The 144,179-nt window shown below is 42.0% G+C and overlaps 2 protein-coding genes across 2 annotated transcripts; both read left to right on the top strand.

Moving 5' to 3' along the window:
* Positions 1-15,858: 15,858 nt before the first annotated feature.
* LOC309547537 (uncharacterized protein) lies at positions 15,859-39,188 on the top strand. The gene is made up of 5 exons (XM_082247412.1): positions 15,859-15,984; positions 22,119-22,201; positions 30,113-30,239; positions 32,131-32,244; positions 37,830-39,188. The coding sequence occupies exons 2-5, from the start codon at positions 22,127-22,129 to the stop codon at positions 38,570-38,572; spliced, it is 1,059 nt and encodes a 352-aa protein (XP_082103538.1). The 5' UTR covers positions 15,859-15,984; positions 22,119-22,126; the 3' UTR covers positions 38,573-39,188.
* A 28,005-nt stretch (positions 39,189-67,193) lies between these two features.
* Positions 67,194-143,399, top strand: LOC309546347 (cryptochrome-1-like). The gene is made up of 11 exons (XM_082245976.1): positions 67,194-67,288; positions 91,630-92,054; positions 100,012-100,128; positions 100,944-101,094; positions 107,075-107,215; positions 110,475-110,645; positions 116,375-116,515; positions 116,958-117,109; positions 121,655-121,752; positions 132,334-132,444; positions 143,185-143,399. Exons 1-11 carry the CDS (start codon positions 67,244-67,246, stop codon positions 143,355-143,357), a joined length of 1,725 nt encoding a protein of 574 aa, XP_082102102.1. The 5' UTR covers positions 67,194-67,243; the 3' UTR covers positions 143,358-143,399.
* The last annotated feature ends 780 nt before the right edge of the window (positions 143,400-144,179 follow it).

The raw sequence follows: 144,179 nt of genomic DNA, 5'->3' as shown, positions 1-144,179 counted from the left end.
GGTTTTTGTGTTTTTATTGAGAACTTGGATGGGAGAAGGGAATGAGTGGGATACTCCAACTTGTATAACTATGAAAATGGGAGACGGGTCAGAATGTACCTGTCTAACATGTATGGGGCCATGGCATGACATTATAGATATGATATCTAAGGTGATTGGTCATTTAACTGCTAATAGCTATTGGTCAGTTGGTACTTAATATGATTGGTCAAAATAAGGAAAATTTCAAACCTTGGAGTGTGGAAATTGCCTATAAAAAGAGGTAAATAACCGTTATTAAAACAGTCAGCGGGAGCAGAGGAAGAAGAGCTGTACTGTACTGTAGCTGTACTAGGTCTTTCAAGGTGCTGTCTGACGCTGTACTGTCTTACCTGTTATGGAGTCGCTTCTTCAGAAGTTAATGGAGCGGGCCGGTGGTGTCGGTGGCGAAGCCTGGATGCTACAGTGTTTGTCTTTGCCTGACCCTGCGGTTCCGACTCGTTCCCAGCCTCCATCTTCGTCTGTTGTTGATGACCCTGTTCCGCTTCCGGTTGAACCTTCCGCTGACGTTCTTTCCGATTGCCATGGTCATCAAATGGGATCGTCCGATGCTCTTGACCCCGGTGACGTTGCTGGTATTCGTCATTTCCGGGCGACGGCTGGATCCGGTGAGGAAAATGGCAGTCCGCGGAGGATGGTGAAGCGTCCCAATCGTTTTGGTCTGGTACAGACGGCGGGATCAAGCGGAGCAGCAAAGAAGGGAAGGAATATTAAAGGTACATTGGGTACCCGATCTTCTGTTGCTGTTCCCGGTAACGCTTTTTCCTTCCTTCAGGGTGAACGATCGTTGGCTTCCCCTCAGGCTCCGGTGGTCGCAGAAGAGGTTTGGCCTTCAACGGTTTCTACGGTACAACCAGCTCGTGACAGTGCTCCTGTGGTCGGTATTGACGCAGTTTCTGGAGGTGAGCAACTGTCTCCAACTGCCATTCGTGACATGTTATCTGTACTGTCTGTTTTTTGTTCTAGGTTGTTGCCTATGGATACTAATGTGCCTGTGCCTAGTACATCTAATGTTAGGCAGTCTGCTTCTATTGCTGTGCCTAGTACATCTAATGCTAGGCAGTTTATTCCTGATGTAAATAGTATTCCTGATGTCAGTAGTGATTTACATGCTGTCTGGTCTGATTCCTTGCCTGCCATGCCTGTTGTCCCTACTTCTGATCATAGTACTTTATTGTCCAATAATTTGATTCCTGAGACATATGTAAAGGAATCAATGCCTTGTGAACTTTCCCCATTAGGATTTCATCTGAGTAATGCTATTAAGGTTAAGATCTGGAACGGTGAATATATAGACATTTTGTCTTTGTTACCTAGCAGTAGGCAATTTCGTCCGGATAGTGATGATGCTTCTAAAGAAAGGGTTAAGCCTCTGCCACGCAATTTTAATAATTGGTTGCAAGGCTTTTGCATTTTTGCTAGTGTTTTGGGAGAAAAGCAGCCTCAGTTGTGTTCTGGTTTGTTTCAACATGTTGATGTTATTCTTGAGGCGTATAAAAATTTTCCTAATTTAGGTTGGTTTGCATATGACGAAGCATTTCGTCAGAAGCTGTCAGTCCATAAAAATTTGAAATGGGGTATTAAAGATGTAGGGCTTTGGCTTAATCTTCTTATCCCACAGAGACCTGCGCCTTCTTCTAAAGTTGGTTCCTTTGGCCAGCTTAGAAAAGGGGTTTGTTTTTCCTTCAATGAAGGGCAATGTATCAGACCTCTTAATTGTAGATTTAGGCATGAGTGCTCACATTGCGGTGGCACTCACCCAATATCGAAATGTTTTAAAAAACTGAATCCTGTTAATGCTCCCCAACATAGGGACCAGCTTTTTCGGAAGAGCGATAACTCCAGTGAATTGGGAAAGACTATACCCCTGGCTTCTGGAGTACCCAGACCTTAATGCTGCTAAAATATTGCTTAATGGTTTTAAATATGGATTTATCTTGCCTTCCTATTCTGGTCCTGGTTGTTGTCTTGTTGACAACCTACCTTTTGTTCGTTCTCTCCCTCATATTGTCCATTTGAAGATTTTTAAGGAAGTGGTTAATGGTAAAGTGGCTGGCCCCTTTTTATCTCCTCCGTTTGAGAATTTTAGAATTTCCCCACTGGGTATTGTTCCTAAAAAAGAGGTAGGACAATTTAGACTTATTCATCATCTATCATTCCCAGACGGGTTGTCCTTAAATGATGTGATAGATCCGGCTACTTGTTCTGTGTCTTATTCGACATTTGAAGATGCCTTGTCTAAAATTAGGAATGTTGGCAGGGCAGCATTACTTGCTAAAGCAGATGTCAAATCCGCTTTTCGCCTGCTACCAATTCGTCCATCTGCTTTTAACTCGTTGGGTTTTTTCTTCAATGGGGAATATTTTTATGATATGTGTTTACCTATGGGGTGCTCTCTTTCCTGTAGCTATTTTGAACTTTTTTCTACTTTTCTAGAATGGGTCGTTTGTGTTAAGGCTATGTCAGATAATGTTCTCCATTATCTGGACGACTTTTTGTTTGTTGGTAAGGCAGACTCACTTGAATGTTTGCGGGTTTTTACTGAATTTCGTATTGTTTGTAGGGATTTCGGTGTTCCCTTGGCCGAAGAGAAGACAGTGTTGCCAACTACTTCTCTTGAGTTTTTAGGTATCTTGATTGATACTGAGAAAATGGAATTTAGGTTGCTGCCAGCTAAAATTTCAAAAATGAAATTTTTGCTGCAATTTGTTCTTAATAGAAAGAAGGTCCAGTTGAGGACTATTCAATCGTTACTGGGCCTTTTAAATTTTGCATCGAAAGTCATGCCCATGGGCAGGGTCTTCTGCAAACGTCTTTATAGAGCAATTTCTGGGGCTTCCTCACCCTATCATTTCATCAGAGTTTCTTTGGCTATTAAAGATGATTTATCTGTTTGGTTGCGTTTTTTATTTTCCTTTAATGGTTCATCAGTCTGGCAGTAATGTTTTTGTTCCTCTACAGCTTTGCAACTATTTACGGATGCATCAGGGGCTTATGGCTATGGTGCATTTTGGGAGGGCCATTGGTCTGCTTCTCCTTGGCCGGATTCTTGGTCTGACAGGGGTCTCACTGGTAGCATTGTTTTATTGGAGTTATTTCCGGTTGTGGTGGCCCTAGAATTGTGGGGAGATCACTTTAAGGATAAAGGGATTTTATTACACACCGATAATAAAGGTGTAGTCTTTGCAGTGAACTGTTTATCTGCTAAATCAATGCCTGTCATTTCATTGTTGCATTATTTGGTTTTTCAGTGTCTGCGTTTGAATATATGGCTTAAAGCCAAATTCATTCCAGGTTTTCACAATGACGTAGCTGACTCATTATCTCGCCTGCAGATCGACAAATTCAGAACCTTGGTTCCTTGGGCGGATCCTTTGGGCCTGGCCTGCCCACAACATCTCTGGAACTTGGTTTAACTTCGGTATTAGGCGTTCTCTGGCTCCATCCACTTGAAAATATTATACTTCAGCTTGGGCCCGCTGGTCATCCTTTTTGGTTGAGATTGGATTATCTGAATCCTCTTTTAATTAAGTGTGCTGTTTTACAGTTCCTTAATACTTTAATGGATCAACAGAGGTCTTATTCATATATTGTTCAGACCTTGGCTGGGGTAAAATTTTTTGCTCAGCTGAAAGGCCATCCGTCTTGTTTGAGTTTTTACTCTGTGAAAACAGCGTTAAGAGGATATCGCAGGGCTTACATTTGTCCTGATAGGAGATTGGCTGTCACTATTTCTCTCTTACATAGGTTGTGTGAAGCTACTGGATATATTTGTTATTCCAGTTATGAATCAGTTTTGTTGCAAACTGCTTTTTTATTTTCCTATTTTGGCGCGTTTCGTGTATCTGAGTTGTTATCCAGAAATTCCTTCACTTTTTCTGGTTTGCAGTTTTCGGATGTTTCCGTTACTGCAGATTTTTTGTGTATTTATTTACGACGTAGCAAGACTGACCAATTAGGTCGTGGTTCTTTGGTTTCACTCAAACGTGATCCAGTGGGTAAGCTGTGTGTGGTTTCCATTACCGAGAGATATTTAAGTCTTCGGGTGGTACAGCATAACCAGTTTTTTGTTCATTTGTCAGGTTCTCCATTAACTTGTTTTCAGTTTGGCGCACTTTTAAAAAAATGTTTGCATTTTACCAATAACTTCCCACTCCTTTAGGATTGGGGCAGCTACTTCGGCTGCTGCTATGGGTTTTTCGGAAGAATCCATTAAGGCTATTGGTAGATGGAAATCTGCTGCTTTTAAATCTTATGTCAGGCCTAATAGTTTCATTTAATTTCAGGTCATAAGAAAATTATTTGGATACTTGGACACTCCTATATTTATTGGGCACACGTCAGGGCTTCAAGGCGGACGTACGGAGTGAACTTAGGATTCTCCAGCTCTTTGGTCACTGTTTTTTGGTTGGGTTATCGGGTATGTTATGGAGTGATCTTAAACCCCTTTTTGATTCCCTTTGTATTGAATGGCCTGTACCCGATGTTGTTGTCATTCACCTTGGTGGCAATGACGTAGGTGTGAGAAAGAATATTGATCTCATTTTAAATATAAAGGATGATTTTAGTTACATATAGTTACATAGTTACATAGTTACATAGTAGGTGAGGTTGAATAAAGACAATAGTCCATCTAGTTCAACCTGTGTAGGTATGTGTGGCTGTAATCATCTCCCATACCCCTGAATGTTCTGATCCTTGAGATGTAAGTCTAAGAGTCTTTTGAAAGCCACCATACTACCCGCAGAAACCACCTCTTGTGGTAGAGAATTCCACAATCTTGTTGCCCTAACAGTAAAGAACCCCCCGCGTTGCCTGAGGTTAAAACGCTTCTCCTCTAATCGCATTGTATGCCCTCGAGTCCTCATGCAATCCCTTCGAATGAACAGCTTTTTTTCTAAGCTGGGATCCCCATTAAGATATTTATAAATTGCTATCATGTCCCCCTTCAGACGTCTCTTCTCCAGGGAGAATAAATCAAGCGATTGTAGACGCTCTTCATAGTCAAGGTCCTCCAATCCCCTAATTAGTTTAGTTGCCCTTCTCTGGACTCTCTCCAGCTCCAACACATCCCTCCTGAGGACTGGCGACCAGAACTGGACGGAATACTCCAGATGCGGTCGGACCAGAGTTTTATAAAGTGGAAGGATTATAGTCTTATCTCTGGAATGCATCCCTTTCTTTATGCATGCTAATATTCTGTTGGCTTTGGAAGCTGCCGCTTGACACTGCATGCTGTTTCCTAATCTATCATCAACCAAGACTCCCAGATCCTTCTCCATTTTTGATTCCCCCAAGGGAACTTTACATTACACGTGGGATACAACCAAATTTATATATGGTTTAGCCAAAAAGCCCAAACCATCTCATTACCACAAACTTTTATGTATTTTATTTATTTTAAGTCCATATTTCCAAACTGTAAATTTGTTTATTCCGAAATTATTCCATGTTTGCGATGGTTTTCTAGTCCAGAACTTGTTTTTGAGAAAAATCGAAAACGTGTGAATAGATCTATTGCCAAGTTCATGGTGTCTATTGATAGTTTGTCTTTTAGGCACACTGACTTGGAGGGGGGTCTCCCTGGTTTTTATAGGGATGATTCCACACACCTTTCAGATATTGCTAATGATATTTTGAACTTGCATATTCAAACTTGCATTGAATTGGCCTTAGGCTAATGGATGGTGCCATGCTCTGTTCTGTGCATGGCGTGTGGGATGTGTTTTTAAGTATGTTGGGTAATTCGAGCTTCTTGGCTGGGCTACATAAAAGTTTGTGGTAATGAGATGGTTTGGGCTTTTTGGCTAAACCATATATAAATTTGGTTGTATCCCACGTGTAATGTAAAGTTGTTTTTTAATTACTTTAAAAATAAATGGCCGTGGCCAATTATATTCAATGCAGGTTTCATTGTCTCTTTATTTTTTGTAATAAATTTGAATACAATTATTTAAATTGGTTATAATGTTCTGCCTATGGCACCATGCACAATTAGCTGGGACGACGGATTAATGCTGATTAACGCTGAGTAGCACTGTATATCGCTAGTCACGGCTAGGCCGCTGCTTCAACTTGTCATAGCAGTGAAGTAGAATTGAGTGAACTTCCTGAGGTAAACTGAACTGTACTGCAGAACAATCTTCAGGGCCCTTCCTGGAACCCCCTTTGTTCCTATTCTTCAGGGTCAAATACATGGCACCCCCTTTACTGTTAAACTTCCTGTGTGAGCTAGATCCTTGATCCCCTGAATTCTCTGGAGTGGTTCTCTTTCCTAAGAAGACCTTGTGGCCAATCCCCGAGTACTCATGACACTGTTTTTCCTGAGAGACTCTGCCACCAACTCCACTGTCAGCACCCTGGATCCTCTGCAGCTCAGCTCCACACCCGGTTCACTAGGCCAACTGCCTGAACCCCTTGCCTCACACCTGCAGGAGGAGAGACTAGCCATCTGCCTCCTCCTGGGACTCTGCTTCCCGCCAAAGACGCCCTGTCACATGTCCCCTCCGTATTCATGGTCAATCCCAGGATGCATTGCAGGAATGCCCTCCCACTGGGACTGCCATAAAACACGATGTGCCCCTGGGTTTCCTCCACTGTCCAACAAGCTCCCACATTGGATACAGTGGGGACACTTTCTCAGACCCAGTGAATCACACCTGGAAACATGTGACAAGCAAACTAATAGATCAGGCTCCCCTGATAAACAGCAGGAGTAACAGATGCTTTTACTTAGCACCTACCTACCTAGGAGGGTGCTACATCCAGATTTGGGTTGTCCCCAGAAAAGTAATAGAGGGGATATCTTCCAATGGGGACACTAGTTCTGGTGACCTGGGGGTCCCCAAGAAATTCCCCTAACTTGCAGGGATTTCCTCTCACTTCCTGTTTGGCTATGGGACAGAAAGTGAAGGTAAATCCCCACAATGGAACACAGGCGGCAAAAAAAAAAAAATCTGACATGGGTATAACCCTCCCTTACTTTATCCAAAATGGCAAAAAAGTTTTGCCTATAGTTCTACTTTAATATCACTTTACAATGCTGCCACCGCTTACTGGAAGATGAGTAAGGATTGTGTTATATCAGATTAACGCGATCCGTCAAATTGTGTAAGTGACGTTTTGACCAAAAAATACTTACTGCGCATGTGCTATGCATTCCACGGCGATATGCGTTCCAAACATTTCATAATCGAATGGGTAGCGGGAATCTGAACACCCATGTGGACATCTTACTACACCCAGCCGTGACTTGAATTTCAGAGTAATTTTTGTAATAAAGTGAGCGTATATAAATAAATATAGAATATTGATATCTGTGATGCTGTTGTGATGTTTAATTTTGAAAGCAGAAAGGGTTAGCACTGAGCAGTGTGGGGTGTACCAACATGGCCTCCGCCACCTTCCTACTGCTGGCATCCAGCTTCTTTCAAAATGTAACATCCAAACAGCATCACAGATATCAATGTACTATATTTATCTTTTTCCTTGCACGACTTGTAGGGTGTGGGTCCTCAGGCCCAGCCTTGAGTCTTGGGAGGGGGTGGATATGGCCTTCTGGCTTAGTTCGCCCTCTGTCATGGGGTCTCCCTTCGGGGGAGTCCCACCAAGTACTTGGGGAGGGCTGTTTCGGCAGTCCCCCTGGAGAACGGGGTCTGTCTGGTTTCGGCCAGACAGACCATAGGAAGTACCTTAAATCTCTGTCAGGAGTCTTGCCCCCGGGGGATCGAGGTTAGGGTCCTACCTCTTCAGAGGGAAGACCATTTTGCACACCCTGTGCACTTTTTGTGTTCTCACGTTTGCGTGTGTGCACTTTTTTATGCACCGGGTGTAAGTCTTTTGAGTCACAGACTTTAAAAAAAAAAAAAAAATCAATGTACTATATTTATTTATATATGCTCACTTTATTGCTAAAATTACTCTGGAATTCAAGACGTAGCTGGGTGTAGTATGATGTCTGCATGGGTGTTCCCTCAGATTAACGCTACTCCTTAGTTCATGAGCAGTTTGGAACGCATGTTGGAACGCATAGCGCATGCGCAGTAAGTACTTTTTGATCTCAACGTCACTTCTGTTACATGATCTGACGGGTAGCGGTAATCTGATAGCACAATGGCACTTAGGGTTGCCACCTCATCCCTTTAAACCAGGACACACGTTAGTTCTGTGGCTGATTAAAGCGGTTATATCCTCAACAAAAAAGAAAAAAAAAAAACCCTGCAGGACAAAGGCTTAATGAGCTAGTATGCAGCTCATTAGAACGAAGCCCCGACACGGTCGCCCGGACACAGCTGACATCTTCCCTTGGAGTGTCTTCCGCAGAACTCCAGTGCTGTGAGTGGCCGGAGCCGCGATGACATCACTCCCACACGTGCGCAGGAGTTCACTTTCCGGCAAGGTTATATAAAATGAAAACTCATTCAGCGCTACAATCAGCAAAATGGAATAAAAGCTGCTGAACACCGGTAAAGGTCAAATCTATCAAAACCCAGATGAAACATAAAATACAAAAGGGGTGCAGCGCTACAGTAGAAAGTATGAACTCAGACTGTATAATTGTGAAAAGGTCCTGACTGAACAATTAAATCACAAATACTGTGCAAGCTAAAAATAAAGAAGAGTCCTTTAAATGTCACAAATCCAAGCCATAAGATCAAGGAAAACCCGTGCTGTAAAGGATGAAACAGATGCACCTCTTCATAAGTGACTCCATCACCAGAGTGTGTGCTAGCCTCTCACCTCAATGCTCAGACCTCTAGGGTCATAACGCAGTGTGTTTTCAAACACCTGATGGGCTCCCAATCTGCTCAGCTTTGCCTCCAACCTCCAACCTCAGACCGATCATATAGTAAGAGATTCCAACATAGAGGGGGGGACAAAAGGACATCTAGTGCTCTCCGTATATATAACAATTTATTGAATAAAAAATATTGCACTTACAAGCATGGCACTATCCTAGTGCAAAACGAACAGCATAAGTGTACAACAGCACAGCCAGCTGGCCGCTCGGTGTGCGATCCCTTCGGAGCGTCGCGGGTGACGTCACAGCTCCTCCCCCGTACGCGTTGCGTCAGTGGGTGTGACTTCTTCAGCGGGGTACGTGGAGGGCGGCACCCGCACGCTATTTATAGATGCTGCTAAGCAACCGGACCAATCGTTCCAGAGCGGAACAGGAAGCTCTCAGGTTTCCATTTTGGAATAGGGAAAGAGAACTAGCTCTACTTCCTGATGACTCCGGAGCTAACAAAAACTCATATTTACAGACCGGAAACAGGGGAAAAGACACGGTTCAGTTCCTCTCTGTCTCTGTCGATGTAATTAGGAGCTAGTGAATATACTATTGCACTTCGTGAATGCTAGGGGCACAAAACCTTTAACAGGACATAAAGTGACAATGCATAGTGCATAATATAATACCTAAAAGTTTTCAAAAAATTCTTTTATACAAAAACTCTTTTTTTCTTTCAAAAGTCTTTTTAAAAAAAGTCTCTTTGAAAAAATGGCAAATGTTAAATAAGATAGTAAATACAATTCTAAAATCTTTTCATAAAAGCTAAAAAAGACGTGTAACCGCGATGCTCCGTATGGATCTTACAAACACATATATATATAAAAAACATAAAAAACATAACAGAAAAAACATCTAAAAATCAGCAATAATCATCTATTGGAAATAAAACAATTAAGATCAAATTCTACATTTAACCCCCCTGGTACTAAAACTTTAGTCTGGTAAATCCAGAATGATTCTCTTCGACTTAGTTGCCTAGTAAAGTTACCTCCCCTCCAATGCCTGGTAGTTTTCTCAATCCCCCAAAACTTTAATCCAGTAGGGTCACAGTGATGGTATCTTTTAAAGTGTTTGGGGACATTGTGCTTATCCTTTCCCTGTCTGATTCTGTTCATATGCTCTCCTACTCGAACATGCAATGCTCTCGTGGTTCTGCCCACGTATTGATATCCGCATTTGCATTCGAGCATATAAACGACACCTTTGGTCTCACATGTGATGAAATCCCTCAAAACATGCACTTCCTGTGTGGCTGTAGCTAAAAATTCCTTCCTTCTTTTGATGTTACCTTTTGAGGTTTTGCATGCAGCACATCTTCCACAGGCGTAAAAACCTTTCATAGATGGAAAGAGCCTATTATCAGATTTAATGGGGGGATCCAGAACCCCTGGTGCCAGCCGATCTCTCAGGGTTGGCGCCCTCCGGTAGACAAATTTAGGTTTTGATGGAAGGGTCGGGCCCAATACCCTGTCTTGTTGTAGGATGGGCCAATACTTGGCTACTATATTTTCAAACTTCTTGTACTGGACATTGTAGTCCAGCACAAAGCAAAATTCATTACTGGTAGCCATTTTTTTAGAGGGCATAAGAGTGGTTTCTCGTTCAATCTCACTCACTTTAGATAGTTCCTTCTCTATGTGTTCTGGAGCATAACCTTTTTCTAAAAACCTAGAGGCTAATATTTTGGACTGTGAGCGAAAGTCTTCTTCCTGAGAACAGTTTCGTTTCATCCTTAAAAACTGCCCTCTGGGGATATTACATAACCATAGATTATGGTGGCAACTTCCTGTCGGTATATAGGAGTTACGATCAGTGGGTTTGAAGTAGGTACGAGTTTTTAGACACCCATCATTTTTGAAAATCTCCAAATCCAAGAATATAATGCTTTCGGTGTTTACATTCCAAGTTAGTTCAATGTTCCTATTGTTGGAACTAAGATGGTTCATGAATTGCTGCAGACTGGTCATATCTCCTCTCCAAACTAGGAGGAGATCGTCGATGAAACGACGATAACAACTCAGCTGGGGAGGACGGTTTGTGAAGATCACCTCCTCCTCCCAGTGTGACATAAATAAATTTGCCACACTGGGAGCAAAACGTCCTCCCATAGCAACTCCTTTCACTTGTAGAAAATATTCTCGGTTGTACCAAAAATAATTTTTTAGTAAACAGAAGTCTAAACATTCGACAAGGAACTTACGATGTTTAGAGGTCAAATCTGACTTACTTAGGGCCCACTTCACAGAACTCAAAGCATCTTCATGATTTATGATGGTGTAGAGCGACCCTACGTCAGCAGTTACCAATATACTTTCTGAAGTTCCCGTTAGGTCCCCAAGAAGCTGGATTACATGTTTAGTGTCCTTGAGGTATGCGGATGTACCACATACCAAAGGCTGCAGATAATGGTCGATATACTGACCTAACCTTGCCGTTATAGAATCTATGCCGTTTACAATTGGACGGCCGGGTGGACACGTTTGATTCTTGTGGATTTTAGGGAGAAAATAAATTATAGGGGTCCTGCAAAATAAGGGGTTGAGATACTGGGCTTCCTTAGAGCTCAAAATTCCAGATTTCTCCCCTTTGTTGATCAAAACTCCCAGTTCTTTTTTAAACCTGATCATAGGGTTACCTGACAAGAGAGAGTAGGTATTCCTGTCACTAAGGAGCCTCTGCATCTCTTGACGGTAGTAGGTCCCACTCATTACTACCAAGGCACCTCCCTTATCAGCCGGGCGGATCACTAGATCTTTCCTGCCCTCTAGCAGTTTAATACCCTTTTTGATTTGTTGAGGATCATTTGCTCTCCTGATCCTAAGTGAGTCCAAATCACGGCTTACCATATTTTTGAACACTTCAATGTTCTTAGTGTCCACATTAGGGGGATTAAACACTGATTTATTCCGTAATTTGGAATGGTGTGAGACTCTAACCTCTCCCCTATCAGGATATGGATTTGTTAAAAAATGTTTTTTGATACTTAGTGTTCTAGCAAATTTTTGAAGATTGACATAGGTGTCGAACTTATTCATATTCTTAGTTGGTGCGAATTTTAGTCCCTTGTCCAAAACTCTGATCTCATCATCTGTAAGAGTGACACCGCTAAGATTGAATATCCCGGTTCCTATCGGGATTTTGGTTTTTTGTACCCTTCTACCTCCTCTGCATCCTCTTTTTTTCTTTTCTTTTGATTTTCCGTCCCGTTTAACAATGGATACGGGGGCTGCTGAGGAGGATAATAGGGGCTGATTCCCAATGGAGTTGACGGGTCTAGTTGAGGGTCCCTCCAGGGGGTCCTCTGTATCCCTAAAAAATGGGGGTCCTCCCCTTGATTTTGTAATGGTTGGAACCTATTTTCCGTTGGGATAGGGCGATCCCCTAATGGGTACGCACCTCTCTGTCCCCTACGTCCTCTAGGTCCCCCTCGATGCCCCCTATTGTGATAGGGGACAGTTTGCCACTCAAGGTTGGGTTGGTGATAATTATCACCACTCCAATTCTCCCTGGATGAGGGACGGTGATAAGGTTTTTGGCCCCCCCCTCTTCCTCGGCCTCTCCCTCTTTTGTTTCCCCGACCTCTTCCTCTGGGTGGAGGCCCTCCTAATGAGGGAAATTGTGATTGAGGAGTCCCACAATCCTGAGTGGGTACGTCCTCATTCATTGAGGTGCTGGAAACTGCTTCAGGGGCTGCTGAGGACAGAAGGTTTACTTGCCACCTATACACCATTTTGTTGCTAAAATCTCCTATATCCCTAAGGAATTTTTTCTTTTTCTTTTCCTGAGCCTCCTTATCCCATTTGATGAGTTTGGTTTTGAGTTCTTCTGATAATTTTATGAACTCTGGCTTATCCTTCTCTTTTTCTATAGAGGTTTTGATGGCCTCTATTTGGGTCTCAAGAGCCTTCATCTTCCTCTGTTTCCGTGTTAACAGAAAAGTGAGGAGCTCAAGACCCTTTGTAGTGAAGAATTCATTCCATTCTGTGTATGATTCCTCATCTAAAAGCCCATCATTTGGTGGGATATCCCAACGCAAACGACGCGGGATTATTTTAGAGGAGATATACTGTTGGAATGAAACCACATCCCACCAAGCTTTAATCTTTTTTTCAAATAAGTGTCCTAACTTTTTGAAATAATGGGAAAGGTTGCTCGGTTCTTTGGATATAAGTGTGCGTGTAAACACATCATCTAATGCAATCTCACGCACCTCAATATATTGAAAAACATCCATTCTGTAAGATTAGCAGCCAAATGTATATAGACTTGCTACAGAAAATATAAAATGAAAACTCATTCAGCGCTACAATCAGCAAAATGGAATAAAAGCTGCTGAACACCGGTAAAGGTCAAATCTATCAAAACCCAGATGAAACATAAAATACAAAAGGGGTGCAGCGCTACAGTAGAAAGTATGAACTCAGACTGTATAATTGTGAAAAGGTCCTGACTGAACAATTAAATCACAAATACTGTGCAAGCTAAAAATAAAGAAGAGTCCTTTAAATGTCACAAATCCAAGCCATAAGATCAAGGAAAACCCGTGCTGTAAAGGATGAAACAGATGCACCTCTTCATAAGTGACTCCATCACCAGAGTGTGTGCTAGCCTCTCACCTCAATGCTCAGACCTCTAGGGTCATAACGCAGTGTGTTTTCAAACACCTGATGGGCTCCCAATCTGCTCAGCTTTGCCTCCAACCTCCAACCTCAGACCGATCATATAGTAAGAGATTCCAACATAGAGGGGGGGACAAAAGGACATCTAGTGCTCTCCGTATATATAACAATTTATTGAATAAAAAATATTGCACTTACAAGCATGGCACTATCCTAGTGCAAAACGAACAGCATAAGTGTACAACAGCACAGCCAGCTGGCCGCTCGGTGTGCGATCCCTTCGGAGCGTCGCGGGTGACGTCACAGCTCCTCCCCCGTACGCGTTGCGTCAGTGGGTGTGACTTCTTCAGCGGGGTACGTGGAGGGCGGCACCCGCACGCTATTTATAGATGCTGCTAAGCAACCGGACCAATCGTTCCAGAGCGGAACAGGAAGCTCTCAGGTTTCCATTTTGGAATAGGGAAAGAGAACTAGCTCTACTTCCTGATGACTCCGGAGCTAACAAAAACTCATATTTACAGACCGGAAACAGGGGAAAAGACACGGTTCAGTTCCTCTCTGTCTCTGTCGATGTAATTAGGAGCTAGTGAATATACTATTGCACTTCGTGAATGCTAGGGGCACAAAACCTTTAACAGGACATAAAGTGACAATGCATAGTGCATAATATAATACCTAAAAGTTTTCAAAAAATTCTTTTATACAAAAACTCTTTTTTTCTTTCAAAAGTCTTTTTAAAAAAAGTCTCTTTGAAAAAATGGCAAATGTTAAATAAGATAGTAAATACAATTCTAAAATCTTTTCATAAAAGCTAAAAAAGACGTGTAACCGCGTGTAACCGCGATGTCCTTTTGTCCCCCCCTCTATGTTGGAATCTCTTACTATATGATCGGTCTGAGGTTGGAGGTTGGAGGCAAAGCTGAGCAGATTGGGAGCCCATCAGGTGTTTGAAAACACACTGCGTTATGACCCTAGAGGTCTGAGCATTGAGGTGAGAGGCTAGCACACACTCTGGTGATGGAGTCACTTATGAAGAGGTGCATCTGTTTCATCCTTTACAGCACGGGTTTTCCTTGATCTTATGGCTTGGATTTGTGACATTTAAAGGACTCTTCTTTATTTTTAGCTTGCACAGTATTTGTGATTTAATTGTTCAGTCAGGACCTTTTCACAATTATACAGTCTGAGTTCATACTTTCTACTGTAGCGCTGCACCCCTTTCCGGCAAGGAGCAGACATGGAGCTCTGAAGGTACACCAGACCTTTAGAGCACATGCGCGGCTGGGGTCAGCGGCTGCATGCAGGGCGAATATCTCCTAAACCGTGCAGGTTTATAAGATATTGATTTTACCTACAGGTAAGCTTTATTATAGGCCTTATTAAAGGGCTTACATGTAGGTAAAAGTTAAAAAGCGGAGTATACTACCGCTTTAAGGTGGTAATTAAAGAGGAAGTAAACCCTCCTCAGGAAGTTGTACCTATAGGTAAGCCTATGATAAGGCTTACCTATAGGTACTGTAAATATCTCCTAAACATGCACCGTTTAGGAGATATTTACCTTTAATGCAGCCAGTGACGTCACTGGCGCATGCGCTCTGAAGGAACGGTAGATCGTGCCGTTCCTTCAGAGCCCCGTGCCGTGACCGTCGGCTCCCGCGCGCGTGCGCGGGAGTGACGTCACAGCGGCTCCGGCCAATCAGATGGCCGGATGCCGCGATCCCGGAAGACGGGCGACCATACATGTCGCCCGTCATACAGGTAAGCGGACGGCACGGCGGGGGCTCGTTCTAAGGTAAGTATTTCATAATGAGCTAGTATGCGATGCATACTAGCTCATTATGGGTTTCTCTTTCAGGATGTAAAGAAGAGAAAAAAATTTTTTCTCGGTGTACAACCTCTTTAAACTCCCTTAGTGCCTTATGTGCATTATAATAGCCTCAGAACCTGTGTAATTAATATGTGTCATGGTTTACAGGGATGAGGTGGCAACCCTACCGGCACTGGATCCTTGGACACCTGTTTTTTGTGTCTGTTTATGAAAAGTCAGCACCTACAGTTTTTGTAGCTGCTTTTGTTTTTTTATTATTATTTTTTTGGAAACCTGGCTGAAGCTTCCCTTTAATATAGTGTTGCCTTGTATGCCAGCCAAGAAATAGGTGTTTTTTACATTGACAAATAATAATGCGACTGACCAAACAGGAATTTCTATGAGAACAGCCAATCAAAAAGAGGCTTGAATGTCTAGGAAGCTTAGCAATCCACAAAGAGACGTGGATACCAGGAAGTAGCAGCTCTTCAGAACGAGGCTTGGATATCAGTTAAACCTGCTCTCCAGAACGAGGTTTGGATTAGACACCATAACACGCTACGCAGACTAGCGTGCTAAACAGAACTACATCCCCCAGCATCCCTTGCAAGATCCCCGTCACAGCCCCTATACCTGGGCAGATTGAAGCCGAGGCTTGGAACGCCCGTCTCATCACCACCATTGTTGCTGTACTTCCGGCCAGGTCCAATTTGCTGCTTATAAAAGAGGTAGATTGCGGCTCCCGGTATGGTAGGATGCGGGTTTATGTCATGTCGTTGTGTCTAGGGCAGTGCACGGGGATTAGAGCGGTGTGTGTGGTGGAGCTTGGCAGGCCATGGAGGCGACATTCTGTGCAGAGAGTCAGAAGCTGAGCTGTCAGTGCAAGCTGCTTATTGATAGCTGAGTGTACAGGACTGCTTGCCCGGCTATATAGTCATCGAGGGGCTCCCATAGGAGCCCTGTGTATTCTCTGCTCACTTATGTTCAATGACAGTGCTGGCTGGGGAGTGGGGGATGGGCTGTCATTGGAATCCTGCCCTATAAACATGTATATGAATGTGGATTGTGTGCCATGTACTCCCCTGCAGTATTCATCACTATGGGCATTCTGATGGTGCATATTCTACCCTTTAACCCAGCTGACACCGGATATATATGCATTGTACATGGGGGACACACTGAAAGGAGATGGAAACAATGATATGTTCACTTTGGTGCTGTTTAGATGCCGTAGGCAGTCCATTCAAATGAAAGAGGCGGCCTACTGTACCGCCTGCTCAGTGCACAGATGTGATCCCAGCCTCAGGGCCGCTTCACACTAGAACGCACATGCTTTTGCGCATTTTGGTTTTGACAGCCGATTCACTTAAATGGGCCGCCAAATGCACAAGAACGCTCAGATGCTACTTTTACGAATCATGCTGCACTGTACAGTGGTACCAAGACGTTTGGTGGCTGCAAGAATACTGGGTTTGGGGTGACATTAATAATTTATTGCACTTATCTAGCTAAGGGCCGTGTGTTCACGTGCGGGAAAGGCGCAGAGAAACGCGCCTTTCCCACACCATGTTAGGCCTCATGTACACTGGGCTTTTGTCCTGCTATACTGTCAGGAATAAAGTTGCATCAAAAACACATGCTGATAAAAGAAAAGGAATTGGCAGCACTCCAGGTTGAGTCAAAATCCAGGTTTATTGACTGGACATCCAAATATGACAATCGTGACAAGGTAGATGCGTTTCACACAGTCAGTGTGTGAAACGCGTCTACCTTGTCACGATTGTCATATTTGGATGTCCAGTCAATAAACCTGGATTTTGACTCAACCTGGAGTGCTGCCAATTCCTTTTCTTTTATCAAGTTTTCACGGAGGCGAGCCGGGGCATGCACCTGTGTGAGTCATCAGGCAATTACACCACCTTGAGCAGTGGCTCAAGTGACTCCTTGTTTGTTCAAAAACACATGCTGGATGAGCTGTGTTCATGCTATTGCTGCATCCTAATAGACTTTGAAGTGGATGTAAACCCCATTTATGAAAACGGATCTGGGCACATCTATCTGTGGTGTTTACTTATCTCTCTCCAAAACCCTAAGTCCTATGTCTTTCTGCTGCTCCATTCCTCTGTTATCAGCGGAGTCACTTCTGAAAAGTTCTCCAACACACGAGATAAAAGCAGCTGAAAATTTGTGCCTGGGAGGGAGCTTAGAGGTAGGTTAGCAGAGAGCTGGTCTATTCAGGCGGCAGTTCCTTTGTTCCTCTGCCTAAGTGGAGAGGGGAGGTGCCTTTCCTCCAATTAGCTCTCACAGTGTAAGCCCAGACTCCACACCCACTGCTGAAGGAGGTAAAAAGATTTGTAACATGATGTGCATTTGTAACACGGCAGATTCCGTTTATCTCAGCGGGGGATTGATCTGCCAATCCCCCGCTGAGCAGGAGGATGACAGCTGTTCTCCGCACTGTGTGTGGAGACACAGCTGTCAGAGCCCCATACATCTCTATGGGGGAATCGAATGGGAACGGATAAATAGGGTTTCCATCCTTCCAGATTTGACGGACAGGATCAGATGTCAGCGGACATGTCTCCGCTGACATTTGATGCACCATAGAGATGCATGGGGGGACCGTTCAGATCCGCCAAAAAAACTGACAGGCGGATCTGAACGGTCCGCCTCTGTGAAAGGGGCCTTATGGCGCTTTTCCACTGCATGGAACCGAACGGTTCGGCTCGCTTTTGTGCTTTTCCACTGCTGGTACCGCATGGTATATTGTAGGAACGGTACGGTACGGTACGGCGGCGCTTTTCCACTGCATGGAACCGAACGGTACGGCTCTCAAAAACAGTACCACCTCGATTGTGGTTCCAACAGGTACCATACCCGGTACCATATCCCACAATCCTTTGCATGCAGTCACTACTAGCCACTGATTGGTCAGAGAATCCCACCCACCCCGTTGTTATCCCACCCACTTAAGTTTAGTACTACTTTAGTGGAAAAGCAAACCGTACCGTACCGAACCGTTCCAACACCGTACCATGCGGTACCAGCAGTGGAAAAGCAAACCGGGCCGAGCAGAGCCGGTACTTGCAGTGGAAAAGTGCCATTTGAGTGTAGAAAGCTGAAGACGGCAGGTATACATGTAAAACTTATGTAGGTGGATTTGTTTCATCTCTGTGTATCATCTGAGGCTGTTCACTTCACCGGGTATAGAAGAGGGTTTACATCCACTTTAAAGGGTTGCCTGAATGCAAAACCTCTTGTCTAGAATTGCTGCAAAAAATGTTCTGTTCACAATATAAAAAATAAAAATGTTCTGTTCACAATATAAAAAATAAAAATGTTCTGTTCACCCATGTGCATGAGGCCTAAAAGACGATTCTGACATCATTCAGAATTTATTGCGGGATGACAGCTGAGATCAGTTGACCTACTTTCTGACCGGCAGGTTTTGCGTTTTGCATTGCTATAGACTTGTATGGTAATGCAAAACCCATTTGATGCAAACAAAAGCCCATCAAAAGCCCTTAAACCTTTGCTGCCAAAGCCAATTTATCCCTTTTTTTTTTTGCATGCATGTTTAACATTTTACTAAAACACAGTAAGAGGAATGGATGTCGTTCCTCCCAATATGTGATGCCAGAAACCGAAAGCAATGAGGATTTTGTCACTTTCGGTTTCGGTCTCATGTAAGCAAGTCATTACCAATTTGTACAAACATCAGATCAAACCAATCTTAATTTGATCTGATGCTTTGGAGGGCAGACGAGAGATCTCTTGGTAATGAGGATCTGTCACGGCCCATGCTATCACAAGGGAGGTTGGTCATCCCTTGTAATAGCAATAAAATGTTAGATATCGCCATAAACTTCAGAACGAGAGCAGTAATTCTAGCTCCAGACCTCCTGTACAACTCTAAACTGGTAACCTGTAAAGGTTTTTAAACCATTGCCTAGGGAAATTTTTAGGTGTCGTAGTTCCACGAGCATATGCAATTGTAAAGTGTGACATGTTTGGTATCTATATATATCATCTTTTATGTTTTGCCCAAAAAATTGGGCTTTCTATTGTGTTTGTGTGCACTAAAATTCATTAAAGTGTATTTTTTCCCCATAAAATTGTGTTTAAACTCACTGCGCAAATACTGTGTGACATAAAAAAATGGTAACACCCATCATTTTATTCTCTAGGGCCTCTGCTAATATATAGCTGCACAATTAATCATTAAAAAATCGCAATCTCGATTCACCCCCCCACGATCCTAATTCGGCATTTCCTCAATTCATACAGTACAGAGTTGTTCTCTGCTCACTCACAGCTGTCAACAAGAAAAAAAAAAGAAAAAGTAGCCTCCTGCAAATGTTTATCAGCATTGCTAAGTGCTGGGAGATAACTATAAACACATTTTACAATGTATCATTTCATTCTTTTAGATCAAAGGAATGACCTTCCGTCTGTAAAGGAGGGCAGTTTAACCTCTTAAAGACTAAGCCTCTTTCTGACACTTGTTGCCTTCAAGTTAAAATCAGTATTTTTGCTAGAAAATTACTCACAACTCCCAAACATCATATATATTATATATTTTTAGGAGAGACCCTAGAGAATAAAATTGCAGTCGTTGCAATATTTGTTGTCACGCTATATATTGCGCAGCAGCCTTTTCAACACAATTTTTTGGGGGAAAAATACACTTAAATTGATTATATATATATATATATATATATATATATATATATATATAAAAAAACAGTGAAGTTAGCCACATTTTTGTGTAATGTGAACGATTATGTTAAGCCAAGAATCATGAGAGAGTCATCGTCTTTATTCTAAGCAAAAAAATTGTGATACTCATTTTATCCAGAATTGTGTTTCTGGTTTTTATTCAACCTTGCCAGCTAGGTAACTATGAATTTGTATGGAACAGGTACATTTTTTAAGTGTAACTCCAGCCCAAAAATAATTTTTTTATGTTTTTTTGCATAGGGAAGGGATAGCACCCATGTAATGTTTTGTTTTGTGCCTCTATTCAGAAGATCTCACCTCACTTTCTGTCCCTGTGAACATTGAATTTTGAAAATTTTGGTTTGTTGTGGAAACAAGGGTTGGTAATAAAGTCTCAGGGGAGACACCTTTTTCCCATGATAACTCTTACAGGAGTGATTTTTTTTTTTTTCCTTTCCTCGGGATATATTTCTTTTCCCTTCCTGTTGTCTAACTTTGTAGGTATAAGGGCTCTTTCAGACGGCCGCTCCGCTGCTTTTGTCCGCTGCGGGACTTTTTTTTTTTTTTCACGGAGCGGATGACATTTGTGTCATCCGCTCCGTATGCCCGCATATCATCCCATCCGTTTGCGGATGATATGCAGACATAATGTAAATCTATGGCATTGCGGATGTCAGCAGATGACACCGCTGACATCCGATTTTCCTTCCTTTCCGTTTTTTGAACGGATGAAAAAATAGGGTTCTATTCCGTTCCAAAAAACGGAACAGAACTGAAAGGAGGAAAATCGGATGTCAGCGGATGGTCACCCGCTGACATCCGCAATGCCATAGACTTACATTATGTCCGTAAATCATCCGCACACTATTGCTGTCAGGAGGAGGTCACTCACAGTACTACAGGGGTTTTTTTTTTCCTCTGCTGGGTGCTGAAGCAGTGTTCTTGCACCTTTTGCCACTCTGCAAACTGTCCACAGATGCCCAATAAGTGGTGGACCTAGTCATGGACATGGCAGGCCACATGCACTAGGAGTTTAGGGGCTGCTTATTTATTTATTTTTTATATATATTGATACTGTTTAGCTCTAGCCTACTTTAAATGAATGCAGAATGCATTCACTGTAGCGCACATATACACAAATATCGTTTCTGACCAAGCCTTCCCACCAAGTGGAATGTTACATTTGTGGACTGCTGCTGGTCATTTTTATGCCTACACTGGAAACACAGTAGCTCATGAGAATGTAGTTGGGATGTAAAGCTGGCCATACACTATTAGAATTGAATTAGAAAATCCTAATTTTGAGAATATCTGTTTGGTGTTTCCCTAGTAGTGAGTTGTGATTTCAGTAAGTCTGCAGTGCCACTCACAGTTGGAAGCTAGTATTGCAGCTCTTCAAGTCACCTATGTATGTTGTAGGTGCGTTATACTGTATGACACAGCAATGCGTTTATTTAAAAAAATAAGGATGCTGAATGTAACAAATTTGAGTATAAATAGTATGTATTTTGTAACGTTATATCAGTAGTTAGTATCAAGTTTGCCACATTCAACTGCAATTCTTCTGTAATATTGAAAACATTTTGTATCTTCTCTATGCCACTTCTTTAAATTCAATAAGTGAATTGGACAAGCTTCAAAATGTCTTCATAATTACAGAACAATTCCAGTAGAATGTACCAAGACTAGCTATACCATGACCTAGATAAATGAGAACCTTCACAGATGATATATCTGTAAAATGTAAATTTTTCAACAATGTGTAACTCCTTGGTGCCCAACTTGCATCTCTTTGGTACCTACTATGTGACCCTTGGACCCCAGCAGTCTCTAGTAATAGAAGCATTGACTTTTAAAGGGTTAATAACTGTCATCTCGAATAGCCTTGTGTAACACATCTCTAGTCTCTGACTGCCTTGTGCAGCATGTCTCCAAACCTGTAGCTTGTCCAATGTATCAAACCATTGTTTCGTCTAGTATGTCTCCAGACTTTGACAGTCTCTTGTCCAGCATTACTTCCAGTATAATGGCCATTACATGCAAGCCCTGACTGTATTATAGTCAGAATCGGATGTTTTTCTGTTATAAAGTCACTACAGTTGGATTGTAAAATTTTCTCCAAATTTTTATTTCTTTCAACCAGCGTTTCAAATGGCTGAGTGTGAGACAGATGCTGAAAGCAGTCATTCTATGGATGAAGACGATACAGGAAATACATCCTTACAGGTAATTGATGCAGTTTTTGTGGAGTCATTCCTGGGTCCTTTTTGTGCATTTACACAGGAAATGGACATGGCATCATCTTATGGCAAACTCCTTATCTGGTAGAAAGCATTCGGGTTGTCACATGTACAAGGAGTTTACATTTGTACTAACTAAACCAGTATTATAACCATGTCTACCAAGGTAAGTCATATTGGGATAACATCCAGTTAGTGGTATGTATCAGTAGTACAAGATGTCTGGGGTTGACAACAGGAACCAGCAGAATTCCATATAGTTAGTGCCTAGATGCAGGTGTTCGGGTCCTTAAAACTGTAAAATGTGTGAAAGGAACCATCTAAAGAAATTTACAGTAAATACTTATCTTGGTAAATCTGAATCAGCAGGGAGCAGTAGTGGCTTCAATTTCTCCAACAGGGTATGATGGACACCTAATGAGAGTTTCTTAACGCCACAAGATAGCCTTCAAATCTACCAAAAACTAGAGTCTTTATCGCTGTGATACTGTCCCAGCACGAGCTGCACATCATGAGCTTTACAAAGCTGCCATTCAAGAAACCATTCTATCCAGTGACCAGCACACAGATACTTACCCTGATGTAAGGGGCACCAATCCTAGAAAAAAGCAACAGTCTCGTAGTCCTCTTTCAGACTATATCCTACAGCTGGACAAGTTGGGATGTGGGGACAGACAAGGGTGACTTTAAAGGGTAACTCCACTTTCGTGGGGGAAAAAAGTAGCAATATAAATATAGCACAATTCCCAGCCGTTTTGCAGGATATGGGTCCCCCTGGGTTACCTCTAGCAAAAACAGCACATTTAAGCATGTTTCTCCAATTGTGAGCACTGAGACAATGACCAGTCCAGTATCTTTGGGTTTTTGTATTTATTTTGTAACTTGGATAGGAGAAGGGATGAGTGGGATACTCCTTGAACTGAACTATGCATAATTTAGCAGGGACGCTTGAAAAACGCTATTTGGCACTGACTTGACGCTGGCTGAATGCCTATCAACGCTGGTTTGACAGTGGTTAACACTGGCCGGATGCCTGTTAATGCTGAACTGACTTGTGACTACTTTTTGACTAAAGAAGTCTTCTTTGAGCTCCCTTAAGCACTCTTGCTGAGGTAGCTACTTGTATACTGCTGCACTGTTGAACACTTCAGGGCCCATACTGGCACCCCCTTTCTCTCAGTTCTCTTCAGGGCTTAGACACTGGAACTCCCTTTCTCTAAGCCTCCTCTACTGGGTAGCTGGCTCCCAGATCCCTTTGACCTTCTGGAGTGGCCCCCTCTCCTAGGCAGACCCCTTGGCAGTTTCAGGTACTCGCAACACTGTTTTTCCTGGAAACTTGTGCCCAGCAGCTCCACTCTGTCAGCAACACTCTGGATCCTCTTCCTGCAGCCCAGCTCAACCTCCGGTCCTCTAGGCCCACTGCCCAGGAAACCCTCACTCGCTCTGACAGGAGGAGAGACAGCTGTCAGCCTCCTCCTGGGACTCTGCTTCCCGCCAAAGACCCTCTGTCACATGCTCCCCTCAGGCTTATATCCAATCCCAGGGTGCATTGCAGCAAACTCCGCCCACTGAGACAGCTATAAGCCCTGGTGCACTATTGGCCAGGTTTCCTCCACTATCCAATAAGAGCCCTCATTGGACACAGTGGGGAGACTCCCCATACTCAACAGACCACAACTGGAAACACATGACAGCCTCACTAACTGAATCAGGCCCCCCTGATAAGCAGACAGGGCCACATATATGCTTTTCCTAGAACCTACCTAGGAGGGTGCTACATAAAAAAAACAATATAGCGTAAACAATTTAGACACAAATCATATTGTGATTAAATGTTATAAAAAATTACCTTTCCTTTTCAATTTGCAGCCCTGTAATTTTCTGAGAATGCAATGCAATATGGCTACCTGGAGTTGTTCTGTACACAGAAAGTGTACTTACATAATTTCCTGCTTGTGTGATTGGCTCACCAATTTTCCCAGGAGTCTGCCTAAGATACAAGTCAAATTTCTGGCATCCCCTGCAACAAAAATGTCATTTTTGGTGAGATACTCCCAATAGGAACATGTCTAAAAGGATGCAGGCATAGCCGATTTCCTCATTAGTGAATGGTAATTATAAAACCACTCCCATTAGACCCACTCAGCACAGAGGCACAGAAGAGCACACAGGGATTTCTTCAGAATAACAAAAGGTAGGAATCTGCAATAAAGTTTGCTATAATCCCTGCAATGTACACAGATCACCCAGAGGGAATTTTTTTTTCTCAACAAAAGTGGAGTTACTCTTTAAGTCACAATGTCAGAAAATGTTAAGCATATCGAGGGACTATTGATGGTATGGGCAGCTATGTCAGGGAAGTCATTATATCTGGGGGCTGTTTGAAGTTTTGTATAAAGGTCAAGGAGGTCATGAGGTCCCTCCAACTACTCTGAGGCTTACCAGAAAAACTGTGATCCTCAAATGAGAAGTCAGCAAATGCTTGATGTTGCCATCACTATGGAGCATCAAATGAAGTAAATCACAGGTCCACTTTAACGCTCCATTCAGCCAAGGCCAGGAACATAAGCATAAAAAACAAGACAGTCCACTTCCAATAGTGTAAATCTGTTTCAATTGTGAGGTTATTTAACACTAATGAGAACGAGGATCAATGCGCTACCTTAGGGGTTTGATGAACGTGAGCAAATGATGAATATAAACAATCAAAATAAAAAACGAAAAAGCTGCCAATCTGAATCGGTGTCCCCACCGTGAATTGCAGTGTGTGTAGTGTATAAGATCAGCGCTAATTCAAACTGAACTAAACGGTGCAAATGTAAAATCAATGGTGTAAATATAAATGCGTACTGTATGGATATAACAATATACAAAAAATACAATCAATCAATTCAAAAGTGAACAATACTCAATAGAATAAATCAATAGTGCTAGCAAAAAAACGTCCAAATCAATCCGGTGATGGCTGATAACTGTGTAAGAAACGTGCACTCCTAATGTGTATAAATAAATACAATCTTTAAAATAGTGTCCAAATCAATAAATGATAAATAAATATCGGTCCAATCTCGGTGCTGTAAAGTGTGTAGTGGCCGCTTACCTACAACACACAGGGCAAGCGCATGTGTGTAATCCAAAATATGCAGACTCTCTGTTCTAGGCAAGCGCCGAAGGTGGTCCTCACAGATGGATGGATGGTGGGATCTCTGTAGTCAGCAATAAGACAACAATCTCCTCATATGGTGTGGGTCCTCCGCTGTGTAGTCATACATCAAAGGCACCAATCTGCTCTTGGGCTGGCTCGGACACTGGCTGACTCACTCCTCCTCGACCGGACTGGACCGGACCGACTGCTGCTGTGTGCTGCTGAACACTGTACTCATATGAAATTTTTATCACACCAATAGAGCTTTCTTTTGGTGGTATTTAATCATCACTGGATTTTTAATTTTTTGATGAACAAACAAAAAAAGACAGAAAATTTTGAAAAAACCCAATTTTTTTTCTTAGTTTCTGTTATTAAATTTTGGGAATAAGTAATTTTTCTTCTTTACTGATGGGCACTGATAGGCAGCACTGATGGGCACTAATTGGGGTTGCACTGATAATCAGTGCCCTGATTATCAGTGTAGATGTCTTCTGTCACACTTGTCGGTTACCGGCTCCCATGCCCTCACACTGTGACAGCACGTAAGGAAAGAAATGCCAATAACTGGCAAGTGTGTTTATATTGTGATCAGCTGTGAATAGACACAGCAGATCACATGGTAAAGGGCCGCTGTGATTGGGATCTGTGATCAGCTGTGCCATAAGGACACAGCATTCGCAGAGGGTGTGGGATGCGCACTGCAGCGGGTACACAGGGGGCCTGGTTCTAGGAGAACGTCAAGACACCCTCCCACAACTGGACGACTGCACTGTAGCCGTCATTTGGCTTTAGCATGGTCAAGAAGTGGTTAAAATCTGAACAGTGCTTTGCAATGTGCCCGAGTGATGGAATGCCTGGGGAAAAATGCAGAAAGTTGAGCTGACTCTTTAATTAGTATTCTGGAATATGGGTGCATCAACAAGCAGTGTTTGCACGATAGGGAGAACCTAATCGTGGCTTCATACTCATTTGGGCGTTATACAATTCTTCAAGCAGTGCCCAAATATAATGACTGCCCATACCATCAGTGATTCCCCAATATGCCTAACAGTTGATGACATCTTTGGCTTCCTCCACATCTAAGCTTGTTTAGTTAAAGGAAGATGATCGATAAGTTAACCCTGTTGATTTTTGTCTAGGATTTGTGCTCCGTACACTAGGGTTATGTGCCTGTGTACTGATCACTGAATGCAGGTGGTTTTTGAATGTCAGCTTTGTGAAGCTCATGATGTGCTGCTCATGCCGGGACTGTACCAGAAGTGCTGACTCACATTTGTTGTTATGTTGAAGGCTATGCTTTTGTGGCATTTAGCAAATATCTCATCCTCCCTTTCAGGACAGCAAAAGAGAGTGTGGATCTTCCCACTGAAAACCGGAAATGCAAGGCTTCAGCTCCCTGTGTTTTCTCAGGCCTAGCAGGAACAACATCAGAAAATTGATATTGCAAGACCTTTGTGCTTTTTACAGGGGCTTCCCAGGTTATCTAGCTTAGATTCTACCCCAGGGACAAAGGACCTGCTTGGCTTGGGTAGGTGGGATTGGGGAGTGGATGTCTCTTCTCCCTCTAAGTCAGGGCTGGACAGTTCCTGATCACTGGGTCACCATAGCCACTAAAAAAAAAACTCTGGCAGCCATGTCAGGGATGTTTTGCATTAGAGCCTTGTTTTATTGGCCTAGTCCCACCTGCTGCATACTGTATGATGACAAAAGATGTTTTCTTCGGTGACGCCCATTTTTCTAATGCTTCAGTTTTCTGCACTGCACATTACCTGCAACATGCAACCCACATCTGATCCTGCTGGCTCTAATAGTTTCCCCAAAAGATTCCTATCCATCCCTTGCAGAGTCATATTATGGATGCATAAATCTGCCTGACCTATATCTGAACTCTGAGGCCACTTAAAGGCTAAGCTCACCTTTGGAACATGTTACATGTTAGACCTGTATTTGGGGTGTAATATGTTTCAGCTCATGGCCTGCTCAACATTTCAACACTTCCACTGTGACAGCGGGTAGAGGATCCTCTCATCATACCAATCGTCCCATTTTCAAATTGGCATCGCTGTGTGCCAATGACCTGCGGGGGGGGGGGGGGGGATGCTTCCTCCAGATTTCTAACAGAAAACCATTACAGAAATATGGGCAATTAAGATGTAGTAAGTGTCTACAGGAGCCTGACATTGCACCTGCAATTTACTGATTGTGGGTACAGTATTTTGCAGGTTCCTGTAGGAAAAAATAATGAATGCACATTTTTTTTCTGCAAAAATCTGTGCATTTATTATTTTTTTCTAAAAGGTTAACTTAGCCTTTAAACTGTTACATAAGGGATCGTCACTGGTATTTTTATAAACCAGTGTTAAACGCCAGGCCTTGATTCACCACGAGATGCAGGAGGTTCATACATACCTTCTGGAATGCGTTCTATAGAATGTTTCACAGCACAATCACTGTTTCATCATGGGGTGAGATTTTCCCTGGGACCGCAGAAGGTGGCACACTCTTTAGTATCCATAGGACTCTTAGGAGGTAAATCCCCTTTTCTCTTATTTCAAGGGTGGGGTGGTTCTGGGTATATGCCAAAGTCATGAACTGCTGGGCTGTGTGCACAGAGGCAGCTAGTATAGCGCACAGTTTCTCTACTTATGCATGCATTTTGTTTATATTCAGGTGGTATTGTTGGATTATGAAGGTGTATAGTACATGGAATGGATAACTCAGGAGCAGGACCTTTTACTGCTGGGGGTTGACTAGCTTATTTCCATGCTGCGGTTCAGCCCTCACAGCCCTAGACATTTATCTTGTTTTAGGCTTTTCTGCCTTTCCCTTTATTTACTGTGGTTATGCAATATACTATGTCCCTTATAGCCCTTTATGGCTAAATAGCTCTTTGGAATGCTATTCTCTAAAGATTGCATAAGACTCCTTGTGGGATACTCCCAGTCAGCAACCTGATACATCATGGCTAAGTCTTAAACCCCCAAGTACCAACGCCTCACCCAGTGACATAATCGCAATCTAGCAATTTCCAAAATGTATGTATAGTGATCATAGGGCTTAACTTGTCTCCCTTTTGGTCAAAACCCTATATTAAGACTATGTTGCCAGTAGCTTTTGGCCATATGAGGAGTTTCAGCAGATTTCAAACTTAAGCTATTGTGGAAACCTACTTCACAGATTTTCCACACTTGATATTTGTAGTAGATCTGGGCTTCTGATTAAACTCAATCCAGGTTCTTAGGACATAGGAAATAGTAATTAATTTCCTATTTTCAAACCCATCCAATGATAGGAAGCAGCTTTTATGTGCTTGGGTATATGCCAAGCCATACCAATTTATCTTATGAAAATCCAAACCGCATTGTATGAAAACGATTAAACAGCTCTGCAGGGCCCAAGAGTTGCTAGGGGGTCAAAGAAGACCATGTCAGCTGATCAGATACATCATTTTGGAGTATACTGTACATCCCAGTGGTATTAGAGTTTATTTCAGAGGGCTTTAGCCTCAGCAAGGACAGCAAACTCGTGGTTTAAAAAAGGCCTGGATTCTTTCCTAAATGTACATAATATAACTGGATACTAACATTTTATAGGTAAAGTTGATCCTGGGAATATCCGATTGCCTCTTGGGGGTTTAGGAAATAATTTTTTTACACTGCTGGAGCAAATTCGATAATGCTTTGCTGGGGTTTTTTTTGCCTTCCTCTGGATCAACTGGAGGATAGGATTGTATATATAAACTTGGTTAAACTAGATAGTTTTGTGTCTTTTTTTCAGCCAGACTAACTATGTAACTATGTTTGCCTGAACTGCTCTACAAAGATGCCAATTGGTTCAGCTTTCATACAGTCATCTGACACAACCAGATCGCCCTCCTCTCCAGTATGGACTGAGGCCCCTATTTGCACTTGTGAGACCTGTCACTTTTGTCAACAGCATAGGGCAGCTCATTTATTTGAATGGGTTGCCCTACATGTGACAAACCCACCAAAGTAGCTCCTGGACCTATTATTTTTTTTTTTTTTTTTTTTAGCTTTTTACCTGCGTTTCGGGTGGCGTTTTTTTTAGCTTTTTACCTGCGTTTCGGGCCTCCTCTCCAGTATGGACTGAGGCCCCTATTTGCACTTGTGAGACCTGTCACTTTTGTCAACAGCATAGGGCAGCTCATTTATTTGAATGGGTTGCCCTACATGTGACAAACCCACCAAAGTAGCTCCTGGACCTATTATTTTTTTTTTTTTTTTTTTTAGCTTTTTACCTGCGTTTCGGGTGGCGTTAGAAAATAGGAGCACTGCAAGCGCAATGCACATTTTTTGCATGTTTCAAGGAACATCCACAAAAAACGGTTTCTGCGTTAATTCCGGACCACCAAGATGTGAATGGGGCCTGAACCTTTAGGAAGTAGGTTGTGAAAGAAGTAGTCCCAGCCTAGTAGGTTATTTCTTGCTTATCCAATCATGTGCTGTCCTGGAAGAAGATTCGGGGAAAACAAGACTAACATGGTAACTAAATTTCCAGGAATCGGGAATTCCCTTCCATATTTTAGTGGATTTAGGTTTAAACCATTTTGTGATATGTTCTACTGTTTGCCTTTCAGTTCTTTAATTGTAATGAGGCTTGGTATTGCATCTGGACTTGTTCTTTTATCGTCTGTGAGCTTTGTGTTTCCTATTTTTAGGTAGGTGGAGCCACACTCTTGAGGTTCCAGAAAATTCAGTTAGGTGAAAAAAACTCTGTTTTTCATTACAGGAACCAATGAAATCTGATAATGTCACCGTCCGTTTCTCAGTGGAAGAGTTGGAGTCATTTGAAGAAAGACAAAAAAAATCTTGTAAAAATGAACCAACTGAAATTCACCAGACCCCAACCTTAGTGGGTAAGAAGATTTACTGAAAGTTAGGCTGATGAAGATAAGGTAGCTGTATTTATTGGTTTGGTCTGCTGGCTAATTTAAACAATATATCCAAGCATTATCCATATATACCCTAAACTTTTCTGTCACCACTAGAGCATGCTCCAGCATTATTTTGTTTTTGTTTACCTGGTTCATGCAGCAAAAAAAACAGCTTTTTTTTTTTTTTTTTACTCCCTGTAACATCATCACCAGGTTTTTAAGAGGTTTTAAGGGAAAGCTGCTGGGAGGTTAGCAGTAGGCAACCCCCCAGAACTACATCTCCCAAGGGGCCTTTCCTTACACAGTGTGCATGTCCTTTAGCACTTAAGGGAGAAGTATTGTTTTGCTTGAAAAGCAATAAATACATGCATGTGGATTGAGGGAGTGGGGGATAGGCAGAGTTCTGTAGTCCAGCAGGCAGGGCTGCAAATGTTGGTTGTGATTTTAGTGCTAAAAAATGCATTATGTTGCAAGCCCAAACAGGATATTAGGAGCACTCTGTATATCCTGCAAATCAACAGGTATCTTATGTACTTGAGGAAATGAAACTTGGGGAAATGTGCATACATTGCAGAGATGTGCTTATTTATTTTACCCTGACAAACATTTTTGTAAGTTGTCTTAAATACCTTCATCTCATATGCAATAGATAGCATATACACCTAACAGCCATAGGATTATGACAACCCACCATAACCCATCAAGATATGGACTCCACTAGACCTCGGAAAGGTATGCTGTGGTATCTAGCATCAAGCTGTCAGTTGAAGATCCTGTAAGTCCTGTAAGTTGTGAGGTGGGACCTCCATGGATCGATGAACTGAGATCTGGAGAATTTGGAGGCCAAGTCAGCACATCAAACTTCTTGTATTCCCCAAACCCTTCTTGAATTCACTAGACCAGGCCACCTTCTTCCATTTCTCTGTTCTCAAGTTTTGATGCTCATATACCCATTGTAGTTAACTTTGCCTGTTGACATGGGTCAGCATGGGCACACTGGCCAGTCTGTAGCTATGCAGCACCATACAAACAAAATTGTAATGCACTGTGTTTGACGTTTCTATCAGAACCAGAATACACTTTTTCAGCAATTTGAGCTACAGTAGCTCTTCTGTTGGATTGGACTACACGAGCCAGCTTTCCCTTTCCAAGTGCATCAGTGAGCCTTGGCTGCCCATGACCCTGTTGCCGGTTTGCCAGTTTTTCTACCTTGGACAACTTTTGGTAGGTTCTGACCACTGCAGACTGGGAACATCCTAGAAGAGCTGCAGTTTTGGAGATGCTCGGACCCAGTCATCTAGCCATTGCAATTTGGCAATTGTCAAAGTCCCTCAAACCCTTACACTTGTCCATTTTTTCTGTTCTCAACACATCAACTTCAGGGACAAAATGTTCACTTGTATCCTAACCTTTCCATGCCATGCCATTGTAAGGAAATAATCAATGTGATTTACTTTACCCATCATTGGTCATAATGTTATGGCTGATCGGAGTATGCGTCAATTAAAAAAAAAAAAAAATAAACAATAAGTCCTATAGTAACAAAATTGACTCAACTTCACCAAATTGCAACAATTTCCATATATCTGCATTGCTTTATCTTGGCAACGAATCTAGCGTTTGCCATTTGATGGAGTAATGCCTTATAATGAGACCGCTCAAAAATTTGGCTTATTTATTACAGCATTGTAAAGTGGATGTACAGTAACCCATAGAAACCAATTAGAAATCATGCTTATCAGCTAATTTGAATACAGCACGCTGTAATCTGATTGGCTGCTATAGGTTACAGCAATTTGCAAATTTATATGATTTGTTTGTGAAATTACCTGCCAATTAATTTGACATCTAATTCCTATCTGTTAACTAACAGGTTATATCTATGTAAAGCCAGAGATTATGTCCCGTATTCACCAAGGAGAAGAATTATGTGTAAAGAGCAATTTGTATTCTCAGAAGAGGAACTGCAGAATGGGTCCTTCCACAAGTGAGTATTCTTAATGAATGTATCTGTACAAGTATCAAATCAAGTAAATCTGTAAGTGGTCAAAAGCAAGTGGAGGATGCCATGGTGAAATTAAAAAACTATGCACTTAAATTTGTTAAAAAACGTATTAAAAGCATATCAAATTTTAATCCTTTTAACAAAATGAATGTGAGCTAGGCTGTTGAAGAAAGTAATAAAAGTGTTGGCAGTTTCTCATTTTTTTTTTTATATTGTTTACATTAACAGTGAGCATAGCCTCTAATTTCACCAAATACATTTTAGCCAAAATGGAAGACTTTTGTAGATACAGTCAAAGTATTCATTTCCGTCAGTACTTCATTTGTCTTCAGATGTTTAACATCAAATTCTTTGTGACTTGCAAAATGGTATTACTGTATAAGCTCAATGGGTTTGCAAAGTATATTGGGGTTTCTAATAATAAAGAACTTCCTACACGCTTGTTAGCAGCCCGTGTAGCAGGCCAACCCAGATGGTTCCTTCTCAGATAACTCCTCCACAAGACCAAATCATGCATTGGTTGGATGAACAGGTAAGATTGTTAAAGCTAAAGTGATTTTGACCAGGCCTAAAATGACTCGGAGGTAACAGAAGTGCTAAAGTTGAGGCAAATCATGGTGCTTGCAAGTACCTGTGCCAATCTTCACACAATGTTTTGCCCCTGCGGAGCCACTTTGGATCCTAGGCCCAGGCTGCTTGTCTAGATTGAAGCCAAACTCTAGGAAAACTAGAACTATTCCCTTGAAATGGGGCTGCGCTCACACTGCAGGCGTTGTTTGTTTATGTCTAGGGAATGGTGAAATCATTTTACTTACCTGATCCTAGCTCCCCAGGCAAATGGCACTTCTCCATGCTCCAGTGGTGGACCTGGCGTGGAGCTTGGCGAGCTCACACCCAGTGCAAGGCTTTGGGGCTCTGCATCAGTCTTAATGACTTCAGATGACCTGAGACCATCAGAGCATAGGGAAAGTGGCTGCAGGGACCAGTCTAGCAGCTTGGAGGATTGTGTATGTAAAAAGTGCTTTTCCAAATACCCTAGAACTCAAAAAGTAGTTGACCAAAGCAGTGCAGATATGGACCAAGTGCAAGGGAGGCGTTTTAGTTTTCCTGGAGTTTAGCTTTAAATACCCTCTTCACTCAGGGTTGTCCCTTTGTCTGTCAAAAGTAAATAAAACTACAAATAGGGAGTGGCTGCAAACAAATAATTTGTTAAACTTTTATATAGGTGCTGCACTTTAAATGCATAGAAAAGAGTCCTTATCAGTAGCTCAATAAAGATTCAAAGTTGAATCTCCAACAGGTGCAGATTTCAAGCAGAAGTGCTGTGAGAGATCTTCCACCAACAGCAATACACACACAATAAAGAAAAAGGAATGGCTGCACTCCAGGTGAGGTCAAAATCCAGATTTATTGACTGGACATCCCAATGTGACAATAGTGACAAGGTAGACGCGTTTCACACACTACAATGTGTGCTTAATCATTAGGTAATGATACCAGATAAATCTGGATTTTGACCTCATCTGGAGTGCAGCCGTTCCCTTTTCTTTATTGATTATCCACGGAGGCGAGCCGGGGCGTGCACCGGTGTGTGTCATCAGGCTTCCATACCACCTCAAGCAGTGAGTTCCTTTCTTTTTGATAGCAATACACACACACACTGACCCTTACCTTTTGTGGTGGACCACTATACATAAAGCGGACAAATGCGCTCATGACAATTCCAAATCACCAGGAACACCTGGTGTCTGTAATCTTCACGATATAAGGAACTCCACCATGGAGGTACCTCAGAGCATACAGGGTTTAGGAATAGGCAAAAGGCACTTCATTGTGCAGTATTTATGGTAATAATATTCCACCAAAACACTCACCAAAGATTAAGTAAAATCTCGCATGTAGATCAATGTTACAAAGTAATGTTTCCAACCATCAAGATAGCCAACCACCGTGCGTGGCAACATTGCAAGACCCAGCTTCACCCAACGTGTTTCATCATATAGATGTCATCAGGGGCGTGGCCTCACGTTTATACAACGCCTTTATATACGGTAGGAGTTGGATATAAACTAGCTCCACACTTCGTGTGCTCCAAACACTAGAAGTGATTGCACAGCCAGAAACCAGAAGTGACACCGGGACCAGCCTAGTAAACATCCAGTGGGGAAACTCAAACCGGAAACTATATCAGAGGTTCCGGCTGGTCAAAAATACATTAATACATTTGCCCCCAAACAATGTTAAAAGAGGTATTTAGCTGGAAACACAAAAAAATAAAATGAAAAAATCTACAAAATAATTAAAAAGTTAAAATAGTTTGTGTTCCCAGAATGTTCCAAAATGAGTAAAATCAAACGTTTTTTTTTTTGCACCTACCCCAAAAGATTACTTAGTGTCCATCATGAAAAATAACCGTGATAGACCATTTAATAAATTGCAATAAATAAAACCAACAAAAATCAATATTCCGACCGATGTGCAGATGTGGAAAATTGTGCAAATGTCCAATGTAATGAACATGACTAACTTGGTCTCTGCAATTATTCACTTTTGTAGCGTGACTCCCAATCCACCTTCCAGTTCATCTTCCTTAAGTGAATTGTGCTGTGACTCCCACCACCAACACACTATGAGCTCACCTCCATGTGTAGACCTGTAGTATTCAGGTCACACGCTTTCCCCTCTCCAGGACTGTACTCTAGTTCCACTCCACCAAAGCCTGTCTCCTCTTTTGAATTTCCATTTTGCTTAATGAATGAAGTGAAATTTTACTGCCTTTAGTCATCAAGTCATATGTGAGCAAAAAACCTGTGTCTTAATTGGTCATGTACATGATTAGATATTCTTTGCAAAGAGAATGTTTACTTAAATTTGTGAATGAGATGAAGCTAAATGAAAATTTAAGCAAGCCATAGATAGAAATGCGGCCTGTTCATCAGGGACTGACCAAATTTTGATCCATCTTTGGGCAGTTCTGCACAGTCTATCTGTGACTGTTCCCGCTTGACAGGTGTTGATCCAACTTTTGTCGAATGGAATTTTGGAAAATTTTCATTTAATCAGCGACTGCAGTACTGATCAGTATATTCCTGTGTGTGGAAAATGGAATTTGTTAGGTTTTTTTTTTTTTTGAATCAGCCATGGCTGATCAAATTAAAAAAAACGTTCCAACTACGGCCAGCTTTAAGCCCCGTACACACGTACCGATTGTTGGCCGTAAATATTCGGCCGACGACCGATAGGCCGATTGTAGGCTTGTTAGTATGATGCTTCCGACAGCCGACAGCGCATTTTCGGCCGAACAGAATCTGTCGTGCAGGCATTAAAATTTTTGTTGGCCAACACCAGAACGGCCGATTGTTCGCCAGTCAGTACAGATTTCGGCCGACAGACAGCAGATTAGCAAGACTGGGTATGCTCAGAAAAGAAAAAAGACAAGGAAAGTTAACCATCACATGACATCACTTCTGAAGTCGGCTGTTGTTGGCCGACAAAATTCGTGTGCAGTCTTTTGCAGTTTTCAACAGACACGACAGCCCTCGACAAAAGATGGCCGATCAGTACGTGTGTACGGGGCTTTACTTCGCAAAGTAAACATACTTTACTCATTTAATAATTCCACTCCGGCCTCTCCGATGTGTTTCAAATGGCAAAAGGGTTTCAGCTTAATTTGCCTTTTCTCTGTACCTGCCACCAGAGAGGTTAATAGCTTATTTGAATGTATGGGAAGAATAGGGAAAGAATGTGAATGTACAGTGCATCCGGAAAGTATTCACAGCGCTTCACTTTTTCCACATTTTGTTATGGTACAACCTTGTTCTAAAATGGATTCAATTCATTATTTTCCTTTAAAATTCTACAAACAATACCCCATAATGACAACATGAAAGAAGTTTGTTTGAAATCTTTACAAATTTATTAATAAAGTATTCACAGCCTTTGCTCAATACTTTCTTGAAGCACCTTTGGCACCAATTGCAGCCTCAAGTCTTTTTGAATATGATGCTACAAGCGTGGCACACCTGTTTTTTGGGCAGATTCCCAATTCTTCTTGCAGGACCTCTTAAACTCCTTCAGGTTGAATGGGGAGCGACGGTGTATAGCCAGATCTCTCCAGAGATGTTCAATCGGGTTAAAGTCTGGGCCCTGGCTGGGCCACTCAAGGATGTTCACAGAGTTGTCCTGTAGCCACTCCTTTGTTATCCTGACTGTGTGCTTAGGGTCGTTTTCCTGTTGGAAGATGAGCCTTTGCCCCAGTCTGTGGTCCAGAGCGCTCTGGAGCAGGTTTTCATCAAGGATGTGTCTGTATATTGCTGCATTCATCTTTCCCTCAATCCTGACTAGTCTCCCAGTTCCTGTCACTGAAACCCATCCCCACAGCATGATGCTTCCACCATCATGCTTCACTGTAGGGATGGTATTGGCCAGGTGATGAGGGGTGCCTGATTTCTATCAGACATGACACTTGCCATTTAGGCCAAAGGGTTCAATCAGACTGGATAATTTTGTTTCTCATGGTCTGAGAGTCCTTCAGGTGCCTTTTGACATACTCCAGGTGGGCTGTCCTGTGCCTTTTACTGAAGAGTGGCTTCCGTCTGGCCAATTTACCATACAGGCCTGATTAGTAGTGTGCTGCAGAGATGCTTGTTCTTCTTGAATGTTCTCCTCTTTCCAAAGAGAAATGCTGGAGCTCTGTCAGAGTGACCATCGGGTTCTTGAACAACTCCCTGACTAAGGCCCTACTCCCCTGATTGCTCAGTTTGGCCGGTTGGCCCGCTCTAGGAAGAGTCCTGGTGGTTCCAAACATCTTCCATTTACAGATGATGGAGGCCTCTGTGCTCATTGGGACCTTCAATGCTGCAGACCCTTCCCCAGATCTGTGCCTCGATACAATCCTGTCTCGGAGGTCTATAGACAATTCCTTGGACTTCATGGCTTAGTTTGTGCTCTCACATGCACTATTAACTGTGGGACCTTATATAGACAGACATGTGCCCCTGAGCTCAATTTTAAGTGTCATGGCAAAGGCTTTAAATACATGTACATGTGTTTTTCTTTTTTTTTTTTCTTTTTTTTTTAATTTATGCAAAAAAATGAATTTAATTTATTTTGGAATAAGGCTGTAACATAACAAAATTTGGAAAAAGTGAAGCACTGTGAATACTTTCTAGATTTGCCTGTTATGTATAGATATTCCCCTAGACGATTAAAATCGCTGTCGAATGTACCAAGTTGATCATTTAATCAACTTGGGTACAACTAGCCTGCCAGATTTTACATACGATTATTGCTACCGGCTGGTATAGCCGCTAGCAATAATTACTGTCTTTTTCTGGTGGGCGACTACAATATCTCGACGGGAGGGATTCTTCTGTTAACACTGTCTGTGGTTGCAGGAAAGAAATTTGCTCCATGTATGGCAATACTTTGATAAAAAGGCCATGGAAACCAACTATAAAAAGGAAAACATCATAGAAAACGATGCCTTAGTAACTTGATTAACTGACATGATGGACTCCAATTTAATTTAGCACCAATTTATTTTTAATTAATGTTTCCTCCATCAGGTGACAAATCTGCAGAAGCAAGTAAAGCACCCAAGGTCATAAAAGAAGAGAATGAAAATGAAACATTGCTTTATGGAAGTCCATCAAACGCCAACAGCATTTTAAAGAAACCATACATATCAACACTTGCAGTGAAAAATGCTAAAGAAAACCCTATAAAGCAGGAAACACAGGAAGAAAAAACTGAAACAAGAACACAGAGAGGTCGCCGAAGAAGGAAATACGTGACGAGTGGAAGTACAAATGCTGAAGGAGCTGATGGCACTTTAATGGGCAATAAAGCAAAAGCTAACTCAGAAACTAAAGTGGCTAAGCCAGCTAGATCTTTCCTCTGCTCAGTTTGTGGCAAGTGTTTTACTCAGAATGCCAGTCTGATCATCCATCAGAGAACTCACACAGGTGAAAGACCCCATGTGTGCAAAGTATGCAACAAGAGCTTCATCAGTAGTGCCTACCTCGTAATGCACCAGAGAATTCACACTGGAGAGCGTCCATACGTGTGCACCGAGTGTGGGAAAAGCTTCATAAATAGCTCTAATCTCATCATACATAGGAGAGTGCATACAGGAGAGCGTCCCTATGTTTGTACCGAGTGCAGTAAGAGCTTCCGCCACAGCTCTGATCTTGTCAGGCACCAAAAAGTTCACACTGGAGAACGGCCCTATACCTGCTCCGAGTGTGGTAAATGCTTTTTCCGCAGTTCACATCTCATCAGACACAGGAGGGTTCACACCAAAATTTAGAAATTGGCTTCTTTGAATTAATCAGCGTACTATGATTTTACTTCATGCATTGCCAAATATTTAGTTTGACTTAAACGGGCTTAAAGAGTAATTCTAGGCAACTATTAAAACCAATCAATCGAGTGCTAATGCTTTCCAGGAAATGTTACATCTGTGCTACAGTCATAATATTTAATCTGTTTATCTATGTTAAAAGAGTTTGAGTCCAGTAGGATTGTATTTTGCTGGCTTCTCACGGGCATATTGGGTGGGACTTAGCCTCTTTTCTTGATGCTGTGTTTTGCAACCTTCTGCTCATGCGCTGTTGTGTGTGGGCAAGCCAGGAATGGACTCTGAGTGAAAGGTGATGGCACCTTGGAATACTCGGCTTGTATTGGAAAAAAAGCCAGGTGCAGAAGATGAATGCCAGGATTAGAGCCATTCAGGCCCTTGGCTAGCTTAAACCTTTTAAAGATCATGGCTCATTATTGGATGGACTCCATTTGGTCAACCTCTGGCCTATTGCTGGAAAGTGGCAGGAAAAAAACCTCAAAAGTTAGTAATAAATATGCAATATGAACAGTTATGTAATGGAGTCCGGTTGTTTTTTATTTTTTTTTCTTTGTTTTTTTTTATTTTTTTTGCTTTTTTTTTTTATTTGGATGAAAAAAAATGTTCCAGGAAACTATTCTGTTTCTGTGTGTTTCAGATTAGTTGTCACTTACAGCGCACTTTGACCCAACAGCAGTTTGCTGTTTGCTGCTCACATAGGAAGCCTGGAATTTGTAATCTTAAGCATAGATTCTGTTGTATCTTACAATTAAAGGCACAAGTTTACTAGCAATTTTAATCCGGGAATCAAGGATCACTGAGGGAAGTTTTTTTCCCTTTATAATTTTCTTTCTCTCCAGGTGTCCATAATGTTGTAAAATACCAGTCTTGACACTATTTTGTAGTACAATAACTCCATGGGGTATTCAGCGAGAAACCACTGCAGCTGAATGCTAATAATTCAAGATATGTCAGGTACTAAGAGTTTTTAACAGTAGGTGTTGACCCAGCTGGCATGCATCCTATAATAAGTAGTTCCTTTTTGTATGCGTTAATCAGTCTTTGAGGGTAGAGCTACTAAACACCAATGTGCCAAGGATGTGCCAAGGAGGTCAGTGGTTTCCAAAATGGGCTGGGGGAAAAAGCAGAATTCTTGGTCTTAATCAACAATACTTTAATATTAGAGTGGAAGATTTTACGTAAACACATAACATTCCTTTTTTCTTTAATTTAATTTATTCCCTATACAGGTGTTACTGGTTATCTTTTTCTATTTGGTGACCTATCCTGATCTTTACCTAATTTTGTCTTTGTGAAAAATTCCATTAATTTCTCCTGGAAATAGTCTAATGCAGCAGATAATGAGCCCTAAAGTTCAAGTGATAAATAACTATTACCATGTCTCTGTCACTTTGACTATCTCCAGTTGTAGTATATGTAGACAGAAAAATAAAATGGTGGTGATTTGAATTTTTGACTTGCAAATAGTAAAATATTTAATTTCTTGATAACAATGTGTCTACTGTGTCCAAGTGCAACACACTTCTCTTCTTGTATGAATGCACTCAGGGGAAATAGATGTAAGAAAATATTCTCTATAGTAAATGTTAACCGTGTATATAGCTTTATACTATATCATTTTTTTTTTTTCAAAGAATCACAAGGAGTTTAAAAAAAAAAAAACTAATACACATGCATATAATCATTAAAAGGTATGCGTATTTTCTAAAATAATTTTAGATCTGAAAATGAGGTGTTGGATTTTGTTACATTTCTGGGTCAGGATTAAAAAAATCCACTTAAGGCTGGCCATTCATTATACAATTCTCTTATACAATTTTCTTTTAGATTTATCAAAATCGTATAATAAAAGGTCAAACCTAAACACTTTCAATTTGTATGCAATTAGGCAGGTCCTTGTACTACATAGTTGAAGGTAAATCTAAAGGAAATTGAATAAGGAAATTGTAAAATATATATGGGCTAACCTCAAGTCTGGGTAGAGTTTTAAGGCCATAGCTTTGTTGCTATAAAATTCCCCGTGTCCTCCTTTTGCACTGCTGCTGCTTACCAGAATTAGCATTGCTCTAAAGGATTTTAGTGAGAAATTCTGAAACGGCTAGAAAAGAAACACTGGTAACTGTGTAAGAAACTCCACAGAGTTGGCCCCACTAGAACACCAAAACTAGTAGGGATGGTGGCATTAGTGTGGAAGAGAAGACTGCTGGAGGAATTTTACAAAACTGGATCCAAAGAGCGAGGCTGACAAGTACAGTACATTTTATTCAGAGACTGCCCCTGTCAGTTTTGACCTGGCAGAATATCAGTTATTTTTATTAAATGAGTAAAGTGGATCCAATCCTTATACCTTCACCCAGAGTAGAAAGGTCAGCAATACTAAAGCCAGCCATAAATGGTTTGAATCTTGGCCGCTTTATCAGGAGATTCAATCCTTCTATGGACAGGCTGAATGTACCCATTCAGTTGACTTGGGTACAACCAGCATGTTGTTTTTTCGGCATGCGAATATTGCCATCGGATTTAGCTGCAATAATCACTGTGTTCTCCCAGCAGGGATGGCTTCCATGATCCCCCCACCTCCCAGTTCCTCCTGTCAGGAGAACACAATAGCTCAGCGGGAGGGATTTCCCCATAAACACTGACTATGTTAATGGTAGAATCAAGCGATTTTCTTTCCTGCAACCCGTGATTGTACCTGCCTAATAATCAAGCAACATTGTCATTCATTAGAGCCTAATGAGAAAACTAATGTGCTAGTGACTAATTTCGGATAAGTAGATCAACTGCACATTATTAAGGACTGTAGACACTGGCCGAATATCGGGTGGCATTCAATAGAAACTGTCCGACATTCAGCCCATGTGTACGGCAGCTGGTCCGACAGAAGCCTGATCCACCATCCGATCGGCGCTCTCAGCCAATCCCCCTGTCAGAACACAATAGCTCAGTGGGGGAGATTGATGTACTAACATTTTATAGTTAGTACAGCGGCTCCAACCAAGCTCTTCAGTTTTTTTTTTCCTTCAAAAAATAAAAATAAACTAATAGTGTGTACTAGACTTTAGAATTGATACAAGACTAAAACAGATTAATTCTAATCAAAAACAAACATGCCAAACGCTACAGTCAAATGGAGTATGTGATTTTGTCTGCTACAAGGTGAAAATTATCTACTAAATTCAATGGCATGCTGTGTGCCTAAATATAAAAAAAACTGGAAGAAAGATTATTGTGGGTATTGCAAATACTGACCAATCTCATGACCTGAACTAAATAAATAACTGTTATCTGATTATTGGGCGCCACCTGCAGTTTACTTTTCTTTTTTACACATCACCGCCTACATTTTCTTCTTTACCAGTGCTTGTAGACTTTGGGGCTTACTTCTTTTTGCCTACTATTTCTCCCTATGTTAACTTTGTTTTTGTTTTTTTTTTTTTGTTTTTTTCTGAATGTATTGTATTGTTTTGTATTACACGTGAAGTAATTGTATTTCATGAAAATATTCTATGACTAAGTAAATAAGTATCGTCATGCTGAAAATGACTTTGTACAGAAAGACAATCCATATTCTGGAATAGTTGGGATTTTTGCAAATTATAGTAAGATAATGGCTCTGTATATGCTTGGTCATCAGTTATTCTGTAAATTTTACATTTTCAGTTATGTTTTAATTATATAATAATGTATTTATATCAATAAAAATGAATGTTTTCCCAAGTGTGTTACTAAATTACTGAATTGTTGTTACACATGTCGGTGAGTACTAATTGGTTACTATCTTTTCAGCAAATTTGTCTTTCTCACTCAAAAGGGGTTTCCTAAAACGTAAAGGCAGCACTCCTCCAGTGCTGCCGCTTTTAAGGACGGCAGGTATTGGCGCATTTAGGAAACAATGCCTAGAAGCTGGTTTGTTTGCGTAACCCAGAACCTTTTGTTACTTTGCTGTCTGGTTTTGGCTGACTTTTCAGTAACTTTTCAATCTGCATGTATAAATTCCTGACATTTCACAATATGTGAAATCACAGGGAAAGGCACTGTCTGGCAGAATTGTGGAAGGCATGTATGTGTCACCTAGAATTTCCACATTGTGAGGGGTTTAGGGTTTATGGCTAATGTGGCTTATTCATACAGTACATTCTTGTGTTCATATACCAAGGGTTTATATGCAGGCTACCTTAAAGGAGATGTACAGTCAAAGCTTGTTTGGCTGTACATCTCCTGTGGATCACAGGAGTGCAGTTCGTTAAGTAGAAGCCACTTAAAGGGTATGTCCACCATGATGGGTGAAGCCTAGATCTCTAATTACCTTAGACCTTAGCAACGTGAATAAGGTAAGACAGGATTTCCCTGTACTTTACAACAGTCCCTAGCTAGACTACCTGCAGTGCTTCGCACACATGCGCATTTATAGGTACCCGAAGGGGAGTTATTCACTTTCTTGTGTTGATCCCTGTTCTACTTGTCTCTGATGATCCATTTCATTCCACTTCGTTCTGGATGGTGACGTAGTTGCATTATGCCTTCTGACTGACACTTCCGACCACCAAATTTACTCAAATGTGTACCCCAAGTTCACCTTCTCCAGCAGAGACACAGCCAAGGAACACAATCAGCATCTGGGTTATAGATATGTACCAGACACGCAAAACCCCATGATTTCTGCAGCTGTTCTGTGAGTATCCTGCCCTCCATTAGCAATGGTGGATCACAGGCACAAGGGAGATGAGATAAAAGAGCCAAAGAATGTGCTATACCATTGGCCAACAGGAAACGCAGAACACTGCTTAGGGTAATAGTTGTTCCTTTGTCCCAGGGCATTGTCCTATTATACAATGCTCCCCTCCTCTAACTCTAGCTCCTTTTCAGATGCGGCCTGCCTGACAAAAGCAGATTTCTCTGCCACTATGTCTGAATTTGTTGGAAAACTTTCAGCCCTTTGGCCTAGCCCTGGTTTCTAGAGGCCAGAAACGCTACACTTCTTCCTTCTCCGACATGTTCATGAATCCGAGATGGAACCTCTTAACCTCTGAATATGAGGTGGAAGAAAGTAATGAGGATACACATACTGTACTGAAAGCTGAAAAGAAAATTTTTTATTCCCTTCATTCTAGAAGCCTTAAGCTATGACTTCAACAGCTGCTTTCTACTGTTGACACCCTGATTTATGCGGTGTGGACTAGTCTTTGCCTAGCAGCAAATGATCAAAAGAAGCCCCTTTGGGTATGAAGACACTGTCTAAATCAAAAGATTTTTCCGAAATCGTCTTCCAAGACAGCCAGTGAGATATAAACACCTCCTCTTACAGGAAACGCATCACCAAATACACTTTAAAAGGAAGTCCCTCTACTGAACTGGTCAGTTTTTGTGTTTCCTCCGGAAGAAAGGAGATGTATTACCTGGAACCAGGGTGAAGGAGGCCTCGGTTTCTCTGGCTATTATTTTTTATTTCACCCACTACTTTACCTACCTGGCTCCATTGGGAGCAGCTAGCATAATTTTCTGCAGGATTGCCCTCCAGGACCACTCCTCAGTAAGGGAAGGAAGTAGCTTGGTTCCCCCTTCTCCTTTTGTGCCTGGGGAAGGCAATGTCTGGAAGGGACACACCACATTGACAGAAACCAGCATGGGCAGTGTGGGTTTCCAGTCCGGGTGTCTGGGTGCGTGCACTGTCTGCACTATAGGGCACTTTGGTGGGGATGCATGTGGTAGCTTCATTTGCACATGAGTAGAAATTCAGTTTCTCCAATGTTTTAGGGCATTTTATTTATTTCAGGTACTTATGTAGTGCCTTCAATTTTTTATGCAGTGAATTACGCACCACTATAATCCCCCCACAGAAAAAGGGTGCATTTGGAGGCTTGTTCTAGTGGATTTTTGGCATCCCTAATATTCATGAAGTACTGTATTTATGTTGCCATTTTAGGCCAACACCCTAATGCTTAGTCTTTTCAAGTGGCAGTAGGTGCACAGCAGCTTGGGGTATCAGTGTTGTCTCCATATAACAAATTTGTTGTTTATAGCTTGTTATTCTTTCACAGTGGATCCCTGGGTGATATATGTCTCAAGGCACTTGGCTTAGTCATATTCATTTACAAGGATGTAGGTGGTGGAAAGTCACTAGACGTATGCTTTTGTAGTAGATCCTTATGTGCTTCAATTCTATTTAAGGTGGTGTTTTTATATCATCACCACAGTTCAAACCTAGTCATTCCATGTAGGGTCTGTTTGGGCTAGTCTTTTTCCATTTTGCTGTCAAGTCTTCACCTACAGTGTTCAATTACTCTGTTTCTTTGGCAACATAGGCTTTAGGGGCATTCATCTTTCATTAATTATCTCATATGAACGGGGGTGTTTTGTATTGCCAACATCCCCTGTCTGATTGTATTGTGTACAAAAGAAATCACCTCTTTGATTGGGACTTTAAAGTCATTAATATCACAGCATAAATATATATATAAAAGATTTTTTTTTTTTCAAAAATATAGATTATTAAAAAACATGATCACATAAACCATGATTATATTCAAAAAGCAGCCAAGATGACATATCATATATCTTACAATGTTATTTCAGAAGTGGTTTTCCCCAGCCACTGCTGGACATGTAGTGTGGTAGTTGGATTAACCAAATGTTTCACAAAGGATGGGGCTATCCATTGCGTTTCGAATTAAATATATAAAAAAAATCTTCCTCAGGGACATTATTTCCACTTCTTTGCTTCTATACTTCCCAGGCCTCTAAGAGAGTGCCCTAATATCTCCCCCTCTCTGAACCAACATACATCCCATGTAGGGCTGCTGGAAAAATTTGTTCCATAGGAAAGGGCTGACACCATAAAGAATGTATCCTTTAAAGTTCCTCTGAGGGAGCAAGCTCCCAATGTTCAGTAAGTCTGGATGTAAAACTGGCTTGTGTCTCCAAAACTCCTCTTCCCTCCGAAATGTGGGGAGAGAGTCCCAATCAAAGAGTTATTTTTTTTATACATATACTAGGGGCATTCATCTTTCCCTAGTTGTCAAGGGCCTCACTAGAGCTGTCTCTTTTGTTTTTTTTCTTTTTCTTTTACAGATATTAATTTATTGGGATCAGTTCTGGGTAACCTTTAGCTCTTATTTCATGATAAAGCTTAGAGCAGCCTTTCTCAACCTTTTCAACACAGAGGAACCCTTGAAATAATTTTCTGGTCTCAGAGGAACCCCTGCTAAAAATTAAAAATCTACAACTTATGACACATTAGTGTGACAGTCAGTAGGAAAAATGCTCCTTATTCTTGTCATCATTGGGAAGAATTACCTCCTTACAGATAGCTAAAAGGACCAATGGTGTCCTTGGAAATTTGGAGAGGAAGAAATTTCCCATTGCTCAAGGAACCCATAGCAACCTCAGGGGGAACCCTAGGTTTCCATGGAACCCTGGTTGAGAAACCCTTGCTTAGAGTTTTCCCTGGAGCTAGGTTCCCTACCTTGGTTTTTCTCTCTATTGAGAATTAAAGGGATTGTAAAGTCTCAAGGTTCACCTTAATGCATTCTATGCATTAAGGTGAAAGACCGACTTGAAAGCATCCAAACCTCAGACTGTTACCAAATTCAACCGGAAATGGTCTTCATTCATACAACATTACAACACATCTCTGGACGTCCCTTCTACCTCAGGAGAATCCACACCGACACGGAAATAACATATTGGACTCTAATTCTTTATCTAACTATTAGAGCTCTGACACCTTTGCGTAATGTCATATCTCCCATGGCATCGCTGGGCTTCAAACCCTACCATTTTAGATCTATAATAAGCCTCCTGGTAGAACAGATTTACTGGACCCTTCACAACCTTCCGCATACTGTACAGTTTGTCAGCTCATCAACTGGGCCTCAGGACAGTACACACCCCCTTTTCCTGGCTTCTCAAGCCCACCTCCTAAACTGTTTTGAGTCAGCGCCTAGTTCAACGATGGGACTGTCACCCCCCCCCTCCTCACCTTATACCATTTCCTCCCCCTCTCCACCCCCCCCCCAATTTTTCTACTACTCCCTGATCGGTATAGTAATACTTTCATCGCATCATACCAGGCTTTTAGTTTATTGTCTTTCTTACCCCCCTTTTGATAATGACTCTGTCGTTTTACACATTGTCAACTCTCATTCTGATTTTATATCTTTGTCGATAGATTTTGAAAACAGTACAAAACAAATAAAAATGTATTTATAAAACAAAAAAAGGTGAAAAACCATCTTTGTTGCAGCTGCCCCTAGAGCCCCCTCCTCCCTTTTTCTTATATGACCCCATCCATTCCAGCGATGTGCACAGGCCCAGGGGCTCCAGCTGCTGTCTGTGTCCTCATTAGATAAATTGATAGCAGTAGGATCCACTGGCTCCCTCTGCTTTTAATCAAATCCAGTGAGACGGGGGTGGGGCCGAGTCCTGCTGTCTGAGGGCACCCGAGGAAGGAGAGAAGCCAGGAGCACCAACATGACACCCCAGAAGAGGCGGTTCGGGGCTGCTCTGTGCAAAGCCCTTACACAGAGCAGGTAAGTATAACATGTTTGTTATTTTTATAAAAAAAAAAAAACAATCTGAACCTTTACAACCCCTTTAAATATCCTAGATATGGTGGACCCAGTTAAATTGATGGTAATACCGAGGGTGGTAAATGTCTTTAGTCTTTTAATTACCCTCCCTAATCTAGTAAGTTTTTGCTAATCATCTCATGGGCTGTCCTGGAAGATAATTTGGGAAAACTGGAGTTAGACTTACCGGTAGCTCTAATTCCAGGAGTCTTCTAGGACAGCCAGATTCCTGCCCTTATGTTATGTTTTTCAGGATCTAAGGTTGTTTAGGCTCTTAATTGGTTATAATAACTAATTCTAAAGATCGATTGCACTGAGAAGTTTTAAAGTGTCATTAAACCCACATCATTAAAAACTATTAGTAAATGCTGTATTACATGCTATTCATAATCATTCAGTCATTATGGGATTTGTTTTCTGTATCCTGCAAAAAAAATTGGTTGATCCTACTGTTCTCTGTTCCTCCCTCCTATCCATGTCCTTACTCCAGCTTGGAATTTTCAGTTTTCAGTGTGTTTAAATGCTGCGTATACATGTGAGTGTACACAGTGGTGACCGACAGCCCATTCCCTCTCTCCTCCTCCATGCCCACAAACCAGCTAAATACAATGGGGGAGGAAAATTGCATCTTGATTGATGGAGGCCTCACCTCCCTGTCATTCTAAGTACAAACGCACAATAGACACAGGCTGGAGGGGCGTGACACAGCCTGTGCTTGCCAGAAATCCACCCATACCATGTTATTGTCAAATATAATCAAGATTTGATGTCATAGATATATATATTTGTATAGCAATATAAAACCATTTATTGATGTTACTTATTAATTTTTACTCTGTATCCCAAAGGCTGTTTTTTGTAGGCACATGCATGACAACTTAGACCATCGCTGGTAACCAAGTGCATTTTGCACAGCCATTAAAGCCTTCCTAGGACCACAAGGCAGCCCAGATATGATATGGCCAACTTTTGAGAATGACAGGATAAGGTTGGTTAGGCAAGAGAATGATGGCACAAGAGGCACATGCGTGGGACTTTCAAGATGAAGGCCTAAGCTTGCAGTTCCGGCCCGCTCCGGCCTTTCCAGCCCCGTATCAGCTAACGGCCCGATCACAGGCTTCTCCTCCCATGCTCGTTGGACAGCACAGCTGCCGGGGAACAGTTCCATTCCCCAGGGATTGGTCAGGAGAGACCTGTCCCGGCAGCCTGGATTCGGCAACCCAGCCCCGAAAGCCACCAAGATGGTGTCCAGAGCTCAATATGAGGAAGGAGACAGGGAGGAAGACATGGAGGCAGGTGCAGGGAACCCACAAGCCAATCCACCTCCTGGGCATAACGAAGTGAATAATCTTCTCCCTTAACTACTATCACCAGCATCCACAGTCTCCCTACTATAAAGAATGCTGGATGAGCTAATAACTTCACCAGTGAGAGACACAGTTGCTAGTCCAGCAATGTCAGACATACTAGGCCCAAATTCTCCTGCTAACCCAATGGACTTTCACATTATGATGAATACCTTCTCTAAAATGCTCTCCAGCGCCCAGCGGCTGGCCCAAACAATGGCCGAAATTACCTCCACCATACAACCTGAACTACAAAACCTTGGCACCAGGATTGAGGCCATTGAACAAAAAGTGGAACAGACAGTCTCCAGGACTAAACAAAATACAGCCCGTATAAAAGATTTACAAGATCAATTAGACACGGCCCTCCCCAAAATTGATGACCTTCAAAATCGATCCAGGCGCAATAATTTTCAGATTAGGGGTCTACCTGAAACAATTGCAGAAGTTCAAGGGGCAGTTCGTGCCTTTATTAAAGAAATTATTCCTGACATCCTGGACTATCGCTTGGAGTTGGACAGAGCTCATAGAGCGTTCCCCCCCCCCCCCCCCGTTCTGATAACTTACCCAGGGACATAGTGGTCACACTGCACTTTTATGGGGTGAAGGAGGAAGTTATGTGTTTTTCAAATACATGGTCAGCCAGGCCAGGTCTTTGCGGACTTATCGCCTTTTACCATAGAACGGAGGAGATCACTGAAACCCATTCTCCAGGTGTTATCCCAAATATCTGTCAAGTATTGGTGGTCATTTCCTTTTCATCTTGCCTTTTCATACAGAGACAAAAAGCACAGCTTCTCTACTTTTCATGATGGGGAAGGTCTGCTGGTCCAGCTCAAACTTATCTCCTTGGAATCATCTTCGACCTCAAGCCAAAAGATTGTTGGTTCTTCCAAAGACCCTCACCGCAGAGCCCTATTAATCCGATCTGGCGAAAACAATCCAAAGTGTCCAAGGACCCGCACCGGCCATGACCTCCAAGACTTCCTATCTTTTGCCTATTTTTTTTCTCAACAATGTTGCCCTGAGTTTGGTATTCAGGAGCTCCAATCCTTTTTGGTCTGAAAGATTTTTTTTTTTTTATTGTTGATATTGGATCATACATTGGTCATTATACTGCAGAGAGGCAACGGTTCACTTTTTCAATGTCAGTCTCTCTTCCATACTTTATTGTTTTTTTGGTCCTTTGAAGGCCTAGTTCTCTGCCTGCACTGGGGCGTGGGGCGAAGTCTGGCCTCAGTCGTCAGTCTCCGGGCCCTTCCTGATGGGGATTTGAATTTGTTAAGATTTTACATTTGCAGATGTCTATTTGGGCTCCGGCTACCCCATCGTTACAAGTTTTTCACTTAGGCATGGAGACAATGCTTGCTTTAGTGATCCCCTTTTCGGGTACCTCTTTCCTCTCGACTTCCCACTGGCTCTAGAAACCCTTGGGGGGGGTGTGGCCTTGGAGGAACAGGGTCCTCACTCAGTTCTCAACTACAGGTCGCTCCAACACAGACAGGCCCGCCAATGTTTTCCATTTTTAATGACAGGGGGTTGGTGGGGCTGGAGCGGTTGCTTTGTACCTCCCTCTGCCTCTAGGTGCTAAATGTGGGAGCACTTGGGAGCGTATGTAGGTCTGCTCTTAGGGCAGACGTCTTCGTTGTCAAATGTTGGAATGAGAGCTGGGTTTACGGCTCCTATCTCCTGGGTCCTGGGGGGGTCAATGGTAGTTTTTACCTGTGACCTTCCCGATTCTCTCTTCTTGTTTGTTCTTGCTCTTTCTTTTCTCCTCATTTCACTGTTTACATTTTTTTTATCAGGCACCAAGGAGGCTCCACATGTGTAACACCCGAGGCTGGTATCTCATGGTCTTCCTCATCTTGGCGATCCTCAATAGAGGTTTTAAGGAGGCAGGTAGATCTCTACTCAGTGATGCATGTTCCATTCTCTCTGATCCATGGCCTCAACGAAAGCACCTTCAGCACCTATCAGAGTAGCCTCACATAACCTGCAAGGCTTCAATTCACCACTGAAATGGCGCAAATATTTCCAACACTCCCATTCTCAGCATCTTAAAGTACTTCTTTTACAGGAAACCTATTTCCCCAAACAATTTAGCCCTAAATGTTTGCATTCTTCATTCCCCAATTTCTACTTATCTAATGCTTTAGACAAGACTAAAGGAGTGGGGATCTTTTTCTCCAAAAATATTGCGTTTTCCGCTTAGCAAGAAATCAGAGACCCGGAGGGCAGATACAGTACATTCTCATTGCAGGGTCCTATAAACAATTGTCTCGTACTATGCCCCCCCCCCCTTCCCAAACAAAGTTTAAAGATAGCCAAGCTTCTACACTCTTATGGGTTGGTGGATATATGGAGGGAATTTAACCCTACAGCAAAGGATTACACTAATTTCTCTGCCCCCCACTCAACCTTAGCAAGAATAGATCATATTTTTACGACGGCCTTGACAATCCCCTCTGTCTTCAAATCGCTTATAAGGGACTCCCTGTTATCTGATCACTCAATTGTCATGATCCATATCAGTACATCACATGTGACTGAGGGCCAGCTCACTTGAACAAATGCCTGTTAAACAACCCGGTCCACTGTACAATGATAGAAAAAGACATTGGAGAATATTTTAGAGTCAATGAGAATAGGGAAACTTCTTCCTCAACTCTATGGGCTGTTCACAAGGCTGTGATTAGGGGGAAGATTATGCAACTCTCCACTAAGCGGGAGCGGCAGGCAGATAGAGAACAAATGGAGCGAGAGTACACAATTAAAGAAGGGGAGGATTGTCTGGTGTTCCAATGAACCACCAACAAAACCAACCCTGCTGGATAAAGGAGAGGGGACTTTAAGGGGTGTGGAATATGCAAAGGTGAGCAGAATAAAGCATCGGCTGAATATAATTAAAAACAAATTTATTGTATACACATATAAAAAATACAAACAACAGCACAACAGTAAGAACGTTTTGTTACAGATCCGCCATGAAGAATAGATCCATCCAAAAGATGTGAATAGTCTGATGATGATACAGTATATGGCATGGGTCTAACACATTTCGCTGGATTATGATTTTCCACAGTGCTTCCTCAGAGACCCTTCGCTCAATGGCAGACTTGATAGACACATAAGATGCATATCAGATAATTATTGAAAACACAAACTGCAATCAAGAAAAATAAAAAAGCAGCAAAAAAAAACAAAGCAAAAATATACAAATGCTCACCACACACAGTATATAGATGGTGGATAAAACTCCAATGGCTGGAAAAGGAGGTGCTGCCCAAGCACAGCAAAGATGCCCAACAGCAATAGCCTACAGGGAAACCCCAGGCCCAAGACCTGGGGCAGACCTCCAGGGGAGCACTGAGCCCCACAAATCAGGACACCAACAATGGTTCGGCCATGAAAGGGCTTGGTAAATTCAGGAAAAACTGTATACCCAATATATTCTAGAAGAATAATAAATATGGGAATTAGGGGAGTCATAATACAGAGGAACCCCCAAAAAAAGGAGATAGTCGCCATGCCGAGGCCGGTGTGTGAAAGGGGGGCCTAGTAGAGGTGTAAAGAAAGGGGGGAGAAGGGAAGTAAAAAGGAAAGTCATAACTATATGTGCAAGAGCAAGAATGGCACACATACAATGGCCCCCCATGCAGGTATCTTCCACCAAACAATTGAAGCATCACAGTTTAGTAATGAGCTGACCAGGCAGATTATATTCCAAACAGAGCATCCCTAAGCCACTAGAACCAAGGTGATGAACAGGAGGACGAGTATACTGTAGATGCATATACAATAGGTAAGTATTATATAGTAAACCTCCACCAAGGAAGTCCCTCGTAGCCCATAAATAAAAAGGCAGATCCTTGCAGGTTATAAGACCGTATGTATAGATGTCTCGGGTTTGGAGGACGGCCGCGTCCATTGCACGAGCTGCCTCCATAATAAGCGGGGCTCCGTCGGCAGGGGCGGGGGAACCCTCACTCGTCACTACCGGCGCGGGCGCCGTGGAAGAGAGCATGTGGGGCAGCCAGAGTGACACGCAAACGTCGCCACCGGCTGCCCGCAAAGCTCCCAGCCCGGCTGGAAACGAACCGGCCAGGGAGTGAATAGGAGCTTGGCGCCCAAGTCCTCCCCCCTAAACCCAAAAGGCAACAACAGGCAGGCAGCAGAGGCCAATGCCAGACAGCGCCCCCATCACAAAATGAGGCCAGCCCATAACTAACACAAAAATATAAATAAATTATTGTATACATATACAAGCATAATGGGATGCAGTATTATATAAAGTCTTCTTTACAAAAGCATAACAAAAGCATAAATATACCTCAAGAACCCCCCCCCCCCCATAAGTAATTGGAGCGAGAGTTTCACAAACTCTCTAAAAATCATAAGACTAATCCTACCCCTAAGTCGCAAGCCTTATTAGAATCCAGTTGGGCTTCCCTGAACCTTGCCCTGACCACCCAAGCAGAAAAACACCTCCAGTGGACGAACACACAGTTCAATCTTCATAAGGATAGTATAGGCCCCAAACTGGCTGCTATGTAATCTCCTAAACCCTGCTCCTCATTACCCAAAGTTTGTGATTCAGCAGGGACATCCATTCAGAATCCTCAACGAATTATGGATACTTTTGATGACTTCTGTGCTTAATTATTTAAGGCAGATGGGGGACCTCACCCCTGCTCACTATCTGAGTTTTTGGATGAGATCTCACTACCCAAACTGAAAAAAAGAGCATAGACTAAATCTTGAACTACCTATAACAGATTCAGGAAGTTCTGGAAGTTATCAAGAACATTAAAAAGGATCTGCTCCAGGTTCTGACGGGTTTTCTTCCTGCTATTATAAAACTTTTGCCCATACCCTCACCCCTTATTTAACGCAATTTCTTTAAGACTCTTCGGGAGGGATCCAATTTGGTTAGTGCAGCCAATCTAGCATATATACCGATTGACCCCAAACTGGGTAAAGACCACTCGGATGTGTGCAATTTTAGGCATATATCCTTGATCAACAATGACCTAAAAATTCTGACCAAAATCTTGGCCAATATACTATCTACATTTATAGGAGGCTACATCCATAAAGAACAGGTGGGCTTCATCCCGGGGAGACCAGGCCCAGACCAAATACGTAGAGCTGTGGATATAATTTTGCTCTTGCGGACGCGATGGGATGGGGCGCCTACCGGGAAGGATATTTATTATCGGTGGACCTACAGTAAGCCTTTGATACGGTCAATTGGTCATACTTGTTCGAAGCCCTTCGCAGGTGGGGATTTGGACGGCAGTTCTTGCTAATTTTACAAGCCTTCAATTTGAACCCGAGAGCTCAAGTCAAACTTCAGGGCTACTACCTGGATCGTTTCCATATTTTTAAAGGAACTAGACAGGGTTGTCCTCTCTCTCCTATTTTTGTCACCATCGCAGCTGAAAGTCTCGCTATTGCAATTAGGAATCACCCTGATATACACGGGGTGTAGCTCTCACATTTATAAATGCGCTTTGTTTGCATATGAGCTGCTCCTATTTCTCACTTCCTCTGGATATTTTTAAACTCTTCTCCCAAGGATCTTATACTTATTTAGGTCGCCCCCCCTTCCAGCCCCAAAATCCCACCTTCAGCGTTTTCAATCTAAGATAACAAGATTTATTTGGGGAAATAAAGGCTACCGATGCCTGAAGAGTATCTTATATAGAAGATGTACTCAAGGTGGTCTAGGGGTTCCCTATCTTTGGAAATATTTTTACGCAGCACAATTAGCTCAGTTTTCCATTATTTACTTCCAGGGGGGAACGCCAGATTGGGTAGATATAGAGAGACAGGCAATTCCAGAACATACTATTGATTATTTGGTATGGATTCCTGCTAAAGACAGGCCCCCAACCCTCTCCCCCATTCAATGGTCTCATGTTATTCCTTATATAAATCTTCTTACCTGGTTTCTGGATTCAAACCTTTAGCACATCTCTTTCCTAACCCTCTTTTCCCCCGGGTCTTGATATTTGGGCGTTTCAGTGGTGGACAAATTTCTTTGATCTATGCCTCACTGACGGAGACCTTGGACAAACCCCCGTATGGCTGAGCTGGGATCGGGACTTTGAGATCATTTGGCAGGCAGAGACCTGGTTCTCTTTGTTTCAAAAATCCTTTAAGGGAATGGTAAATGTCTCCCTTATGGAGGCTAACATAAAGGTTATAACTCGTTGATATCTAGTGTCCTCCCGCCTGGCCAAAATTTTCCCGGATTCCTCCCCTCTATGCTTCAGAGGTTGTGGCCTCCTGGGATCTTTCATACACATTTGGTGGGAATGCCCTTGAATCCGGGGCTTCTGAAATAGGATCTTTTGTTTGCTGTGTAAAGTTGCTGGGTTAACCCTACCAAAATCACCCAGCTGGCCTTACTTATAATAGTAGAATAGTAGATCAGCCAGCTGTTCCAAACCACTCCAAAAACTCATACACTTTATTTTATTGGGGGGCTAAGATTACGATAGCCCGGGCTTGGAAACAACCTTCAGTATCCTTTACAGCCGCTAAGCAAAAAGTATCCTGGATTATAGAGCAGGAGAAGACAGCTAATCTACTGGACACATTTGAAAAATTCTAAGCAGACTGGGATCCTTGGAAGAACTACATACAGAATCCTTTTGTGATTCCTCTCAAGTTACTTTGCCTTGTAAGACTCCTAGGTGCCTCCTATTCTTTTCCTTACATGGATACCCTGTCCTTCGCCCATCCCTCTTGCTGAGATCTTCTCCCATTTTCCTGTTCTATTCTTTCTTAACTGGCTCAACAAGTATTAACACATTTACGTTATTAGTCATATCAGTTACTTCAAAAGGGGTTTGGTCTACCCATAGGGGAGAAGGGCTGACCTTTGCTTGTCAGTTCCTTCTTCACACACTGATACACCTATAATGTATTATATCTAAGACCTTTTATTTTTTACTTCATCAACATGCCTTCTCTATATTTTGGTTTCTGGATATATTGGTAACCTACGGCATTTTCTTCATTTCCATTAGGTTAGAATGTTGTCTGTTCCCCATGACACAGTTTGTTCCAACTGGGGGTGTCAGGGGGATGATGTACTTCATTATCATTCCCCATATAATTAGATCTCAGTTCAGATCACAATACACACGATTGCTTGTTATCTTTGTTATGTCAACCTTAAGCTTCAGGTTGAGCCATTATACATCCATATGTATATTTCTTTTGCTATTCTTCTAAAAAAAAAAAAAAAAAAAATTATTGAAGGAGAATAACTGCACATTGAGGAGCAGAGAGGGACTATACACTCTGAAGTGAATCTTTGAACCATGCATTGATTCATCAACATCTAAGTAATTGAAAAAAAGCACATCCTAAATCAGATATTCAATTCCAGCAGCTGTAAACCCTCAATGTGCCTACTTTGTTTTCATCTTTTTCTTTTAGGCTGGCTGAGTGCAATATTGTAGCTGCGCTAGTCCTCTGTAGATTCTCAGGGTTGCCCATATATTAGCTTCCAGAGGATCAATGGCCAAGTCACAGAGGTCCGTCTATGTAGCAGAATAGCACAGGTGCCGTACTATTCTCAAATAATCCACAGAGACAAAATAGGGGCACAGCAGGTTTTCTGTGGGACTAGAATGTCTGATATTAGGTCTACTTTTCTCATTAAACTTGATTACGGGGAGGGAGAAGGACTTGAAAGGAATATAGTTAAAATTTCACTTCCACTTTGATGAATTGTTTTAAATTAGATACATAAACCAATGGGTGTTTAAAAAAATTGACTTTTGCTTTTCTTCATACTTTGAGCATGTAAGCTTATAACCAGAAAGTACAGCTATCGTAATACTACATAATGTACATGTAGCTGGCAGTTAATGGAGGACCCTTTTAATGAGCCTAACTGATGTAAGAAAGGCCCTCTGCCCAGCAGATGGAGTAGGTTTGACCTCAGTGATGCCTGCTGACCTATTTTACTAATTGGGTGTGCAAACATGCTTAGAGAAGGCAGACACGTGAAAGCATTCCCTGGCTAGTACATTCTGTTCCCCTAACCGAGTCCTCTTTTTACAGTTGATTTAGCCTTGTTTTAGAAAGCTTGTGACCGCCTAATAAAAAAAATGAAAGAAATCTAGTTTGCAGGAAAAAACTACAGTATCATTGACTTCTTATTGTTTAGAGTACAATTGCTGTCTTCATTAAGTTTTATGATACTAGCAATGATACTGCACACAATAAAAAAAAAAAAAAAAAAAACAATTATTCATGCAATTGTTTCTGCATGTCTAAAAAAAACTGTCCTTGCGTGTATAGTTTATTAAAGAAATCACTTCTGTCTATGCTATGGTGCCTGCAGAATTATTACTACTACCGTTACCTAGCTTGGAAGACCTGTCATAATTTGTTCTCTTCAAAAACATTCAAGTGGTTCTAAAGGCAGAAGATTTGTTTATCTTAATTCATTCTATGCAGTAAGATAAAAAATCTTCTTTGTGCAGCAGCCCCCAATACTTAACTGAGCCCTATCTCGATCCAGCGATGTTGCACCAGAGCCCTACGCTGTCTGGGACTCTCCCTCCTGATTGGCTGAGACACCATTGGCACCCGTTGCTGTCAATTAAAGTCAGTGAGCCAATAAAGAGAGAGGGGGCGGGGCCAAGCCATGGCTCCGTGTCTGAGTGGACACAGAGCAGCAGCTCGGCTCGGGTGCTCCCATAGCAAGTTGCTTGCTGTGGGAGCACTCAGCAGGAGGGAGGGGCCAGGAATGCCGGCAAAGGACAAGAGAAGAGGAGGATCTGGGCTGCTCTGTGCAAAACCACTGCACAGAGCAGGTAAGTAAAACATTTTTATTTTTAAACAAAAAAAAAAACAAGACTTTAATATCCCATTCAGACCCGTTAATGCAGAAGTGCAGCAGCCATCTTTAAGGAGACCACTTTGCAAAGTTCTTCTATGCAGTGTCTCCTGTGCAGGGGGCAGCCATCTTGGCTGGGTCTGGATCATTCCTGGAGGATGGTGATTGGCTGATGCAATAAAGCAAGGAGAGCTGTCTTGACAGGCTGCTTAGAGGAAAAAGAAGACCTAAATCAGTAGTAAATTCTCTTTAGAAAAAGCACAGGAGATCAGGTAAGTAATTAGACAAAGAATTAGACAAAATCTACACTTGCAGCGCCTCCCCCCCCCCCCCTTCTATATTTGTGCTACTCAAACTTTTTTTCACTTGAGGCACCCTTTAGAAGTATGCACAGTCCTCAGGCACCCCAGTCTAAGGCTGGTATCACACTTGCTGGAGCCACGGCTCACCGCAGGGGGTTCAGTGCCTCCCTGTGCATTATTTCAGGTGCCTAAATTCTTTCAAGAAATTTTTGCCTTCAAGAGTCGGTCACACTCTGCTGTCATGTTAATTGGATGTGGAGAAACCTGCATCCAATTCGCATAACTGTGAACCGAGCCTTAATTGTAATAAATGTTAAAGGACTTGTAAAGTCAGAAGGTTTTTTAGCTTAATGCATTCTATGCATTAAGATAAAAAGCCTTGTGTGTGTAGTAGCCACCCCAGCACCCCCTAATACTTACGTGCACCCCATAAGTGTGAACCCAGCCTTAATTGTAATAAATGTTAAAGGACTTGTAAAGTCAGAAGGTTTTTTAGCTTAATGCATTCTATTCATTAAGATAAAAAGCCTTGTGTGTGTAGTAGCCACCCCAGCACCCCTTAATACTTACGTGCGCCCCATCTCTAATCAGCAATTTTCAAGAGTCCCTCTGCCATCCCAAACTCTCCCTCCTGATTGGCTGAGACACAGCAGCGGCGCTGCTGTCAATCAAAGTCAGTTAGCCAATCTGGAGAGAGAGGGGGCAGGGCCGAATGGCAGCTCCATGTCTAAATGGACACATGGAGCTGCAGGTCAACTCGGAGGCCCCCATAGCAAGCTGCTTGCTATAGGGGCACTTGACAGGGAGGGGCCAGGAGCACAGAAAAGGGACTCGAGAAGAGGAAAATCTGGGCTGCTCTGGGCAAAACCACTGCACAGAGGAGGTAAGTATAACATATTTGTTTGTTATTTTAATAGAAAAAAAACACAAGACTTTACAATCACTTTAATGTTACTCATCTATGGGAAAGCCATGCCAGAGACGGGCACTTAACCACCTTGGTGAAATTAACTTAATTACTGAAACCTTTTATCATGTCAGAGGTCCCATACGAATCAAAGTCCACCCTATACATTAGAAGTCTCTCATTCCTAAATCAAAGCCCTCCACCATCACATCAGTCAGCCTATCACATTCTCCACAGAGATCCTAATCTATATCTCTGATCATGGCAACTGGGTCTCGAGACCCCAGCATCCCAGAGGAACCCAAAGGGCACTCCAGGATGAGAAAAACTAAAAAAATACTAAAAGCCATTTACACTGTTGTGTTATAATGCATGCATTGCAATGTGCTAAAATGTCCAGGTTCCACAATAAAAAATACTGCCTGTTCCCAGCTCAGTTCTGCCGTGCAGCCCATTTTGAAAAATACATGTCCAATATATTTGCTTTTTAGCATGTTGGGGGCTCATAGAAGCCAATGTTACATGCATTTCGATGTGTTGGCAACAGGTAATAACATGTCTTGGTCAATGGCTGTAAAGTATATAGCCTTCAAAGCTTAAAGTGAAAACTGTGCATCCAGCATACCATGTTCAAACATAGAGATGGGACACTTTTAAGGGCCACCCTAAACAATTACATTTCAGGGCGGCCAAAGACTGCTTCCTTAGGCAGTAGTGACAGTTACTGTTGCCTGAGGAAGAGGTCTTTAGTGTGCTTTCTTTTTTTTATAAAATTATTATTTTTATTATTAATATTATACACAGAGGGCCCCGCTTGTTAGAGCTTACAATCTAAGACAGGGGTCTTCAAACTACGGCCCTCCAGTTGTTCAGGAACTACAATTCCCATTATGCCTAGTCATGTCTGTGAATGTCAGAGTTTTACAATGCCTCATGGGATGTGTAGCTCCGCAACAGCTGGAGGGCCATAGTTTGAAGGTCCCTGATCTAAGAGATAGGGCTAGGTTCATGCTGCAGTGGATTGCGTTTCAGAGGGCAGTAGAGCAGTGTCCTTGGTTTTTGTTGTGTGTGTTATGAACCTGTGAAGCTTAATAAGCCTAGATGAATGTGCTGCAGCTGTGAAGCAAGACATCGTGACCGTGGCATATGTACGATCCCCTTTGGTAGCCATGTTAGGCTTTCAGTGGGTGGTTGTTGGGTGATAAAAACACTATTTTTACCACCGATGTAAGCAAAGCCTAAATGTGTTCTTGCTTTTTGTTTGAACATACACTATATTACCAAAAGTATTAGGACACTTGCCTTTATAAGCATATGAACTTTAGTGTCATCCCATTCTTAGTCTGTAGGGTTCAGTATTGAGTTGGCCCACCCTTTGCAGCTATAACAGCTTCAACTCTTCTGGAAGGCTGTCCACAAGGTTTAGGAGTGTGTCTATGTGAATGTCTGACCATTCCTCCAGAAGCCCATTTGTAAGGTCAGGCACTGATGTTGGAGAGAAGTCCTGGCTTGCAGTCTGTGCTCTAATTCATCCTAAAGGTGTTCTGTTGGGTCGGGGTGCAGCCAGTCATGTTCCTCCACCCCAAATTTGCTCATCCATGTCTTTATGGACCTTGCTTTGTGCACTAGTCCAAATCATTTGGTGGAGGGATTATGATGTGGGGTTGTTTTTCAGGGGTTGGGCTTGACCCCTCAGTTCCAGTTAAGGGAATTCTTAAGGTGTCAGCCTACCAAGACATTTTGGACAGTTTCATGCTCCTAACTTTGTGGGAACAGTTTGGAGATGGTCCCTTCATGTTCCAACATGACTGTGAACCAGTGCACAAAGCAAGGTCCATAAAGACACGAATGAGCGAGTTTGGGGTGGAGGAACTTGACTAGCTGCACAGAGTCATCATGACCTCAACACCTGATAGAACACCTTTGGGATGATTTAGAGCGGAAACTATGAGCACGGCCTTCTTGTTCAACATCAGTTCCTGACCTCACAAATGGGCTTCTGGAAAAATGGTAAAACATTCCCATAGACACACTCCTAAACCTTGTGGACAGCCTTCCCAGAAGAACTGAAGCTGTTATAGCTGCAAAGGGTGGGCCAACTCAATATTGAACCCTGCAGACTAAGACTGGCATGTCATTAAATTTCATGTGCGTGTAAAGACAGGCGTCCTAATACTTTTGGCAATCTAATGAATGTGCAATCCCCTCTGGTAGCCATGCTAGGCGTTCAGTGGGCAGTTGTTGGGGTGATGAAAACTCAGTTTTTACCACCAGTGTAAGCAAGGCCTAAATGTGTTCATGCTTTTTGTTTGAACAGATCTTGAAACTGGGCATATGTTTTGGCAGCGCCATCCATCATTTCACTTATACAATTTCTTAAAATTGGTTCTGATTGCAGAATGGAGCACCCTGGACTATTTGTATTTATCAACATGTATGTCAATGCACAAAGCAAGGACACATTGGCACATGATATTACATCCACCAAAAAATGCACCTCTACGCACATGCAAAGATCTAAATGAGCCCTAAAAAAAGCATAAAATTACAACACATTAAGTAGGTATAATGAGAACTTGACCCCAGCTTTTTAAAAATTGTACTAATGGCATATGACAATATATAAATGTGTTTTAAGGGCAGCATATGCTTCCAGCACTCATACAGTGCCTTGAAAAAGTATTCCCAAATTAGTATTCCCAAATTACCCCAAATTTTCAAAATGTTGTCATGTTACAAACAAAAACGCAAATGTATTTTATTAAAATTTTTTATGATAGATCAAACAAAGTGGCACATAATTGGAAGGAAACTGATAAATGGTTTTGAAATGTTTTACTAATAAATATCTGTTGCGTGTGAGTGGCGTGCATTTGTATTCAGCCCCCTGAGTCAATATTTTGTAGAACCCCCTTTTGCTGCAATTACAGCTGCAAATCTTTTTGGGTATGTCTCTACCAGCTTTGCACATCAAGAGAGACATTTTCGCCCATTCTTCTTTGCAAAATAGCTCAAGCTTTGCCAGATTGGATGGAGAGTGTCTGTGAACAGCAATTTCAAGTCTTGCCACATATTTTAAATTGAATTTAGATGTAGACTTTAACTGGGCCATTCTAACACATGAATATGCTTTGTTCGAAAACCATTCCTTTGTAGCTCTGGCTCAGAGGCGTAACTAGAACATTCAGGGCTCTGCCGGTGCAAGAAACCTTGAAGGGCCCCCCGGACCCCTGGCCGGGGCCCCTCCCTTCAAGCCTGGGGCTCTTCCCACTGATCCTGGGGCCTTTTACTCTCATTGCGGCATCCTTTCACAAGTTCTGCAGTGGGCCCCCTTCCTGCCATCTTTGGGGCCTCCCCACGGTGGTGGAATGCCAGGGCCCGGTCGCAAGTGTGACCTTTGCGATCCTGCGATCCTGGAAGTTCACCCACTGGTGTCAGTAGTTTTTATTGTTTGGAATTTTAATTGTATTATTTTTATCATTTTGTTTTTTTGTTTTCTTCTTACAGTGTCACAGAATATGACTCCATCCATTCAGAAAAGAAAGGAGCTGGTAAATTACATATTTACCGACCCATTCCTGGTTCTCTATTGTGACACATCCCCTGCAGCAGCCGGCAGGAGAGGGAAGGAAGCACAGTGGCAGGGGTGGGGGCGGGGGGGGTACCAGGGGAGCATACAAGGGGCCCAGAGACAGCAGAACACAAGTGAACTGGATAGGAGGCACAGCGGGGGCAGCATACAGAGGAACAAATCTCCTCCATTTTACTCCTGCAGCTACAGGAGGAAAAAGGAGAACAGTGATTTCTCTACATGCTGCCCCCCCCCCCTCCTATCCAGGTGTACAGGGGAGCTGCACAGGCCCCCTGGAGCATGGGGTCCGGTTGCAATTGCAACCCCTACAACCCCTGTAGTTACGCCCCTGCTCTGGCTTCATGTTTAGGGCCGTTGTCCTGCCAGAAGGTGAAACTCTGCCCCAGTCTTTTGCAGACTCTAACCAGTTTTCTTCTAAGATTGCCCTGTATTTGGCTCCATACATCTTCCATCAACTCTGACCAGCTTCCCTCTCTCTGCTGAAGAAAAGCATCTCCACAACATAAAGCTGCCACCATCATCTTTCACGGTGGAGATGGTGTGTTCAGGATAATGTGCAGTGTTAGTTTTCCACCACACATAGCATTTTGCTTTTAGGCCAAAATGTTCAATTTTGGTCTCATCTGACCAGAGCAGCTTCTTCCACATGTTCGCTGTGTCCCCCACATGTCTTCTTACAAACTGCAAATGGGACTTCTTATGGCTTTCTTTCAACAAAGTCTTTCTTCTTGCCACTCTTCCAGGCTGAAAAACCAGAATAGGGCTGGCGCTGGACCTCCGAACAACCACTTCTTGGGGTACTTACTCTATAAACCACACCCCTATGGTAATAGTGGCAATAATGATGAGAATTAAAATCTTAGGATATACACCACTCATGGTGAAGCCAGTCCCTAGCACAGGATGTGGAATGCAGTAGAAAACTAGAAGGAGGATGTCGGGGAGTGGGATTTGCCCACTCCCCGCACTTCTTTCCAGTTTTAAATAGCTTCTGGTTGCCGTACTGCCGTGACTTGACAAAGTGCATGCGCGCGAAACATGTAGTCACGGCAATGAGAAACTTGTGTTCCACGCTGGTCCCTGCTCTGCTCCAGGTGTGGCTGATTGACGTTGGTGTGACGTGGCTCCCGGAAATGACGCTTTCTCCGGCAGGTGTGTGTTACGGCCAACACACATGCCGGTTTTCCTTCCAGCTCCGCTCCTCCTTTCCAACAGGGTCCATCCCTTGCTCCCCAAGAGGATTTGGTTATGCGGCTATCCTAATTCCATCAGACCGCTTGGGACCCCTACAACGTCTTCATGTGATGCTCAGGACTGGATGACCATTTGCTGGTTTGCTTTTATCTGGTAACATTAATACATTTTTATTGGTTATCCCCCACTGACTGTGTCTCAATCCTGGGGAGTCTATCCATACACACAATCTCTATGCGCCATCCCTCCTAGTTTTCTAGATTTGTAGAGTGCTTGTATAATAGTTGTCCTGCGAACAGATTCTCCCATCTGAGCTGTGGAACTCCTCTAGTTACCATGGGCCTCTTGGCTGCTTCTCTGATTACTGATTACTTGCCTTCTGTGCACTTAAACCCCCTTCCCATCCAGACCAATTTTTAGCTTTCAGCGCTCTCACGCTTTGAATGACAATTGCGCGGTCATGCTACACTGTACCCATATGAAATTTTTATCATTTTTTTCACACAAATAGAGCTTTCTTTTGGTGGTATTTAATCATCTCTGGGTTTTTTATTTTTTACAAAAAAAAAGAAAAAAGACGGAAAATTTTGAAAAAAAAAAGTTTTTCTTATTTTCTGCGAGTAAATTTTGAAAATAAATAAAATTTTCTCCTTCACTGATGTGCGCTGATGAGGCGGCACTGATGGGCACTGATAGGCTGCACTGATGGGCACTGATGAGGTGGCACTTATGGGCACTGATGAGGTGGCACTTATGGGCACTGATGAGGTGGCACTGATGAGGAGGTACTAATATGCCGCACTGATGAGCACAGCACTGATAGGCGGCACTGATGAGCACTGATAGGCGGCACTGCTGGGCACTGAGAGGTGGCACTGCTGTGCACTGAGAGGTGGCACTGATGGGCGGCACTGATGGGCACTGGTGGGCAGCACTGATGGGCACTGGCGGGCGGCACTGATGGGCACTGGCGGGTGGCACTGATTGACACTGACGGGTGGCACTGATGAGCACTGATGGGCAGCACCATCAGTGCCCACACTCAGTGCCCATAGTTCTGCCAGTCAGTGCTCATCAGTGCCTAGATGAGCAGGCACTGATGGGCACTGACTGGCAGCACTATGGGCACTGATTGTGTGCACTGATGGGGGCACTGATGGCGGGCACTGTGGGCATTGAAGGTGTGTTTGGTGTACCTTGTGTAATCAGGGCACTGGTGATCAGTGCCCCGATTACTTTTTTCTGTGTCCCCGGCGCTGGGCAGCTCTCCCTCCTTCCTCACACTGCAGTCTCCGTGTGAGGAAGGAGCGATGGCGATGAGAGATGATCTCATATGTTTACATATGAGATCATCTCTCATTGGATGGTCCGATCACGTGGTGAATGGCTGCTGTGATTGGCCATTCACCACGATCTGTGATCGGCTGTGTCCAAGGGACACGGCCGACACAGATTTTCCCTGATGTGCGCTCGCGGGAGCGCGCGGGGAGACTGTTTCTGGGAGGCCGTTTAAAAACGGCCTCCCGAAAATGTGAGTCCGCGCTGCAGCCGTGTATAGGCTGTAGCACGGATGGGAGAAGGTTAATGTTCTGACAGCCTGTCAGTTTAGGAGGATGGCCATCTCTTGGTAGGGTTGCAGTTGTGCCATGCTCTTTCCATTTTTAGATGATGGATGGACAGTGCTCCGTAAGATATTCAAAGTTTGGGATATTTTTTTACAACCTAACCCTGCTTTAACCACTTGCCTACTGTGCACTTAAACCCCCTTCCCATCCAGGCCAATTTTCAGCTTTCAGCGCTGTCACACTTTGAATGACAATTGCGCGGTCATGCTACACTGTACCCATATGAAATTTTTATCATTTTTTTCACACAAATAGAGCTTTCTTTTGGTGGTATTTAATCATCTCTGGGTTTTTTATTTTTTACAAAAAAAAAGAATAAAGACAGAAAATTTTGAAAAAAAAAAAGTTATTTTCTGCGAGTAAATTTTGAAAATAAATGTTTCTCCTTCACTGATGTGCGCTGATAAAGCAGCACTGATGGGCACTGATAGGCTGCACTGATGGTCACTGATGAGGTGGCACTTATGGGCACTGATGAGGTGGCACTTATGGGCACTGATGAGGAGGTACTAATATGCCGCACTGATGAGCACTGATAGGCGGCACTGATAGGCGGCACTGATGAGCACTGATAGACGGCACTGATGAGCACTGATAGACGGCACTGCTGGGCACTGAGAGGTGGCACTGCTGGGCACTGAGAGGTGGCACTGCTGGGCACTGAGAGGCGGCACTGATGGGCAGCACTGATGGGCACTGATAGGCGGCACTGATGGGCACTGATGGATGGCAGTGATGGACACTGACGGGTGGCACTGATGAGCAGCACCATCAGTGCCCACACTCAGTGCCCATAGTGCTGCCAGTCAGTGCTCATCAGTGCCTAGATGAGCAGGCACTGATGGGCACTGACTGGCAGCACTATGGGCACTGATTGTGGGCATTGATGGGGGGCACTGATGGCGGGCACTGTGGGCACTGATGGGGGCAATTTGTGTATGTTTTTTACCTTTAGTAATCAGGGCACTGGTGATCAGTGCCCTGATTACATTCCTGTGTGTCCCCGGCGGCTGACGGCTCTCCTCCTTCCTCACACTGCAGGCTCCGTGTGAGGAAGGCGCGCTGGCGATGAGAGATGATCTCATATGTTTACATATGAGATCATCGCTCATTGGACGGTCCGATCACGAGGTGAATGGCCGCTGTGATTGGCCATTCACCACGATCTGTGATCGGCTGTGTCCAAGGGACACGGCCGACACAGATTTTCCCTGATGCGCGCTCGCGGGAGCGCGCGGGGAGCGTGTTACTGGGAGGCCGTAAAAGACGGCCTCCCGGAAATTCGAGTCCACGCTGCAGCCGTATATAGGCTGTAGCGCGGATGGGAACAAGTTAAACTTCTCCACAACTTAATCCCTGACTTGTCTGGTGTGTTCCTTGGCCTTCATGATGCTGTTTGTTCACAAGGTTCTCTGAGAACTTTGCAGAAAAGTAGGACTTATATTGAGATTAAATTACACACAGATGGACTCTGTTTACTAATTAGGTGACTTCTGAAGGCAATTGGTTCTACTAGATTTTAGTTAGGGTTATCAGAGCAAAGGAGGTGGAATAAAAATGCACACCACACTTTTCAGATATTTATTTGTACAAAAAATGTAAACACAATTTACTATTTTCTTTCCACTTCACAATTATGTGCCACTTTGTGTTGGTCTATTACATAAAATCCAAATAAAATTGACATTTACCTTTTTGGTTGTAACATGACAAAATATGGCAAGTTTCAAGAGGTATGAATACTTTTTCAAGGCACTGTATTGTGCTGCATTGTCTTGAAGACCTATCCAAGAGCAAGAAGCAGATATTAACACATACAGTATATTAATATTCAGTGAGTGTATGTATATATATATATATATATATATATATATATATATATATATATAAAGATCCAAGATTTAGGTGATTACTATATATGCAGATTTGTGTTTTTTTTTTATTTTATTTATATTTTATTGTTTTTTTTTATGCAATGTATCATGTTACTAACAACAGGCCTTGTGCCTCTTTGTATTACTATTGTTGTGTACAGGTTCTTTTTACTGGAGCAGCCAGCTGCTGAGTGACAGACTGTGTTAAGTAGTATAGGGAGGGGGAGGGAGGGATATGCCCCCTCCCCATGTGTCCAGCTTACAGCAAGGGAGGGGAGCATTCCACAGTTGACACTATGAGGTTAGACATTGCTTAGCTGAAGTGCCTGCTTCCTTTTTGGCAGTATATGGTGGACGAAGCAAAAATAAGTGAAGCTCTGTGGATTATCATAGTAAGTAATGAGCATGATTTGTTGATTTTACCTGTAGCAATATAGGTGAGAATTTGCAACACAGGCAGGCGTAGAGCATTGCAGCTGAAGGATAGTTTGTCTTAAATATTTATTGCAGAGCAGCGTGTTCAGATGGAAGGTCTCTGTTTCATAAGTAAGGATGTCTGCAAAGGTTGAGCAGTACCTATAACTGTAAAATATATCTATACCATACCATACCATACCATACCATAAAAACTCTATACCATATATCTATACCAATCCCAGATCCTTGCACACTATGGCCATGTAATGGGTCCTTGAACTTTAAGAAGACGTTACACAACACCTTTAATACACTTTCTATTTGTTGGTTTTAACCATTTTTATCAATGTTATAATTAATACATTTTTTCATTTTACGTAATTTTTTGAGCACTGGCTTTTTCCTTATGGCATTAATGGTGGCTACCTTAAAAGTCCTATACAACTCTTTATTTTTTTCTACACATACATTTATTGGATGTGGTGCCACACAATACGGAGTCACGGCCCAACATTTTGTATGCACTATACCTGTAAAATACTCATCAGATTTTAGTGAGACTAATTGCGATTGGTTGATGTTGCTTACAGCGCTTTTTTTTATATAGGTATTAAAAATGTACTATTTGTACAGTGACATAGGCAAAAGGGATATACACCCATGCAAACAAAATAGGAGCTTTGATCTAGAAACATAAGACAAGTGCTAAAGGAGCTGCAAAGGCACAGGCTGGAAGTGCAAGCTAAGTTTGCACTGTGGTGTCGCCAGTTGCATTACGCTTTGCAGCGTCACAATGTTCAGTGGCGAAACACCCTGGGTATTGGGGTTGTGGCCACAACATCTAAAAAAGTAAATACTGTGCTGGAAAACCTCAAGAAACGTAGACAACGTGGTCCACCGTCACTATAAAGTGCGATTCAAACAGTGGTGGCCCGTCCATTGGGGGCGCAGGGGAGCCGCCCCCACTATCCATGCGTCCGGCCCCCTAATCTACATGCACGGCACCAGATGCATGGATTCCAATGGGGTTTTTTTTTTAAGCACGTTATTAGAGCCAGGGGCTCTAATAGGCTTCAAAAAAGGGTGGGCTCGGGGCGCAGAGCACTGCGCGCTGAGCCCACCCATTTGTGTGACATTAGCAAATTAATATTCACTATTGTCACACGAATCCTCCTCCTGGCAAATCAGGAAGCGGGTCCTGAGACCCGTTTCCCGATTGGCCGAAAGGAGAAGCCATGCCATTGGCCAAGGAGGAGGAGGAGGAGGGAGGAGACGCAGGAGACTGAGGGGGAAGCCGCTGCTGCTGCCTGCCTGCCTGCCCTCCACATGTCCAGTGTGAGTGGGCCGGTGACGGGGGGTATGGTGTGGTCTGTCTGCCGCCTCCCCCCCCCCCCCCCCGGCCCATGGAGGACCAGCCGCCACTGGATTCATGTACACTATGGGGGGACATTTCTAAAAAAAAAAACCTGCATGCTGAAAGCTCGCTTTATTTTGGCATTAATGGGGGGGACATTTTTCAGATTTTTTGATATGTTAGCTTGATGTTGATAACCTTATCAGTGTTTTTTTTTTTTTTTTTTTTTTTTTTTTTAATTTCCGTGGGTAGTTTTTTCATTTATATGCATATGGGGGCAGCCATTTTTGCTCATTGACATACACAGACTTTACTCACTGCTTGAGCTGGCCATATCCATTGAGCTTCATTTGAAAAAAAAAGTGTTTTAGGAATGTACTGTTTACTAAATTTTCCTATAATTAAGTCAAAGGGATGATTGGTATTGGCCGTAGTGAGGAGGAATTTTTTTCTCGAGCAGCAAATGAAATTGTAACTGTGAATGTAGTTTTAATTTGGGGAAAAAAATTGTTTTTGTTGTAATATACATGTAATAAATAATATCAATTATTATAACTAGGTGGATATCAAATTTACATAAAATGGTAAAGGTGCTGGTGGCACATGAGTGTGCTATGTTATATACACATAATAATTAGGAAAGATCGAACGGTTCGGGTCCACCATCGGTTTGACCCGAACATTGGGTGTTCGAGGTTCGGCCGAATTTAGAAAGTTTTGCCCAAAAAGTTCGGAATTCGGCAACCAGAACCGCCCAAAATGCAATGCTTCAGGAAATGGGCTTTAAAAGCCAGTGATTGGACCAGAACCATTAGCAAAAGCCAATTGAGGGGGCAGGAGAATGCTAGGAATGTGATTGGAGTGACTAGGGGGTCCCTAGACCAATCATTAGTGAATACGCCCCCCAGTATATAAGATCGCCCCCGCCATATTCCTAGCATTGTTATACTGGACATGGAAGAGAATGGAAGCAGTTCTGTTAATTTTACTTTAAAAGTGTCATTTAGCTATTTTTAGTGTGAGGAAAGGGATATCTAGTGTAGTTAGAGTGCTCCTTTACACTTAAGTTAGCTTCAAAAATTGAGTTTCTGTAGGGAAAGTGTTAAGTGTAAGGGGACCGTAGTGTAGTGTAAGGTTAACTGGCAGTGACTGCTATGGCAGGGTGACAAAAACCTTCCATAGCAGGGTGACCGCTATAGAGAAATGATCATTTCTCTGCTTCGGGACAGGAATGTGGCTTCTCACCAGCAAGCATTTTTTATGCTGCAGGGGCTGCCACTGCCAGTGCTTTTTTGAGGACATGTTTGATGTCAGACATGACATCTGAACATGTGTATAGGGGGTATATATAGACATATATGTCTGAATATATACCCCTAGACATATATAGGTGTGATAGTAGCAGAAATAAATGCTTGCGCTAATGAAATCATTTACAGGAATATATTTCTGCTACTATCACACCTATATATGTCTAGGGGTATATATTCAGACATATATGTCTATATATACCCCCTATACACATGTTCAGATGTTTTGCCTGCCTCAAAAGAACCCAAAAAAATGCCAAAAAACGCTAGCGTCAAAAAAAAAATGCCCAGGTGTGTTTTTGCTGGCATTTTTTGGGGGGTTTTGGAGGCAGGCAAAACATCTGAACTTGTGCACAGTACCACTATACACAAGTTCAGATGTTTTTCCTGACTGCAAAGAACCCAAAAAAATGCCAAAAAAACGCTAGCGTCCAAAAAAAATGCCCAGGTGTGTTTTTGCTGGCATTTTTTGGGGGGTTTTGGAGGCAGGCAAAACATCTGAACTTGTGCACAGTACCACTATACACAAGTTCAGATGTTTTTCCTGACTGCAAAGAACCCAAAAAAATGCCAAAAAAACGCTAGCGTCCAAAAAAAATGCCCAGGTGTGTTTTTGCTGCCATTTTTTGGGGGTTTTTGGAGGCAGGCAGAACATCAGAACTTGTGCACAGTACCACTATACACAAGTTCAGATGTTTTTCCTGACTGCAAAGAACCCCAAAAAATGCCTGCTATTAAACCGGGAGAGAAGCTGTTCTAATACAAACAATCTTTTTTTCTGGTTCTGGACATGCTACAGAGCTGAAACTTCACATGCACACCTTTTAGACCCCCTAAATCTGAAATCCAAAGTAAAAATCAAGAAATCTATTTTTTTTTTTAATTTTTTCAATAATTGGCTTTTTTATCAAAAATCACAATTTTTAAGAACTTTTTTTTGTGTGATTTGGTGTCTGGGGGGTCTAAAAGGTGTACCTGTGAAGTTTCAGCTCTGTAGCATGTCCAGAACCAGAAAAAAAGATCATATAGGTGTTAAAGTTAAAGGAGGGTCCCGACCCACATCCCTGTTCTACTGAAAAATTATCTTTTTTGTTTTCATGGTTCTGGACATGCTACAGAGCTGAAACTTCACATGCACACCTTTTAGACCCCCCAGATACTAAATTCAAAGTCAAAATCAAAAAATCTCTCTTTTTTTTTTTTTTTTTTAATTTTTTCAATAATTGGCTTTTTTATCAAAAATGACAATTTTTAAGAACTTTTTTTTGTGTGATTAATAGTTAATGGGGCATGACCCAGAACCCTGGGCACTTTTTAGGGGCGTTTATTGGGTTTTAGGGCTTTAAAAATGGTGTTTTTTGGTTACCGAAGTTCGGGTCCCATTGATTTCAATGGGGTTCTGAAATCCGGGCCAAACTTTCGGGAAGTTCGGATGTTCTGGCCGAACCAAACTTTTCAAAAGTTCGATCATCCTTAATAATAATAAATACTGTAAACCAATATAAATATAAAAGTGCTAGTGACACACAAATGTGCTGTGCAAAATTAGATAAAGTGCTTATTAGTGCAAAAATACCATATATTATTAGGTGATATTAACTAAATTATACAAAAAATACAAATAAATATTTGATGAATTAATAGTGTTATAATAAATTAGTGCATAAAGTGCTTAAATAATCGGCTGTAATCCAAGCTGTAACAACAGTTCATGCAAAAAAAGGAGTTGCTTGGATTTCAAGTGCTCAGGTGATTAGATGTGCCACTCTGCTTCTTACCAGATGCAGGTAGGTCGCAAGGACCCCAAACGCCTGCGATCCATTTTCTTAGGTGGATCAAACCATAAGCACTCCTCCTCTTGACTTTGCTTTAACCACTTAAGCCCCGGAAGATTTTACCCCCTTCCTGACCAGGGTTTTTTTTGCGATTTTTCTTTTTTTTTTTTTTTTACTGCGTGACTTTAACGGACAATTGCGGGTTGTGCGGTTGTGCGACGCTGTACCTTTTTTTCCTCACAAACAGAGCTTTCTTTTGGTGGTATTTCACCTGTGCGATTTTTTTGATCATGCGCTATAAACAAAAAAAGAGCGTAATTTTTGCAAAAATAACAATATTTTTCACTTTTTTGCCCTCCACTCCATCCTGTCTATTGTTCCTGTGAACACCACACCACCTCTGCACGCAGTATGCAAGTTTCTTTGATGTAAGCGCATACTTAATACATTTTTGTTGCTTTTTACTCACATTGACCTGATGCCCTTTTCTCCTTTCATTTCTGCCTGTGAGGAATCCCATACCTCTATAGGAGCTGCCTGCTTGTGTGTACCTTTCCCAATTACCACCTGCTGTATCATCTAATTGGCCCCTGTTTCCCTTCTGGTTACTATCACCTTCCAGCAGATAAGGGACTTTGGTCTTTTGCTTGTGTCTGTCTGGTAATCTTCACACTGTGTGTGTGTGTGTGTGTGTGTGTGTGTGTGTGTATATATATACTGTACATATTCACTAACCATCTTATGTCAGTGAGTGCTAGTTGGTGAATTGTTTTGAAAGTTTTGAGAGAAGTGGATCATTAGATCCACTTCTGTCAAGCAGGAGCGGGCATTGATGGATCAAAAGTTGGTTGGCCCCTGCTGAACCAGCTTAATTTTGATCCATCTATGGCCAGCTTTAAGGCTTGTTCACACCAACCCAGTTGTACTGCATTGGGCAGTGTTCCCCAGTTCTGGGACAAGGCAAAGCCTAGGCAATTTTCTTTGCGTCCCTTCAGTTCAACTCACATCACTGTGCTGGAAAAAAGTAGGACGTACTGTACTTTTTTTCAGTGTGGTGTGTTATGATGCACTGCACCACACAACCCATTGGGGTAAAAATTGATGAAAGAAATGTCGTTGGGGCAGTTCTCTTCCCAATGCACACCATCAGCCAAGCCATGTCAAACAGTGTGGGTAGATCCCCCTGCTGTGCTATTGTTTCCTGACAGCTATGGGGGGGGGGGGGGGCTCTTAGGATACTTGAACAGAGGCTGCATCTGCATTTTTCATGCAGACCCCCCCAATTGCATACCCATGTCTGAGGATCCACGATGGAAAGAACTGAAATATGAATTCCAATAAATAAATGGGGTGGGCCAGCGGCAGTAAACATGGGGAGGAAAGTGCAAGGTGATGCTGGAAGTCCTATAGCCAGAAAATGAAACAGGCTGTATATGAGATGTTGCAGCTTCTAATGCACACTGTGAGAGGAGCCTGCACAACTATGCAAGACTGAAGGTAAGGCTTGAATTCAGCTTTAGATTCAGATTCAGAATACTTTATTAATCACAAAGGGAAAAGGACAAAAATGAATAATTTATAAATAAACCAATACATTTATAACATAAAATGACCTTGTATGAAAATGCAAGGTCTGTATATCTTGATGTCCCCCCACACAGAAACAAAATAGTAAAAAAGGTCTCAAGCTCATGGATGCTTAAAATGTAAAAAAAAAAATATAAAAAAAAAATAATAGATTTAAAAATTACTTTGAAGTGAGGGTGACAACAATGTGTGAAAAGTTAGGTACTCAAAATCCCAAGAGAATCTTCTCCAGTACGTGCAGGTTCTCATTACCATGGTATTTTGAGTAATGTGTGTACTAGGCACAACATGGATATAGTACCTTGTGAAGTAGGCATGCCCTTGCAGGATAGCCTTCTGCAGTTGGTACACCTGTGCCAGAGTGCATTGTGGCTTTATTCACCCAGAACACCTCTGCAAGAAAGCCCTGAAACTCAGCAAAGCCCAGTGGGCTTGGCAAGTACCCACTAATGTATTTATATTTGCTTGCTGTGACCAACAGCTCAGGGGCAAGCACCAAGATCTCCACTTAGCTCTCTATGCACAGGTGTGAATGCAATATTTATAGCCATTTTGACCATGAACTGATTGTCGGTGGTATGCGTGATGGTTTCTGCATCTCAGAAACTGCTGTACAGTCTTTAGCATTTAATGAGAGTAGGGTGACAAACAACAAGTCCAATGTCAAGTCTGTGGGCAAAAACTGCTCAAACTGTGACCCGCTTTTTACACTAGTTGTGCACAGATGTTCTTATCTGTGCATGTACCACACATGGACACCTAAAGTGTTACTAAACCAACAACAGTAAAATCAGCCTGCATTAGCAGTAAAGCATGCTTGTTATTCTCACTGTGGAACCTAAGGGGTTAATCATCTGCCTTCTGTAAAAAGGCTGCTTGATCTTGTATGCATAAGACTCCAGAACATGTCCGGATAATACAAAGCCTTTGGAGTCAGGCTGCACATGCTCAGTTTGGTGTGGAGGGTTTTTTTCTCTTGGGAGTGCATGTGATCAGCACAGGACCAATAAGCACTGTCCAGACAGAGGGTCAGGGGTCTCGGATCCTGATAGGACACCTCAGTGCAGTATGAAAACTCATCCTGCAAGCTTTACTAGGAACTGATAGAAGTCACAAGACTGCTATATACTGCTAATGATAAAAAGTATTTAACAGTTTTTATTTACTAAAATATCCGCATTTCCATATTCTGTGTACTGTGGGAGACCAGATATAGTGAATGCAGGATCCTGAGTTTAATAACACTTTAAAGAGAATGTAGCATAAAACCACACCAGGTATCAGTGCTGTCAGCTAAAGACAATACAACGGGAGACCGAAAAAATGTTCAGTGGTCGGAGAAATCACTTTCTGCTGTGACCTGCAGATGGTACGTGGTTAATTTGCTGTACATCGCATGAATCCCTTTAGGAGGAGCTGGAACCAGAAAATTGCAGCATGAATGTATGGCCACAAATAATCAAGAAACAGCATGGACCAGAATTCATAAGAAACACTTCAATTAACATTTCTAAATTGGCCAGAATTCAGGCTGCCTTCAAGGAAAAAGAGTCCTTTCTACCCAGATGTCATAATAAAGTATTTTAAAGTGGCCATTGGAAAAAATGTTTTATGTACTATATATATCACAAAAACAATGTTTGATTTCTTTTTTTTTTTGTTAACTTTAACTGTCTTTTGGAAAGTCTGCCCTTAGTTTTTTCTAACTAAATGTATAGTATTTAGTACTAATGATTTTTCCTTTTTCTATTTGCTTTTAAAAAAGGTAATATTTGCATTGCAGTACTGTATGTTGTTATTTCCTATCTATAAACACCAATGGCGCCCATTCTGGTTTTAACTGGGCTGTTCTGCATGACCAGCATTCCTGTCTCTCTAGTTCTCTATACCTCCAAGCATGAGTGAGTGGGGGAAGAGAAAACCTATAGATAGACTGTACGAGTGAAAGTTGCCTGAGGGGAACAATCCCAAAGCAAACGTCACTGTACATATCAGGATTTGTTAGGCTGATTGTGTCAATATCCTCCTACTTCTGTTATACCCCATACACACGTGCAGATTATCTGCAGACTTTTGTCTGCAGACTTACCTTTTCTATGTAGTGCAAGGGCCTGCCGGATTGCATACAAATTGAAAGTGTTTAGGTTTGACCTCATATTATATGGTTTTGGTAAGTCTGCAGACAAAAGTCTGCAGATAATCTGCACGTGTGTATGGGCTCTTAATGTTGGCCTAGTTGTTGCTGATGTAAATGTATGCAGGCAGATTCTGTATTTAGACTGTGTGCCTTTTATTTAGGCTTTATTCACATTGGCCTCCTGCATTTGTTTTTAAATGCAGCAGATATTGGTCTGGGAAGTATAATGTTTATAATACTTCTTTAGAATATCTACTTCTCTGTTTAAATGTATGTATATTTAAACTCTTTTAGGCTAGGATTACCTTCACTGCAGGTGCAGCAACACGTAAGAAATAGTGTATAGCACCAAAAGTAAATAAACAGCAATGAAATGTGAATACTGTGTTATAAATGGACAACACATTAAAAAAAAAAATTCCAAAAAAGTGAAAAAAATTGATATATATATATATATACAAGTCCAATCTTGAATGAAAATCAACAATAAAAAAACTATGCAGTGAAAAATATAGATTTTTATGCACATCCGATGATAGGATTAGCAATATAAACCAAAAAAAAAAAGTTAAGAATACAACGTTGTAAAGAGCGCAGAATCTGAACAGGGAGGACTCAAAAAGCATACAGGAGTTTTGGAAGCGACCCCACCAGGAGATTACAGACTTTTCCCACGATTCCAGTAAACAGGTGAGTAATCTGATAAGGGAGGGATCTTTCTTTTTTATTAGTAAAGAAAGTCAAAGTACAAAGGTTTCTTTGTACAAAAAGGTCACACAGGCTGGAGCCACAGCCAAAATACGGTGGAAATATAATATCAGCATCAACTTGAGTATACTGAAAAAACAACCAACACATAGCCACTTGAAGTGAAGATAAGCAAATAAAAACCAATAAAATTCTGAGTGACCCAAAAAAAAAAGGGGTGGGGGTATCCCACTCAATTGACCTTACACCAACATAAAGCAGGGACTAGCCCCAACCATGAGAGCATATAACCCAAAAATATAAGAAAGAGAAGGAAAAAATAATGGAAAGTGAGTAAGGGGGCCCAGTCAGAAGAGAAGAAAAGACAGGAAAAGAGGAAACCTGCAATATCAATTTGAGCCAGGAGGTCCTAAGAAGGGTACCCGTAAAGAGAAAAGAACTCCTACAGGTCTATATTAACGTAACTAGCCCATGGCTCCGATATCTTCCTAAACTGAGGTACAAAGTCATTAAGCTTACTTGCCAGGTGCTCATTAAGCACAATCCAGGAAACTTTGTGCCTGAATATAGCAATATGAACTGAGGGGCTCTTCCAGGATCGAGCTATGTTAAGTTTGGCAGCAAAAAACATAAAGCGGATCAACCTTCGTGTAGATCGAGAACTGTCAGCAACTTTTTTATTGAGGAGAGCTATACGAGGTAGCTGTGGGACAGGTATTTTTGTGACCTTCCGTAAGACTTTGTTCCAGGAGCCCCTGTTTTTTTGTAATTCCCACCAAACCTGAAGCATGATACGCAGGAGTTGACATCCCCTAAAACGTTGGTATGACAAAAAGTGTGGGATATCCCGCGTTACCTTATAGGTAATAATATATGTCTTGTCTTGTAATGGGTGGCTGCATACAACCTAAATGTGTTCCCACAATGTGAATCAAATAATGAGAGTGTGTATAATTAAACACAATTCTTCTGCTGAAACTACTAAGGGCATTAGGTGTAACAACACTCTCATTAATCCCTAAAACATGAATGCTTTTAATAGATTCAAATAGTGGATTTTGTTACCGCTTTCGGTTCCTAGGTTGGTGTACTTTATAATTTACTTCACCAACCTTTTCTACCATGTCAAATGGCCCCTGCCACCTGGCCAGGAACTTACCGTCAACTGTAGGGATAAGCACAGCCACCTGATCCTTAACTTGGAACAGTTTAAGCTTGGTGGACTGTTTGTACACCCTTAACTGTGCTTCATGTGCTTTCTGTAAATTCTCCTTTACCAGAGGTATAACTTTAGCTATTCTCTCTATCATTTGAGTGATATGCTCCACCACTGTCTTATGTAGGGAAGATTCACTTTCTTGGGTTTCTTTTACTATGTGAAGCAGCACTTGATGTACTTGATGTTTGATGTATCTCTTCAGTGGCAAACCTGAGCAATGGGAGTAAGCAGTCCCAATCTTTTTCATCTCTTTGCACCACCTTCTTGAGCAAAGACTTTAGGGTCTTATTGAATCTTTCCGCCAGCATATCCATCTGCAGGTGATATACAGATATTACATACGCATGTGTTTATTCTGGAAAAGCTTTCTAAGGTCAGCCACCACCTTCAACATGAACAGTGTGACTTGGTCCATCACTTTTTCTTTAGGGAACCTGGGTCTTGTGAAAATATTAAATAACTCTTTAGCAATGGCTTTTGAGGCGGTCTTTCTCAGAGGGACTATCTCTGGATACCTTGTTGCGTAATCAAGTACTACTGAGATGACTGAAGACCCAGTTAAACAGGAGAAGTTAGAAGGAACTGGCTGCTTTGCATTATATAAAATTGAGGAAATTGTCAAATTAGAAAAGTGAAAGCCATCATTGCTAACTTGTTTTTGAAAGTGCAATCTCTCTAGCAAGCCTTACTCTTCTTTGCTGCATAACTTAACAAATATCTGTCAAGGCAGCTGCCACTGCTGCCCTTTAAAAAATAAAATAAAATCAAGCTAAAGGGCTGTCATTCATATCCATGCTTCACTGTTTACTGGTTAACCGGATTGGCACCAGCATGTGCAGATCTGCTTCCCAACATCTTAGTGCATGTGCTTGTTTCCAGTCACAGACTCAGCAATCACTGCAGGAAGGATAAGGATGAGCCCCACACATACATTTTCAATAGAAAGTCAACAATCCTAGCTCCCATTCTTCTGTCCTGGCATGTTGCTTTTAACCACTTCAATACAGGGCATTTTCACCCCTTTCTGCCCAGACAACACTGTATCCATTTGATATTTTTATCATTTTTCTGAGACAGACAGAGCTTTTTCTTTTGGTGGTATTTAATCACCACTGGGTTTTTTTGTTTTTGTTAAACAAATGAAAAAAGACTAACAATTTTGAATAAAAATGTTTTTCTTAGTTAATGTTATAAAATTTTGCAACTAAGTTATTTTTCTCCTTTACTGATGGGTGCTGATGAGGCTGCACTGATTGGCTCTGATTTAAGCTTTTGGACCTTACTTGAAGATCCATGGTGAGCTTGCAAATATGTACATTGATCTGTGATGTTACCAGTTTCCATATGGATGTTGCTACAGCACCTGTTTATCCAGGAATGTGTGTGTTGGGAATATTCATAGTTCACTAAAGGGTTTGGGGCACAATGCAATTGACTTTTGTTGCAGGCATCAGGTAGTGCCAAAAGCTTCCACTCTTGCAGAACATTGTTTTTAATATTCAAATCAAAGCACATGACTTAAAGCTATGCAAAGACTCATCTTAAAAGTACATTTGTACTAACTAGGGTTGAGCGAACACGGACTGTATTATTCGTGTTCGTACCGAATAATTGGATTTTTGTTACCCGAACACGGTCCCGAAAACGTTACTGTATATTCGGGTAAAAATCCGTGTTCGGTCGTTTTATTTCCGGGTTTTGTATGCATTGGCGCGCTTTTCATGGCGGGCTTTCAACAGCCAATCAACAAGCATTTAACTGGTGTGCCTTAAGCCATCCCAGCCATGCCTACAAATGTATTAGTAGCTGTGATTGGCCATCTGAAGCATGTGACCAAGTCTTTATAAGTTCGAGCCAGCGCCGCTGGGGCGTCATTCTGCTGTGTAGTTCAGGGACAGAGCACACATTATATGTGCTGGCTGCTGATTAGGGACAGACAGGCAGGCAAAACTCATTTGTGTCCGCATAGAATTGAGGGACAGGTCGGAGTGTGTTAGGCAGGGTGAGTTGTAGGCATTTTAGGACGAGGCTGCTGATTTTTAGGTTCAGTTTTCTACGATCGATTTTGCTGTGTGGGGGGGGTTTGCAGTGACCGATCTACGATCTTATCAATCCTTTTAGGGAGAGAGGCTGCTGATTTTTAGGGTCAGACAGTGTGTTCTACAATCGATATTGCTGTGTGGGGTGGGGTTTGCAGTGACCGATCTTATCAATCCTTTAAGGGAGAGGCTGGAGATAGGCAGGTGTCAGTGGTCCACATCGATTTTGCTGTGTGTGGGGTGCAGTGAACACAATCTTTTTTGCCCACTGAGGAGGAGGGAGAAAAGTTTTTTTCTATCAGTCACTGTGTGCAGCGTTTGTCCTTCAGCTGTGCTGTGCTGACTCTGATCATACACTGCTGTGCTATTATTGAGTGGTTTCAAAAATCATACACTTTTTTCTATTCCACTATTCAATATACAGCCTTGGGTTAAAAAAATTAAATTGTGGCCTGCAGCAGAGCTGAATGATTTAAGACACTGCTGTTCACATCATGTGCTATTGATAAATCACACCAATTTTATATCATATTTTCTATTCCGCTATTCAATAAAAACCTTTGGGTATCAATTAAATTGCGGGATAGTCTGTGTTGGTAGGTGTGAGATACACCTTTCCAAGTTTTTGGGGTTCATCTCATACTTCTGAAGATTTGAGGGTGCTGCCTGTTCCAAACTCCTCCTACTCCTCATCCTGCCTTTTAGGGGTACAAACAATAGTAATTGGGGCCTAGTGTGGTTGTGTACGTGTGAGATACATACACTTTTTTTGATCATATTTTCTATTCCGCTATTCAATAAAAACCTTTGGGTATAAACAATTAAATTGCGGGATAGTCTGTGTTGGTAGGTGTGAGATACACCTTTCCAATTTTTGGGGTTCATCTCATACTTCTGAAGATTTGAGGGTGCTGCCTGTTCCGTACTCCTCCTACTCCTCATCCTGCCTTTAGGGGTACAAAAATAGTAATTGGGGCCTAGTCTGGTTGTGTACGTGTGAGATACATACACTTTTTTTGATCATATTTTCTATTCCGCTATTCAATAAAAACCTTTGGGTATCAATTAAATTGCGGGATAGTCTGTGTTGGTATGTGTGAGATACACCTTTCCAATTTTTGGGGTTCATCTCATACTTCTGAAGATTTGAGGGTGCTGCCTGTTCCGTACTCCTCCTACTCCTCATCCTGCCTTTAGGGGTACAAAAAATAGTAATTGGGGCCTAGTCTGGTTCTGTACGTGTGAGATACATACACTTTTTTTGATCATATTTTCTATTCCGCTATTCAATAAAAACCTTTGGGTATCAATTAAATTGCGGGATAGTCTGTGTTGGTACGTGTGAGATACACCTTTCCAAGTTTTTGGGGTTCATCTCCTACTTCTGAAGATTTGAGGGTGCTGCCTGTTCCAAACTCCTTCTACTCCTCATCCTGCCTTTGGGGCTACAAAAAATAGTAATTGGGGCCTAGTCTGGTTCTGTATGTGTGAGATACATACACTTTTTTTGATCATATTTTCTATTCCACTATTTAATCTACCCCTTTGGGTAAAAACAATTAAATTGCGGGATAGTCTGTGTCGGTACGTGTGAGATACATACACCTTTTTGATATCATATTTTCTATTCCGCTATTTAATCAAAACCTTTGGGTATAAACAATTAAATTGCGGGATAGTCTGTGTCGGTACGTGTGAGATACACCTTTCCAATTTTTGGGGCGCATCTCATACTGCCGAGGATTTGAGGGTGCTTCAGTCTGCCTCCTGCCTGTTCCGAACTCCTCCTACTCCTCATCCTGCCTTTAGGGTACAAAAAATTGTAATCGGGGCCTAGATTGTGTTTGTACGTGTGAGATACACCGTTTTGTAAAATTTGTCCTATTCCGCTATTCAATATACACCCTGTTTGAGTGTAAAAAATTAAATTGCGGGATAGTCTGTATCGGTACATGTGAGATACACCTTTTTAAATTTGTTTGGAGCATCTCCTTCCACCGCCGAGGATTGCAGGGCGCTTCAGTTTGCCTCCTGTTCCCAACTCCTCCTACTCCTCTTCCTCATCCTCCCTTTAGGGTACAAAAAATTTTAATCGGGGCCTAGTCTGTGTTTGTACGTGTGAGATGCACCTTTTTTTATCCTTTTTCCTATTCCGCTATTCAATATACACCCTTTTTGGGGTAAAAAACATTAAATTGTGACATAGTTTGCATATTTGACTGTCAGATACACCCGTGCGATACTGTTGTTGTTTTGTTCCACTATTCAATAAACACCTTTCTAGGGCAAGATCATAAATTACAGAAATATGAGGAGACCGTCAAACAGGGGCCGTGGCCTGGGTCGTGGTGCTGCTGGTAGAGCTCCTGTTGCAAGGAGAGGACGTGGTCGATCTGTGCCAGCTACACACACAAGTGAAACACCTTCCTCAAGTGTGAGTAGGCGACAGAACCTGCAGCAGTATTTGGTAGGGCATAATGCGCCTCTAGACGTGATGAGGCCTGAAGAAGTACAGGTGATAGTAGATTGGGTTGCTGACAGTGCCTCCAGTTCCTTCACATTGTCTCCCACCCAGTCTACTGCAGAAAGGTCAGAGTTGGCACCTGCAGCCAATGTCCAACCGTCTTTCACCTCACCCCCTTGGAAATCAGGCAAGCAGTCTGAGCCCCAAGCCATACAGCAGTCTCTTCTTCTTTTTGATGACTCTGTCAGCAGGGTTTCCCAGGGTCATCCACCTAGCCCTGACCCAGAAGTGGAAGAGATTGAGTGCAGCGATGCCCAACCACTTATTTCTCAAGATGAGTACATGCAAGGACCATCGCAGCACGTCTCCGATGATGACGAAACGCAGGTGCCAACTGCTGCGGCGTTCAGAATTGTGGAGACCGACAAGGAGGGCAGGGGTAAAGACTGGGTGGAAGATGATGTGGAGGACGATGAGGTCCTCAACCCCACATGGAATGAAGGTCATGCAGGTGACCTGAGTAGTTTGGAGGAAGAGGCGGTGGTCGCACAGAGCAACCAGCACAGCAGAATAGGGAGCAGGGTGCAGAAGCGGAGCGGCCGTGCCCTAGACACTACGCCTGCTACTGCCCAACGCAGCAAGGGAACGAGCGCACCAAAGCCAGCTCAAAGGAGTTCTCTAGCGTGGAAGTTGTTTAGAAAATGTGCTGATGACAGGACACGAGTGGTTTGCACCCTGTGCAATCAGAGCCTGAAGCGAGGCATAAACCTTCTCAACCTGAGCACAACCTGCATGATCCGGCATCTAAGTGCAAAGCACGAGCTGCAGTGGAGTACACACCTTCAAAATCAAGAAACGTCTCTGGCTCATCCTGCTTCCTCTTCTGCTGCAGTCTCGGCCGCTCCAGCCACATCTGTAGTGATACCGGCACCTGCCACCCCGCAAACAGACGATCTGTCAGCAACACCACCAACTGGGTCACAAACCATCTCCACAATGTCCCGTGGAAGCGTTCAGCTTTCCATCTCCCAAACACTTGAGAGGAAGAGGAAGTACCCCCCTACCCACCTGCGATCCCTGGCCCTGAATGCCAGCATTTCAAAATTCTTGGCCTTTGAAATGCTGTCATTCCGTCTGGTGGAGACGCACAGTTTTAAAAACCTTATGTCGGTGGCTGTCCCACAGTACGTCGTGCCCAGCCGCCACTACTTTTCCAGGCAAGCCATCCCTTCCCTGCACAACCAAGTGGGGGGAAAAAATCAGGTGTGCACTGCGCAACGCCATCTGTGCCAAGGTCCACCTAACTACCGATACGTGGACCAGTAAGCACGGTCAGGGGCGTTATATCTCCCTAACGGCACACTGGGTAAATGCAGTGGCGGATGGGCCTGAGGCGGATAGCAATTTGGCGCATGTCCTTCCACCACCGAGGATTGCAGGGCGCTTCAGTTTGCCTCCTGTTCCTAACTCCTCCTACTCCGCTTCCTCATCCTCTACCGCCTCCTCATCCGGACAGCGTAACACCTTCACCACCAACTTCAGCACGGCCAGGGGTAAACGACAGCAGGCAGTTTTAAAACTTGCCTGTTTGGGGGAAAAACCACACACCGCGCAGGAGTTGTGGAGGAGCATGGAACAGCAGACAAATTAGTGGTTGCTGCCAGCGAGCCTCAAGCCCGGCCTGGTGGTGTGCGATAACGGGCGAAATCTCATAGCAGCTCTGGGCCTAGCCGGTTTGACGCACATCCCTTGCCTGGCGCATGTGCTGAATTTGGTGGTGCAGAGGTTCCTTAAAAACTACCCCGATATGTCAGAGCTGCTGCAGAAAGTGTGGGCCGTCTGTGCGCACTTTCGGCGTTCTTACCCTGCTGCTGCTCGCCTGTCAGCGCTGCAGTGTAACTTCGGCCTTCCCGCTCACCACCTCATATGTGACGTGCCCACAAGGTGGAACTCCACCTTGCACATGCTGGAAAGACTGTGCGAGCAGCAGCAGGCCATAGTGGAGTTTCAGCTGCAGCACGCACGCGTGAGTCGCTCTGCGGAACAGCACCACTTCACCACCAATAACTGGGCCTCCATGCGAGACCTGTGTGCCTTGTTGCGCTGTTTTGAGTACTCCACCAACATGGCCAGTGCCGATGACGTCGTTGTCAGCTTAACTATACCACTTATATGCCTCCTTGAAAAAACAATTCGGACGATGATGGAAGAGGATGTGGCACAGGATGAGGAGGAGGAGGAGGATGAAGAGGTAACATTTCCAAGGCTTTCAGGGCAGTCATTCACAAGGGGCTCTGAGGGTGGGTTCCTGCACACACAAACGCCAGGGACACAATTGTCCAGCAGGGGCACAGTTCTGGAGGATGAGGAGGAGGAGCTGGAGACGGAGATGGAACCATGTTCACAGCAGGGTGGCACCCAGGCCAGCTCATGGCCTTCACTGGTGCGTCGTTGGGGGGATACAGAGGACACAGACGATACACCTCCCACAGAGGACAGCCTTTCGTTGCCTCTGGGCAGCCTGGCACACATGAGCGATTACATGCTGCAGTGTCTCCACAACGACCGCCGAGTTGCCCACATTCTAACTTGTGCTAATTACTGGGTGGCCACGCTGCTGGATCCCCGTTACAAGGACAACGTACCGTCCTTAATTCACTCACTGGAGCGCGATCGCAAGATGCACGAGTACAAGCGCACGCTGGTAGACGCGATGCTGCTGGCATTCCCACCTGACAGCGGGGCTACAGTGGAAGCACAAGGCAGAGGAGGAGGAGGAGGAAGAGGTTGCCAACGCAACCAGGGCACCGCCAGCACCTCAGAAGGCAGGGTTAGCATGGCCGAAATGTGGAAAAGCTTTGTCAGCATGCCACAACAAACAGCAGCACCAGCAACTCATATGGAACGTCTTAGCAGGAGGCAGCATTTCACCAACATGGTGGAACAGTATGTGTGCACACGCCTAGACGTACTGAATGACGGGTCTGCCCCCTTCAACTTCTGGGTCTCCAAGTTGGGCACATGGCCTGAGCTTGCCCTTTACGCCTTGGAGGTGCTGGCGTGCCCTGCAGCCAGTGTATTATCTGAACGGGTATTTAGCACGGCTGGGGGCGTTATCACAGACAAGCGCAGCCGCCTGTCCAGAGACAATGTGGACAAGCTCACGTTCATTAAAATGAACCAGGCATGGATCCCACGGGACTTTTCCGTACCTTGTGCAGAATAGCGATGGATACCGATCTTACCCAGCCTTTGTTCTATTTTTGCTCTTTCTCACTCTTTTGGGGTGTACCCTCATTTAAAATTTCTGAAAAGAAGCAGTGTTGGCTACCTCGTCCTCCTCAGGGCCAGATTAACGTAGGGGCTATTGGAGCTGCAGCTCCAGGCCCCTTCCTTCATATAGGCCCCGGGTTGGCCATATTCACTGTTACCGCTCTTCTGTCACTTGTAAACACAGAAGTCTGGCTTCTATGCTCGCTTCCCCAGGCAGCTCCCTCAGAACCTCCCCACACAGCACGAAGGCTGGACAAGGAGGGACAGTTGCCGATGCATGGATGTGTTTATGGGCTTCAGAGACAGCATCCCATGTTGAATTAGGCATGCATGGCTGCACCCTTCCTCCTCTGGGTGCATGCCAAGGCACGGCCCTTCAAAATCCTCAGTACCAAGCCCATGATGCTCTTAATCCGGCCCTGGTCCTCCTCCACCGCCACTTCCACCTACACCGCCCATAGGTGTGCGCAGCCTATTGCATTAGGGTGTGCACCCCAAAGTTGAAATACACATGCATGTGTTTGCCTACATGTACATGGCCCCGATACATTACTCTCCCTGCTGGCAAAGAGAAATAGAGCAGAGCAGGTCCGAGGGAGATCTTTCCCATCTCCTCACTGGCAAACAGAGCGATAATGCTATGTGCCCTAGGTGATTAGGGTACACCCGGCACACCCTGTGCCCACGCCTATGACACCGCCACATCCACCACCACCTCAACCTCCCTCCTACTCCATATGGGCCTCGTCCTTCAGAGATGAAGAACATTGTTTTATTTTTCTGTGTTTTATTTTGTTGTTTTAAGTTATTTCCCTATCCACATTTGTTTGCAGAGCACTCGCCATGGTCTTAACTACGTTTTGCTGCCATTTGCAGCACTCTAGCCCTTTCCATTGGTGTTTTAGAGCCATTTTAGTGCCTGAAAGTTCGGGTCCCCATTGACTTCAATGGGGTTCGGTGTCCGGGAAAAGTTCGGCAAAAGTCCGGGACACGGACCCGGACTTTTTTTTAAAGTTCGGCTGAACCCGCCGAACACGGACATCCAGGTGTCCGCTCAACTCTAGTACTAACATTTGCTTACATTTGTAAAATTCAGCTTATGTGGAATATACTTCTCAAACGGTTACCAAACATCTACTAATACCACCCGTGTAAATGAGCTCTTAAAGGATGAGGTTTTTCAAAGGTAAAATATTGGTAAAGAGAGAATCTTGAAATAGTTCTTTGTTGCAGTCCATGTTTTTTACAGTGAAAGCCTGCAGATGTAGTGAAATCTCAAGAGTCAGGTAGCCATGGTGAAGGTTTAACACCTATGAGTAATTATTAAAGCAAGGTTTTATAGACCGGAAGTGCAGATGTTCTTTTATTTGTATAATTTTGTAAACATACCTGAAAACCTCCATTACAACTTACAGTATAAGCTGTGTTGGTGTATCATTGATAGGATTTCGGTCAGCCTTGGGCAGCACAGAAGGTAAGTACAATGTTTTGATAATTGTGCTGAGATCACGTTGTTGATCAGTGTAGTGCTCTGCTTCATTGGTAATCGGGGAGATTGCTGTGCTAACATTGGTTGTGTTAATACAGCGATCTGTCAGTATTTTTACGTTCAGCCTGCTGGGTTTTCTGAAAAAAACCTCCTGGTGTGTACCAGGCATTACCTTACGTTGGTGGTCAGCGCAATTCCTTACATTGGTGGTCAGAGTAGCCTTTCCTTACGTTGATGATGCCTGTGATCAATACTGTGGTCTTTAGGTAAATAGACAAAGTTCAATCTGCACAATCTAAAAAGCCATAGAAAGCAGTCCATAATTGTTTGTTTTTTTTTTTTCTTTTTTTTTTAAATCTTGATATTGTTATGGTAATTGTGTCATTGCTATTTTAAATAACTGAGCCTATGTTTGCTTTTAAAGGCAATGTATATGGGAACAAGTTGACTAGTGCATATTATATTAACATGGATAATGGCAGAGTTAGTCGATGACCACATCCTTTTGGCCACTTCCAGTGTGCTTGAATAAACTGGAAGTTTGACTTAACCAATTTAGACTAAGGTTTGCCTAAAGCTATATTAAACCCAAAACCAAAAATGCAATGTATTTCAGCTTAACAATTATTAGATGTGATAGGTGCATCAGTTTTCTTTTCTTAAAGCATGCATGACTGGCTGATATGATTGGGGGTGTTTGGGGTATCCAATGAGCCAGGTTACCCTTTTGCCAAAAAGTTTGAAGTTCCACGAGGATAACAGTAGTGCTTTTAGTGCTCACGTATGGTGCTTTTCCACTGCATGGATCCGAACGGTTCGGCTCGCTTTTGTGCTTTTCCACTGCTGGTACCGCATGGTATGGTGTAGGAACGGTTCGGTACGGTACGGCGGCGCTTTTCTACTGCATGGAACCGAACGGTATGGCTCTCAAAAACAGTACCTACTCGATTGTGGTTCCAAGAGGTACCATACCCGGTACCATATCCCACAATCCTTTGCATGCAGTCACTACTAGCCACTGATTGGTCAGAGAATCCCACCCACCCGTTGTTATCCCACCCACTTAACTTTAGTACTACTTTAGTGGAAAAGCAAACCATACCGTACCGTACCGAACCGTTCCAACACCGTACCATGCGGTACCAGCAGTGGAAAAGCAAACCGTGCCAAGCAGGGCCGAGTAGAGCCGAGCCGGTACTTGCAGTGGAAAAGTGCCAATAGGCTAGTTTCTATGTTGTTTGGATTTTTGGCAAATATCCCGCTGTTCTAATATCTACAGTTTTTTTAATTGCATGTTAAAACAAGTGGTAATTTTTATTTCCTCTTTCTATCACACTTCAGCTGATGATCGTTTAGGAAAAAAGACAACTTGTTCCACAGAATGTGATTAACTTTTCTCAAGTAATCTGGTATGCAGTGAGCTACAAATCCTCAAAAGCAGCTCATATATAGTACAGTAGAAGGTAAGCAAAACAGTATTAATTTGCATAATAAACACTGAATGTCAAAAGATCAGTTTAAAGCAAACTAAAAAAATATCTACCAGGTTAATAAGGACTATAAATGGAACTACTTCAGTAAGAAAAATGGAAAGAGCATAAATTCTACTTGCCAGTTTAAATACAGAATACAAGATTTTCCCGTGCAATATTTACCATTTAGCTTGTTTTAAAAAGGCAAATAAAAAATGATATACAGTTGGGCAAAAAAGTATTTAGTAGTTCTCCCACTTAAAAAGATGAGAGAGAGGGCTGTAATTTTCATCATAGGTAGACTTCAACTATGAGAGACAGAATGGGGGAAAATAATCCAGGAAATCACATTGTAGGATTTCTAACAAATTATTTGGTAAATTCCTTGGTAATATAAGTATTTGGTCACCTACAATCAAACATGATTTCTGGCTCTCACAGACCTGTAACTTCTTTAAGAGGCTCCTCTGGCCCCCACTCGCTCTCTGTATTAATGGCACCTGTTTGAAATTGTTATCAGTATAAAAGACACCTGTCCACAACCTCAAACAGTCACACTCCAAACTCCACTATGGCCAAGACCAAAGAGCTGTCGAAGGACACCAGAAACAAAATTGTAGACCTGCAACAGGCTGGGAAGACTGAATCTGCAATACGCAAGCAGCTTGGTGTGAAGAAATCAACTGTGGGAGCAATTATTAGAAAATGGAAGACATACAAGACCACTGATAATCTCCCTCAATCTGGGGCTCCACACAAGATCTCACCCCGTGGGGTCAAAATGATCACAAGAACGGTGAGCAAAAATCCCAGAACCACACTAGTGAATGACCTGCAGAGAGCTGGGTCCAAAGTAACAAAGGCTACCATCAGTAACACACTACGCCGCCAGGGACTCAAATCCTGCAGTGCCAGACGTGTCCCCCTGCTTAAGCCAGTACATGTCTCGGCCCCTCTGAAGTTTGCTTGAGAGCATGTGGACTATCCAGAAGAGGATTGGGAGAATGTCATATGGTCAGATGAAACCAAACTAGAACTTTTTGGTTAAAGCTCAACTCGTCGTGTTTGGAGGAGAAAGAATGCTGAGTTGCATCCAAAGAACACCATACCTACTGTGAAGCATGGGGTAGAAACATCATGCTTTGGGGCTGTTTTTCTGCAAAGGGACCAGGACGACTGATCCATGCAAAGGAAAGAATGAATGGGGCCATGTATCGTGAGATTTTGAGTGAAAACCTCCTTCCATCAGCAAGGGTATTGAAGATGAAACGTGGCTGGGTCTTTCAGCATGACAATGATCCCAAACACACCACCCGGGCAACGAAGGAGTGGCTTCGTAAGAAGCATTTCAAGGTCCTGGAGTGGCCTAGCCAGTCTTCAGATCTCAACCCCATAGAAAACCTTTGGAGGGAGTTGAAAGTCTGTGTTGCCCAGCGACAGCCCCAAAACATCACTGCTCTAGAGGAGGTCTGCATGGAGGAATGGGCCAAAATACCAGCAACAGTGTGTGAAAACCTTGTGAAGACTTACAGAAAACGTTTGACCTCTGTCATTGCCAACAAAGGGTATATAAAAAAGTATTGAGAAGAACTTTTGTTATTGACCAAATACTTATTTTCCACCATAATTTGCAAATAAATTCTTTAAAAATCAGACAATGTGATTTTCTGGAATTTTTTTTTCTCATTTTATCTCTCATAGTTGAAGTATACCTATGATGAAAATTACAGGCCTCTCTCATCATTTTAAGTGGGAGAACTTGCACAATTGGTGGCTGACAAAATACTTTTTTGCCCAACTGTATATATATTTTTTGCTTTCTGACTATAATAAATAGGGAGAATCTGTTTTTCATCACTTGTATTGCCTTTAGGGTGCCCACACATAAATTTGAAATTCAGGTATGGCTATTTTTGCATATTTACATGATCCAGCTTGGAAAACACTGTTGCAGGTATCTCTACAAGCAAACCAATGTAACCATGCAAAAATAGCCATACCTGGAATTAAGCTTTAAAATATTTACAAATAGAGCTTTCTTTTGGTGGTATTTGATCACCTGTGCGGTTTCTATTTTTTGCGCTATAAACAAAAAAAGAGCGACAATTCTGAAAATATATATATATTTTTTACTCTCTGCTATAAAACATTCCCAATAAAAATTTAAAAATCAAATTTTTTCATTATTTTAGACCAATATGTATTCTGCTACATATTTTTGGTAAAAAAAATCCCAATAAGTGTATATTGATTGGTTTGCGCAAAAGTTATCATGTCTAGGGGAAACTAGGGGAAATATTTATGTCATTTTTATTTTTTATTTTTACTAAGACTGCGACATTGTGGCAGACAGATTGGACACCTAACTGACATTTTTGACACTTTTAGGGTGACCAGTGACTTTTAGGGGGACCAGTGACAATACTACAGTAATCAGTGCTAAAATTATGCACTGTTGACTGCCGGAGCGATCAAGGGTGCCCGGCGGACATTGCAGCCACCAGACTCGCTGATTGGCTCCCACTCGCGCCCACACTAACTATACATGTAAAACTACGGATATCACAGCCAGTCAGCTTGTGCGCACGGACATACTAACTGCTAGACGAAGCAACGTACATGTATGTTGTTTTGTGTAGCAGAGCCGACCTGCCACAGTGTACCTAGGGCGGCTGGTCGACAAGTGGTTAAAAAAGTCAACAATTTCAGCTCTCATAATTCACATCAATGACTGTTCCCATTTTAAAAAAAAAAATGCTTTGTTACAAATTCCCTTCAAGCTGGACATTGATATTAGCAAGCATTGAGGATTGCACGTATTAAGTGACCGTCGTAGATCATTCTTTTCTTGTACTGTTACATAAAAATATTCACTTGTATCACAGGAGTATCAATGTCTGTGTTCTTAGCAAACCTAACAAAATAATCAGTCTGGCCTATGTCACTGCCTTGACTCCCAAGAGCCTGCCCACATACTGGGATTGATTTACCAAAGACAAGTCCACTGTGCCCTTCGCAATTGCAGTTGATCAAGAGCTCCATCATCCAATTATGTGTAGGCAAAAATGCCGTTTTTTTTTTTTTCTGCATATGATTGGGTATTCTTGCAAAGTGAACTTTAATCTCATTTACTAAGCTCTAGAGCAACTGCAATTGAAGAGTCCACAATCTATTTGCCTTTAGTAAATCAACCCCACTATGTATTTAGAAAGGGCTCTGGGAGAGTGCCTATGTCAATAAGAGTTGAACTCCCAGCAACTGCCCGTGAAATAATTTTAGAGCCTGATGATGTCATAGGGAGTCATAAATTAGGTTTCCCACTATAGGAATAATTTATAAGAAAAAAAAAATGTTCTAACATGCTCCTAAGGGGGAAAAAATATCTGGAAATGCATTTGGGTAATGCATGGGCATACACTTTGAATAAAATGATCATTTAGTCTTTCTTTTAGTAGGTGGTGTTGCTAAGCATCTTGTTTCAATTTGCAGGCAACATCCAAAATGGCTCACAGGACAATACACATTTTCCGAAAAGGTCTTCGACTTCATGACAACCCAACACTAGTGGCTGCATTGGAGTCATCTGATGTTATCTTCCCAGTATACATTTTGGATAAAAGCTTTATAACCTCTAATATTTTTATTGGTTGCAATCGTTGGAACTTCATCTTAGAGTCATTAGAAGATCTACACTGCAGTCTCCAGAAATTGAACTCCCGCCTCGTCGTTATTCAAGGGGACTATAAGCAAGTCTTAAGGGAACATGTGCAGAAGTGGAACATTACACAGGTCTCCATTGACGTTGAAATTGAACCGTATTACAAGGAGATGGATGATCACATAAAAGCTCTGAGTGAAGAGTTGGGATTTCAAGTTGTATCACATGTTGCTCATACATTGTATGATGTTAGACAGTAAGTAAAACGTTTTCTCCAACTGTTGGTTTTATGAGTGTAAAAGTATTGGTTGGGATATTTCAGTTCATCGATTGGCACACTTGACACATTTAAAAAAAAATCAGGTTGTCTATTTGCATTTCCATGTAATACAGTATTTTCAGCACCTGTTTGAAAATATGTTGACTAACATACAGCATAGACCCTATTTAGGATATCTCACATACAAAGAGATATTGATAAGATTAACACAAGTCCAGAGATGGGCAACAAACTTATAAGGAGAGGCTGCAGCATATTAATATATAGAACCTCAAGGAAAGTGAGGCCCGTAGGAGAAAATGGACAGAGGGGCGGCATGACTTAAAGAGGAAGCAAACCCTCCTCTGTAACTTGTACCTATAGGTAAGCCTATGATAAGGCTTACCTATAGGTAGTGTAAATATCTCCTGAACATGTACCGTTTAGGAGATATTTACCTTACATGCAGCCAGTGACGTCACTGGCGCATGCGCTCTGAAGGAACGGCCGCTCGTGCCGTTCCTTCAGAGCTCCGTGCCGTGACTGTCGGCTCCCGTGTGCGTGCGTATGAGTGACGTCACCGCGGCTCCGGCCAATCAGATTGCCGGATGCCGCGCCCCCGGAAGACGGGCGACTGGACATGTCGCCCGTCATACAGGTAAGCAGGCGGCACGGCGGGGGCTCGTTCTGAGGTAAGTATTTCATAATGAGCTAGTATGCGATGCATACTAGCTCATTATGTGTTTGTCTTGCAGGTTGCAAAAAGAAAGAAAAAATTTTTTGGGGGTTTACAAACTCTTTAAGGAGGAACAAGGTCCGGGAAGGGTCAGCTAGGTCTGAGGGGGGGCAAAAGGAGTAGTCCTTACCTGATTGGAGGAAAAGCCTGGATGGGCTGGGAGCAAATGTTAGGGGAAATGCAGATAGGTGGTGTTGGGTTCAGTCCAAAGAATTCAGGAGAAGAGGTTTTTTTTTTGTTTTGTTTTTGTTTTTTTAGCTTTTAAACCTAAACCTCAGGATAGGCAAATAATGTCTAAATATAGAAGGCATGCGTATATTTTACTTAAATCTTGGTGTGCTTTCTATATTTCTTCCCGATCCATGCAGTAATATAGCAAAAAACTCTGTGCAGTAGCTTCAGGTAATGAAGACCAGTTACTGCTGCTCTCTCTCCTTGTGCAGGGAGACTGGTCTTGTAACCGCCCCCCTCCTGTGCTTATTAGAAAAGTGATGGCATCCATCAATTCTGATTGTGTGTTTTTTTTTGGTAACTTTTTTTGTCTGAATATGTTTGTCCCAAGCATGTTTGAAACCATTCTCTGTTGACTGGCTCACTACCTTATATGGAAATGTAAGCATGTACAGTACAGTGATGACGTCACTACTACTTTATATATTACCATCTGGGTTTGAATTTGGTATTGCGAATTTAGTGCACATGAAGTGGATTTATATCCTTTGTGGCTACAGTGGAATAAGTCTAAATGAAAGTTTTCATGCCTAAAGTTCAACATTAAGAGTAACGTTAGAAAGTAATGTTTTACTGAAAGAGTAGCAGATGCTTAGTACAGATGTTCAGCAGAGGTGGTAAGTCAATGCTTTGGTTAAACCTACATCTATCCTCAGAAAAAAATATTTAAAAAAGGCAAGATGGATCTCTATGAAAGAGACAAATCAATAAATCCCTCCATCCCTACTAAACATCGTGGATAGAGGTATCTCCATGGCTGGCTGTTGTATTCAGGCAGCCACATCACCGCCTGATTACCCAAATAATGACTACATCTGATAGCCTGTACAGTGAGGGAAAAAAGCATTCGATCCCCTGCTGATTTTGTACGTTTGCCCACTGACAAAGAAATGATCAGTCCATAATTTTAATGGTAGGTTTATTTTAAAAGTGAGAGACAGAATAACAACAAAACAATCCAGAAAAACGCATTTCAAAAGGTTTTATATTGATTTGCATTTTATAGAGTGAAATAAGTATTTGACCTCTTTGCAAAACACGACTTAGTCCGTGGTGGCAAAACCCTTGTTGGGAATCACAGAGGTCAGATGTTTCTTGTAGTTTGCCACCAGGTTTGCACACATCTCAGGAGGGATTTTGTCCCTCTCCTCTTTGCAGATCCTCTCCAAGTGGATAAGGTTTCAAGGCTGACGATTGGTAACTCAAACCTTCAGCTCCCTCCACATATTTTCTATAGAATTAGGGTCTGGAAACTGGCTAGACCACTCCAGGACCTTAATGTGCTTTTTCTTAAGCCACCTCATTGTTGCCTTGGCCCTGTGTTTTGGGTCATTGACATGCTGGAATACCCATCCACGACAAATGTTTAATGCCCTAGCTGGGGGAAGGAGGTTGTCACCCAAGATTTGATGGTACATGGCCCCGCCCATGGTCCCTTTGATGTGAAGTTGTGCTGTCCCCTTAGCAGAAAAACAAAGCATAATGTTTCCACCTCCATGTTTGATGGTGGAGATGGTGTTCTTGGGGTCATAGGCAGCATTCCTTCTCCTCCAAACACGATGAGTTGTGTTGATGCCAAAGAGCTTGATTTTGGTCTCATCTGACCTTATCACTTTCACCCAGTTCTCCTCTGAATCATTCAGATGTTCATTAGCAAACTTCAGATAGGCCTGTACATGTGCTTTTTGAGCAGGGGGACTTTGCGAGTGCTGCAGGATTTGAGGTCCTTCACAGCGTAGCGTGTTACCAATCATTTTCTTGGTGACTATGGTCCCAGCTGCCTTGAGATCATTGACAAGATTCTCCTGTGTAGTTCTGGGCTGATTCCTCACCGTTCTCATGATGATTGAAACTCCACGAGGTGAGACCTTGCATGGAGCCCCAGACTGAGGGAGATTGACAGTTATTTTGTGTCCATTTGTGAAAATTCGCACCAACTGTTCTCACCCTCTCACCAAGATGCTTGGCGATGGTCTTGTAACCAATTCCAGCATTGTGTAGGTTTACAATCTTGTCCCTGACATCCTTGGAAAGCAATTTGGTCTTGGCCATGGTGGAGTAATTGGAATCTGATTGATTGATTGCTTCTGTGGACAGGTATCTTTTATACAGGTAAAAAGCTGGAATTAGGAGCACTCTCTTTAACCCCTTAAGGACCACCCCACGCAGATATACTGTGGCAGAACGGCCCTCCTGGGTGAAATCATGTACCTGTACGCGTTTTCGCGCAGTGTGTCTGGGGCGAGTGAGCACGCCGCCGGTGACCCTCTTTCCCTGTGATTGGATATTGCAGCTGCTGGGACCCGCCAATCATTCTCAGGAGAGGCAGAATGGTGGTCTGCCTATGTAAACAAGGCAGACCGCCATTCTGTAAGAGGGGAAGACAGAGATCTTGTGTTCCTGCTAAGCAGGAACACGGATCTGTCTTTCTCCAGTCAAAGCATTCCCCGCACAGTTAGTAAACACTCCCTAGGAGCACACTTAACCCTTTGATCACCCTTGATGTTAAACCCTTCCCTGCCAGTGCATTTTTTTTTTAGCACTGATCACTGTAATAATGTGACTGGTCCCCAAAAAGTGTCAAAAGTGTCAGGTGTCCAATTTGTCAGGTGTCCAATGTCCACCACAATGTCACAATCCCACTAAAAATCCCTGATCACTGCCATTACTAGTAAAAATAAAAAATAAATAAAATTCCCTTAAATATATTCCATAGTTTGTAGATGCTATAACTTTTGCGCAAACCAATCAATATACGCTTATTGGGATTTTTTTTTGCCAAAAATATGTAGCAGAATACATATTGGCCTAAATTTATGAAGAAATTTGATTATTTTTTTATTAGGTATGTTTTTTTTAGCATTACCTTTTAAAATATTGTTTTTTTTTTTTCAAAATTGTCAGTCGTTTTTTGTTTATAGCGCAAAATACAGACCCCAGATTTCTCCATAAAGAGGACCTGTCAAGCCTTATTTCTATCACAAGGGATGTTTACATTTCTTGTGATAGGAAAAAAGTGATTAAAAAATAGCTAAAAATTAAAGGGACATGTAAAAACTAAAAATAATAAAATAATGTTAATAATAATAAAAACATTTTTTTTCAAAGCACCCCCTACACACAGAAGGGGACTAATACCTAGGTCGTGCCCGCATATATAAACGGTGTTTGCACCATGCATGTAAAGTATCGCTGCGAACGTGATAGCAAGAGCAATAATTCTAGTGCCAGACCCAGCTTGGTCCAAACAAACTAAAGTTCACTAAAACATGGGGTTAGGCTTAAAAGGTTAGGCCAGATCTGGGGTAAAGTTTAGGGGCCAATGTTATGGATTCAGGTTAGGGTTTTATAGGATATATTAACAGTAAAGGGGAAAATATATTGTATAAAGTTTTTTTGATTGATTTTGTACAATATTATTGATTGATACTTTAAATAAAATATATTAACTTAATTGAAGCTCAGTTGTACAAAATACAACTTGGAGAAAACCCTGTCCCCTGCCAGCATGCATGGGTAAACAGCATAGAGGACGGAATCTCCACTGCTATTATTTTCAACACATGTGGCTGCCCGAAAACAATAGTGCTGTCAAATGGTATTTGCATCTGTTAGGATGCAGATGCTGTAAGGCTGATTTATTTTCTACCCGGCTCAGTCAATTTTTATAAAAACTTTTGTCGAGCTGGGTGGTGCTTGCAGAATCTCTCATGGCTTGAATATACATTCTGTTGATTTATGGGTTTTGTTATAGGCACAAGCAGCATCTTGTAGCACATTAATGTAACCTGACAATCCAAGCTTGCAGGAGCTTGTAAAAAAGCCTTGGCTGATCACTTGATTCATCATTAGTGTTTTCTGTTAATGGCAATGGTGCCCCCCATCTTATATGATACATAGTGTACACTATATTGCCAAAAGTATTGGGACACTTGCCTTTACACGCACATGAACTTTAATGGAATCCCAATTTTAGTCCGTAGGATTCAATATTAAGTTGGCCCACCTTTTGCAGCTATAACAACTTCAACACTTCTGGGAAGGCTGTCCACAAGGTTTAGGAGTGTGTCTATGGAAGTATTTGACCATTCTTCCAGAAGCGCATTTGTGAGGTCAGGCGCTGATGTTGGTGAGAAGGCCTGGCTCGCAGTCTCCACTCTAATTCATCCCAAAGGTGTTCTATCGGGTTGAGGTCAGGACTCTGTGCAGGCCAGTCAAGTTCCCCCACCCCAAACTTGCTCATCAATGTCTTTATGGACCTTGTTTGTTCATTGGTGCGCAGTCATGTTGGAACAGGAAGGGCCAATCCCAAACTGTTCCCAGAAAGTTGAGAGCATGAAATTGTCAAAAATATCTTGGTATGCTGACACCTTAAGATTTACCTTCACTGGAACTAAGGGGCCAAGCCCAACTCCTGAAAAACAACCCCACACCATAATCCCCCCCCCCCTTCGCCAAATGATTTGGACCAGTGCACAAAGCAAGGTCCATAAACACCTGGATGAGCGAGTTTGGGTGGAGGCACTTGACTGACCTGCACAGAGTCCTGGCCTAATGTCGATAGAATACCTTTGGGATGAATAAGAGTGCAGACTGTGAGCCAGGCCTTCTCTCCAACATCAGTGACTGACCTCACAAATGCGCTTCTGGAAGAATGGTCAAACATTCCCATAAACACACTCCAAAACCTTGTGGACAGTCTTCTCAGAAGAGTCAAAGCTGTTATAGCTGCAAAGGGTGGGTCAACTCAATATTGAAACCTACGGACTAAGACTGGGATGCTATTAAAGTTCATGTGCGTGTAAAGGCAGGCATCCCAATACTTTATGTAATATAGTATATATGAACATGGACTTCCTCTGTCTTGATCACAAGTCTCTTTTTAGCCGGTTCCCCACCAGCCGCCGCAGATAAACTGCGGCAGGCTGGCTCCTACAGGCAAATCGGTGTACATGTATGGCGCTCACCTGAAGGTCGCTAGGGGGTGAATGTGCACTGCCGCCGGCATGCTTCCGCCTCCACTCGTTCACGGGGAAGCGGGGGCATGTGTCAGGCGGCTCCGAATGCCGCCTGACACCGGCGATCTCTCCCTGCTGAGGGAGAAGGATGGCCAGCTGATGTAAACACAGCCGTCCGTCCTTCTCCCTGCAATGATCACAGAGACCATGTGATTCTGCTATATAGGATCGCATGTTTCTGTGATCATTTCACAAGCCCAACCCCCCCACGGTGAGAATCACTCCCCTAGGCTTACATTTAACCCCTTGATCACCAACAGTATTAACCCGTTCCCTGCCAGTGTAATTATTACAGTAACAGTGCATATTTTTACCACTGATTACTGTAGTAATGTCACTGGTCCCCCCAAAAGTGTCAAAAATGGCAGTTAGGGGTCCGATCGGTCCCCGGCAATGTCGCAGTCCCGCAAAAAATCGCAGATCGCTGCCATTACTAGTAAAAAAAAAAACAATAAAAATTACATAAATCTTTCCCGTAGTTAGTAGACGCAATAACTTTTGCGCAAACCAATCAAAATATGCTTATTGCGATTTTTTCTTTTTTTTTACCAACAATTTGAAAACAAATTGGCCTTGCATGTTAAAAAATTTAGATTTTTAATTTTTTTCGAGAATGTCGTATAAAAGAATGTGAAAAATATTGTTTTTTTTTTTCAAAATTATTGCTTTTTCTTTGTTTATAGCACAAAAAATAAAAATTGCACAGGTGATCAAATACCACCAAAAGAAAGCTCTATTTGTGGGAAAAAAAGGACTTAAATTTCGTTTGGGTACAGCTTTGCACATCGCGTATTGGTATCGGCCGATATGGGCTGATATTTTCATACATTTAAAAAAATATATATTTTCTTATTTTTTTTACTTGACAGGTACTCTTGTGGAGGGATCTGGGGGTCTAAAATACCCCAAACCCCTACTCTGCACTTAAAGCGGTTGTAAACCCAAAATGAAAAAAAAATAAAAATCTGCAAGACAAAGGCATAATGAGCTAGTATGCATCGCATACTAGCTCATTATCAATTACTTACCTTAGAACGAAGCCCCGACACGGACCCCCGGACACCGCTGCGGGTGCTGACATGATCCCACGGCGTCTCTTCTGGGTTCGGCGGCTCTGGCGCTGTGATTGGCCGGAGCCGCGATGACGTCACTCCCGCGCATGAGTCATTTTCCGGCAAGCTCCCGGCAAGGGAAACTGAAGGTCCGCCAGACCTTCAGAGCGGCGCATGCGCTCTGAAGATATTAATTGTACCTAAGGCTTACCTGTAGGTACAATTAATATCTCCTAAACCGGCACGCTCACGCGAGCGGCATGCGCCGCTCGCGTGAGCGTGCTGGTTTAGGAGATATTAATTGTACCTACAGGTAAGCCTTATTATAGGCTTACCTGTAGTTAAAAGTGAAAAAAAGCGGGATACTACCGCTTTAAAAGCAGTTTGGCTGTTTTGAATGCTGTCATTCTTCTTAGCTGCATTGGTTGTCATTACAAGACAGCCGACTGTCGGCTATGGACGCCGGTACCGGTGTAATGCCACTGGGTTCAGGCATCACTCTGGTACAAGCACTTTCTGAAATATCGGTAATATCGGCGGCCACCTTGGTGGCCAATTCCGATATATCGGGAAAGTGCATATCGGCCCACGACATATCGGCTTTGCCGATAATCGGTCGATCCCTAATGTGTAGCCTACCACTCCCTGCTTTTTTCTACTGTTTGCAACTCAACTGATTATTTGCTACTACTACCCAAGACAAATTAATGTACATAAACTATTCAGACTGTAAATAGATGTATATAAAATAAATGTTAATATTTTTTTCATTAAAACATAACTGCACTAACTAATGTTCTTTTTAGCTCTGCCTGGAGTTCTGCTTTTAGGTTTGTAATCTTAGAATATTCCTTTCTCTGGATTAGGTTTAGCGACTGCTATTTTTATTCAAAGTATTTTTTTTCCCCTTACTTTAGAATTATATCTATGAATGGCGGGCAAGCTCCATTGACTTATAAAACGTTTCTTCATATCATTGCAAAACTTGGCGATCCATCGCCACCAACGCGATCAATAACTTGTGAAGATTTTGTGTAAGTTTTGCAGTTTACATTGGAAGTGAGAATATTACGTGATGATAAAATGTTAACGGGGCTCGCAGTTCATTCTGGTCGACCATGGATGGGTATTCATGTTAAAGTTGGTTGATGACTGCTTGATATGTGTTGCACATTGCTCTTTGGTTTGTTAAAGCGTAACTCCACTTTTATTGGGAAAAAAACATCCCCCTCTGGGTGATCTCTGTACATTGCAGGGATTTTAACAAACTTTGTTGCAGATTCCTACCTTTTTGTATTCTGAAGAAATCATTGTTTGTTCCTCTGTGCTGAGTGGGTCAAATGATAGTGGTTTCATAATTATCTATCAGCTGTGCCAGCTGCAGGCCTCTAATGAGGAAAGCTGCTGGGCTTGCATCCCTTTAGACGCGTTCCTATTGGGAGTATCTCACCAAAGATTAAATTTTTGTTGCAGGGGATGCCAGAAATCTGACTTGTAACTTAGGCAGACTTTTGGGAAAATTAGTGAGCCAATCACACAAGCAGAAAATTATGTTTCTGTGGTGTGGTCAGTACACATTCTATGTACAGAACAGCTCCAGATAGTCATATTGCATTGCATTTTCAGAAAATTACAACAGCTGCAGATTGAAAAGGAAAAGTCATTTTAAATAACATTCAATTACAATATGATTTGTGTCGCAATTGTATACGCTATATTGTTTTTTCTTTATTTGCTGTTTTTTTTTCCCCACAAAAGTGGAATTATCCTTTAAACAATCTTGTAAGCTTCCAATGCATGCAAAGTGGTCAAACATCACTAAAGCGGTTTTACTTTTTTTTTATTGCAGGAAATGTTCAACCCCTACTGAAATAGCATATAGTGAAGAGTATAGGGTTCCTCTTCCAGAAGACATTGGAATATCCACAAAGAAGTCAGCTAACTGGATTGGTGGAGAGTCCCATGGATTACAAAGACTAGAACTACATCTACAAAAGCAGGTAAAGTGTAATTTTTTCATTAACAAATGCTGCATAAATATATTATTGTCTACCATTATACCCATGGGCCACATAAATAGTAAGGTATGTGGGTGTATATGTGTTCTCCTTGAGAACATTTCTTGGTACCGTTGGAACTTTATCAAACTGACACTCCAAGTTCATGCATAAACAGAATAATCCTATGGGTCTTTGGCTATAAATTTTCTCTATATTAATTTTTGAAAAGACTGTTTAAATGCAAAACTTTAATAACTTAAATAATAGGCTCAAGAAGTGCTGGGTTCACTCCCTAATGTTTAGGCAAAATTAGGCCCTATAGGCCAAAATCTTACCCTTACAGGATAAGTTCATCTTCAGAAAATCTTCCATCTCCTGCTGCCTCTCCCTCTGATACCTCTTCTCCTGTGATGGTGGGGAGGGTTCTTCTCCCTTCAACCACTGTCCCTTTTTGAAGAGTGCTACTGTACAGGGCTCCGCCAACAGAGCTGCATCATTCATTCAATTTCCTATGTATGAATAAACTACAAGCACCATCTTCCACCATAGGACGTGAGGGCGTTGATGAGTGCTCTCGTAGTCCATTGACATGTCCTTACAAACAGAAAGCCCGTACATGTCTATAGGAGTCCACAAAGCCAGAGGACATGGCTATAGGAGTCCACATTGCTCCCGTGATCTACTGATCGCTGGTGCAATACTTTCCAGGCACCTGCTAAAAAAAACAATAAATGCATTTTTTTTTTAAATATGTGCATTTATTATTTTTCCATAAAAGTGAACTCAGCCCGTAAGCTGCTTTAACATGATGCTAGCCTTTATTAGTGCTGAGCGGAAGACCCCCCTCTTGAACAGGGGAAATGTTCTAGCCAGCATGCGAACTCAATTAAAGTCTATGGGACATGAACATGAAAAAGTCCTAATTTTAAAGGCTTAATTGCAAGTTATTGGCCCAAAAAATTGTATGGGGACTTGGGTACTGCCCAGGAAGACATGAATGAATGCAAAAAAAAATTTAAAAATGATTGTGATCGATCATGATTTTAATAATGCTTAAAGTGAAACAATAAAAATGAAAAATTCCTTTAAATATCATGCCTGGGGGTCCCCCCTTAATGTGCCTGTAAAGCGGCACATTTGTGCGATGTATGTAGCCTACTGCAGCAATACTGACATTTCTAAAGATAAAAAAAATGTAATTTAAACTTGCTCGCAGCTGTAATGTATTGTTGGCTCCCGGCAATAAAGATATAATGTCATGTAATTGATTCACTACACCTGAGCAGTGCATTATGGGGCACTCGTGAGGTCAGATCCCTATAAAAGAGCTGTCAAACTCAAACAGCTCATTACGCGTGGGAGGGGTCTTGAGGAGCAGGAGCTTCTTTTTTTTTTTTTCTTTATATTTTTTGGTTGCGGGCGGGCGATGGGATCACTATTTTTTTATTTTTTAATAATGGAATTGTCCAAAACTGGCTTTTGTCTTTTATTTTTTTTGTACACTTTTTTGGTGAATGGGTAGGGGTACGATGTACGCAATATCAATTCACATGAGGGGCGGGATCTGGGGGCCCCCTTGTTGAAGGGGGTTTCTAGATTCCAATAAGCCTCCCCCCCACAGACCCCCACAACCACAGCCCACGGTTGTTGGGAAGTGACCCCTGTCCCCATTAACATGGGGGCAAGGTGCTTTGGGATGGGGGGGCAGAGCCCCCCTGTCCTAAAGCACCCACCCCCCCCATGTTGAGGGCATGTGGCCTGGTATGGTTCAGGAGGGGGGGATCGCTCACTCACCCTCACCCCCATCCTGGCTAGCCAGGCTGTGTGCTTGGATTAGGGTCTGGTATGGATTATAGGGGGAACCCCATGCTATTTTTTTTTTATATATATATAAATAAATGTATATAACTTTGTGGTATACACAGCATTATCTGATCTCAACAAACTGTAAAAATCAAAAATCTCTCTCTCTCTGCCAGCAATGTATTATTAACTATACTACACTATCTGTTAAACTCACTACACTCTCCCTGAAGGAATTCCACTTATAAATCACCCGCTGGCCAAGGGATTTGAACCCACAACCTCTCAATTGCAAGCCTGGTATTCTACCACCTACACCACTGTCAAGCCTGTTTAGCCTGACCAAACTGTCCCTGCCTAACTAACTAACTCACTTCTATCTTGCCCTACACGCAGTGAATTTAAATGTGATGGGTGAGTCTTAATCCTAATGAATTTAAATGTGATGGGTGAATCTTATTCATTATTGGAATCTTTCTAAAAAGGCATGACACGGCAATACAATAAGTTTGACCTGATATACAATGTCATGTCATATGCTAAAGGTTAGGGATGGGTTTTGTGTTCGAGATGAATCTAAGTTCGACTTGAACACAGCCCGTTCGCCCAAACAAATGGGCTTCTTCACGGGAACTTTGAGTTCCCGCATCTATAATGCACTGCCCACTAGCAGTGCATTATGTAATTGGCCAAAGCATGGACTCTGACCCCATGCTTTGGCCAATCAAATCATCTGTGCCATGATTGGCCAAAGACAGGTGCCTTTAGCCAATCATGGCTCGGGGGTGGTTGCCATGCACTGTGTGTGGGGCAAAATAGAAGTTACTTTGTTAGGCAGGGAGAGTGTGGTCAGCCTAAGCAGGCTTGATGGTGGCGTAGGTGGTAGAATACCAGGCTTGCAATTGAGAGGTTGTGGGTTTGAATCCCTTGGCCAGTGGGTGATTTAAAAGTGGAATTCCTTCAGGAAGAGTGTAGTGAGTTTAACAGATAGTGTAGTATAGTTAATAATACATTGCTGGCAGGGAGAGAGATTTTTGCTTTTTACAGTTTGTATACCACAAAGTTTTTTATATATATATATATATATATATATATATATATATATATATATATATATATATATATATATATATATAAAAATATATATATATATATAGGCACTTCAGTTTATATCAGTTTATGTCCCCCCCATCCCAAAGCACCTTGCGGGACAGGGGTCTCTTCCCGACAACCGTGGGCTGTGGTTTTGGGGGTTTGTGGGGGGGAAGGCTTATCGGAATCTGGAAGCCCCCCTATGTGAATGGATATCGGGTACATTGTACCCCCACCCATTCACCAAAAAAGTGTACAAAAAAATAAAAAGAAAAGCCGGGTCCTTTATTAAAAAAAAAAAATGAAAAAAATAGTTGACTAAAAAGCAGGTGCTGACGTCACCATGTGATATCCCGGAAGAACAGGCATTGCTGGAATAGCCGGCCGGCTATATTAAAATGTATGCGTTGTTGTAAGTGCATCTCTTTTCCTGCTATTTAAATAAATACAGTTTTACACTATGGCTGTTCATTATCTCTTTCATGGGAGTGACCTTGACCGTAACAAGTGAAGGTGGACGTGGAGGTTTATGCAGTGTTTACCAACTCTCTGGATCAATACAGTGTATTAAGTTCCCCACCCAAGGGGCCCTGGTTGGGTAATACCAAAAGCATTGCAGGTCATTTCTTTCTGGAGGCCATTTAGCTCGGTGGAGGAATCACTTTTTGTGGCGAAGGCTTTTTTCACAGAAGTGTTTTCTAACAGCTGTGTTGCGGCTTTTTCACCTGTTTGGACATCATCACTGGTGTTGTTTATTTGTAGGAAAAGAATTAGCCGCACATCCAGGGATTCCAATAGGTTTCAAATACCTTTATTTCCAAAAAGTTGCAAGTGATGACACCAAAGACACCAGCATAAAGTCTCGTAGACGCGTTTCACACATACATCTTGTGCTTAATCATTACAATGACTGTAGCTGACTATAGATCTTAAATAGACCGCCCCAATGAAAACAGGTGTACCGGGGCCGGTGACAATCAGCAGTTGTGCACAACTCAATTAATCACCTGGCCTCAGCCCCAAAGGGCATCTCAGTGGTGATTTAAATATAAAAATCAAGCTGAAGTTCCAGCCCATCGTGTGTACCGTGAACTCACCCATACACACAAAGACGTGGACCGACAATCACATAGAAAAACGTTTAAAAAAACGTGTAAAAAGTACCAATGAAAATCATTGGAAAAAATGTAAATACATACAACGTAACAAACAGAGAAAAATAATGACTATAACAAATGTAAGAACCTTTGTATAGTATGTGTATGTACCTGTATGTCGGTATACACCCACACATACCTGAATACACTTCCTACATGAACAAAAATACAAAATTAGGTACATAAAATCATTGTGTCTTCCATATGGTGTACTATCACCACAGAAGGATGCCTGAACTCGTGCATCCATGTATACATTACAAGGAAACTATCCCCAACGCATTAACCATGCGGACACATGTAATCCACCTAAAAGGAGAATAAACCATAATGTAAAGTATACCCAAAAAAATAGTTTGTGGAAATGTGCCCATACAGAAATGTATGTGGATAACGGAACACTAGCATGATCATAAATATGGAGCTTATAAAAATACATGGCATAGAGCAATGTGAAAAAAGAGGAAAAAAGGAACAGGGAAGGGAGAATGGGGGAGGGAAAGGGGTGAGAAGGGGGGGGGGGGTGGGAAAGAAAAAGAGGGGGAAGAAAAAGAGGGGAGCTGCCACAACACATGACTGGATATGTTATCAGATCTAAATAGGTACCTGGATCGCAGAATGGTGGGGGAAAGGCAACCACTAAATTTACTCATAAAAATGGCTAACATCCCACTCAAAGTTGAGTCCGAGCGGGATGAGACTCTGCAAATGGAAAATCCAAAATACTTCCTTACGGCAAAGGGATCGAAAGGCATCGCCCCCTCGCTTAGGTGTCCTGACCTTTTCAATGACTTAAACCCGCATGGCTGTTTTATCCCCATTGTGGCACCCATTAAAATGTCTGGCCACATTGGTGGACAAATTTTTCTCTATGCTATAAATGTGTTGCTGAAACCGGTCCCTGAGCCGTCTCGTGGTCCTGCCTACATATTGCATTTTACAAATAGCACATGTGATTAAATAAATGATGTAACTGGTATTGCAATTGAAGAAGGAACTAATGTCATACACTTTATGACTAACGGAGGACCTAAAGGTGGTACCATTCTGGATATGACCACAACAGGCACATCCCACAGCCCCACATTTATAATTCCCTTTGCAGTGTAACCATGTAACTGATTGGGGAACCTTAGTGTGGAAAAAGCTGGGAGCCAGGGAGCACGCTAGAGATGGGGCTCTGGTGTTGTTTATTAACACATATTTATGGACTTTTTTATTATATTTTTCATAATTTGGACATTTATTATCATTGATGAATCAATTACTTATATTATATAGCGCAACTTTTTTGATATTTAAACAGGAAGTGAACCCTTTTGGCTTCACAGCCTATTTCCTACTGCGCATGCGCGATTGCGCTGCTCTTTCTGAATGGTCCCGCAGTCTTCTGGGATCGGTGTGTGTCTCTCAGATGGCAGCGGGGGGAAGAAGGAGAGGCCGTAAATGACGTAGAACGCCACAGTGACCTTACACGGAAGTGGGAGCGGGTATCTGTTTTTGACTGGTATCCGCTCTCCCCCCCCCCCCCCCCCCCCCCTGAAAGGTCCCAAATTTGGCACCAGAGGGGGGAGGAAGCAGATTTGGGGATCTTCCACTTTTTGATTGGAACTCCGCTTTAACCTTCAGGACATGAAACGTCATCTTTCCAACATGAGTAAAATCCATTCTTAGACAGCTTTCATGAGGACAAGTGTCTACATCCACTAATTTCCCCCTTTTTCCTTTTCTGATGGCAACTCATAATGTTGGATTTAACCTCACTCCTGGTGACATTGGTTATTAGGACAAATAGGGCATAGCAATAAAAACCTGACAGTGGTTAACCCTTTATGACTCTATCCAAATCTAAAAAAAGTTTTGCCTTTTAATTGCACTTGAATCTTATCTGAGTATGTGGATATTTTATAGTATATTTTATTTTTCAGGGTTGGGTTTCGGAGTTTAAAAAACCACAGACAATCCCTAATTCCCTTATGCCAAGTACAACTGGACTAAGCCCTTACTTTAGTTTGGGCTGCTTGTCAGTCAAAGTCTTTTATCAAAGACTTTCTAATATCTATGCACAGGTAAGTCAACTGTTTCTACAGCATTTCTAGAAAAATGTTAAACTTCAGGCACAGTTATTTTTACTTTTGTGAACCTTTTTACATTTTATAACTTATGGTAAGACTGTATATTTTTTTCTTATTTTAGGAGCTCTCTCCTAAATGCTGCTAGAATGTGCAGCAGGATTCACACATCTGGCTTCCCGCTGCATTGGAATTGTCATAAAAGACATCAGTTCAGATGTTGTGCCTTCACCCCCTTCCTCTTCTGTGCCATTTACAAATCAATACCAAGGTGGTGGTGGTGGTGATGTTGCTGCTGTGCATTGTGAATGGCACAGCAGAGGTAATGGGTTAAAGCATAAACATATTTATTTATTTTTTCTTTCTGACAAACCCTGTGACAAAAGGGTTACATTCAGTAAGTGATAGTGCATGATAGTCTTTTTATAGCTACACTATATTGACAAACATATTGGGACACCTTAATTTACAAGCACATGAACTTTAATGGCATCCCAGTCTTATGGGCTATACACACTATAAGATTTTCTGAAGACTTTTTCCTTTAGACTTACCAAAACCATATAATATGGGGTCAAACCTAAACAATTTCAATTTATATGCAATCTGGCAGGCCCTTGCACTACATAGAAAAGGTAAATCTGAAGGAAATCTAACCACAAAAGTTGGATAGTGTGTATCCAGCTTTAGTCCGTGGGGTTCAATATTGAGTTGGCCCACCCTTTGCAGCTATAACAGCTTCAACTCATCTGAGAAGGCTGTCCACAAGGTTTAGGAGTGTGTCTATGGGAATGTTTGACCTTTCTTCCAGAAGCACAGTTGTGAGGTCAGGCACTGAAGTTGGACAAGAAGACCTGGCTCGCAGTCTCTGCTCTAATTCATCCCAATTCATCCCAAAGGTGTTCTATCGGTTTGAGGTCAGGACTCTGCGCAAGCCATGAAAGTTCCGCCCAAACTCGCTCATCCACACTATATTGCCAAAAGTATTGGGCCACCCCTCCAAATCATTTGGTTGAGCGGGGATTATGGAGTGAGGTTGATTTTCAGGGTTTGGTCTTGGCCCCTTAGTTCCAGTGAAGGGAACTCTTAAGGCGTCAGCATACCAAGACATATTGGACAATTTCATTCTCCCAACTTTGTGGGAACAGTTTTGGGATGGCCCTTTCCTGTTCCAACATGACTGCGCACCAATGCACAAAGCAAGGTCCATAAAGACATGGATGAGCGAGTTTGTGCTGGAGGAACTTGACTGGCTTGCACAGTGCTGACCTCAAACTGATAGAATACCTCATAAATGCGCTTCTGGAAGAATGGTCAAACATTCCCATAGACACACTTCCAAACCTTGTGGACAGCCTTCCCAGAAGAATTGAAGCTGTTTTAGCTGCAAAGACTGGGAAAAGGCAGGCATCCCAATACTTTTGGTAATATGGTATATGTTATTTTACCTTCCTCGCCCAAAATAGGTGTTTTGGGCAAATAACAATCTTTAGAGGGTATAGGGTAAACATTATTTTGAGAAGGGGTGAACAAATCTATACAGGTTTTGATTGCTGAGGATTTGACAAATCCTGTTTAAAATTAGGTGAACCCAAACTTGTCAGCAAATCAAATTTAAGTTCATAGGAGATGAAAACTGTCAGTAATTTTTGGCACTTTTTTAAGGCTAATTTGGCAGCCTACTAGCCACTGGGAGTATCAGTAATATGTTCTCTGCTTGAGGACAGAATCAGCTCTGCTGCTGACTATGCCTGACTGTCACTTAATTTTGGCTAAGAGCTTGTAAATTCTTGTATTGCATTTTTTATTTTTTTTTTTAATGGGAAATCAGTTGTTATCCTTTTCTTACTATGGATTGGTTTTAAACTAGTCAAGCTAACCTTATTAACAATTTTTTTCCCCTAATGTCTATTTTTAAAGCGGTAATAAACCTTTAAGTTTGAACTTGTACCAACAGGTAATCTTTTAAGTCTTACCTGTAGGTGCTAATAATATCTTCTAAATGTGTGCTGTTTAGAAGATATTCAGTCCTCATCAATGGATGTGCAGTAGCTCTGAATTCATGGCGCATTGGGTGTGCCCTGGTTGCGGAGAGTGCCATCCAGTGATGGTGACTTCCATGCACATGCACGGGAGTGAAATGATCACGGCCCCGCCATTTAAGTGGCTGGAGAGCATTAACCCAGAAGGAAGACCAGGCAGATATGGAAGCACCAGGAGCAGTGACAGCTCAACACTGGAGGACTCAAAGGTTCAAAGCTAAGTCTGTTATAATGTGTTAGTATGCGGTGCATGCTAACACATTATGGCATATCATGCAAGGGGATCTATTAAAAAAAAAAGTTGACTTTACTACTGATTTAATTATACATCCTTACAATTAATAAACCACATTGGAAGAGAGAAGAAGGCATAAAACGTAATGGTGTATTAAGCATAGTCAGAACTGCAGAAGTGTCTATATTCCGCATTTTTCTGCACCCAAGATGTTGTTACTGTTTTTATTTTCTGTCATTTAAAAAAAAAAAAAAAATTCTGTCTACCAAACAGTCTTTTAATATACATTTATTACAAGGTATGCCAATGTCATTCTGCCAGTACTGATTTCATGCTTTATGGTAGAGGAAGGATATCTCTCTTCTGATTAATTCAGGCAGGGCAGCTGCTAGAAATCATGGGACCCCATAAGGCTTCCTGCCGGGCCCCCCCCCAACTCTACCTACCCCCCCCCCCCAAAGTGCAGTAAACAGCGGCACTGACATTAGCCGCCTATGCGCCAAAAAACAAAGTCCCTCCATTGCTCTCACCTCCTGGGCCTCTGTTGACCTGATGGGGACCAGAGAAACGTAATCTAAACACTGGTCAGCAAGTAGGAGCAGGGGTGGGGTCTAGTAAAATCCATTTATTTTATAGACAAAAATCAACAATAAAGCTGTCCCTCTGTTTTGCTGATGAGGCCTGGGCCCAGTACTACAGGACCAGTTGAGTTGTACTGCCTTATCGGCCACCCTGCATCCAGGTCTTGTATCAGCACAGGAAAAGTTAGGGAGAGACTTCACAGAGCATACAACTTGCATAGAGCCCCTCTGGTAATTGAAAGTGTCAAATATAAAGCAATCCTATGTAATATTTCAAATTTTCCTGTTTAGAATCAAAAATTGTATTACTAGCACTATAGATACCCTTTAAGTATGACATTGTAGCCCATTGATAAATGTCAGTAAATTTAATTTTCCTTTTGTTTCTTGTCAAACAGTCAAAGAATCATTCTCTTCCACCAGTATCCCTTCAAGGGCAACTGCTCTGGAGAGAATTCTTTTACACTGTTGCCTCGTGCACTCCAAACTTTACGAAAATGGTTGGAAATCCAATATGTCTTCAGATAGACTGGTATGAGGAACCTGAGAAGCTCAATAAGTGGAAATCAGTAAGTTGATGCAATAAAATTGATATGTGTTTAATACAAAATTATTTTATTTGTTTAGTATTATCACTTTCTATATGTAGTACAGTAGAACACTTGAGAAAATATCTATTTCAGTGCATTAATTGGTAAAGCCCCAACGTGTCTGCCTTTCATGTATTCGCAGACACTTGTAGGATAAGATTGAGTCTTTTTTCATGCCAGGCTTCACTCAGATGGCTAGCTTTATAATCCCTCAAAGACTGGAGAGCCAACCTGATGAAATGTCTATCCCCTGCTTCAGTACAGTCTAGTCAATTCCCAAACCTTCTGTCTGTGATTGAATATTGAAGTAGTAGTAGTAGGCTGCTAAAAGGATGTGAATAACCTCAAAAGTCAGTCTTGACAAATAAAGTAACCACATAGGCAGCGCTTAAAATTCATACATAGATATCAATATGTATATAAATGAGTGAGAACAATGCAATAGTCCATCAAACTGCTCCAGAAGGATGACCCATCACCACGGCGTAAAGAAATGATTGGGAATACTACAACTTCCACCACACCACGTGAATCCCCTAGGTAGTCAACACTCACCAGAGGCTAAAAATCATTGCGCCTTCAGAAACATGGACTCAGAATCACTCCACTGAATATTGTACACCGACAGATATTCAGGAGACTCACATTCGATAATAGCCAATAGTCACTGCAGTGCTCTCATCTGCATCACATGTGTATGTGGAGGAAAGGACAGGCTCATAGGGCAGTAATCCAATACAATATATTTGTTGATGAAACCCGCCCATCCCCATCACATTAAACTCACATGTAAAATAAACAAACAGGCATTGAAATGAAAGGAGATGACCGGATGCTATGCGGCCACGATCTCACCAATACCGCTCCGTCCCCGGCCATGAATCCTGAATCGGCCCACAGAATGTTGTACCCGGAGACGCTCGGACACCTCCGTTGGCCTGGCTCCGATCTGTCAACACTTGGAGAGGCTCGTTTAGCCTCGTAACTGCCGTCCACGTTCGGTAATTTCCATACCGATGATAGCACGTAATCATTGGGGTGATAGCGTGCTCACGCTCTGATGCATTTCGTCATTGGCTGACTTCAACTGAGGGCCCTCAATGCCTGTTTGTTTATTTTACATGTGAGTTTAATATCTGTCGGTGTACAATATTCAGTGGAGTGATTCTGAGTCCATGTTTCTGAAGGCGCAATGATTTTTAGCCTCTGGTGAGTGTTGACTACCTAGGGGATTCACGTGGTGTGGTGGAAGTTGTAGTATTCCCAATCATTTCTTCACGCCGTGGTGATGGGTCATCCTTCTAGAGCAGTTTGATGGACTATTGCATTGTTCTCACTCATTTATATACATATTGATATCTATGTATGAATTTTAAGCGCTGCCTATGTGGTTACTTTATTTGTCAAGACTGACTTTTGAGGTTATTCACATCCTTTTAGCATTCTGGTTCATGAAGGTAGCAGCTACCTACTAATATACCATTTTAATATATATGGCTTTAGCAGTTCTTATTGTTTCCCTCCAATTATAGCGCAGGGTGATTGAGATATTGGGTCTGTTTGGTCTATTATTCTCACTCCTTGTTTTTTTAGTAGTAGTAGGCTGATGAGGTCCTCCCTGCTGTCTCCTCCTGTCAGCTTATTCCTTGCTGGCATATGAGCAAGTGGCATGCCTGAGTGGTCACTAGTGTTTCCCTCTTTTTCCCTCTTTAATCTAAGTGCTGCTGTACAGAGGATTACGCAAGATTTATAGCAAGTCAAATTCAGGTACTTACAATTAGAGCATTTAAACATGCAGTTAAAATTTGTAATGAATTTTTTTTTTTTTTTTTAATTAACTTATTTTTTTTTATTTTAATTAACTTATTTTTTTTTTTATTTTAATGAACTTCATTATTTGGAGTTTCACACCAAAATGAATGTGTTGCGCTGACTGATAATACATAAACCAAGTGAATCTAATATAATAAAGTTAATTAAACAGCTCACATCATAATTCATAAACAAATAAATAAATCCACAATTCATAAAAAGTGCGCTCAAATAATGGACAAATAAATATATAATTCCTAAAAAGTTAATAGAAAATGAAAAATGGATCACAGTAAAGTGCCGGAAAGATTAAGGTGCTCTATGTTTGTGTCTGGAAATACCTAAAAAAATCTTGTGCCTCCAGTATTCACCAAAGTGTGTACCACCAAGAGGGATATCAGAGCCTCTTATCAGAATCTAAGACCTCTATAAAAAGAAGGTCTAACAACTCTTAAGGGAGAGAACCCTCAATGAGTGGGTCACAGCTCAGCTCCAGTCTGGGATCATCTAGCACGCCAGGTAACCACAGGTATCTCCACTCAGTACAATTGAGTCCACCATCTCGCTCCAGATATGGGACTATATACTCGCAAGGAGCATCAATCCAAGGAACCACATGTAAAAGGAAGGGGATTGCTCATCATGCAGTATTAAAACCAGGCTTATTAAAAATAAGGTATCTACTCACATGTAAAAGAAGCAACAAGGCATATCACATATACAACATTGAGTGCCCCAGCGGGCATGATGATGTCACCGCTGAGTGACAGCAAGGTTTGATATTTTCCTTTACTTGCAGAAAATGCTGCTGTATGCATCTGGAAATTGGTGTGATCAATGCTGAAGGGGAGCATCAAACTGTCTGAACTGTGATGTATATCCTCAACAGTTACACTTTATATTTTATCTACCTAAAACAAAGAAAAACTATATGTCAATATTGGAGTAAAGGTCAGCTATAAAGAAATAATTAAAAAAAAATATGTAAAAGCTAAGCATTGCAATGCCATTTTTTTATTTACATGTCTTTGCACACACTTAGGATTTTATGCTGGAACAACACATATTTTTTTTAGTAAAACATATTGGGGGAGATTTACTAAAACTGGAGCATTTAGAATCTTGTGCAGCTGTGCATAGTAGCTAATGAGCTTATAACTTAAAGTGGTTGTAAACCATATTCATGAAATCTGAACAAAGCACAAATATCTGTAGTGTTTACTTGTCTCTCTCCAAAGCTCTGAGTGTCCTTTCTCTCTGGTGCTTCGTTCCTCTGTTATCAGCATGAGTCACTTCTGACATGTTTTCCCGCTTCCTGTGCTGTGTGTGTAGGAGGGTGTGTCCCATTCCTTCAATCAGCTCTCCCACATAAGACCTGTAACGGCAGCTACCTGCCCCCTCCTCTGTGCTCTGCACATGCTCAGTTGCTCTCCATTTTTTGTTTTTTTTAGGCACTGATGAATTTGTAGAGGTTGATCTGCTGACAACGTTAAAGCAGAATTAAACCCCCCTGTCCTATAAGCTGCTTCTGTTTGATCTCCAACTGCCATGGTGCTGCACATGTGATCAGTTATAATACCAGCCATTTGATGGTTTGACAGTTTGGTTCTGGAAACAAGTAATGTGGCAGTTAAAATGTTATGGGCTAGCGCTGAGGATTAAAATGCTCTAATATTATTAAAATAGATAAATATGGTAAGCTGCTGCTGGTATAAAAAGGGGGGTGCCTTTAAAATAGATAGAGTGTAAAAGTACCTGCGCTGCTTGTCAGAAATATGTGTACAAATCAAAAATATTTTTATATATTGTGCATAAAGTGCTAGTGCTTAACTTACTGTACAAAATAACTGTATCTTGAGTGACAATCAATATGCATAAATAAAAGTGAGCCAAAAAAATTGTAAACAAATATTAACTGTTATGGTGAATATCTTATTTTCTTCAATTAATCACGTGCTCAAATAGTGACAGTCTTTGTGCAAAACATGGTCCCCTACTCACCAGAAGCCAAATGATACACCATTTTCAGGATATTCTTTGGTGATAATATTCTTACTGGACCGCCAAATAAACAACCTTATGGGTGTACTGCAGATCACAACATCCAGGTGATGCTCATAAAAGAGAGAGATGCTAGCATCGTGAAGTATGTCAAAACTTTATTAGATGCACACATTAAAAGTTACACTTACAATGTAGTAGATAGTCAAACGCCTGAATCCCATCCCATGGGTCGCCACTCAGATGGCTGTACTCTCTCCCCGTGTCCCGGAAGTCGGATGCGGCCGGACGTAGTACGTATTTGGACGAAGCCGTTCGTCCGAATACGTGCTACGTCCGGCCGCATCCGAATTCCGGTATCCGGGGACACGGGGAGAGAGTACAGCCATCTGAGTGGCGACCCGTGGGATGGTATTCAGGCGTTTGACTATCTACTACATTGTAAGTGTAACTTTTAATGTGTGCATCGAATAAAGTTTTGACATACTTCACAATGCTAGCATCTCTCTCTTTTATGAGCATCACCTGGATGTTGTGATCTGCAGTACACCCATAAGGTTGTTTATTTGGCGGTCCAGTAAGACTATTATCACCAAAGAATATCCTGAAAGCGGTGTATCATTTGGCTTCTGGTGAGTAGGGGACCAAGAGGGGAGCACCTACTCGTGAACAGAGAGCACCGGCACTTTTTATATGAGCACGCAGCACTTTGGACTTATGTTTTGCACAAAGACTGTCACTATTTGAGCACGTGATTAATTGAAGAAAATAAGATATTCACCATAACAGTTAATATTTGTTTACAATTTTTTTGGCTCACTTTTATTTATGCATATTGATTGTCACTCAAAATACAGTTATTTTGTACAGTAAGTTAAGCTAGCACTTTATGCACAATATATAAAAATATTTTTGATTTGTACACATATTTCTGACAAGCAGCGCAGGTACTTTTACACTCTATTAATGTGGCAGTTAGCAATCCTGGCATTCCTGGAATGCAACTTTTTTGAAACTGTTAAATTGATGGGTTTAATTCCGCTTTATGATTTACTTCTGCTCAGGGGCTCTGGGCTTCAGCAAAATGGCAGCCTCCAGCAAGAAAAAAACAGGAACCATGCTGGAGGCAATTTACAGCACACACTAATTTTGGTAGAATAATTATTAATGTGGAATGTATGTTCCTTGCTAAAGAATATTATTTTTTATCAAGTTGTTATGGGTAAAGTTCCGCTTTAAGCTTTGACAATGAAACCATGTTATATGTATTTTATAATGCTGTGACTGGTCCCTTCTTTCTGTGCTGTATATGGATTATATAATGCTGTGACTGGTCCTTTCTAAATACACTGTCTCGGCCTTTTGTTTTTGCTTTTATTCTATGTTTTGTTATTTTGATTTAATATGCAATTGATGAAATATGCGGATGTGGTTTTAGGATCTACTACAGTTAGTACTGTGACTACGGCTTTGATCACTGATCAATTCAATAGTTATCTCCACTCCAGTTGTGTGCCTCTTTGTGGGCTGGAGAGAGGATATATTAGAATAGGGTGATCTACTCAAAACTTCTGAACCTCCCCCACACCCCCCACTGTATCATACTGTGTTTGTATGCTGCTTAATTTCTTCATGTTTGAGATTGAATTCAACATTTAGTGTGGCCGTCCAGATCCATACTGTTTGTTACAAAACCTGGAAGCTGATGGGTTTCTATGCAGAGCTGCACCAGATTTTGCACGCTCCAGTTTTAGTAAATCACCCCCCACCCACCCATCGCTTTCTACATCTGCCTACAATGCTTTTTATTGTGCTTCCGGTGATTGTTTTGTGATGTGCCCCTGCTTGTAGTGGAGTTTGGTAGTGATCTTTATTGATATTGTCTTTGACTTTAGGCACAGACAGGCTTTCCCTGGATTGATGCAATCATGATTCAGCTGCGGGAAGAAGGTTGGATCCATCACTTGGCAAGACATGCTGTAGCTTGTTTTCTAACACGTGGGGACCTCTGGATCAGTTGGGAAGAAGGAATGAAGGTTAGTATAGTGAAGTATTCCAACAACATGAGATTTTGAGTCAGACTCTGGATTGTGTATTTATACATGACAGAAGGCCCTTATCAGCTTTATGTACATAGATCAATAATGTGTTACTATGATATGTGTGTTTTTCTAGCTATGTTTTGTTATACTATACAAATTACTAATTGTCTTTTTTTTTTTTTTTTTATTCTTTATTTAAAGCGACAATTCCATAGAAAAAAAACAAGGAAATTACAAATATCTTGTACCTTTACGATTTGCAAAATCCAACATCTAATAAAAAAAAAAAAAAAAGAGCTCCACTAATTGTCTTTTTAAATAAAGGAAGTTTTGTTGAAGAAGGTTACTAGTTACTAGTGGTCAGTCTTTGAAATGAAATGCTGAATTACCTCTTACACGATTAACCATGTATTATACTTTGCTTGCATTGTTGTAGGTCTTTGAGGAGATGCTATTGGATGCAGACTATAGCATCAATGCAGGGAACTGGATGTGGCTGTCAGCAAGTGCTTTTTTTCACCATTATACCCGAATATTTTGTCCTGTTCGCTTTGGTAGGAGAACGGATCCAGAGGGAAACTATATAAGGTATATCCAGAAGCAATATAAGTAGTCTCAAAGGGTAAAGTGGAACTCCAGGTCCATTTTTTACATTTTGGGACAGGATTAGAAACAGTGCCAGGTTTTTTTATGGCTGTCTATCTGCTTTTTTGGGGAAATTTACCCTTAGAATTTCCTGCCTCATTACCAATTTTGTGGGACAGTAAAGGAAATCTTTCTGACACAACAGCAGTAAAAACACTTAATTTAGTAGAGTGTAGAACCTTTGCTGTCTGTGGTTTTTGCCAGATTTTTGTCAGATTAGATGTCCAGAGCACCCCACACCCCCTTACACCTTTACTTGAGATGTCAAGAGCCCCCCCACCATCAGAAGTCAAGAGTCACCCACCCTTCCTTACATTACAATGCACCCCCTTACTTTGTGCTACTGCCAGGAAGAAGGGGGGGGGCACAGCTGCAGGAGAGGTGCAAGGGCTACATGAAATGGCCTGGGGGGCCACATTCGGCCCGCGGGCCTTGTGTTTGACACCTGTGTTTTAGAGGATCTTGGAGATGTTTGAGTAAAAACATTTCTGGCATTTCTGTTAAAAAAAAACTCCTCTGGGAAGAGGCTGGCCAGAATCCATCTCAGACTTAACGCATTTTCATCATACATGTTTTAACTTGCTACTGTTAAAGCGGAACTAAACCCTCATATTGTTTTATAGACTTGGAAGCTGCCCTCTCCGCCTCTGTTTGATCTGCAATTGCCAGGTGCTGCACATGTAAGCAATTATGACACCAGCCATTTTTTGACTTAATGGTTCGCTTGAGAGCACAGGCAACTGAGACATATATCATTAATGGCATGCCCTGTTTTAGGAAACAGTTACATTGATGGGTTTAGATCAATTTTAACAGAGCCAGCTCAGGCTGAGTCTCAAAGGTTATATCTATGATATTTTGATCAAATTAGGCTCAATTTGCAAAATTAACTCACTGGGATGGGTATTATTATTCTAAAAGTGACACTTACTTTTATAAAGTCCATTGAGATTTACAAATTAATCACATAGCTAAAGATTAGGATTTTTATCCTTGTGTTAACGTGGAAGTATAGGCAAAGCATTTTTTTTTTTTTTTTAATTTTGGATAGAGCATTGGAGGGATATAACTCCTGTCAATTTTCTTTTTTTTTTTTTTTTGCCATCTGTGTCCCATTCCAGAGATTTACCTTCACTTCCTGTCCCATAGCCAAACAAGAAGTTAGAGGAAATCCCTGCAAATTAAGGGAATTCTTTGAGGACCCCTTAGGTCGCCAGAACTAGTGTCCCCATTGGAATATTTCCCTCTATTTCTTTACTGGGTACAACCCAAATTTGGGATTTTCTTTTACTTCCACCTTCAATGATAATGGCAAACAGGACAAATAGAGAGGATGAATCTCCCTAACGGGGGCACAGACAGCAATAAAAACCCGACAGGTGTTCTAATTCCTCTTGACTTTATCCAAAACTAAAAAAAAAGTTTCCCTTTAGTTATACTTTAAAACTTTTCGAATTCAGCCCTCTGCATGTAATTACACACTAAGGGTACAGATATTGCTGGCAGGCATTTAAAGCAGAAGATAGTTTGGATATCAATATCTCTTCTGCAAAAAAAGCTCCCTATTTTCCTGCCAGGAAATTTCCAGTCTGCATTCCTTGGGTACTAGGACAAAGTACGTCCCATGTGCATGCATTGGGATTATATTATCCTGGAATGGTCAATCAAGATGCTCAAAAAAATGGAACCGGAAGAAGGCTGGGTAAAGATGTCAGTGGCAGTGACAGAGCAGTGAAGGATATTATGGCTTTCCCAGGTATTTTCACACTACCATAATGTGAAAATATGCTGTGCATTTTGAAACATTATGGTTTTTACAGTGGACTTTAGTTCCACCTTAATTCATGAGTCACTGAATGTTCCATTGTAGCACATTCATGGCGAAGCGTCCTTTCCCTCATCCACATAGAGAAAGTTAAAAAAAAAAAAATCTTTTTAATCTTGAGGACTTCTGTAGCACTAATCCTCACTCTTAATCTCTAACTGTTTGAATATTGCAAGCACCCTGGTGTTCCACTTTAAATACAGATTTAATTTGATTTTAAGGAAATTATTGTTAAAAGTATGAATTTTCTGACTGTTGTCAATGTATCTGCATTTAGAAAATACTTGCCTATATTAAAAGACTTCCCAGCAAAATACATCTACGAACCATGGACAGCACCTGACGATATTCAGAAGCAAGCTCACTGCATTATTGGTAAAAAAAAAAAACAATATTTAGTGAGATTTAACTACTGCCAGGCAAGGAATGTGTAAATTCTTGAAGCTAGGAGTAAAGTGCATGTATTGCTTTTCAGTCTTGATAGTGAAAAACATGATGTATTTGTAACTCCTGCATGACCTGACCCAACCAGCGAAGACCGTGGGGCAAGGGGATAGAAAATACTCTTTACGCCTTTTGGTGATGTACTGGTAAAATTATAAAGGATGTTCTAATTTAAAGTGTATCTCCATTTTTGTTGAAACAATTATTTCCTTCTTGCAAGGATTTAAACAAGCAACAGTACAGACCCATAACTAATGTTCTGTGGTTGAAACTCCTTATATGCTAAGTGGGAGGGTAAACTCCAACCATAAACCTCTCCTATTTTGCCCCTTTTGGTTTGGTAAACATATTTTTGAACCAGTTTTTGATTGATTTGTTTGAGGTAGAGTAAGAGGTGTTCTATATTTCTGTCCCAGGGTGACAGAATAGCTCTTTCGTAGATGCAGTGCAGTGAGTGTGTCACCCTAGGAAAGGTAGTGTCTTATTGGCAGGATCACCAGGTGGAAATAAAAACCTGGAACATGAAAACAAATGAAGTCATCAAATATAAGGACTGGTAAGCTGTAATATATTACATTTCAGTTCTTTGGTTTAGATCAGTGTTTCTCAACCATTTTTCAGTCAATGCACCTGTTAAAAATTACGAACAATCTCGAGGCACCCTTTAAAAATGATAGACTGTCTCAAGGCACCCCATTCTAAAATGTAAAAGCTATTCTAATAGTTTTACATAATGCAGTAACATCCACAAGTTCAGGTAGGATACCCAACATTAGAGGTTATATATTCTTCCAAAGCAAATACACTTTTGCAAACTGGTACTGACTATTCCAATGTTTCCCTTCTCCCTAAGTTTTCTCCATCACTCAGCTAATATGACTCCAACACTGGGCCATTGGTTGTTAGGATGCCAGCAGCTCGAAGGTTGTAATGGTGCACAAAACAAGCAGTGACTTAGTGTAACAAAAAAGGCAGCCTTCATCCACACGCCGGCTGATATACAATTCTTGCAAATTGTGCTCATGTTGTATATTCCCAAAAGTGCCACATCCCAAATATATAGCAAAAAAAAAGAAAGAAAGAAATACCCCTATGGGTGGGACTTTATAGGCACTTAATTGTAACATATACACAAATATCGTTTTCAAAATGTTTATTAGAAAATTTAATACAACAAGTTAAAAAGTTGGCAAGCTGTGTAATACATCACATTTGACAGATGGATAGTGACCACATGGCCCCAGGGTAAGTACCCGACGCGTTTCAGAGTGTCAGTAATACTCCTTCTTCAGGGGTGCCATTAGAGAGTGGTATAATCCACTGTGGTGATTTTGAACAATTGGTTTGCCACAAATATTAAAAACAAATAATCAGGGTGCTTCAGCCGAACATCAGGGATATCATTTAGCAGATGATGACTAGGACTTTGGGACTGAACAGGGTCTCAGATATATAGCTTTGGTATTGTGTGCTGACCAGCCATAGAGAGGGGGCTGGGTGGGGGCAGCTGGAACCCAGGAAAGTGGCAGTCCTGTTGTGTGCCCAGCTTTCACAAAAAATATAGGTCCTTCACCTTCCTGTGTTCCCGGCAAATGAGCAAGAGACTCTCTTGCTCATTTCCCGGGAACACAGGAAGTTGAAGGACCTATATTTTTTGTGAAAGCTGGACACACAACAGGACTGCCACTTTCCTGGGCTCCTGGGTCCTGGGTTCCACATCTGTCAAATGTGATGTATTACACAGCTTGCCAACTTTTTAACTTTTTGTATTAAATTTTCTAATAAACATTTTGAAAACGATATTTGTGTATATGTTCCAATTAAGTGCCTATAAATTCCCACCAATAGGGGTATTTTTTTTTTTGCGATATACAATTCTTGGGCAATTTTTATGCATTTTGGCAAGATACCCCTGAATAAACCTTAAGGCATCTCAGGGTTCTTGGGCACCCTGGTAGAAAAAGGCTGGTTTTGACACATTTTTATAACATAAAGCATAGCAGTAAGGCAGAAACATTGTAAACAGTCTCATTCTCTGGTAATTACATTGATTCTTGAAGTATCAATTATAAAAATGTTGCTTTTTGTAATAGTGGAACTTTATACTCAGTGGGCTAGCTAGATTCTGAATTTCTTACCCCAACACTCCAATTTGAGTTTACGGACATTATTGGTAAAAGTATGAATTTTCTGACTGTTGTCAATGTATCTGCATTTAGAAAATACTTGCCTATATTAAAAGACTTCCCTGCAAAATACATCTACGAACCATGGACAGCACCTGACGATATTCAGAAGCAAGCTCGCTGCATTATTGGTAAAAAAAAGAAATAATATTTAGTGAGATTTAAATACTGCCAAGCAAGGAAAGTGTAAATCCTTGAAGCTTGGAGTAAAGTACATGTATTGCTTTTCAGTCTTGATAGTGAAAAACGTGATGTATTTGTAACTCCTTCGTGACCTGACCCAATCAGCGAAGACCGTGGGGCAAGGGAATAGAAAATACTCTTTATGCCGTTCGAGGATGTACTGGTAAAATTATAAAGGGTGTTCTAATATAAAGTGTATCTCCATTTTTGTTAAAACAATCCTTTCCTTCTTGCAAGGGTTTAAACAAGCCACACTACAGACTCATAACTAAAGTTCTGTGGTTGAAACTCCTTATATGCTAAATGGGAGGGTAAACTCCAACCATTATCCTCTCCTATTCTGTCCCTTTTGGTTTGGTAAACATACTTTTGAAATTGTTTTGTTAGATATGTTTGAGGGAGAGATAGAGGTGTTCTGTACTCCTGTCCGAGGGTGACAGAATTGCTCTTCCATAGATGCAGTGCAGTGAGTGAGTGTGTCACCCTAGGAAAGGCAGTTTCTTACTGGTAGGATGGAAATAAAAGCCTAGAACATGAAAACGAATGAAGTCATCAAATATAAGGACTGGTAAGCTGTAATATATTACATTTCGGTTCTTTGATTTAGACCAGTGTTTCTCAACCATTTTTCAGTCAATGCACCTGTTAAAAATTGTGAACAATCTCGAGGCACCCTCTAAAAATGATAGACTGTCTCAAAGCACCCCATTCTAAAATGTAAAAGCTATTCTAACAATTTTACATAATGCAGCCACATCCACAAGTCCAAGTAGGACACCCAACATTAGAGGTAATGTATTCTTCCAAAGCAAATACACTTTTGCAAACTGGTACTGACTAGTATTTCAATGTTTCTCTTCTCCCTCAGTTTCTCTTCTCCCTGGTCGTTAGAATGCCAGCAGCTAGAAGGTTGTAATGGTGCATAAAAAACCTGTGGCGTAATGTAACAAAAAAGGCAGCCTTCATCCACACGCTGGCTTGTTTACAATTTTTGGGTGATTTTTTGACATTTTGGCAAGGCACCCCTGAATGAACCTCCAGGCACCCTGGTTGAAAAAGACTGGTTTTGACACATTTTTATAACATAAAGCATAGCAGTAAGGCAGAAACATTGTAAACAGTCTCATTCTCGGTGCTTACATCGATTCTTGAAGCATCAATTTTAAAAATGTTGCTTTTTTTAATAGTGTAACTTTATACTCAGTGGGCTAGCTAGATTCTGAATTTCTTACCCCAACACTCCAATTTCTAGTACAGTTTTAATTCTGAATGGCAGCTTATTTGAAAAGGGAAAAAAATATATAATAAAAACATGGAAACTACTTTTTCTGGTGTCAGGTTAAAAATACTGGTTGCCTGGCTATCAAAATTATCCTGTGGTTTGAACATTTTGAGTCAAGGCCATGAAGGAGCTCTGACTACACTTAACTCCTACTTGCTCCAGTATAATAACTGAAGGCATGGGTTTAGCATGACATTATTTTCAAAAGGAGGTCAGTATTTGGTGCCTACATATCACTGTCAATGCAGATTTCCTTCAGGGGTTCTAGAAGTTCCATGATCAGCAGATATAAACTGCCTATGGTCATGTCCGTTTATCATGCTGTAAAATATAGTCACCTAAAGTATAACTAAAGATAATTGTTCTGACCACCAGTGTCACTGGGAGGGTAAAGCTTAAAATTTTGAGTTGCCACCAGAACAGGATTAGAGGGGAACTCTACTCTATCCAAAACTAGAACAAAAAAAAAAATTTAGCTTCAGATATAGCTTCAAACTGTGTTCTCTTATAAATTTTCTCCCTGACTTGTTGCCTTTTCTACTTTGTATTTGGACTTCACTCTGTGTTATTCTATTTACCTTCATTTCTATTTTTACCTTTATCCAATCTTTCATTCTTAAGTTTTTATTGAAATCATGTGTAGACCACTCTGGGAAATCTGCAGCAACGCACACTAGTCAGAAACCACAACATTTTGAATTGACCAGAACAGGAATAGAGGAGAGATCTTCAAACTCTCGATTTCCCTGTCACTTCCTATTCAGTCTACAGGAGAAGAAGTGAAGGGGAATCTCTGTAAGGAGACAAACTAAGCTTAAAGACTGACAGCGGTTTAAACTCTTCCCTTAACAATCTAAAATTTAAAAACAAATTTTGGATTTAACTGGATTTAACTCTGTTGTTGTCTCTTATTAACAATTCTCCCTAAGGCTTGCCATACATGGATAGAAAATAGTTAAAAAAAAGCGTTCAATAAGCTTAATCCTTCGACTTTGGAAACGTTAGTGGGCGCATTTCGATTCTCGATAATGCAAAGTTTTATGCCAAAAGAAAGATCTGTCATGTTAGAATTTTGTTGCGTAATCAAGCGATTTTCTAAACATTAGTAGGGAAATCGTATATAGTTTGAAAAAATGTACAGTGCATGTGCATTGATCATTGATCGACAAAAAATATACCATTTATGTTGTTAATGATTAATAATATGTGGAAAGCAATTCAATGCAGTGATGATGTTAACACACAGTCGTTTGACAGATCTTTATCAAAAACTAGTGTTTTTAAACAATTTTCTATCCATGTATGGCCAGCTTAATACCTTACTACACATGTGCTAAACACAAGGCCCGCGGGCTGAATCTGGCCCACCAGGCTATTTCATCTGGCCCTCGCACCCAAGGCTCTGCACTCTGTACACATTGGGCCCCTGAACTCTGCACCTAGCGCACCCCTGAACTTTGCACCTGGGGCATCCTTGAACACAGCACCTAGCGCACCCCTGAACTCTGCGCTCTGTACATAACCCATCTCTGAACTCTGCACATAACACACTCCTGGTATTTATTGCCCCATTAATATCCTCCCACTGTTGATGAAACTTGGCTGCATCCACCATTCAATGCATTTTGGAGCGGTAGGGGTTTGGGGCATGGTTGAATTCCTGCACCTATTTTGAGAAGCAAAGCCTGAATAAATTTATATAGTTTGGCTCTTTGAGGGCAACCATAATGCTGATGCGGCCCTTAATGAAATTGAGTTTGACATCCCTGCCTTATTGGTTTGTTTTAGATACACTATATTTGCACTCTGCATTATCAGTCTATATTTAACCTGTCCCATTTGTCTTCAACTTTTTGCTCTTATGTTTTTAAAGACGTTGATGTGTAGACCACTTTGCTCCATTTGTGACATTGCACACTAATATAAACCACTCCCCACCAGTCCCCTTTTTTTTTGCAAAAAATGTAGTCTTGTTATCCAGACCAAAGAATATAGAAGATGGTGTCTAGGATCCCATTGCTGTGGACTCTAATGTTCATGGTGGGTTCCCATCTAGTGTTAGCCATAAATAATAATATAATGCATGTCATATTTATTCCATGCAGTTGTAAAAAACTGTAGCAGCAAACAGTTCAACTGCCTGTCACTCTCTACCATCAATGACAGCGCATCCTCCAGCAGAGTGTAGAAAAAACTTTAGGAAAAACTCAACAAAGATTTAAGCCACTTGACCAAGCATACGGTGGTTCATCTATATGTGCTCCTTGGCTCTTGATGCTTGCTCTTGTTCAATATAGTTCTTGTTGTACACATGCTTTAGTGAAGTTTAGGCAACTACTGTATATGAAAGAACTCTGTCTTTATACTGATTTGCAGCATGTAATGTGGAATTTGATATTTTGCTTGCAGTATAGTGGGGTTTGCTGATTTCTAAGCTGATGGGTGAATGATGAAGGTACCAAAGCGGGCATCCAAGAGGGAGAAGGTGCACACCACCATTGTTCACTAATAGTCCAAATATCAAAGGAAGGTCGTTGTTTAGGCACAGGACGAAAATTTTGCACTATGCAAAATGCTGTCACTCTACTTATGCTTTGCAACCTTATAGAACTTTATAGAGGTTGGATCATAAACATATGGGCAAGTATACCTTTCTGCAGGAGTAATGGAAGAAGATACAGTATGTTGTAAGATCTATGCACAAGATTGATGATTGGGATTTACAAACCTTTTCAATGCCCACTGACCTGATTAAACTTCTCACTGCTTTATTATCACTATTCCATATGAACAAAGTTAAGTTTATGGAAAGCTTTATCAAATCATTAATTAACTCAGAGAGAAGATAAAAGCTAGTGCTAATGTTTAACCACCTCCAGGTTACCTCAATAACTGCAAAGTTAGCCAAGAAATGTGTGAGTTGAGATATATTGTCATTAAAATTCACTGTCATGATTTTATATAATGCTGAAAGTGTGCTATGTCAGCAAAAAAGAAGATAATGCTTCTTTAGATCGTATGTCTAAGGGCACAAATAGATCCTGTGCGGCTTTTGTTACTATAATCCTTATTTCTGCATATGTTCTCTAGAGGGATATATCTGTTGGATTTTCCTGTCCTGGAGCATTTTGTTTCCCGGTTTAAATCATTTGCCAGCTGCTGATGTCATCATATTTTAATTGTTGTAATTGATTTCTGGGGAAAAATAACGCTATGAGGATGGGCCTCAGGCAAACAGTAAAGGATACAGGAATGGATGTGGGCTTAAAAACAAAACTGCAAGAAAGTTAACACTTTACTAGAATGTAATTGTCAAAACAGCACCTGTGTGTTCATCTTGCAGTGAAAGTGAGCAAAAATCTAAAATTTTGAGTTGTCACATGAACAGGAATTGAGGAAATCTTCAAGTGAGGATGTTTTGCTATGATGGTGATGTTTAGGAGAATTTCCCTTACTTACGAGAGCTTTCCTCTTGTCTCTTGTTTTGTCTACAAGACAGGAAGTATTGGAAAATTTTGTCAATGTGACACAGATGGTAAAAAAAGTTATTCAATATTAAATTCCTACATACAATATTATGTATCTGTAGGTAAAACCTTCATTTGTAAGTTAGTGGGAAAGGTTCGAACTAGGGATAGCCCGATATGTTTTTTTCCAGGGTCGATACCGATATCGATATTTTGGTCACAGCGTATCGGTATCGGCCGATATGGGCCAATATTTTGTACATTTAAAGTTTTGAAAGATAAAGACAATTTTTGCCACAAATCTGGTACTGAACATGTTAAGTTTTGTTTAATGCTTAATGGCTTGCTTGCTGGCACCCTGTGGTGGGTGGCTGAATGGCACCCTGTGGTGGGTGGCTGGCTGGCACCCTGTGGTAGGTGGCTGGCTGGCACCCTGTGGTAGGTGGCTGGCTGGCACAGGGGCTGTGGGTGGCTGGCTGGTACAGAGTCTGTGGGCGGCTGTCAGGTACAGTGCCTACGGCTGGCTGGTACAGGGCCTGTGGGTGGCTGGCTGTCTAGAACCCTGTCTGTGGGTTGCTGGCTGTCTGGCACCCTGTGGTGGGTGGATGGCTGTCTGGCAACCTGTGGTGGGTGGCTGTCTGGCACCCTGTGGCTGGCTGGCACAGGGGCTGTGGGTGGCTGGCTGGCAGGTACAGGGGCTGTGGGTGGCTGGCTGGTAGAGTGTCTGTGGCTGGCAGGTACAGGGCCTGTGGCTGGCTGGCTCACTGGTACAGTGCCTGTGGCTGGCTGGTACAGGACCTTTGGATGTGGGTGGCTGGCTGGCACGGTGCTGATGTGGGTGGGTGTATGGCTGTGATACACTCCCGCGAGACTAGTCCCGACTCCAGACGAAGCTGTCCAAGGCGAGGGAGGTAGCTTAAGAAGGCAGAATGACGTCACAAAAATATCGGCACTATCGGCCAGTTCCGGGCCGATAACGATATATCGGGGAAAATTAATATCGGCCACCGATATATCTGCCTTGCCGATAATCAATCTATCCCTAGTTCGAACCCCTGTAAAATTGTCTTCTTTATTGGTCTTGGTGACCATTGTTACCTGAACAGAAAATCCAAATCCAAATTCAAATCCAATTTTTTTGCAGTTGTCACAATAACAGGTGTTTGAGGAGAAATGTTCCAATGTGGATACCTGTCTGTTTAACAAAAATCTCAGGAGGATTTCCTCTCCCATTAAAGATATTTCTTCTGCTTTTGCTGATATGTCTTCAGGACAGGAAGAGAGGGGAAATCTATCCAGTGGGACAGCAAAAAAAAAACCGACCGTGGTTCTGACCATTTTCTGCTCTATACAAAGCCAAAAAGTTGTTTGTTCTATATGAAATTATTTTAAGCGTGTCCCACTAGTCCAAATGTCAACACAGATGTATTGCTGCTTTTTTTTTTTTTTAAAGAACCACCATAAATATAATGATTTAAACTGTGGGGATCTGTGGAGTGTAGAAAAGCAAGCCCTGCAAATAATAATTAAAGCGGAGTTCCACCTTATTTTTGATCTTCGTCCCCCAATGTTGCTGATCGCAATCAAAGCATATTAGCTGTAGAATAAATATAAATCTCCATTTCCGTTGTACCTTGCGGCAGCGAGGTACGTCATATCCTGCCATCCGTTGGCTCCTGGGATATAAGCAGTGTGGTATGTTAGCATTCTCCTGTGTTTTCTATGTTGATTGACAGGTTGCCATAACAATGGGGCGGGAACACAGTGCGCAGGCGCGAGATCAGGAGGTGACTGGAGCTCCGCTTTAAGTGCTAGTTTGGAAAAAACTTGAGTGAACTGAGAGACATAAAGTGAAATAACAGCTTAGAAGAGTGAGCCTATATCTTTATATAACGTTTTGTCTAAATTGTGAGAAAGGTAAGTGTCTGTGTGTCAGGAGTGTGTAACACTCCTGCTCTATCACAGCTGCTGGTCTCATTACGGCATTCTGGTTTTGGCTGTGATACACTCTCCCTGTCTTTCTGTCCACCCGCAAGGTGATTAATGTGGCTAGTCTCTGGGTGGAGACCAAAACTAATTTAAGCCAGCCAAGCCTGCAGTCTCATGCTTGTGTTATTGCATTTGTAATACGTTCTCCAAGCTCTCTGTTTATCTGTTCTGCTGATTGGATTTCCCTGTTTATGACCTCAGATCGAATATTGACTATTCTCTGAAATCTGCCTGCCTTTTGACTATGGAGTGGACACTGACTACTCAGAACTTTGCCTGCCTTGTACCTGGACTGTCATTGAACCACTCTGCCTGTCTGCCAACTGCAAGTACCTTTTTGCTTTGCTCAGTTCACACCTGCCCCGGTGTGGTAGCCAGGTAGCTAGGCACTATAGCATTGTGTATAAGACTTGGGGGCAACTGAGTACCGGTAGGCCTGCTTGCCTTATGGGAAAGGGGGCTGCTATACTTAAAGAACACAAAAGCTAGCTATAGTGTCTGACCACCTGTGTTAGGGTAAAGCCTGATATTATCACAAGCCTTTAACAAGAAATGATTTCTGTGAAGATGGACTCCACACAGGCTCCCTTATTTGCTGAGGAATTTTTCAAACTGTGTCCAAGTTCAGGAACTGTCTGTGCATGTATACTCCCCCCAGCAGTAACACAAGAACAAGGGCACAAGTTTAATCCGCATGATCATTTTTCTGGTGACCCCCATATGTTTTCCAACTTTAAAAAACATTGTATACTATACTTATAAGCTTAAGCCACTCTCCTCTGGTTCTGAAGCACAGCGGGTTTACCTGATTATTAGTTGCAAGGAGACCCCCACTCTTAGACTTTTACTCTCCCCAGTTGATCCAGACTGAGAGTTAATCAAAGCATTTTTAAAGGCCCTAGGTTTACTCTATAATGATCCTGACCATACCCACTCAGCTTAAACTAACCTTAGGTCATGTCATAGGGTAAATGCACCACTGAACAATACTGTTCTGATTTCCACCACTGGAAACCTGACTCGGGATGGAATGACCCAGCTCTAAGAAGCCAGTTCAGGTTAGGCTTATCAGACTCCATTAAAGACTTCTTAGTACACTACCCTAAACCAAAGTCGTTGAATGAACCCATGCAAGTAGCCATCTGTATATACAGGCATTTATGGGAGAGGCATGCAGAGAGGTTTGTTCCCTTGCCCCCTCACTCTGCCTGCTAATTCCCCATCAGTCCTTTCTGGTTCCTCTCAACCACTCCAGGAGGAGCCCAGGCAAATTTGCACTACTCATTTCTCCTCTGGGGAAAAGGCTAGAGGAAGATACCAGAGACTCTGCTTATACTGTGGAAACCATAGCCACTTTGTTGCCAGCTGCCTTAATAGGCCAGGAAACACCAAGAGTCTAGTACGGTGGGGTCTGCTTCTTTAGACTATTTGTCCTTGTGCAACCTAGTTCTTCCATGTTTTCTCATCACCTCTCTGCTTTCATAGATTCTGGTGCCACTAGCAATGTCATTGATAGAGACCTAGCACACAGTCTACGGATTCCCTTGACTAAGGTGCACAAACCCTTTTCAATCTTGGCTATTGGTAACTCTCCCTTGTCAGTGGGACTGGTCACTTTGTGCACTGTACCTATTGCTGTGACCATTGGAAAATTTTATAGGGAGACAATCAACTTCTACTTTATTACATCTCCTGCTTATCCACTATCTTAGGTTATCCATAGCTTAAACTTCATAACCCGCTCATAGATTTGGCTACAGGGGAGATTAGGTCCTCTCCTGCCAATTGTTTCAGTCTGAATTTTTTCCTCCTAGAGGCTAAACCTACCCGCTATCTCACAGTTTTGAGCCCTGTTTGGAAACTTTCTCCAAGTTTCTCAATATCTTATTTCCAAAACAAGTAATGGGGTGCCTTTGCCCTGACCTTTTGGACTCTATTTTAAAGGCTCACTCCACCCAATCTACCCCTCGGAAAGGTGTTTTTTTTCTCCTCCATCTTAAACTTTAAGTGCTTTCAGTAGCACATGACGCTAACACAGCCAAGCACCCAGTGACTGCTAAAAAATTTTCTTTGGTTTCTTGTGGGTTTTGGTGGCCCTTTCTCCATAAGAACTTCTGGTCCTATGTAAAAGCTTGCAATACCTGTGCTCGTTCTTAAGTCCTCAAAGTCAAACTCTCTGGATTACCCCTACTTTTGCCTGCCCCTAAACGCCCTTAGATGCACATCCATGCTAACTTGTCCTTAGGTTCTGCTGCCTCTACACCTGCCAATGCAGTCCAGTCTGTCTCTACACCTGCCGATGTGGTCCAGTGTGTCTCTGCACCAGTTATTCTGGTCCAGCCCATGCCAATTGAGCCTCCTGCTTCTCCATATTCAGGACTTTCATTAACCTTGGCTCACCCTACTGCAACTACCTCTGCCCAAACCTATCTAAGAAGTTCCATCCAACCTTTGGATAGACTGCCTCATTTGGCCAGGTGGGGTCTTCAACCTTTTCTTCAAGTCACTCTGCATCCAGCTTGACTCCAGTGACATGTCATCTGCTATCCAGCCTGACATTACTGGTTCTCTGTCTACTGTCCAGTTTTGCTCCATAGACTCTCTGACTGCTAACCAACATGACCTTGCTGATCCCCTGACCATTGCCCAGCCTGGTGGTCTGGATCCCAATGTTCAGTATTCATTAAAGGGTCCAGGTGCCCCTCCTCAGAAGGAGGGTAATGTCAGAATCATGTAACGCTCCTGCTCCTTAACAGCTGCTGGTTTCATTTCAGCATCCTGATTTTGGTTGTAATACATTCTCCCTGTCTGTCTGTCCACCCGCAAGGTGATTGATGTGGCTAATCTCTGTGTGGAGACCAAACCTGATCTAAGCCAGCCATGCCTGTAGTCTCATGCTTGTGATATTGTGTTTGTAACACATGCTCCAAGCCCCCTGTTTGTCTGCTCTGTTGATTAGATTTCCCTGTTTATGACCTCTGATTGGGTATAGACTATTCTCTGAACTCTACCTGGCTTTTGACTATGGATTGAACCCTGACTACTCTGAACCTTGCCTGTCTTGTACCTGGACTGTCATTCAACCACTCTGCGTGTATGCCAACTGCAAGTACCTGTTTGCTTTGCTCATTTTGTGCCTGCCCCTCTTTGGTAGGCTGGCACTATAGCATTGTGTATAAGACCTGGGGGCAACCAAGTACTGGTAGGCCTACTTGCCTTATGGGAAAGGGGGCTGCTGTAGGTGAAGAATACAGATGCTATCTATATTATCTGATTACATGTGTTAGGGGTAAGCATGTCACTGTGTCCTTATTCTCCAACTGTTAACTATACTATCCAAAATTCCATTTCAAATATAAAAATTGAAATGCAATTAGGCTGTTCACCTTGCAAGTGAAGTTAAACTGTGCAAGGGACTTTTTCCCAGAGCTTAGTGATTGAGGTGACTTCCATCATCCAATCACGTGCAAGCAAAAATACTATTTTGTTTATTTTTTGTTTTGTTTTTTTCCTTGCACTTAATTGGATATTCTTTGCAAAGTGAAACTTTACCACATTCAATAAGCTCTGGGGAAAATTCAAGTTCATCTTCCCTTGCAAAGTGATCAGCATATTTGCCTTAAGTAAATCAACCCCAATGTCTCACCAAGTAATGAAGCAAGGATAACAGGGACAGTCCTTATGCTTATGATTTAAAAAAACAAGGCAGCAATGACAGTTTCCATATTTCTGTCCTTATAGGTTCCTTTTCATGGCTTTTCTCTTAATAAATATGTTTTTGTTTCTTCTAGGTAAAGATTATCCGCTCCCTATGGTAGATCACAAAGTCGTTAGTGAACATAACATGCAGTTAATGAAAGTGGTCCGGGAAGAGCAGCAAAAAACAGCACAGCTAACCAAAGGTAATGTTATTTGTGTTCCTGACATTTTTCTCAAATGTCTTACTTAGGGGAACTTTTATTTTAAACTTTATTGTTTGAAGAGTAAACCCTCCTCCCCTGCCCTGCCAGGTGATGTTAACCACTTGCCGACTGCCCTATAGCAGACTTACTGCTACAGGGCAGCCACGCTGTGCAGAATCACATTCACATTCTAATATGTGGTTCTGCACTTCCGGGTTTTTGGGACGTGAGTCTGCACCGACGGCGGCTTGCTCCTGCTGTGATTCTTCACAGCGGGAGCTAATCAGCCGATCCCGCTGACCTGTTGTCCGCTGGGACCCACTGATTGTTCGGTACACTGACAGAATGCCAGTCTGCCTGTATGTAAACAGGGCAAATTGTCATTATGTCAGTACAGAAAAGCAGTACAGTAAAGCAGAAACACTGATCCATGTCTTCCACTTGTAAAAGCACCTCCCCCCACTACACTGAAACACCAGCTAGGCACACAGTTAACCCTTTGATCGCCCCTGATGTTAACCCCTTCCCTGCCATTGTCATTAGTACAGTGACAGTGCACATTTTTAGCACTGATCACTGTAATAATATCACTGGTCCCCAAAAAAGTGTCAGTTGGGTGTCCAAATTGTCCACCGCAATATCGCAGTCTCGCTATAAGTCGCCGATCGCCACCATTACTAGTTAAAAAATTAAGTACTTTGTATAAATATCCCATAGTTTGTAGATGCTATATACAGTCAGGTCCATAAATATTGGGACATCAACACAATTCTAATCTTTTTGGCTTTATACACCACCACAATGGATTTGAAATGAAACAAACAAAAGGTGCGTTAACTGCAGACTTACAGCTTTAATTTGAGGGTATTTACATCCAAATCAGGTGAATGGTGTAGGAATTACAACAGTTTGTATATGTGCCTCCCACTTTATAAGGGACCAAAAGTAATGGGACAGATTAACAATCATAAATCAAACTTTCACTTTTTAATACTTGGTTGCAAATCCTTTGCAGTCAATTACAGCCTGAAGTCTGGAACGCATAGACATCACCAGACGCTCGGTTTCATCCCTGGTGATGCTTTGCCAGGCCTCTACTGCAACTGTCTTAAGTTCCTGCTTGTTCTTGGGGCATTTTCCCTTAAGTTTTGTCTTCAGCAAGTGAAATGCATGCTCAATCGGATTCAGGTCAGGTGATTGACTTGGCCATTGTATAACATTCCACTTCTTTCCCTTAGAAAACTCTTTGGTTGCTTTCGAATTATGCTTCGGGTCATTGTCCATCTGCACTGTGAAGCGCCGTCCAATGATTTCTGAAGCATTTGGCTGAATATGAGTAGATAATATTGCCCAAAAAACTTCAGAATTCATCCAGCTGCTTTTGTCAGCAGTCACATCATCAATAAATACAAGAGAACCAGTTCCATTGGCAGCCATACATGCCCACGCCATGACACTACCACCACCATGCTTCACTGATGAGGTGGTATGCTTTGGATCATGAGCAGTTACTTTCCTTCTCCGTACTCTTCTCTTCCTATCACTCTGGTACAAGTTGATCTTGGTCTCATCTGTCCATAGGATGTTGTTCCAGAACTGTGAAGGCTTTTTTAGATGTTGTTTGGCAAACTCTAATCTGGCCTTCCTGTTTTTTAGGCTCACCAACGGTTTACATCTTGTGGTGAACCCTCTGTATTGACTCTGGTGAAGTCTCCTCTTGATTGTTGACTTTGACACACATACACCTACCTCCTGGAGAGTGTTCTTGATCTGGCCAACTGTTGTGAATGGTGTTTTCTTCACCAGGGAAAGAATTCTTCGGTCATCCACCACAGTTGTTTTCCGTGGTTTTCCGGGTCTTTTGGTGTTGCTGAGCTCACCGGTGCGTTCTTTCTTTTTAAGGATGTTCCAAACAGTTGATTTGGCCACACCAAATGTTTTTGCTATCTCTCTGATGGGTTTGTTTTGTTTTTTCAGCCTAATGATGACTCGCTTCACTGATAGTGACAGCTCTTTGGATCTCATATTGAGAGTTGGCAGCAACAGATTCCAAATGCAAATAGCACACTTAAAATGAACTCTGGACCTTTTATCTGCTCCTTGTAAATGGGATAATGAGGGAATAACAAACACCTGGCCATGGAACAGCTGAGCAGCCAATTGTCCCATTACTTTTGGTCCCTTAATAAGTGGGAGGCACATATACAAACTGTTGTAATTCCTACATTTTTTACCTGATTTGGATGTAAATACCCTCAAATTAAAGTCTGCAGTTAAAGCACATCTTGTTTGTTTCATTTCAAATCCATTGTGGTGGTGTATAGAGCTAAAAAGATTAGAATTGTGTCGATGTCCCAATATTTATGGACCTGACTGTACTTTTCAAACCAATCAATATACGCTTATTGGGAATTGTTTAATATATAGTAGAATACATATTAGCCTAAATTGATGGAAGAAATTCAATTTTTTTACATTTTTTTTATTGGATGTGTTTTGGAGCAGAAAGTAAAAAATATTGATTTTTTTTTTTTTGTAAAATTATCTGTCGTTCTTTGTCTCTAGCGCAAAGAAAATAAAAAAAGGCAGAGGTGATCAAATACCACCAAAAGAAAGCTCTATTTGTGGGAAAAAAATTACATACATTTTTTTTGGGGTACAAGGTCATCTTAGTCAGTTAAAATAGCGCAATGCCATATCGCAAAAAGTGGCCTGGTCAAGAAAGGGATGAAACCTTCCAGAGGTGATGTGGTTAATGGATCAGTCTTGTGATCCCAGCATGCTCCCTGTAGTGTGTTTAATCATGCTTGAATAGTTCAGTGTGGAGACACAATTTCCAATTTACACTCTGCAAACTGCCATACACCTTATATACAGTGGGTACGGAAAGTATTCAGACCCCCTTAAATTTTTCACTCTTTGTTATATTGCAGCCATTTGCTAAAATCATTTAGGTTCATTCTTCTTCCTCATGAATGTACACATAGCACCCCATACTGACAGACATATCACATGGTCCTAAGTATTCAGACCCTTTGCTCAGTATTTAGTAGAAGCCCCCTTTTGATCTATTACAGCCAGGAGTCTTTTTGGGAAAGATGCAACAAGTCTTTCACACCTGGATTTGGGGATCCTCTGCCATTCCTCCTTGCAGATCCTCTTCAGTTCTGTCAGGTTGGATGGTAAACGTTGGTGGACAGCCATTTTTAGGTCTCTCCAGAGATGCTCAATTGGGTTTAAGTCAGGGCTCTGGCTGGGCCATTCAAGAACAGTCACGGAGTTGTTGTGAAGCCACTCCTTCGTTATTATAGCTGTGTGCTTAGGGTCATTGTCTTGTTGGAAGGTAAACCTTCGGCCCAGTCTGAGGTCCAGAGCACTCTGGAGAAGGTTTTTGTCCAGGATATCCCTGTACTTGGCCGCATTCATCTTTCCCTCGATTGCAACCAGTCGTCCTGTCCCTGCAGCTGAAAAACACCCCACAGCATGATGCTGCCACCACCATGCTTCACTGTTGGGACTGTATTGGACAGGTGATGAGCAGTGCCTGGTTTTCTCCACACATACCGCTTAGAATTAAGGCCAAAAAGTTCTATTTTGGTCTCATCAGACCAGAGAATCTTATTTCTCACCATCTTGGAGTCCTTCAGGTGTTTTTTAGCAAACTCCATGCGGGCTTTCATGTGTCTTACACTGAGGAGAGGCTTCCGTCGGGCCACTCTGCCATAAAGCCCCGACTGGTGGAGGGCTGCAGTGATGGTTGACTTTCTACAACTTTCTCCCATCTCCTGACTGCATCTCTGGAGCTCAGCCACAGTGATCTTTGGGTTCTTCTTTACCTCTCTCACCAAGGCTCTTCTCCCCCGATAGCTCAGTTTGGCCGGACGGCCAGCTCTAGGAAGGGTTCTGGTCCTCCCAAACGTCTTCCATTTGAGGATTATGGAGGCCACTGTGCTCTTAGGAACCTTAAGTGCAGCAGAAATCTTTTTGTAACCTTGGCCAGATCTGTGCCTTGCCACAATTCTGTCTCTGAGCTCTTCAGGCAGTTCCTTTGACCTCATGATTCTCATTTGCTCTGACATGCATTGTGATCTGGAAGGTCTTATATAGACAGGTGTGTGGCTTTCCTAATCAAGTCCAATCAGTATAATCAAACACAGCTGGACTCAAATGAAGGTGTAGAACCATCTCAAGGATGATCAGAAGAAATGGAAAGCACCTGAGTTAAATATATGAGTGTCACAGCAAAGGGTCTGAATACTTAGGACCATATGATATTTCAGTTTTTCTTTTTTAATAAATCTGCAACAATGTCAACAATTCTGTGTTTTTCTGTCAGTATGGGGTGCTATGTGTACATTCATGAGGAAGAAGAATGAACTTAAATGATTTTAGCAAATGGCTGCAATATAACAAAGAGTGAAAAATTTAAGGGGGTCTGAATACTTTCCGTACCCACTGTACTTCTAGCAAGTATTTGCAAAAAAACAGGAATGCTTGGTTTTCATATACAGTATTGCAATGCAAGTTCAAGCTGGCCATCTCCTGGCACTCACTACTACTTTTGCAAATACTTTCTTGGATATATAGTGCTGATATGTGGTTAACTCACACAATGAACAGAGGGTTAATTGATAATTTTGTGTGTTAAAATGTGGTTACTCCACTCTAGCATCTCTTATGTTATACGGTATATACAGTATACATGTAAGTTATGTTAGTTCTACTCCAGTGTGGAAAGTACTTTGGAGACCATATACTATGCATTTAAAGGGGGTCACTGGTAACTTTAATAAAGCAACTGATACCACAGCCCACCTAATGTCAATATGAAAAAAACACCACTTATCGCTCATAGTTGATGTCTAAGGTGGTTATAAGCATATTTTGTTTTAAGCGAATTTGCAATGCCAAAGATGTTAATTACCACCCAACTATAGTTGTACACACGTCTGAAACAGCTGATTAATCAGCTTTTAGAAAATTAATCAATATTTTTATTTACTAGGAAATACAGAGACTGCCAGTACTTACCTGTGCTTCTAAAATGGTAGTTGTCTGGATTGTTTGCTGATCGATTGGCCTCAATACTTTGAATTACTAGCTTATAAAGTATTTAAGAGGGGAAAAAGTAGAAAAAAAAAGAGGAAAAAAGTATTGGCATTTGGCACAGGTTTTTATCGAGAAGAAACTGAAACACAGAAACTTGAATAATGAAAGTGACAGTGGTGGAAGCATTTTATCTGTGACTAATAGCTAAAATGAAGAGATGGAAGTTGACACCACCAATCAGCAATATAACTTTGGCTGCATATGGCCTTCTTTCTTTTTTGTAGCCCTTAATGAGTTTAGGAAGTTGAACTGAATAACGCCTCATTCTTCATAGTGATAAAGTGTACACATAAGTTTTCAGCTAAATACTTCATAAAAATGTTTCTGTAGGGAAAAAGCATTGTAAATTAGTTATTAAAGATTGATTTCATTCAGTTCAGCCCACTGTCCCCTTTGAATTTAACTTGTTTACCCTAGATGTCAAATATTTCCTTTGAGATTGAGGTGTCTACCGTATATCCTATCCAAACATTTGTTAGTACTAGATTCCCACTGTAGCCACCTAATTCAATTAAACGCTTTACACTATAAACTATGTTCTTCTTTTCTCTAAGAAAAGTGGAATTAAAAGCATGTTACTACTAATAGATTTTGAATATTATTAATATTTTAACTACTTGCCGCCCGCCCGCCGTCAATTGACGGCGGAGCGGTGCGACCATTATCCTGGGAAGACGTCATATGACGTGATCCCAGGAAACAGGGCAGGCGCGCGATCGCATGCGCGCCGCCCTGCACTGCCGGTGTCGGGGTGTCCCCGGGACACCCCCGTCACCGGCAGGGGGGAAACAGCCAATGGGCGTGGCTGTTTCCCACGTGATCGGCTGTGTTCCAATGACACAGCCGATCACAATGGAGGCTCCCGGGAGATGACCGCGCATGCGCGATCGGGAGCGCGCAGCGCGGTCATGTCGGTGGCACTGTGTTCCGTAGGAACACAGCTGTCACCGGCAGTAGTAAACAGTCACTGACAGTGACTGTTTACTATGTGATCGGCTGTGAATTTATTCACAGCCGATCACAAAATGTAAACAAAGAGCAGTAACTCACTGTTACTAACTCTTCTCCCCTCATACATTTTCCAGTATGAGGGGAGAAGAGCTAGAAATAGTGAGTTACTGCTCTGTACACCTGAAAAAGTAAAAATCACACTAATAAAGGTCCCCCCACACAGTCCTCAGCCCCCCCCCCCCCAATGTCACATGTCACCCAACAGTCACCTCATCAGTGCCCAGAAATTGACACCCATAACGTTCCCATGTGAGCGCAGCGATCGCGGGCAGAATCACCGCGATTCTGCCCGCGATCCGGAAATCGTTGCAAATTGCGGGACGCTTGTGCGTTGCCCGTTTTTTGCAATAGCACCCCAAACGCTGTGCGATGTTGCCGCCATTTCCGCCTGCCGAATCGCAGTAACATCGCGCAAACATCGCATGACGCCCAAAAATGTACAAGAGTTTCTTTGGGGCGTCATGCATTGTTTGCGTGATGTTACCTCGATTCGGCAGGCGGAAATCGCAGCAACATCGCACAGCGTTTGGGGTGCTATTGCAAATCACAGGCAACGCACAGGCGCCCCGCGATTTGCAATGATTTCTGGATCGCGGGCAGAATCGCAGTGATTCTGCCTGCGATCGCTACGCTCACATGTGAACGTAGCCTAAAGTTCACCGGTCACCAGAGACTGCCATCAGTACCGCCGTGCACCATCGCCCGTCACCTGTCACCCATCAGTGACCATCGCCCGTCACTTGTCACCCCATCAGTCATCGTCACCTATCACCCCATCAGTCATCGTCACCTGTCACCCCATCAGTCATCGTCATCTGTCACCCTATCAATCATCGTCACTTGTCACCCCATCAGTGATCGTCACTTGTCACCCCATCAATCATCGTCACTTGACACCCCATCAGTGATCGTCACTTGTCACCCCATCAATCATCGTCACATGTCACCCCGTCAGTGATTGTCATCTGTCACCCCATCAATCATCGTCACTTGTCACCTCATCAATCATCGTCACCTGTCACCTCATCAATCATCGTCACCTGTCACCCCATCAGTCATCGTCACCTGTCACCCCATCAGTCATCGTCACCTGTCACCCCATCAGTCATCGTCACCTGTTTGCCATATACATGCAATCACTTACTGACTGCCTAACGACTATATGCGTCGGCCATTAAAAGCTAAATACTGGGGTTATGGCAGCAGATAGCCCCCATAACCCCGTTATTTTTTGAAACGGCGGGCGGTCGGCTTTCAGATAAGGGTGGTCCCAGTGGCGGATTCACCGCGGAATTACCCTTACGGTGCAGGGGAAGAGGTGCCCCCCCCTCCTGCCGCGTCCCAGACGTTTTCCCAGCTTACTGGACCCGCCGGGAGCGGGGAAAACTATCCGGTCCCGGATCCTCAGAGACAGGAAGTCGAGTGAGGGCAAGATGGCCCTCACTCGACTCTATGGTCTTGGAGGACCGGAGCTACGTCAAAAGACGTTGCCTAGCAACCGGTTTAAAGGGCCGCTTTTATTTTTTCTTTTTTTTTTTTCCTCTTTCAACAATTTTTTTTTTTTCTTTTTTAGTGTAGTTGTGAGGTGTGAGGTCTTTTTGACCCCAGATCGCACAATAAAGAGGACCTGTCATGCCTATTTCTATTACAAGGGATGTTTACATTCCTTGTAATAGGAATAAAAATGATCAAAACATTTTTTTTTTAAACTGTGTAAAAATAAAAAAATAATAAATAAAATAAATAGGAAAAAAAATAAAAAATTAAAGCGCCCTGTCCCCGTTAGCTCGCGCGCAGAAGCAAACGCATACGCAAGTCCCGCCCACATATGTAAACGGTGTTCAAACCATACATGTGAGGTATCGCCGCGATCGTTAGAGCGAGAGCAATAATTTGAGCCCTAGACCTCCTCTGTAGCTCTAAGCTAGTAACCTGCAGAAATTTTTAAAATGTTGCCTATGGAGATTTTTAAGTACCAATGTTTGGCGCCATTCTGTGAGCATGCACAATTTTGAAGCATGACATGTTGGGTATCTAATTACTCGGCGTAACATTATCTTTCACATTATTGAAAAAAACTTCAAACTTCAAAAAACTCACCATGCCCCTTATTAAATACATTGGAATGTCTACTTTCCAAAAAGGGGTCATTTGGGGGGGTATTTGTACTTTCCTGACTTTTTAGTGTCTCAAGAATTGAGATAGGCCTTCAGTACATCAGGTGTGATCAAGTGTGATCAATTTTCAATGATTCGCACCATAGCTTGTGGACTCTATGACTTTCACAAAGACCAAATAATATACACTTACTTGGGTTATTTTTACCAAAGATAAGTAGCAGTATAAATTTTGGCCAAAATTTGTGAAGAAAAATTACTAATTTGCAAAATTTTATGACAGAAACAAAGAAAAATGCGTTTTTTCACGATATTTTCAGTATTTTTTTATTTATAGCACAAAAAATAAAAAACCCAGTATTGATCAAATACCATCAAAAGAAAGCTCTATTTGTGTGAAAAAAAGGACACAATTTTTGTATGGGTACAGTGTTGCATGACTGAGTAATTCTCAGTCAAAGTGTGAGAGCGCTGAAAGCTGAAAATCGGTCTGGGCAGGAAGGGGGTGAAAGTGCACTGTAGGCAAGTGGTTAAGTAAATAAAGAGATTGCTGAAAATTAGTTTGATCATTATAACTCAATCTAAATAGCAATAATTGGAAATTGTGAAAAAAAAAAAAAAATCAGAACATGCAAAAATGTTAAGAGCTAATATGGATGATTAAATTGTAAATTATTTTTTATATGTAAATAAAGAAGCAAAAAATAACAGGCAAAATTCTGGAAACTTTTTAATAACTTGCCATGCTGCAGGCTATAGCACATCTGTTTAATATGGGAAGAATACCATGGTTAAATGGTAAGGGGTATTTGCTGTTAGCATGTGCAAGAGCCGGAAAAAAACTAGTAAACGTTGTATATTCCAAGATACATTCCGAGATACAGTTCTCATTAAAATGTAATTTCACTTATACATTTTAAAGCCCAGCTGCAGATTGGGCAAATGAAAATGTAGTCCACAACATTAGTTAAAAATAAATAGCAGCTTCAGCTGCTCTAATCACCCTAACACCAGTGCTGTTCCCCACAGACTCAAGTGTTGGTGGATCCAGTGCCGCTCGTATTCCAGATTGAATGGCGCCCAGTGTCATTAAATGCATTTCCTGTGAGCCCAGGGTGAAGGATCCCCCCCCCCCCCCCATCCTGGACTCCCAGGAAAAGGTGCTAGGTCCTAATTGTGCCTTGCTCTGCAACGTTTACAGTCTGCCCACCAACAGAGGAAGACATGGGTAAAGACCAATTAAGCCCCAGAGGATTTGGCTGCTCAAAGACCAGGCCCTATTTTGCGATTCGGCACTGCGTGACTTTAACGGACAATTGCGCGGTCGTGCAACGATGTATTCAAATGAAATTGACTTCCTTTTTTCCCACAAACAGAGCTTTCTTTTGGTGGTATTTGATCACCTCTGCGATTTTTATTTTTTGCGTTATAAACAAAAAAATGATCGACAATTTTGAAAAAAATAACAATATTTTTCCCATTTTTTTTATATGAAATTCTCAAAAAAAATGTAAAAATCAAAACATTTTAGGCCAATTTGTTTTCTGCTACATATTTTTGGTAAAAAAAATCGCAATAAGCATATTTTGATTTGTTTGCGCAAAAGTTATTGCGTTTACTAACTACGGGAAAGATTTATGTCATTTTTATTGTTTTTTTGTTTTAACTAGTAATGGCGGCGATCTGCGATTTTTTTTTTTTTGCACTGTTACTGTAAAAATGCTACTGGCAGGGAAGGGGTTAACTTTATTGGTGATCAAGGGGTTAAGTGTGTCCCTAGGGGCGTGATTCTAACTGTTAGGGGGCATGGCTAGTGAAGTAATCACAGAGACATATGATCTTACATAGCAGGATCGCATAGCCTCTGTGATCACTTCAGGGAGAATGACAGACGGCTGTGTATACATCATCCGTCTGTCTTCCTCCCTCTCCTGAGGGAGATAGCGAGTGGCCGGCAGACATCGGAGCCGCCGGTCACACGTGCATGCTAGGCAGGGAATGAGCAGGGGCGGGAGCGCGCCGCCGGCAGCACGCGCTCGCCCACTACAGGCTCGTGGGCGAGCGACGTACCCTTACGTCACTTTGCTTGTAGGGGGAAGTAAATAGTCGGTCGGCAAGTGGTTAAAGGGTGCAGATTCTTCAATTTTTTACATTGATGCTCCAATGGAAGGGAGAGAGACTAAGAAACCCATTGTTTTTTCTTTATAAAGAGCTTTAAAACACAGTAAGATAGTGTGTAGATATACAGTGCATGAGCTATGCATGTGTATGTATATATATATATATATATATATATATATATATAAAACCTAGGTCAAAGCAAAAGCAGTGATGCAAACTGTGTAGAAGTCAGATCTTAATTTCATTGGACATTTCTATCTGCTGCAGTCTTTCTGAATCACTCCATGTTGACCTCACCATAAAATTAGCACAGGTATTTGTTAAAAAGTATAGAAGTTTTGAACTGTCTTTATATAGCTTTTTTTTCAATCATGTTTCTTAGATGTTGCAGATGATCCTGTGGAAATGAATATCAGAGACTTTAAAAATGAAGCACATTCCTTGGGAAAAAGCTGCAAAAGGTGCAGATGTCCTAAAGATTTGTCGGAAAAGCAAGTAAAAAGACAAAATGATCTGAAGTCACCAGTGGAACCTTGTGAGCTAAAAGTCTGCTGACCAAATCTATGTACATGAACAGCGAAGTAGCTAAGCCAAATATGGTTTTCATTATTGATTACCTAAGACCTATACTGTATGTCAGGAGCCAGCTGTAACTTTCCTAACATAAACCACATAAATAGGTTTACAAAGCTATATACTTAGAAACAATGAAATTGTTGATGAAAAATGAATTGTACTTTCCTTTTGAAAAACACTAAAATGAAAAATGATCAATTCATATAAAGTGGGGTTTGACAATCCTGAGTAGCAGGGGTCATATCTCACCTCTGGAATGCTTATTTTACTTTTAAAAAGGCCTTGCATATCGCAAAAATATATAAATGTAAGTATTGACCCATTAAAAATGCAGGTCAGTCAAAACTAAGGTTATACAAACGGGATACAATTTCTGCCAAATATGCCTTTTTATTTTTCACCCAAGCATTGTTGAGTAATACAGCAACCCCACTGTCTTTTACCTGTGACTCTGAAACACACCACTGGTAGCGTGGAAACACCCTTTTCAATGCCTGTCACACTGAGAAAGCATGGTGCCCAGAAATAGCAAAACTAGGAATCTTCTAAGAGCCACCAATTATTTCAATGGAAGTTTGAATGTAGGAAGGAGAAACATTACACAGTACAAGCTTCAGGAAGTACACTCCTAGTGCCCTCCTACAGAACCTGTGTGACGTGTGCTCATTCTGCTGAGGGTTATTAATGGCTTAGATTAAAATAAAATTGCGATTTAGGCGCAGTTACTAATGGTTTTTTTTTTAGGTTTTATCAGATAGCCAAATGCTTTAACTTGGTGCCTTTGAAAAATAAACATTGCAT

This window comes from Pelophylax lessonae (genome assembly GCF_965119305.1).
Source record: "Pelophylax lessonae genome assembly, chromosome: 2".
Taxonomy (NCBI): Eukaryota; Metazoa; Chordata; class Amphibia; order Anura; family Ranidae; genus Pelophylax; species Pelophylax lessonae.
Note: the sequence above shows the minus strand (reverse complement) of the source record. Positions and strands in the feature narration are given on the sequence as shown.

What these genes read in the sequence shown, in the direction of transcription:
- LOC309547537 (XM_082247412.1), top strand. Translation starts at nt 22,127, where the DNA reads ATGGCTGAGTGTGAGACAGATGCTGAAAGCAGTCATTCTATGGATGAA. An exon ending in CAGGAAATACATCCTTACAG is followed by an intron (nt 22,202 to 30,112) that starts GTAATTGATGCA and finishes TTTTCATTACAG; the next exon opens with GAACCAATGAAATCTGATAA. An exon ending in CCAGACCCCAACCTTAGTGG is followed by an intron (nt 30,240 to 32,130) that starts GTAAGAAGATTT and finishes GTTAACTAACAG; the next exon opens with GTTATATCTATGTAAAGCCA.
- LOC309546347 (XM_082245976.1), top strand. Translation starts at nt 67,244, where the DNA reads ATGGTGGACGAAGCAAAAATAAGTGAAGCTCTGTGGATTATCATA. An exon ending in TTTCTAATATCTATGCACAG is followed by an intron (nt 107,216 to 110,474) that starts GTAAGTCAACTG and finishes CTTGTCAAACAG; the next exon opens with TCAAAGAATCATTCTCTTCC. An exon ending in AACAGCACAGCTAACCAAAG is followed by an intron (nt 132,445 to 143,184) that starts GTAATGTTATTT and finishes CATGTTTCTTAG; the next exon opens with ATGTTGCAGATGATCCTGTG.